Genomic DNA, 135,322 nt, shown 5'->3' on the forward strand with positions numbered 1-135,322 from the left:
CTTGTGTTTTTTCCTTTTAACTAAATGAAAATGTTGTCCTTTTATTCCTAATAACCATGTTGCATCTCACATATTTGATGTAATACATTGTGATGTTCGAGGACCTTTTCAATATCCATCTCTTGTTGGTTATTACTATCTTTTAATTAACTATCGTGGATGATTTTTCTCACTTTACCTCAACGTTTATGATGAAATAAAGAGTGAGGCCATCGTTTCTCGTTTTCTTGTCAACAAACCCTGCTTTTATAGATTTCTTCGTTGCTAAGGAAGTTCTTCATCAGTTCTTTTGTGTTGGTAGGTCTAAGCAAAATTCTAACATTGAGAGAAAGCTCTAATATTTATTAAATGTTGGTTGACCCTCACAATTCTAGTATTGGATTCCTATTGTTTTGGGCCGAATGTGTTCTTGAGACCAATGTTGCCAAACTTTGAGTTTAATTTGATTAAAAAATAATTTCAAATTCTTTGATTGAGAATTGTCATTATGCGAATGAGGTTAAGACTTTTGCCGATGCCTTTTGAGATGTTTATTTTCATGGCTTTATCCATGGTTCCCTTTGAACCAATTGCAAGTGTAATTCTATTGCGCACGAGGTAGCTACCCGTGTCCAAAGACTTCATTTTTCAGCTATTTGATTTGAAAACCACACCCACCATGGGTGAACTTTACTTTTTTTTTTTTTCTTATTCTGTTTGTTCTTTAAATTTTTTCCCTTTGTTAGTTGTTTTGCCGGTTGTACTGAAAAAAAAAGCATAAAGTTCAGCTCCATAGTTTGCTCTATCAATTTTAGATTAGAGGTCCGATCTTCCTAATAATAATAATAATAACAAAAAGACGTAAAACAACAGTTTGATAAGGAAAATTAAGGAAATGAAGCTCAAATTTCAATTTCAACTCTCACAAAAACGCGGTTTATATTTTTCGCTCCAAAAACATTAATCGCAAGAAAAAAAAAAATTTCAATCAAAAATCGGAACAGCCAAAAGTCATTGCTTCCTGCGACCGTTTTTGCTGTTTAATCTCTCTCGTTCTGCTTCCTTCCATTTTCCACCCTCTCTGATTTGATCTTCTAACCTAAACCCCATTAATCCAACCATTCTCCGATCTCAGATCTCAATCCATCCTTTTCCACATTTCATTCCATTCTCCTTTTCCCTCAAAAATCCCTCACATCTTCCCCGTACTTCCATCTTTTAATGGCTACCATGGAGAGCTTGATCGGTCTAGTCAACCGAATCCAGCGAGCCTGCACTGTCTTGGGAGATCATGGCGGCGAGGGAATGTCCCTCTGGGAAGCTCTTCCTTCTGTCGCTGTCGTTGGAGGACAGGTTTGTCATGTCCTTAACTCTTCTTTTTCTATTTCTAATCTTCTAACTATTTCTTTTCGCATCTGATCCATTTCTGTTCCTGTGGAAATTAGAGTTCCGGTAAATCTTCAGTGCTGGAAAGCGTGGTCGGTAGAGATTTTCTTCCTCGTGGATCCGGTAAATCTCCTATATTTGTTTTCTTTATTTTTTTTTTGTGTATAAATGATTTGCTATACCTTTTTATGTTCTCCCCTCTTTTTGCTAATCTGCGTGACTTTAGAGGGATAGGTAGATGTGTGATAATGCTGGACTTTTCATTTTTACTCACTGGTTTACTCTGTACTCAAGGATCTTCATTTTGGCTTAGATAAGAGGAAGCTAAGTTTTTGTATTCTTACATTTCCTAATCGATTCAGTTGAGCTTCTAAGTTCCCATCATTAACTAATTATGCGATCATTTTTTTTTTATTTTGGGCTTCGTTGTATATACCGGATTTTTTTCCCTGTTGTACCTCATTGGATTATTTCATTCATCAATGAAATGTTTCTTATTCAAAAAAAGAAAAGAAAAGAAAGATTACTCTTAGAATACTGAGAAGTATGTTGGCTTTCTTCTTGGTTTATCACTTAAAACTGAACTTGTATTGTAGTATGAATTCCAGTTTCAGAATCATGCTTGGTTAAGGTGATTGACCAAAATGGTTTCTTTCATCTCTAATTTATCTTTCGTACTGGTAGGTATTGTAACACGAAGACCATTGGTGTTGCAACTTCATAAGACAGATGAAGGACGAGCTGAATATGCAGAGTTTCTCCATGCTCCGAAGAAGAAGTTCTCTGATTTTGGTATATTGTATTTCATCTTCTTCCTCTGATAGAGACAGTTTTATTTATTGGTTAATGTATAAGAAACCTTTAACGTTCCACAATTTTCACTAATTATCCCTTCTTCAATACACGAGCATTCCTTATAAGGCTATTTTGTACACAAGGTTTGGTTAATGTATTTGGTTTTATTTGTTGATGATTGTGTAGTTTTTAAATTTATTCATGTCTATTTTGGACCTAAATTTTCATTTGATGTTGTAAAAAATTCTGATGAAAACAAAATCTGTGTCTGGGCTATTTTCGATTAAATTTCAAAGTTTATGTCTAAATTGAATGTACTTGTTCTTATATCAAAATCTCTGAAGTTTCTTGCTTACTACGAGCTTGGAAAATTCATAGGTTTTTTGTTCCTGTACATTATCGACTTTGAGTATATTTTGTAGAAGCTAGTTGCATAACCATGGAAAAAGGGGAAGTCTGACTAAATTCTGTTCCTGCATTAAAATTCCTTGGCTTGTTTGTAGATTTTTTCGTGCCTGCTTGGCTAAAGTTTTATCATATAATTCTAGCAATACTTTGACCCATTTTCTTGCTAATTAATACTGTAGGACTTGCTTTCTTTCCTTCCTCCATAAGACTTACATATTTATTCATGTTACAACCATGAATGTCTTGCCAAATAAAACTGTCCACTTTTCTCATATGCAGCTTCTGTTCGTAAAGAAATATCAGATGAGACTGATCGAATTACTGGGAAGTCGAAGCAAATCTCAAATATACCAATTCATTTGAGCATATATTCTCCAAATGGTAAATAAGATGCAATGTAATAATTGAACCATGGAATCACCGGTTGATTATTATCATTTGCCAGCATTTACACTTTAAGTAGATCCTGATACACTGGAAGCACATCATGAGTGTTATGCAGTATGACTCATACTGTTGTTCAGGGTTTAGGGGAAGAGATGAATTAAATGTTGGTTCTACAATATTAAGAATCGCTCAAACTTCAAACTCACCTGGTAGAATTGAAGCATAAGTTTAATTCGTACAAACTGAACACTGAGATTTTTTGTTCATGCTTACTTTGAACGTTGACCTAAATTAACACATAAGAGAGGATCAATAACTTTTAAACCCCAAGAGTTGCTTGTTTAGTTGATTGGCTCTGTTCAACTGTGCAATGAAGCATGACTTGTTCTTATTTTCTTCAATTCCCTCCAGCCTTCAGTCATATGACAGTAGAGATTGACAAAATTATGTGCTGACTATTGTAGTTAGTCTTTGGGAAATTTGAACATAAACCAATTCTTTTAATGATACATCTAGAATTTTTGAAGAGTTTTTTGGACTTCGTTAAGTTTATAACTTTCAATGGGTGAATCCTTTCCAATGACTTCTGTAATTACTCTCCCAGTCTCCTATTTTATTCAGGCAAAAATCATACAACATCTATTCAGACCTGAAAGCCTTCTCACCTTGTTTCTTCAGAATTTTGATTTATTTTGATGTTTGTTGTCTTCATTTAAATGTTGTGGATGATGTTGCTTCTTACCTTAACCTTTCTTGCAGTTGTAAACTTAACACTCATAGATCTTCCTGGGTTGACAAAGGTTGCTGTAGGTAATTTGTTTGAAATTTTTAGTTTTTTATATTGGACATTTAAAAAAAAAATAAAAGGAATTTTTTAAAACTAATGTCTTTGGTTTCCTGCCTTTTGCAGAAGGACAACCCGAGTCTATTGTTGAGGATATTGAAAACATGGTCCGCACTTATGTTGAGAAAGTAAGGATCTCTAAATCGGCCTTGATGAAAACTTTAAATCAATTTCTCCAATCGTCTTCTTTATTTATTTTGGCTTTGAAATTGGAATATGTTACTACACTAATAGCATGAATCTAAAATGCTGGTAGACAATTGCATATGTTGTTATGGCTGCTTGAGCTATTCTTGATTTTTTATTGTTTATTTCTATTCTTTAGCATTTTGAATGATTTCTGCACTTTTGTTCTCTGGCATTTTGAGGATATAAGGAATAAAGGGAAATCATGGTTTTTTTTTGTATGCCAAATGGAGACATTCTAGTTCTTTCCCTTCTTATGTTCTAGCTATTTGGTGATCAATCTTGGTTCATTGCATGCATTTGTCATAGATTAATGAGAGCATTTGTATTTTGTCTTCTTCGGAATCTTAAATTATGGAGTGTACTTGCATTTTTTGGCTGCTTCTAAACTGTTGCATTAACTATTGTCTTGGATTTTGTAGCCTAACTGCATTATACTTGCAATTTCTCCTGCTAATCAAGATATTGCAACCTCAGACGCTATAAAGCTTGCAAGGGAAGTTGATCCCTCAGGTATGTGTAAAGAGGGTATGGAGTTTTAGGTGATGTGGAACTAGGATAAACTGGCTAAGATTTTTGTCTCGTCTTGTTGTGTCTTTCAGGTGAAAGAACATTTGGAGTGCTTACAAAACTCGACTTGATGGACAAGGGAACTAATGCTCTGGATGTATGATTCACTTACTTTGTAGTATTAACTATGTTATCAGATCTTATTAAATGAAACATATGTGTGTATGATACTCAAATCTGCTTTTGACATTTGTTATGATGCCAATCTTTTTGAATTGCTATTAACAGCTTTAATATTTGACGAATTTGCATTTAATGAACTTGATTGATATAAAATGTTCACCCTCCTAATTGGTTGTGGATTTGTTACAATTCTTTACCCTGGTTGTTAAAAAGTACAAAAACTGACAAGTTTTTTTAAATGAATGTTAAAGGTTCTTGAAGGAAGATCATACAGGTTGCAGCATCCATGGGTAGGGATTGTAAATCGTTCACAGGCTGATATTAATAAGAATGTAGACATGATTATTGCGCGCAAAAAGGAGCGTGAATATTTTGAAACAAGCCCTGAGTATGGACATCTAGCCCATAAGATGGGCTCAGAGTATCTTGCAAAACTTTTGTCCCAGGTCCTTATCCCAATGAATTCTTTTTTTTGTTATTTTAATTTTGTACATCCATCTTCATTTTGTTAGCCCTCTTTATATTTAGTCGTCACTACTAGGACTATTCCAGCAGTTTGGTGCAGCTGATTTGTATTTTCTTATGTTATGTTATTTGTTTTCAGCACTTGGAAAGGGTTATCAGGCAACGGATTCCAAGTATCATTGCCTTGATAAATAAGACGATTGACGAACTGAATGCAGAGTTGGACAGAATTGGCAGACCTATAGCAGTAGACTCGGGGGTAATGGATAGCAAATTTCAAGTTACCAAATAAATCATCACTTCCCTGCATCCCACAACTCTGCATTCATGGTTTTTATGCAGGCTCAACTTTACACTATTTTAGAAATGTGTCGTGCCTTTGACCGTGTATTCAAGGAACATCTGGATGGAGGGTAATGTTCTGAATTTTGTTTAGCATTTCTAATCTGGACTGGAACATCTTATGCAGAAACCTCTAATACTATCTTGTCATTACTTTTAGGATATTATGTTTTAGTTTGAACCAACAATTTTTAATTATTAATTTGTGTAACAAAACCAATTTTTCATTGATAAAAATGAAAGTATAACATTAACAAGTGCATTTAACAAACAAGCCCTTGGTGTAGTCATAATACATTGAACCGAAGTCATAAATGAGTGAAACATTTCTTGACGATAGTTAAAGCACCATGCTGGTGAAGTTTCTTCTCCATGAATTTATGGATAGAGGAAGTAGGATTCTGCAAAATTCCTCTTCAAGAATGAGAAGTTAGATTTGTCACAAGAAAACAAATGAAAATTACTGGAATTGTAGCCCTACTCTATGACCAACACGAGAAGTTTTTGAAGTTATTGAATAATAATTCATGCTGAATTGCATCATGATTTCTTTCACCAGAAGACAAGTTAACTTCCTTTTTCCAATTGATAATGATATTCACATGGTCTTCAATGATGAATATATGCTACAGGCGGCCTGGAGGAGATAGAATATATGGAGTTTTTGACCATCAACTACCTGCTGCCCTTAAGAAATTACCTTTTGATCGTCATCTTTCTTTAAAAAATGTCCAAAAAGTTGTGAGTGAAGCTGATGGTTACCAACCTCATTTAATTGCTCCTGAACAAGGATACAGGAGGCTTATTGATGGCTCAATCAGCTATTTCAAGGGTCCTGCTGAAGCTTCTGTTGATGCTGTAATATTCTTATTCAATCCCTATCCGATAATATTGTCTAAAATCTAAAATCTAAATTATGGAGTTATGCATGCTTAATAAACTGAATCTAAATTTCTAGTATATGTGCCACCTCTTTTTGATATGAAGTGATCTGATAGTACGGTTTGATAAGTAAATATGTATTACAACTGATATGTATTACAACCTAAATTTCTATTTGTTAGCCTGCTCCTATGTTATAAATTTTAGAAGCTGAAGTTTAGATTCAGTTTGGGCTTTGGCTCTGAGGTCACATTGGATTATTTGTTTATTTAATTCATTTTTACAAGAATCTAAGATGTCTTGTGTTGATTTGCCTATCTAATCAACTGTTGTTTGATCAGAGTAATTTTCTGAGGAGCTTAGCAGGTCAACTTGGTCTCAATATAGAATCACATTGGGATTTGTTTTTTCTTCTTTCTTTCATGTATATGAAACCCAGCTTCAAGCTTTTTGTAATTTATTTAAAAGATTAGGATACATATTATGAGCATTTTGATCTCTCACTCAGACAATGGATATTTACTTAAATTTGGAGCAATTCAGTGATGCTTGAAGCTTTAAGTGGATTATTGAATTGCCATCAATAACTCTATTTTGGGTCTAAAATTCATTAGACGTGTTCATTTGAGATTGTATTCTTATGTGTCATTTTAACTTGACAGCTCAATATCTAGAGCTCAATCCAATACAACCAAGTATGTCTGATGGCAAAAAGTGAAATAAATAAAAGTTGTATGTTGCAGAGATATTTTTTGGGACTATCTTGCAATCCAACGGTGGTTGATGTTGGAAATATCTAGGCATTCTTGAAATAAACTATGAAGATGCGTTCTATGTTATATGAACTTGTAGTATTTGCTCCATCTGTAAATATAATGGTTTGGCTGTTGTCCATGGTGGTTTCAAAATCAAAGCATTTAACTGTCTTGTACTTTTGTGCAGGTGCATTTTGTATTGAAAGAACTTGTTCGTAAATCTATAGCCGAAACAGAGGTAAACCTTCTTTTCTTAATCAAACCTGTCTTCTGGAATAGTGTTTAGGGAATACTACTTGAGAGAGCTATTTTTAGCAAATAATTGAATTTCTATCTGCAGCTATTTTGTCTTGACCATATGAAAAGTAATAAAATTTTCCTCAATATATTGGAGTAACGTATTACTTGAGTTGCTCCTTGAGAATAAAGACGATTTCGTTTACATGAGTAGCAAATTGTAATTTTGCCTTTGAGGAGGTGCTCCTGAATCCTCCTTTCCTCTGAGTTTGAGAAACGGTAGAATTTTTTGTTGGGTGCAGAGGTCGGGGGAGGAGGTTTGGAATTTGATTGTTTTTTTTTCTTTAATGGGCGTTTAAATAGAGTGTTATGTAATTATTAGCATAGCGTTACTCTTATGTATTGAGAACCTTTTTTGTAGTTGTGTTCGTCCTTTTGTGCTTTGGGCTTCTTTTTTGTATCTCTGTGCATTTCCTTTCATCCTACTCAATGAAAGCTTGGTTTCTTATTTTCTAATGTGTATATATATACACATATACTTTTGCCAGTCATCCAACACGCAAAATGAACCTTGGAAATTCGGGCAGACTACGAAAGTTTCTTATTGATGGATGAAATTGCAAAAAAAAACTCTAACTGGCATAAATAGTGGATAAGGAGTAATTGCAAAAATATTTAGTGACAAATACTTCAAGCGGATGATACAAAACTATAAACTTCCAAAGAAAAAGGTTGTTTAAATTTATTTTTCCCATCAAGTGTCTTCTAAGTGAGAACATGGAAACCATTGTTCACATCCTAGAAGCTGTATCTAGTTAGACTTTGAAGAAATTCTTTGAACATCTGGAGACTGTAAACTGATAGTTGGAGATAGTTTGAACTTCCTCCACAAAACCAAAAGTAAAATGACAACAAAAGAAATCTGAGTTTTCAACACTTTTGTTGGAGGGATTATTAGAGTAATGCCTTTCTTTCTAATAACGTTTTCTTGAATTAACATAAATTTCAGGAACTAAAAAGATTCCCAACGCTTCAATCTGACATTGCAGCTGCTGCAACAGAGGCATTGGAGAGATTTCGTGATGAAAGTCGAAAAACAGTTCTACGGTTGGTTGATATGGAGTCTAGCTATCTCACTGTAGATTTTTTCCGAAAGCTGCATATGGAACCAGACAAAACTCCGAATCCTAACCAAACAGCACCAAATGCAGACCGCTATACAGATAACCATTTCAGAAGGATTGGTAATTGTTTCTTCATGCTTATATTTGCATATGCATACGTTTCCTTGAAAGCCCATATGTTTGTGCTATACTCGCACTGATGCACCCATGCACATACATGTATATACGTATTTCTTTATTAGTTTAATTTGAGATTCGTTTGGTCTGACACTAGAGGTCATGATTGATAAAGAAAGCTAGCAGCACCAAGCCCTGTGATCACTGAGTTTGCTGATTGTCTTAGGTTCAAATGTGAGTTCTTATATCGGAATGGTTTGTGACACACTGAAAAATTCGATTCCGAAGGCTGTTGTCTACTGTCAAGTTCGAGAGGCCAAGAGATCATTACTAAATCAGTTTTATGTTCAAGTTGGAAAAAGGGAGGTATGTTTTCTTAATGAACCCAACAGTAACTCAATAAGTCTGAACCTAATTCTGTGCACTTAATTTTCCTTTCCTAATTTAGCCTGAAAAGAAGACAATCATCCTTTCTTATTTCTTAGTTCAAAATTCTAAATACATTCAAGGCATGATATCCAAACCTGTTAAAAATGAATTAAAATAAACACGGTTCATTGAAAAGTCTACCACATCTTGGCATTGCATCATTACAGAAGGAACGACTTGGTGCTATGTTGGATGAGGATCCTGCACTGATGGAGAGAAGAACAACCATAGCTAAAAGACTCGAGCTTTATAAGTCAGCTCGGGATGAAATCGACTCAGTTGCCTGGAAATGAGGGTCACATTTTGCCAAGATTCAAGCCAAGCTCGCATTATTTTATCACACGTTAACTCTGTGCCAAGATGGACCTCAATCTCATTATGGACAAACTAATTCCCTATTCTTTTTTGCAATACCTTTGAGCTTGGAAATTAGATAAGAACAGCAAGTGGTGAAAGCATGAGTCAGTTACTAGCCTACTATCGATCGACAATTCACCATTGTCGCTATTTTTCTCCCATTCATTTCTTTGAAAAGTTTCTCTATATATTTTTTTGTCATTGTGTACAATAACTATATAAGTAGGTCTTAAATTTTATTTGATAAATTCTTATAGATATGAGAAGAAGACATCATTGTCACTGATTGTTTTCTTAGTTTCACTTGAAATAGCAAATAGAGTTAGCTTACGTGGAGGGTGTTATGGACATCGATTTCCTCAAAGTTATAAGTGAGTTATATATATGGGTTGTTCAGCTCATAGTTTATACATCATTTTCTAACTTTTCTTTTTGAGACGTGCATTTGCTCATAACTTCCCTTGGTTTTCTTTGAACTTAGACCCGCTCATAGACTTTAGGCCTTGTTTTGAGGACACTCAACTAATGGTTAAAATATCAATGTTTAAAAGTTCAAATCAATCGAAAAGTGTAGTTCTTTTGAGGTTGAATGAATATTGTTACTTTTATTTGTTGAACTACGCAGTTCCTTTTGTAATGAGAACCTTTTTTTCAGTGTAATAGGAATGGAAGATTTAAAGTATAAACCTTTTGATCACCTGCACTCATCCTATAATTGTTTACATTTTGAATAAATGACTTTTTTTTTTTTTTTTTAATCAGTGAAATCAAATTAAGCTTATAAGTCAAATCTCATTAGTTGACCAATTGTTTAGATTTAAAAAAAAAATATCCTAACAACATTACTCGGCTCAAGATCTTTCAAAATTCAATCGAACCATAACAAAGGGGGTTGCTTAGCCAAACAAAAAAACAAGATAAAGAAAAGGATGAGTGTAATGATAATTTTTTTTAGGTTGATTAATGTTATCAACTGTCTTCTCTACATATTCTTTTTGTCATATTAATGGTTTCCTTATAAATATAAATATAAGACAAAAAAGAAGAGTAAATTAATAAAAGTAATTACTTAACAAAACATAAGTATAAAATAATTAAAAACTGATTTGCGTCTTATTTAGTGGACGGAGCTGAAAATGAGAACAAATTAAGTTAAACAATGAAAAAACACTTCTATCAAATTGAGATCCTAAGTCTTCACAGAGAAATCAGTAAACAAAAAGATAAACTGATACCAATCTTTCCCTATGGCAAAAATAGAAAGTGGAAAACAATGGATCATCTCACAGTCTCTATCATAAATAATACATGATAAGTTACGTGTTAATTCATAGATTAGTTTTCAAAATGAATTTTTAAAAAGTTGGGTTTTCGTGAGTTGGGTGTCTTATTCACTCTATTCTATTTAAGTTGTAAACTTTATTCTAAAAATTCTTATGCCATATTGTTTTTGTTTTTATTCCTTGGCAAAGCATTTTAATTTTGTTAAAATTTATTAAGTTTTATTAATTGATTATATTGTACCACACTTATTCTCTCTTTTGTAAATACTTTTAATTTTTTCTTTTTGTTGCTAAATTTGAAAACTTTTCTATTTTTTTTGTCCGTACTCATTTCATAAACATGGCCAAATGTACAGCCGTGGGCGTTTCATTGTGATCAAGGTAAGAGAATTAAGTTGCTTTCAAAGTAAATTGTTGTTATGAAAACTAGATTGAATAGGATAAATTCAATATTCAAATTTAAATATAACTCGAGCATATAGTATTAACAATAAAAGTAGTTAGACTGTTATTTTCTGTTGTATTAGTTGTATTAGTTAATCTGTTATTTTCTGTTGTATTAGTTAATCTGTTAGACAGTTATCAGTTGCTGCCAAGCATCTATAAATACAAGCTTGGTTGATGTAAATATCCTTGACATACAGAAATAAAGAATTTACTGCAGTCAGTAAATCTTTTCTCCCAAATTCTGCTTCTTCTGTTATATAGGAACAAAAGAAAAATAACTAAAAATTTCTCTAAACATGTATAGAAGCATCCTACATCATACAAGCAAAATTATATAGTTCATTTAAAATTAAACATTTCAACTTTAGAAAAGAGGTGTGATAAAAAAAAACAAAAAAATTACAAACAAGTTTGAAATAATCCTAAATCAACCTAATGTTTATACATTTGGAACAATTAAAAAAGAGTGTTGGGTATACATTTAAAATTTAAGAGAGGAGGAAAAAAAATTGTGTAGAAAATAAAATAATAAATTACACAAAAAATCGTTAAAATTATGGCAAGAGAGATTAGAGGTAAAATTGAGTTTTCACCATGTTGTATTAGTCTAATTTGTTTCCACTCATCACAAAAGTTGTTTACCCTAAACCTTAACATAGTTTTCTATTAAAAAAAAGTTTGGAATATGAATCTCTAAGCCTCCAAATTAAAATATTTGACTAGTGTTCCCACTTAATAATACCCATTAAGAAAATCTTTCACTAGAGAACCCACAAAGCTTGAGAAGTAGTACCATGAAATAGAGTTTAAATAGAAATTGCCACTAGAGGATCCACAATATTTCACAGCTAGCTGAATGTGAAGAAAATGAGAAAAAAAAAGAAAAGAAAAGAACCCCAGGTTCTAAATTTGAAGAACATTGAGAGTTTGGGGGTGAGTTCCTAGCCATCATCAACAAATCAGCTGTCTCTTTTTTATTTCAAGTCTTATCGTTAAATGTAATTATGTTTCTTACAATCGTTTTATGGTAATTGGTAATTGGTATAACTAGCTGTGAAATATTGGTATAACAAGCTGGTAGGGTAATGCTTTATCCTTTGCTTAATCCACCACCTCCTCTATCTTTTAATGCTTCAGAAGTACGTATTTCAAGTGTTCATGATTCTCTTTGTGCCTAACTCATCTCCTCGATCATCTTCTTCATCTCTTCCATTTTTCGTGCATGTTTTGCTATTTGTTGGTCCCATTCCTCCTCCCTTAGTCGTTATTCTTCAATCAAACGGTCACGCTCCTCCTCCCTTAGTCTTTGTTCTTCAATCAGGCGGTTAGCATTTTCATGACTGACCTTTAGTTTGCTAACTTCCGTCATGTGTGCTTGGTGGTCATAAGAGGAGGAATAAGTGGAAGCAGAACCTGGACTTGAGCTTAAGGCTCCAACCAAGACCTTTTTAGTAGCATGATCGTCTATCCAAAATGGTCTCCCACATCTCGTCTCCAGAGAGTGGTTGAGAACCTTTTGAGATGGGCTGGTACTGGAGTTCCAATATTTGATTCTGTACAATACAAGTTGTACGTTTGAGAGATAATCAGAATTAAAATAGAAAGTATAATAAAAAGTTTCATAAACTTTCATCGTTGTTACCCATGAAACGAAATCAATGTGAAATGAATAAATCACGAACAAGTACAAGTGAAAATATAAATAAGAAAAAGTAAATAATATGAAGAGACGATGAATATACCGCAAAGAATAAGAAGAAAAAAGTGAAAAATTCTTAACCCAATTCCAAAATTAGATTTTGGTTACATACAAAAATTTGTTATTAGATTAGTTGCGTCACATAAGTTACACCTTCCGAAGGGAATTAGCCTTTGGTTCCTCACGTTGTTCTTTTTCTTTTTTTTTAGATAATGGTTTGTTTTTGTTTTCTTGTTTTTATTTTTATATTGTGTAATAAGAATATTTTCAAATCTAATAATATAACAAAAATATTTATAAAATATAGTAAAATTTATCAAACAAACAAAAATGGTTGGACTCGAAGTGAGAAGAGATAAAATCTGAAATTATATTATCTTTATAAATATTTTTTAAATTTTGTTTTGTTTTTTTTTAATTGAGAAAAATATGATTTTCTTTGAAAAAGGATTTTGATACATTTTTTTTTCAAAATAATGAGTTTTGAGTCAAATGAGTATGAAAAGTCCAAATTACCTTTTAATTAAGGCTAAAAATACAGAGTTACCTCAATATTAATTAACTAAGAATATCTTCATTCTTCGACTTTCAGTTTTTATATGCAACTTTTCTTTGAGAATTTTGAGTATTTCTTCGAGAAGAAAAAGAAAAAGAAAGAGAGAGATGTAGGTTTCACATTGACAATTTTAAAATGAGCAGAAAAGTGAATTGAAGTTATAAAAATCGGATAACTGAAAGATGATATGTTTTTTGAATATTTTAAAACATGATAAGATCCCATGGAAGTAATATTACTAAATAATTTTAGAAAATTTAAATGAAGATTTTTGTTTAGTTTGTTTACTGTTGTCAACCATCTTCTACGTATGTTTTGTTTAATTGATAATTTTTTTTTACGAAAATATTTATATTTCTTAAAAAAAAATTAATAATTTGTATTTTAAAAAATTAATTGTTTAAAATTTTTATAATTTAGAATACAAATTATATATTTTTTATTTCTCCCATAAAAACATAGAAAAATAATTGTTATAAATTTGAAATAAACGAAAGAAAATTGTATTAGATTGAAAAAAACAACTTATAACTTTTTTTTTTTTTTTTTTGCATATTGTCTGTCTCCTTTTAAATTTGTTAATTTGCTACTTTTGTAATTTAAAAAGTATAGTGATATGGATTTATTATCTTGAATTTTTTTACTTTTTTTTTTTTTGCTATGTTGTTAATGATAACTTTAGGTTACGTAGCGTTTAATTAGATAAGATTAGAGTAATTTTGAAAGTCATGACTAGGGACTTTTACGAGCGTGAAAGTCCTTTAGTTCCATATTCAACTCGATAATACTTCTTAAACAACTATGCACAAATTGTCTATCGTGTGTAGATCTTGTTAAAAATGAGCATCAAAGAGAGTCTAGGTAAAGCTTAACGTAGAATCTTCGTATGGTTGATTGTTTAATGTTAGTGTGAAATTAGAACGTCGCCATAAGTTTAAGTCTTATTTAATCTAAATATAAATAATAATAATAATAAAATCTATTCTGATTTGATATCATTTTATTTGCTCATCTCTAATTAAATTTCATTATTAATGAGATGAGCAAATCAGATATTTCAAGAAGTCTGAAAAAAAAAAAACACTGTTATACAGACGAACATGATTAATAATAGGTGTAATAATACATTCTTCTTGTTATAAAGACCAAACTAAATACTAGAAAAAAAAGAAAAGATAATAAATTATATTTAAACATATGTTACATGGAATAACAATTTTAAAAATAATAATTAAGTGTATAGGGGCATCTAAACAAAATTATAAATATAACAAATTTTATATAGATTTGGATCGCTTTTGCTATATTTAAATTTTTTAGAAAATATTGATATATACTTAATCACTTTGAATCTAATTGCTATATTTCGATTATTCTTGAAAAGAATTACGGTTAGATATTAGGTTTTTTTTATAACAGTACCCTTTTATTTTTTTTAAAAATCTTAAATTCAAGAGAACTCCATAAAAATTGATTAATAAAAATTTTAAAATATATCAAAATAGTTATAAAGGGGAGTTTCCTAATAATTTTATAAATAATTAGGAATTGATTATTAATAATTGTTTGTTTTTATTATGTGGCCTGCCTTGGATCTCAATGAGTGGGCGTGCCGGAGTGGTTATCGGGCATGACTAGAAATCATGTGGGCTCTGCCCGCGCAGGTTCGAATCCTGCCGCTCACGCTTTTTTCTTTTCCTTTGGCAAGTTCACTGAGTTAAATCCAAACATTTTCAATATTTTCATTAGTTAATTAAACTCTTGTGTTATTTAACATTTATTGTTTAATAATGGATGAAGTCTATATATTTATAGTTCTAATAGATATAATCAAGTCGATCTTTCACGATATTAAATAAAGTTAATTGTTTGTTTTACCATGTTATTTTTATATCTTGAAGTTCCACTCATTCCTTAATTAATTATTTTTTACATCCACGATTCATATGATTAGTAATTAATTATCAAAATATATTATTACTTAAAATAATAATCCTACTAAATATATTGAAATACAAGCTGCCATTTGATTATTTTACTTGTAGTAAAATACCAACATTTAAACTTAGAAGTTAGAACTACAGGACAATTTAGAATAATAAAAAAGTAGTTTGAGCTTCTACCTATGAAACAAGTTACATGCTTAATCTAAATTTAAGTAAACCATCAAATTATGTTTATTGGTAGTCTGTCAATATATAATTTAAGTTTAAGTGACACGATTAAAACCTTTTACTATTTTCCACTATCTCAAGTGGATGATCTAAACTTCTAATGGTTTCCATAAATTTACATCAACCAAATTTGAACTATAGTTAAATTTAATACATATGGCTCTTTATTAGATTATCATCATTAATTTTTCAAAATTTGTTTGTTAAACATTATCATCTAAAAATTTTAACCTTCAATATTTATTTCTAACTATTTAGCTTTTACGATTTTAAACTTACAAAAATAAAATATTTTATCTTTCAATATGTAACAATATAGTCTCTTTATTTTTAGGTTTGTAACAATTTTTTTACCAAATTTAATTATCACATTTTGTCATGTAAACTTAAAAATGTATATCTATAACATATTTAAAAAGAAGTAGAAGCATATGTGCAAATGAGAAAATTTGGGTGGAATTTTGGAAAAGTTTGACATTTGCCAATGAGAAATCTAAATTCATTAATCCATTTCGTTTCTTTACATCAAAAGGACCGAATGGGCCTTTAAATTTCATTCTCCTAAATCTCTAAAACCCTACGTCTCATTTTCTTAGTAAATTTGCATTTACAATTTTCCATCTTCTTCCTTCCTCGCTTCGCACCTGAACTCACAAACCCTAATCCTTCACCACAATTCCAAAATTAGTCATTCTTACATAAAGGTACTCAGTTGAATTAGCAAGTTGCTAATTTAACCAAAGCCAAGCAAAGACGATGAGCTTCATCTTCATCATCTTTTCTGAAGCTCCAAACTTGAATCTCTTCTCCACTCTTCAATCCCCTTTTTTCAACCATCGAATTCCAATGTGTCATCAAACAGTAAACTTCTCCACTTCCAATTTTCCACTTCTTCAAACAAACCATTCTTTCTTCTAGAACATCGTCCAATACCATTACGTTTATCCCCCTCTTGTTCTTATTTTCTTGTTCGCTCAGTAACTCGCTCTCTTCCTCGGTTGCAAAATCGAACGATAGTAGTTTTGTGTTCATCGACAAACGACCATGGTTTTTGTTTAAATCCGTATCAGTAAGTTGTTTTTGAATCACTAGGTTTATTTCATACCCACACATCTCTAGTGCCATAATTGCATTTATTTGATATCCCACAAATCCGACTCGCAGAGTAATTACTCATAAAATATCTCAACACCTTAGACATTGCTCCCTTCTAATCTAGTGATTAATTATATTATTGAAATTTGTTTAAGGCAAGGCATAGTTTGGAGTTTTGATTATTAAATGAAAGAGTTTTAATGAATTTTCCAATTATTTATTATGTTCCATTGAGGCTATGTTCTCAAAGTTGGTATATATATAGTTCAGTTGTGCTCTCAAATGAGGCCATAAATGTGTATTTCTATATAAAATATCAACTGGGAAGTTAGAACTTACAACATTTCAAACCTCGGGTCTTAAAGTTCATCGAGTGGGCGTGCCGGAGTGGTTATCGGGCATGACTAGAAATCATGTGGGCTTTGCCCGCGCAGGTTCGAATCCTGCCGCTCACGCTTCTTTTCTTTTCTTTTAAGTAAAAAGAATATTTATTACTATGAAATTATGAAATTTAGAAAAGGTGGAATGTTATTAGTCTCTTAAACAAAAAATGTCTACTGCCAACAAAATCCTTCAATTTCAAATATTAATGTATATAATAATAATATTAAATAAATAAAGAAAGAAGCATAATTAATTAAACATATAAAAGTTTATATAAATTTAATTTGTGTATAGTAGAAGACAATGGACTCCAAATTTGTGGGGTTTACGATGAAAGAAATATTGAGATTTAAATTTATTTTTTTAAAAAAATTGAATAAAGTAAATGAAAATCTTTAGATTTGATTTAGATTTGAAGAGTTGAACTTCTTTCTCTTTAAAATACATAATTTAAGATAAATATATTTTCTTCAACTAAATCTAACATTTTCTAATCCACTTACCACTTAAATTCCTACTTAGCTTTAGTTTTAGTTCTAACCCAACGTAATCCTCTCACATTTCTCTTCATTTTCTTCTACTATTTCCATTTCAATGGAATAAAGGAGAGCAGTTTACGTCTTTCAAAAAATAAGATCTTTCAAACCCAACTTCACATCTCTATGTTGAAGGCATCAGACATTTTAATACATATGGCAAACTTTGTAGTTTCTGATGTTGAACTACAACAAATTAACAAAACCGATCACAAAAGAAAGAACCCTCCAATGACCAATACTACCATTAAAAAAAAAAGAAAGAACAAGAAGGTAAAATAGATTGAGTATCCGTCCATTCCTGAGATGCCAATGACAATGAGAGAACGAATCGAGAAAATGGGTGGCTATGAAATTAATCTGGTCATTCAAAAATAACTCACAAACACAGATTTAAACAAAAATGAAGGACGTTTGTATCTACCAAAAAAGAAACTTGCGTTTGAGTTTACAACTGAGGAGGAGTGGAATTTGGTAAGCCAACAAGAAAACAAGAACAAAAAAGGGATAAATGGAATGATAATGAATAATATCATTGAAGAGATTAGAAGCATTTGCTTGAACAAATGGAAGATTGGAAGTGGAAATGGAGAAGTGTACTGTTTGATTGACACAATGGAATGCATTTGTAGAAGAAATGGGATCGAAGAAAAGACAACATATTCAACTTTGGTGCTTTAGAAAAGATTATGAATTTGAGCCTCCTCCTCTTTGCTTTGCTATGGTTAGATTAAACTAAATTAACAACTTCTTATTTTTTTTTTTTTGTAATTATGATTATTACTTTGACTTTGATATTTCTATTGATATGGAGTGCCTCTCTCATTTTCAATGAAAAGTGATTACTATTATGATATTTGTATATGTATACTATTTAAAAATAGCTATAGAAAAAGAAGCTTTGATGATGTTTCATATCAAATCATTAAGTTAAAATTTCTCATTTTTTCCATTATAAGGAAACACAATTTATCGAGAAAATAATATTCATATAAAAATAAATTGAAAAAACTCATTTTTTATAAAAGATAAATAATAGATTTTTTAAAAATAAAAACGTCACAAAATCTTTATAAAAAAAAGATCTCCAATTTCTTCTAGCACTTACATTAAAGTAGTATAATAGAATTTGAATCTTTTTACCTATGAATCTACATTACGAACGGGAGAAACTTTTGAAATTTGCAATTTTTTTTTTCATATTACCTACAATAATTCAGCTTAAAATAAATTCTATACGTGTACATACAAAAATCATTTTAGTTAAAAAGGATTAAGGGTAAAACAAAATAAATTTTCAAAAAAGAAAACTTATAACAAAGTGCATCACAATAAACTATACTATCTAGAAGTGAAAAAAAGAAAACTATTCATTTTTCTTTTTTTCCCTTTTGGTTGATTTGGTTGATGATTACCTAATTTGCATAAGAAATAATTTTTTAATTTAAAATCAACATGAAATCTATGAAACAAATATATAATTTTTTTGTTGAATTTTGTTAGATCTACCAATCAAACTCAAACTACCTTTATTTTTTCAAAACTAAAACAATTTTGTTTTTAAAAGATGTATTCAAATAATAATAATGAAGTATTAGAGTATAATTAATACGACTTTTGTTTTTAAAAGATGTATTCAAATAATAATAATGAAGTATTAGAGAATAATTAATACGACATAGTCATTTTTAACTATGGTTAAAAAATAACCACATATTTTTATTGGACGAAATAAAAAAATACAAAATACTTCAAATCTTACTCGAATTACACACCTTTAAACATGTTTCCGAAAAAGAAAGCATTGAAAACATTCAATTAATTTCAACCATTTTGAAACTGTACAAAACACACTTTGTAAGACATTTTTTAGGAAAATTATTTAAACAAAACATACTTTGTAATACCTTTTATTTTTATAATTCTTTTAGAAATATATACTATCGACGTCGACATTTCATTAATATTTTAGTAAATTGAAACCTCTAGCTTTTTATTATATCTTTATTAAAAAAAAAAAAATCTTCACCGATATGTGCAAACTTTGGTAAAAAATTAACAGGTTGAATTTTTTGTCCTTCATCTCTAAGATTATCAAATCTAGCTGAGTTAGTATGATGTGATAACAATAGGTTTTGAAATATGATCAGTATATGGCTCTTTTAGAAACTAAAAGTTCAAACAATTCTAAAAGAAAAATGTAATGAGATAATTAGTCCATATTAGTTTCTATTTTGTTCTCAATTTTACTGGAGATAAATTTAAGTGATGTGTTAGCTTATTTTTATTTTACGAGTATTTTTAACTTTGGAGATGTAAGGAGATCAAGGTTATGTTAGTTAGGGTAAATAAGTTCTACTATGATAATTTCAATTTTAATATAGAATTTAATTACTTATATTTTGTCATTATATGGTTAATTAAAAGTTTATTCATATGAATTCTAAATGTAATATTATAACTTTAGTTTTAGTTATAGTTTTGGGAGAAAGAAATCCATAAGTACAACGTACAATTTTTGCTGTTAGATTAAAAGCTATAACAAAAGTAATACATAATCATTATATATTATGCCTATCATGCTATTAAATTTCCATTTCATGAATTAATAAATATTTTAATTTGTTTAAAAAATGTATAATATACTTTTATTATTGAGCTAGGAGATGACAACCTATCTATTTTGGAAATATTGTTACTACAAGAAGATGAATCTTTTGACACACAAAATCGTAGGGAGATATACGTCCGATGCATAAATGACCCTTAGGATCTAAGTCGGATGAATTGCTTTTAGTAAAGGATCTCCCGACGCACAACATGAGGTGTCAGGAGATCCTCAATTTTTTTTTAAAAAAATACTTTCGTCTATTGTTAAATGGAAGGTATATTGACAATACAGATCTAACCCATCTTTGTTTTTTTTGTTTTTTTTTTATTGTTAGTTCAAAAACATCATTCATCCTCGTTGTCCAAAAAGAAGAAAAAAAAACATCAACTTTGAGAAGATTAATAATTATAAATAAGAAAGCAACAAAATTAAATATCTTAAGAAACTTAAGCAAAGCTATGCATTCGGGACATTTAAGGGGTATGAAAAAATAGCTTCTTCCAACTGTGCGTAGCACAAAAGTCGAAACCAATGACATAAAAGTTTAAAACACCCTATAAGAATAATAAGACCTACATTCCAATTTCCAACCCAACAATACAAGTAAATAACCCATGTTTTTAAGCAAAAGATGAAATCTTGTATCACATGTAGAAAAAATCAGCTAAATGAAATCAAAATCATCTCAAAAGAAAATAAGTTATCGAGTGCGAGAGTCGATGTCTTAATTCTTAGGGAGCGTTTGACCCTCAGATTATGAAGGAGTTGAGTGAGCTATTTTAGTCCACTCCATATTTCTCTCAAAGATTATCATAATTCTAGGATTATGACTATTATACTTTTTCCCTTATTTCTCCTATTGGTGACTCCCCCTTTCACTATTCCTCACCCCCATTTCTCTTTTATCTCATTATTCCTCACTCCATTTCACTATTCCTCACTTTTCCAAACATAAATTGTAATAACTCAAACTATAAGAGTCTGCACTCCAAACACAAACTATAATAATCACAAATTATAATAACTCACTTCATGTCCCAAATGCCCCCTTACGATGTGAATTTAGAACATTTGAGTGCCCAATGTTTGGATTGCTTGTGAAAAGAAAATTTGATCAGCTCATTAAAGCTTCGAAAATCCTATGAAGAGGCAAATGCTTTCAAACCAACCAAACAGAAAAATTAAAAGGAAGAAGAGAAGAAGATTAGGGTTAATAAAACTCAATATCTTTAAAATCCCTGGTGGCGGAACGACGGTGGTGTGGTGGTGGAGTGGTCATATTCCCTCTTCGCAATGTCTCTCAAATCCTTGGTGGTAGCTGTAACCTTGTTTTCAGATTCCTTTTTCGCATAGATTTATGAAATTTTAAAGGACAACTGCTGATGCAGTATCGTTGGCGTCGACATTTTTCTCAACAACTCCCTACACATTAAGAGTACTCGAGAGTTGTTCCTATCTCCTGACGCCTACACAACCAGGCATCAGGAGATCCAGAATTTTTTGTAGTGTGTGTGATTAAGGTTATATATATATATATATATATGAAGATTGTTGAATTTATTATTATCATCTATTATATGAAGCATACAATTTCATACAGAAAACTCTAAAATTCATCTCATTAAGTAGGGACATATAAATTAGGCATACAATTTCATACGGAAAACTCTAAAATTCATCTCATTAAGTAGGGACATATAAATTAGGGATACAGAGGCATCAAACCTTTTGATCATCTCATCACAATCTCTTTTAAGCATATAACACCTATTAAAAAAGATTTATAGAATTACAATATTAACACATAGTATATCTCACAAGCTAAAATTATAAATATGATCATAATGCAAAACATTGCTTGGCCTCCAAAAGTTAGTACAAACTCACCCGTCAAAATTGTGGAATAATGATGACACTGGGTAAGAATTCTTCAATGTCATCTTATCTCTTTTGATTTGAATAAGTTTGTCAGCAACACACCATGGAAAACTCAAAAAATGATCTCTTTGCATACCTTCATTGTAACAACCCCAATAATCTGGGTGATATGTGACATAGTACCATGCGGATGCTTTTGCGTATTCGTCTTCAATGTCGTCGTATGTAAATTTACTTTCATTCTCATTGAACCAAGACCTGACCTCCTTTCTTAGAGACTTCATAGCAAAGGTAATTTGTTCCAAGTCATTCCTTTTATCAAAAGACTTCGCCATCTTCAAGACATTTCCACTAACTAATTCAGGTTCTGTTTTAATACCATAATAATCCATAAGGTTCCCCAATTTGAAGTCGTACTTAGTTTTGTAATCAAAAGCTTCTCTTAGATACTTTTCAAAACCATCTACTTCCATGTCTGGATCGTAGTACTTGGTAGCAACTTCCCTAGTGAAAATTTCAAAGGTGTTGACATCAGATGAAACATCTTTCACTCCTCTAAAAAGCTTCCCAAGAACACCATTTGATACATAAGTTGGTTTATTGGGCTTGTCCATGAAATCAGGATACTCGTGAACACGAAGGTTGCGTGGCAAGTTTGCTGGCACACCAGTCTTTGGGAAGTCAACAGCAATGGAGAACAATTTTGCAAGTTTAATACATTCAACACTCATTGCCTTCTTAGAGTTCTTATCTGCAAAGACAGTGTGGGCATTTGCAATGGCTCCAATACCATCATTCACCATGTAATTGGCAAAATATTCTTGAATTTCCTATATCAAAATAATCATATTTAATTAAAACTCATTGTAGAATAAAAAAATTCTTGTAAACTTTTAATCCGAAACAAATGCATGCATGTTATTATTTATACAAAAATAACAATCGATGAAGATATTTGAAATAGTCATAGTACAACTTAAAAACACACCTCAATTGTGACATCATGATTCAATTGTATAGTTGGTGCAGGCTCGTAGTTCATAGGTTTGACTTGTTTGATGCAAGTTAGCTCCAAATCCCAACAAGCAAAGTACAAGTCACCATCCAAATCACTCCCAGAACACTCGTTTGGGTGAGGCCTAATATAATATATTGAAATATTAGTTAAGGACAACTATTAAAAAAAATATTGCTACAAAAAATAGACTAGCTAATGGATATATGTACGTAACTTAATACAAATCTTTAAGAAATGAGTTACATGCAAACATGAAATAAATGAACTTGCAACAAATATAGATATGTGATAAACACCCAATAGATAAGTAATTCCTACATAGTAAGCTTTCCTACCTTTTTCCTTTCTGTGGGAAAACAACACAATCCACCATGTGATGTAGAGCTTTCACATCAACAGCATCGAGCACACGCACGTCCCCCGGATGTAAACATGGATTTTTAGCAACAACTATTTTACCCTTAACTACAAAATTACCCTCGCTTGATCTTCGCGGGACAGAGCAATGAACAAACACTTGCCCATATTCTAGTGTTCGAGTTTCATCCAGGCAACCAATCATTGTCCTTCCCTCCGGAACAAATATCCTTGACTTGGTCTTTAAATCTAACAATTTATTTGCTCGAAATGTCCGCAACATCATATTTAGAAAAGGTTCTTCATTTGGCATGTAAAACGAAAGTAGTTCCTTCAAAATACTAGTCATTTCTCCAGGGGACATCAACTCCAACACTTCTAATGCCCTTGATGGATCTTCCAAAATAGAATCTAGTTGATCTATAGCCTCCTTTTGTTTTTTTACAAAAACATCGTCCCCAATTCCAAGAGTTGATAAAAGGTTTATCACCTGGCGATTAAGAAAACATGGTTGATACTTACTCCACGACAAAACATCAAGTTGTGTATCGAGTGACATATACTTCAACATACTATTTCGTAATGACAATTTCTTTTTTGACGTAGGGTCAATAGCTACAACACCTTTGTATCCAGCATATCGAATCTGAAAGGCAGATGGTGTATGATTGATCAAACCACATTTTTCAGCAACTTTCTTAGCTAATGTTTTAGATATTTTTCCAATCCCATCAGAGAAGCAATATATAATGTTCTTCCTTTCAACTTCTACATCAGGAATAACTTCAATTTCATGTTCTTCAACACACAATGTTTTTCTAGATGAGCCAAAAGATTGACCAAGTCGAGCAGCATATTTTGCCACATTTCTTATATGATGAAAGTCACCCATCCATTCTCTGATATCTGCTGCACTTAGCCCCTCCCTCGAAGCAAACATCCAAAAAGAATTTTCCCTTAATTGACTAGCCGAAAAAGCCAGAAACTCAAACTTTTTATTACCAATGACTATACCATTTTTTAACACAGATACTACTCTATCATATACTCTAGTTCTTTGACTATTTTCATGAGATGATGAACGTGGAGCTAGATCAATGGAATGAAGTTTATCCAATTCCTCATCAACAAAAGATACACGAAGAAAATTATCTATATCACCAATAAAACGACGGACTACTCTATTAGAAAGATTGGCCTCCGGACCACAGAAGTACACTTTCAACGGTGTAATTTGAACTCTATGCACATACACTAGGCCATCATCTAGAGAAATATTAGATTTCCATGGAAGCTGATTAGAGGTGTAGTATGAAAGATATTGGTCTTTGAGCCACTTTTGTGGTTTATAACAACATTCCTTCAAATTAAACAGTTTTTCTAAGGCGTGGTCAATGTAGTCAGAATGAAATCTACTTGAATCAACAAGTCGAAAAAATTCATCATCTAGCGTCGGTCCAGAAAGATAACCATGTTGAAGGAGGGCATTGATTTTGAACAAAATTTTATAAGAGATATCAAAAGCTTGGGGTGGAGTAATGATAGGAACCAAATTTGAATTTGAAACGAGAGAAGAACCTTTATGGAGAATGAATGGAGCATAGGTCACTTTGTAGCCAACCAATGTTTGGAAGAAAGGAGGAAGGTGATGTGAAGGAGAAAGTTGGAGGCATATAGTAAAGGATTGTCCAATGCAGGAAGATGGAGTGAAATCCACATCCCTAATCCAACGAAAACTAGTGGATTTGTTGGAATATAATGGTGAGGAGGAAGATGATGGAGTTTTCCTGAAAATTCGTGGAGCACCCTGCAACTGCACACAATTTAAACAAAATTCAATATAATATAACAAACCTAATAACATTCACATTAACATGCATGGAGATCATATATATTTTGTTTTTTAGTTGAATTTAAGTAATGAAAAAAAAAAAGAAAGAAAGAAAGAAAGAAAGAAGAAACCTGAATGAGAAAAAACTTGGAAGGTTCGTTGAGAGGGCAACGAAACTCAACACTCAAAATATTCTCAAAACAAAGCTCCATTTTGTACTCATCAACTTCATAACTCAAATAAAACCATAATTTCCTAAATCCATTTCCAAATTCCACACTCCATTTCTCTCCTTCCCAAATCACTCTCATTTTCCCGTTCGAAATCATGCTTCCCAAGTGCCCCTTCACGTCTTCCATTCTCTCCATTTCGAGAACACCCTTGGTTTCATTCGCCACTACCGCCTTCTCCAATTCTCTGGCTTTCAAATATGAACTTTCGAACCACAGTTTCCTCTCCTCCGTTGTCGACTTCGCCACTATGTACTCAGCTGCTAGTTTGCTCTTGAACAGGACAGTCACAGATGTGAACCGGGCTTTTTCGTCTTTGGGTTTCGAAATCCGCACCGTTGATACAGTTCCATCTCCAGTGTGATTCTCGAGAAATTCTTTCACCTCGTCGGCGGTCACCTGGGGCCGAAATCCGTAAATTTCGATCGTCTTTCCCATGTCGTTGTTTATTGTATTGTAGCAATTTGTTTTTCAGCTGCATGTTTTTGAAAGTAGATAATGGATATATGAATTTGTGTGATGTTAGGACGTCCATCAAAACTATATATGGAGAGCTCATATTTGGCAAGTGTAAAATTTTCATTCCATGTATCCATTTAAAAAAGATTTAATAAAGAAGTCTAGTATGAGAGAAAACTAAAACTAAAATTAGTGTGTGGGGAAATATGTTTTCAAATGTGTGTTGAATTTGATGAGTTGGATGACAATATAATTTTTGTTGGGTACAAAAACACAACAGAATACAACAATTCAAATAGAAAGCTGAGAGAAAGAGAAGGAACCTGAAGAATATTGGAAGCAGTGTGAAGCAAAAAGAAAAGTAATGATCAGTAAAAGGTGTGTGGGAAAATATGAAACCAAAAAATGTGGAATTTATAGAGAATAAATTAAAGAAGCTATGAGGAGGAGACTATACTTTTTACTCAAAGTCCTCACGACTCTCTTAGGTCATCTCAACTTCTAAACCAACTTTATGCCTTTCCTCCTCTTCACTAATCTCTTATTTATGACGTAGAACATTCAGATTTATTTGTTTACTTTTATTACATAATTCAACAACTCACTTTTAATTTTATAATTAAAATTCTTTCCATTTTAACTCCAATTTTTAAATCAAACTTTTATTATTTAATAACTAAGAATTGAACCTCTTTTTCTCCCAATTATTCTTTCTAAATGGGTCCACACGTTTAAGATGGAAAAAAGGTTATAGTTTGTTTATTTTAATACTTTCAACCCATCCCATAGGAATGTGATTGGAAACTAACGTAAAACTTCTCTTACAATCATTATACTACTCCTACACTCTTTTTTTTCTCTTTACTTTCTATTCCAAAGTGATCGTATGGACTCGTTTGGAATGGTTCTTTTTCGATGTCATTTGTTAATTTCTCTTATGATTCTTTTTCGACGTCATCGGTTAATTTCTCTTTCTTCAACTCATATACATATATTTAGGTCTTGTTTGATAACTTTCACAATTTTTTTTTGTTTTTGAAAATTAAGTTTATTTTTTCCTTGTTTCTTATCAAGATTATTTATACATTTTTTTTAAGTATAATGATTGAATTCATAACTAAATACTAAAAACAAAAATACATTTTCAAAACTACTTTTTACTTTTTAAATTTTAGTTTGATTTTTAAACTATTTGTAAGAAGTAGATAACAATTAAGAGAAAGAAATTTGGAAGGGAAAGTAAAGTTTATAATCTTAATTTCCAAAATTAAACAAAAAAGAAAGAAAGAAAGAAAAATAGTTATCCTAAACATATTACGTAGAAATGTGATTGGAAATTAAACAAAAACTCAGTGTACGGGCATGGCCTCCCTTTCAAGACATTGGAGGCTTATTTATTATGTAAGAATATGATTTGAATTGGAAAATACAAAATAAAAATATTTGGGTAATTTACGTCAAAATAGCATACCTATGTGAATATGAAGGTGTGTTTCGGTTTGTCGAATTATCTTAGCTAAGATACTACTCTTTAAAGGATAATACAATAGATGTTTTTTGGATGCATCTGTTCAAGATATCTTTTCGTGTTGACATAATTTTGAATTGGTAAAGTGTATTGATTCTTTCAATGTCATATCAAACATGCAAAAGTAAAGAAAAATACTTGCATTTACCTATTAAAAATATTATTTCATGAAGTCGAAAGTTGAAATAAAAAAATATATTAATTGAATATACGTATGACATTAATCAACTTCTAAACCAAGTTTAATTAAAAAAAAATACTTGCATTTACCTACTAATCTCTTATTTATGACATAAATCAACTTCTAAACCAAGTTTATTTTTATACCATTTTCTCTCCTCACTAATCTCACTCTTATTACAAATAATATATTAATCTTTATTTTTCTTATTACATAATTGAACAACTCACTTTTATAAATATTAAAATTCTAATTTCCATGTTTAACTTAAATCAAACTTTTATTATTCTATAACTATAGTTTTTGTTACAAGATGTGAAAGATCAAATTTTTTACCTTAAAAATTGAAGACCGAAGACTGAGCTAAGCTCACCTTAACCTTAATTACCAACTAATATTTTTACGAAATTATTATAAGTTTCAAATTTAGCTTTTTAATTATTATAAGTTTCAAATTTAGCTTTTTTTTTTTTAACTTTTCCGCAGGAATTCAACCCTTGATTAGTAGTCTTTTCTCTCCAAATGTTTTCTAAATGGGTCCTTAATAGAGAGATAGAGAGAGGGCTCCACACGTTTACATATAGTTTCGTTTAATATTTTTAACACATTACATAGGAATGTGATTGGAAACTTACATAAAACATATCCTACAATCATTATATATATACTGCTCCGATCCTATACTCATTTTCCATTGGAAAAAGTGATGACCCAATTGTTTTTCTATTGTATGGACCCTTTTGGATTTGGATATATAGTTCTTTGGCGATGTTAATATTCGTTCCTTTCTCTCACTTCAAATCATATAATTAATTTTTGTTTCATTTTAACCTAACTTATATATGCTTTATGTTCTGTTTAGCTAATCGTTGCGACAATGAACATGTTGTTCAATTTGATTAAATTGAAATTTTAAGATGAAATTTATATGTTATTAGCACGGAAAACTTGCACGTAGCCTTTGGGGTGCGCGGTTGGACGACTCCTATAGTCTAACTTCCTTGTTCAAGCTTACCCATATTGTTGTGATGTTGAGTCTTTGGTGAACCTATGATTGTACGTGAAGTATTTAGTTCAACTAAGCACAGAGAAAAAATATTGTTGTTGGACTATCTAATGAGCTATTGATAATGTCTCTACTCTGACACACGCTTGAAGTCACGTGTAACTTCTCAACAGTGTCAAGGTGGTTTTCTCAAATTTGTAGAGTGCTAGTATCAAGCTCTCTTGAATGATTTACCTTTATTCATTATCTTAACTTTTGGGTAAATCGATAATTTAAGATGTTATCAAAACAAGTGGTTTAGAAAAATTATGTGTTCAAACCTTGTAATGTCCCACAAGTATGGAGATAACTAAAACAACTTGCTTGATCTTGTAACATTTGAGTATCAAGAAATCTCGTATAATATTAAATTTTATATAAGTTACAATCATTGACTAAACTTATTCCCCGCCTTTTATCAAACTCATATATTTTATTTACCGATAAGCCTTAAACAATCATAGGTAGAACGCTAAAGGTCTGTTTGATCGATTTAACTATACAAGTGTTTTCTTTTTCAATGAGTATTACCAAACATTTATAACTAATTTTATTTTAAACAATATTTTTATTAAAAAAAGTTTAGACAAAAATAAGTTTTTAAAACCTTTTTTTTTTTGTTTGGTCAATCTAAGCATATAGATATGGCTAACTATAAAAAGCAACCCTAAATTTAAAAGTTTCAAATGAATGATAGTGAAAAATGTTGTTAATTGGGTTTTTAATTTGGTAATTTAAGAAAGCAAAAGTGTAGAGGAAGTAAAGAATTAAACTTAGGCCACAAGTTTCCAAATAAGAAGGTAATTGGAAATATGTGGGGGACATAGACTTTTGGTTCTATTAATTAATATAAATTTTGATGGTTTAGGTCTCTTTCCTAATACCAAAAAGTTGGAAATTGAAAAGAAAGAGGGCAAACTTAGAAAAGATTTGTTTAAAAAATAGTTTTATTTTCAAAAGTAATTGAAATTTGCTATCAGAATTTGATTCCAAAACTTTTAAATGTTATATTTTACATCCAACCCATAATTTAGTTTCTATTTTATTCTTATTTTTTAGAATTTAAATGTTACATTTATATTTTTTTTACTTTTAAGCTTAGTATCTATTTGATTGTTAGAGTATTATTAATTTTACACTTGACCAATCTAACACCCACTTTTAGTCATTAGTGTTAATTTTATGAAACGAAAATAACCACACGGTCACAATCTAAGAAGCACGGACACGGACACGGGACACGGATACGATAGGACACGGCGATACGCCAATTTCTAAAATAATAGGACACAGACACGTTGGGGATACGTTATTTTTTTAAAGTATTTTTTATATAATATATATAAATTTGATATAAAATACTAAATGTTTTTCATTTCCTCAAAAAAAAAAAAAAAAAAAAAATAAATGTTCTTCGATCATCACTAAAAAAACATAAAATGTCAAATTAACATTTAACCATTGTAGGTTGTAATAGTACAAAACATATTAGGTATATTCAATTGATTTTCCATACAAAAGAATAAAATATTAAAGACTAAGAAAAAAACTATCATCTCAAATCTCAATAACATCTTCATCCTTATCAACACCATCCTCCTTAGTAATTTTAGCCTCCAACTCTGGATTATCTAAAGATAAATTAGCTACATCAAACATGCCTACATCTTCAAATGAATCAAAAGCATCTCCTGCAATATCCCATGCTTTGGTTTCTCCTTTTGAATATTCTGAAGTTTTTCTAGACAAAAGACGAAGGTTACTGTGGATAAATACCAAATCCTCTGCACGTTGAGACGTCATTTTGTTCCTCTTGATGGAGTTAATAAAGGAATATGTGCTCCAATATCTTTCACAACATGAAGAGGATGATGGTTGTCCTAAAACTTTGAAGACAATCTTCTAAAGCATTGATGCATAAGTCCCATGAGTTGCCCACCAACTTATAGGATCTATTGTGTATCTCTCGCATATGGAATCATAATCATCAAAATCTCCAGTTTTTGTAGAAAATTGAGCAAATTATACATTCACTTTTGCACGATCCTCCGAGCTACTAAAATACCTCTTCATACACTTCATTCTCTCTCTAGTTAGTTCGATATCTTGATGTGGAGCAACTCGATTAGGATCTTCTGTAAGCCCTTTTTCACTATAGTATCTATATAAAAGTTTTAAGAAAAGGTTAAACTCGAAAAAATTAACTAAGAATCAACTTAGAATGTACTATACTAAAATTAATTAAATACCTTTGATTCAAAGAATGTGCTAAACAATGAAGTGGAGTACTATTCTTGTTCCAACAATCAATAAAAATGTTATACACCACGTCATAGAAAGAAGAGAATTCAGTTGGTCACAATCTTTCGTATTTATATATGGACATCTTCACCTTTTCAATCATTGTATCCCACATGTCATACACCAAATGTAAACAAGGTGTATCTTTATCACAATCTCTTAGCATGTCGTATATGGGTGAAGTGTGACAAAATATAATTAATTTTGTCCCACCAAATGTCATCGAGCACCAACTCCTTTACATGTCTTGCCTTACCACATCATCTTCTCTGTAACTTTCCCATTTATCACTGATGACCATAGCTTGTAAGCCGCCTTTAATAAGCTTAAACCTCTTGAGCATAATAATAACCGATGCAAAATGAGTTTCATCTATTGAAAGCAATTTAAGAGGCACAAATTCATTAAACATGGCAAGCCTCATGGAATGATTCATGATTAAAAATTTTCACTACCACAATGTCTCCAGCAATATCAGAAATCCAACTACACTCTCCATAAACAATTTGATTATTTTCAACATTCTTGGCAGCACAAATGTTTTTCAAGGCAAGATTTAGAGTATGAACTACACATGGTGTCCATATAATCGTCGGAAATTGTGCTTCAATAAGTTGTCCTACCCCTTTGCAATTGGGAACATTATCCGTTATCACTTGAACAACATTCTCATGACCGACTTCATTAATCACTTCCTTCATCAAATTTGCAATGAAATACTTATCCTTAATCTCACATGAGCAATCGACCGATTTTATAAACATTGACTTACTATTAGAAATGGCCATGAAGTTTATCAATGGCCTTCTTTGTGAGTCACTCCAACCATCACTCACAATGCTCACTCCCTTTTTCGCCATTCACCTTTAATAGACATCAGTAGTCTTTCAATATTATATCCTGGAGGCTTGTATTCGGACAGCAGATTGTTTGCGGCATAAGTAAAGACACCGATAAAATGGGGGTTCCTTGCCAAATGAAATGGCAAGCCCGCAGAATAAAATATTCGAGCAATAAATGCATTCAATTGGTCCCATGATGTCTTGTTGAATGATTTTTCTAGTGCACTTGTATTGCCCTTCCTTTTCTTATTCTTAATCTCAAATCTATTTGAATTGGTCACATCCACTCCCCCAATTGATATGGATGAAGATGCCATTGGCAACGAAACATTTTTTGGAACTTTTCTTTCCATTTGAGTTTTTACCTCATCCTCTAACCTTTGCATATCCACTATGTCTTTAGGAGTAACCTTTAGACATGGTCCAATTCCTTGATCAACTATATTCAGCAAGTGAGCTCTCACTCTTGTATATGATCTCTTCTTTATAACGTGACAAAAATTGCATTGCCATGAAAAATTTTCACCCTCGTCAATTACTTAATCTTAGTCACATATTGTCATAGAAGTTTAGAATCATCTTCAACAGTGCTACTGTTAGCTTTCATGGAACTCGTTACTCCTAACATTTAAAGAAAAAACAAATGAATTTTGAAGTTTGCTAATGGTGTATATATAAAACTTTGGTTGATATTTTAAAAAGATTAAAACTTTGAAAAGGATTAAAACTTTGAAAATGATTAAAACTTCGAAAAAGATTAAAACTTTCAAAAAAGATTAAAACTTTAGAAAAAAACAAATTAAAACTAATAAAATATAACTAAAAAAATATACTTGATAGTTGGTCGTGGTTTCGTGTATTAGTTTTGAGTTGTCGACAAGCAGTAGCGGTGACCAATTGCAAGAATAGAAAAAATATCCAGCAAACAGTAGTGGTGAGAGGGACTCTTTGGTCGTTGAAGTTGGATAAAAGTTCAAACACAGAAGAAAAAATTGAGATGAAAGCGGGAGATGAAGAGTCAAATATTTAAGAGGGAAAACCAAGAGACATGCCCTCCACGGAAGAGAAAGGAAGAAAACAGAAGAAGATTTGATTTAGTGTATCTAATAAAATCTTTATATTTGATTATTTATTAGAAGGGATAGTTGCAAATTTAGCAATTAGATTCAAAATAATTAAGTATATAACAACATTTTAAAAAATTTGCAAAGATAGCAAAATTTTTCAAATTCTATCAATGATATAAGTCTATCACTGATAGACCATGTTGAAAATATTAGTCTATCACTGATAGATCATACAAATTCTATCAGCGATACGTATATCAGTGATAGTTTTGCTATATTTGCAATTTTTAAAAATTTTTGCTATATCATTTATTATTATTGCTGAAATGGTTATCAATTGCAATTTCTCTTATTAGAATTAGTTTAGTTTAGTGGGCTTTGGGCTGGGCTTAAGTTAATTATTATTTATTAGAATTAGTTTAGTTTAGTGGGCTGGGCTTTGAGCTTATTCCACAAAAAAAAAAAGAAAAATAGAGTATCCGGACGTGACTGAGACGTGTCCGGACAATTTAAAAAAAAAAGAAGACACGGATTTTGGCATGTCGAACACGTGTCCGCAATGTGTCTGGACGAATCCATGTCCTTCAAGTGTCCGACACCGATACCAGCTCTAATATGAAGTGTTCGTGCTTCTTAGGTCACAACTTTTCAATTGTCTGGCGCCATGATCTTCTATTGAACATGTTCAACCTAAAAGCTAGCTCAATGTATTCTTTTTTTCACGAGTCTTTTTATTATGTGGAACTTTTATGCGAGATTCTTTCATCATGGGCTGAACTTACATAATCTTTTACTTCATGACTTATATACCACATCAGTTTGACTAGTCATACACGTGAGCATCCTTTCGCTTATCGATGGCATTGTTTAATTGAGTGTTCTCAACTTGATGCTTGAAAAACTTAGTTTGTTCTCAGCAATGTGTGTTGCCCTAGCATACATTCCACTATCTTTCACCGTAGTTTTCAACCTCTCGGTCATTCCACATCTCATATTGAAAGGACCCTTATCGGGATGAGTCCTAACTTTAAACAAAGTAAGAGCCAGCTTGCAAGGCTTATTGGGTAAAAATACTAGATTCTTTCATTTCCATCATGGGATGAAAGAGGGATCTAATCAAATTGTCAAAGTACATTAGGTTAAAATACTATATTTGAACTAGTACTAGATAATTTGTTCAATTTTAGTCTATGTTCTTTTAAACTTTCAATTTTAGTCGGTATCCTTTCAATATAAATCTTAAATTAAGTTTATCAAAGTTAATCTTTTATCAAAATTGATTAAATAATAATTTCATTAAAAAAATATATTTTCAAAATTTGTGATAAAAAATACTAATAAATATAAAAATTAATGAAATATTTATAAGGGTCTTTAACTCATATAGCCTAAATTGCTATACGATATTACATGAAAGGATCCAAATTACTAATAAATTTCATAAAAGTCGTAAATGGATTAGTATATTACATAAATGTAGGCTCAAATTACTTTAATACCCATTTCTATTATTGAATTGATTTATAACAAATATCTAAATGGAAAAAACCATGGGATATAGTTTTGAAAAGAAGTGGGGCCTAAATTAATTTAATACCAATTTTTATTATTTAATTTAATTGATTTTTAACAAATATCTAAATGAAAAAATGGTGGGATACCGTTTTGGAAATAAGTGAGGCCCAAAATAATTTAATACAAATTTCTATTATTTAATTGATTTATAACAAATAACTCAATGGAAAAAATAATGAGATACAGTTTTGGAAAGAAATGGAAAACTTTTCATGCTTTCCTTCCACAAAAATGGTTGTCTACTCCTTCCAACGTAGATTACGATTTTTACTTCAAAATTTTAGAGAGTTCGAAGGTGAAAAAGAAGACTGTCGACGACCGGCAAATACAAAACTTCTCGAACATAATCTAGTTAAAAACTTCGAGGTTAGTATTGTATATATTCAACACATATGAAACATTAAGTATATTAGATATATTTTAGATATTCAATTAAATAGCCAATCAAATGAAAATGTAGTTTTGAATGTGATACATTTTAGGGTTTATTGAGATTTCGGCGGTGAAGAAGAAAACTTTCGATGGCCGAAAAATACAAAACTTATCCGACAGAATCTAGCTAGAAGTTTTGTGCTTAATATTATATATATTCAAAACAAATGAAACATTCGGTATATTATGTGATAAATAATACGTTATGTTTGAAATAATATTGATTATGTATTAAAGTTGCCCATTAGGCAGTTATTTTAACAAAATATACCTATTATATTAATATAGAAAATGAGAGGAAATCGTGCAACATTAAAATATGAAACTTCTTTATCGTTTTCTCACTTTCCATATTCAACGAAAAGCTTGTCATTTCGACAGTCAAGGACATATACAACCTATTATATAATGCGATAATATTATAAAACTAGTATAATCATAAATAATATGTGGTATATATTCAGGGGGAATATTAAAAAAATGGTAAATTTAGAACAGAATAACGTTAAAATAAGGAGAATATTGTTAATATATAATATATATACGTATATAATATACTCATAATGAACTAATTTTAAATTGGTAAAATAACAAATGACATACTAGGTTAATATATAAAACTAATATAAATGTAAATAAGATGTGGTATATATATAATAAATCACATATACAACCTATTATATCATGCGATAATATTTTAAAACTAGTATAATCATAAATAATATGTGGTATATGTTTAAAGGGAATATTAAAAAACTGGTAAAACCAAAATAGAATAACATTAAAATAAGGGAAATATTGTTAATATATACTATATATACACATATGATATACTCAGAATGAACTAATTTTAAATGGGTAAAATAACAAATGACTGTAAATTTTATCTTATGTTCAGGTGATGAAGAATTGTATATGGCGGCGATTTGTTAAGATTCTGCAGCTTATGGTTATGATAAATTTGAATACAAATTTATAAAACAATGTAATAAGATGTAATAAGAAGTTCAAATGATGGGAAAGAAAAACAAAAAAAAGTTATCAACGATGGAGAAGATAATGTAATGGCTGCTGGAGAGAGAACAATTATGTTAAGTTATATTTTTAGAAAGAATAATTAAATAGTTTATTACAAAATAAAATAAAATTGCAATTATTATAATATATTCTAATTTATAATTAATTTAAAAAATACTTAAAATTTATTAACATATTAATTCTCAAATAAATATAAGGAAACTATGTAATTCATATTAAATACAAATCGTTTTAAATAAAGTAATTTTTTAAATAATCTTAAGAATATAATATATATTTAATAATCGTATTATATAATTAATAATTAATGAAAGGTTATAATTGTCGTAAAGTATTATCTTTTCTATGTAAGAAAACAATTTTCAATGCATAACATTTGTAAAATTTCTTAATATTAAGAAGGCCTTTTGTCTACCAACTTCTTTTTATAATAGATCAGTTGTTGACTAAATTTAAAATTGAAAGTACGAAAATAAAAAAGAACCAATTTTATGTCACAAGATCAAAATGGCATTTCAATTAATAAATTAAAAACAAAATAACCTATACTTTATATATCATAACAAAAAATAAAGTCAGAGTTAATCCAGGATTTCATCTCTTTACATTTTTCACATTATATATACTAAATATTATTTCAATTAAAAAACAAATCACATTTACGTTTTAAAACTCAGACGTGAAACAATAATATAAATATTTAATAAACTAAAAATTAATATAGAGATTGTTCACAGGAAAGTTTGTAAAATTTGAACTATATTGATCTCTAATCTTTATCCCCTTAGTATTTTCTTTCAAATATAAATTAAAATGAAGAAGTCGTAAATGTAACCTAATTTGAGTTTCTTCTTCTAAAATTCAAGAAAGGTCCAACCTTCCAAGTCTGTGATCTTTTCAAAAGACTTGTAATCTAAAAGTTGATAAAAAATTTCACGTTTTAAATCTTAAAACTTTTTGGAAGTTTGAATCTTTAATTTTTCCTTCTCTCCCCTAAATAAATTGGCAAAGTCTCTTATAAAGAATTTTCATGGATAATAAAGAATTTTCATGAATTTTAAATGGACTTGGACTCAAGCTTGAGTCCATTTTGTTATTAGACTTAGCTGCATTATTTTATTTTGCCCAATTTTCTATCCTGGACTAGATTATAATTACTCAAACGAATTCAAATTATCATGGACTAGATTATAATTACTCAAACGAATTCAAATTATCATTTTCACAACTGACTTAACTTACATTATGAGGAAGTGAAAAATTTATTTGGTCAAAATTTCTCATTCTAACGGTTATTAAAAAGAAAACAGCAACAATAATGATTGATCTGGAAGAGAGATATTTGGGAAGAACATAAACATAAAAACAAAAATCTAAGGGCCCAAATTTGTGGGGTTGAGATAGTAATATAGAAAAACATTGAGATTAAAATGTAATTGAATTAAAAATTGAATGCAAAGTAAGAGGAAAATCTTATGTAGAGTATTTTGATCGGAGTTGAACTCTGTTGAAAGTTGAAACATAGCATTTATGAACAACCTTAAGCTAGCTTCTTCTGCACTAAGAAAAACTTAACGAAAAGAATGATTAGTTCATCGCCAAATTACAAGATAAATGAAATTTGGCACTTTCATCAAACATATGTGTACTTAGAAGACCAAGTGTCTTGACCAAACGGTGAGGAAGAGAATTCGCTGGTTGTTTTCAGATGCTATCTACTGAAGAAGATACATTGAAGTGTGTATAAAGATAAAAAGAAAATGTGAAACATCTTAACTTGCCACTAGGCTCTAATGCTATGAAAACTATAAATGTGTGTTATTTCCACTTAATTCCAGAACAATTTACATCTCAATCTATTTTTACCTAAATAACCTCTTATTTACAACTAATAATAAGCCTTTTGTTTTTTAGCCTTATGGTCAAGCTGGATTTTGAACCAGTTTAGGATGTGTTGCTGCATATATAGAAGTAGTAGTGTCAGGCTTCAAGTGGGAAAGGAGGTGTTGCACATCTGGGCGGAGATTTTCTAAAGCTCTTCCGATAATGGCCAGAACTTCTTGTCGAGGCTTGCTGCTAGCTACAACAGGCCCTCCCTGCCCTTCATAATGGACAACGTGGTGGCTGAAAAGCAAAATGACCACATGTATATGAGTATCTTCGAGCATATGAAAAAAAAGAATTGAGTATATTCTTTTCATTCACTTACAGAAAGTCAATGAGGTCTGCTATTTCTGCGGCTTCAACTGGTATTGATGTTTGTGAGTTCTTCCCAAATACATCCACCATTACACTCAGAAGTGAGGAGAGAGTCTGGAGAACAATAGACCATAATTAGCTACACAAGACCTACTACTCAATGTATCATTAACCAAGAAATTTGTGTTACCGTAAATGATGCATTATAGCCAGAAGTAACTTCTACCCCGACAGCCAACGGAGAAGATAAAAAAGTTTAACCTTGAAAACTGTGACAAGTTTTAAGATCCTTGAAAAGATTGGAGATAAGGCCCTATTGAATGGATCTCCCAACATCCCTTCTGATTAGTGCTACCTTCAGTGTGGCTGATATATTTGAATACTCGAGGTAGAGTTATTTTTGGAGTGGGAGAAATCTAATATAGAGGCTTATTGCATAGGTTGTTAGAATAGAAAGAAACAACTTTTAATCCGAGTCAATTGAACAGGTCCTTAGTTAGTTAATAATCTATTTAGTTGGTTAGGTTGGTTATGTTATGATATTAGTATACCAGAATAAGACAACTCCTTACTCATTCTGAACCTTAGAGTTTAATATATACGCTAACAAGGAATCCCTAAACTAAGAATAGTAAAATTATAATGGAGGACAAAACACTAGCAAGCTCCTATACCTTTAGTAAGAACAGTAAAATTGTAATGAAGGACAAAAGACTGGTAAGCTCCTATATTTACCTTTATACTATAAAAAGTTACGGTAATTGCAGTTATGGCAGCCAATAAATTGTTTGTATTTGAGAATTGTGTATCATAACTTTCATCTAATAAAGACTTGAAGCTTTGAAAACTTGCATCGTATAGCATTTGTTCTTTTTGGCGTGTGCAAAGAAAGTTTAGTAAAATAACTCAAAATAACTTTATGCTAAAGAAAGTTTAGTAAAATAACTTTATGCTAAAGAAAGTTTAGTAAAATAACTCAAAATAACTTTATGCTAAACAGAACGTAAATTTCCTTTTTCTTAAAAGGAATGATCATTAACCTACCTTACAAAATAAGCTATGAGCATTGGCAAGTTTGGGGAGCAGTGGACCAATAATACGGAAAACTATTCTCAGCATTGCTACCGATGTGACAGGTCTGAGATGTTTGATAATCACATGGGCCCCTTCTAGCCATTCCTGTGGGAGGTTACTGAATAAAGAGTGCAGAAGTGCAACCGTGTTACCTAAAAAATGCATCAACTTGTGAGCAGAAATGAAGATTTATGTTGTCAAAGGGAATAACGTTAGTTAATATATAGCATATAGCACACCAATAGCCGTTGAGGTATTGTCTTGTGCTGCCCATGTTGGATCCATCAACGAATAACCAACAGCAGAATTTAGTTCTCCTAAGGATCTTGTTGCATCAGACAACCACCAAGTTTCTTTTATAATGCGTGATGCCTCTAGATACAGTTGTCCATGAAATTCTTGAGGAAGCTGTGCTAATAGTAGGCCACATGCTTGGATCATTAGGCTAGAAAGTTGTTGGCATGTGTACCCACTTCGTGAAACAAAGTTGGGAGTATTTATTCCAGATACCGAGGTATTTGATCTTCCGGCATTCAAGGAGTCTGTGCTTCCTCCAGAGGGAGATGTAGGTATCGCTGATCCCTGACCCATACTGCTCGGAGCTACATGCAAATTGTTGCTTGATTGAATTAGAGTAGGCTGTATGTTGACAACGATCTGAACCAGCGATGACACAATCTGACCAGCTGAGACAGGGAGAGAGAGTAATTCTATAACTGCTGTTTCAAGAACAAGTTGAGTATATGTGCCAGGGTCCTGAATTTGATAAAATGCTTTTTGGCTCTCGGGAGCACTTGTTGCCACTGGTGGATTTGTCGCAGGGGATTTGTTATGCGATGGACGCATTGAACTACTTGAATTATCACCTACGGTTCCAGATTTTGATGTCTGTAAGGAAGGTATAACATTATTGACTAGCCCCAACAAGAGGGTAGCAAAGTAATCCATTGGTGGGCACATGACAGGACCAGGGGAACTAATGTGCGTTGGGAATGACTCAGAAAATGGAATCTGTAACGAATTAGTAGTCCGTAAGCAACAGGAATAACATATAAGAAAATAAACGAACACACATCATAGGTGTATAAGTGAAAAAGAAACCGATAGAAAGTTACCTTGCTGATATCAAGTACATACAAAATTCGAACAATGAGCTTGTTAGGAAGATGACTGTAGAAGTATGCAAGTATATCACGAACAAATGTAAATCTAAGAGGGTGGTAGGCCAAAAATGGAGAATACAAGGCCAGCAATCTATCAGCTTGATCTACAGCATCATTTTCAATGAGCCTATAAACTATCAATGGAATGATCGGAAGTAATCGAGCTGCAATATCGTCAAAAAATACAGGATACCTGTGACATCAACATAACTCTTCTGATTAAAATCCTGATAGTTCACGAAGAAGAATAGGTGGAGAATTTTCTGATAGATTAAAAACAATGTATGCAAAATCAAATTATTAAATTCCTCATATGCAACCTCATCTAATGCTACCAAAAGCAACTCAAACAGAGAAGTTAGATATACTGATCAACCTAACTAGAAAACAAGTGATTCAATGAAAATAGAGTTGCATTTTCTGTTTTCAGGTATTTGTTAGAGACAGATTAAGAAATTGGATTCTACTTTAAAAAAAAGTTCAAATGTGTTTGATACTATATATTTATAAATCATATAATTAGTCTACTTATCCACATAATTAGTCTACTTATCCACTAAGATTCGGTTGACAATAAGCTATTATTAATTTCTTTAGAAATATAGTTTACGTTCAAAAAATTGGTTAAATTGCAAATTTAGTCTATAGTTTGATAAAACCTCATATATAGTCATTGGTTTGAAAAACCTTGATAAATAATCCAACGAACAAGACTCTTTTCTTTGACTTTATCAAATCAAATGGATTAAATTCTAATTATAGATCATAAGACTATATTCAAGCTAGAACCCAAACAAAAACACAAAAAATGGAAACAAAAGAAACTCATGAAGATAAGCAATGACAACCAACCACGACAGTGATTGCAACTGACAAATGAAAGAAGGTTAACAATGGCAGCCTCAACATCAGACAACAATGATAACATTAAAGGATGTTAGATCTAGGGGATTTCCATCGAGAGAGAAAGATCCTTGGACTTCAAAAAGTGTTAGTCGAGACATCATCCTATAAAGCGCAGATACTCCTAAAATGACCAAGGGCAGTGTCGGAAACATGTTGTTAGATACCTAGATTAGTATAGGGTAGGGGTAAAAGGGTAATTAGATTTGTTGGTAGTTAGTTGGTTATAAATAGGAAGTTGAGGAGAGAAGAAGGGTATGAAGAATTTAGTGAAGAATTAAGGCTGCAACATTCCTTGAAAGAGAGGAAGGACAGAGGGTTAGGGTTCTCTTACTTTTCTTTTACTGCTTTTATATTGTAATTTCTGTGAAGATATCAATAAAATAGAAACACTGTATCAGTGTTCTATCACATGTCGAACACTGACCCGCTCCAACAATCCTGCTTTGAAATGTTCAATCTATTCATCAGCAGGAAAAGGTTGTTCGTCTTAACTAATTTAGTGCAAAGAGACTACCATCTTACTAGTTTACTCGTGATGTTTTTTTAAAGGGAAACAAGTTTCTTATATAATAATGAAACAAAAGCTCAAAGTACAATGACCAAAAGAGCCTAGGGACTTCTCATATTATTAAACTGGATGTTATGGATCAGATGTTGATTAAAATTTCAATAGATATATACTTTTCTTCATTAAAATTTCTGTAGAAAAAGATATTTTAAAAAAGGTTAACTGTTAAAGTCCCAGCCAGCTTAGTCACCTGTCCTTCCATGAAAGATGATTCCCAAGAGCCTTTTGTAATTCATTTCTTTTGAACACTACGGAGTGAAGCCAGTGCTCAGGCGAACCCCGGCTGATACAATATAGTTTGACTCGTTGTTGAAGCTCTTGCCTATCAAGTAGACTAATCTGCAGTATAACATGCAGGAAGACTATTAGCTAATGATATTGCAATTCTGTTAGCCATGCATGAAGGTATGAATCTGACATCTGATAAAACCTCAAAGAAATTGTTTCTGTAAATAGTGATATACAATAATCAATTTTGTGAATGCGTCATTGTGAACAAATGCACGAGGGAAGACAAGCAATCAGAAATGTGAGCCATACAGTGAAGTCAACAATTTACAACAAATAAAAACAAAGTAATAAACAGTGAAGTCCATTTTGGTTCCAGTTGGTAGTGATATATAATTAAATTTACATTCACTCACAAGCTTAACCTTTTAGGTCGATTGGTGATTTAAGATAGTACCAAAGCTGGTGGTCCAAGGAAGTACTATATTCAAGCCCCTACATTGTTATTTCCTCTCTATTTTTTTTTGAAAAGGAGACGGTCTCTTTATTAATATAATAATAATGAGACAAAAACTCATAGTACAAGAGAATTATACAATTAACATATGTAACATGGATCAGGAGGTGCACCTAAGCATCTCAACTAGGTTGACACCCCATAGCACCCTTATCATATCCAAACAAGCTAAAAACCAAAACAAAGGAGTAATGTCCAAAGGCAAAACAAAACCAAAAGAAGTACAAAAAAATACAAATACAAATAAAAGACTATAACAGACATACATCAACTCGCGTTGATTAAAATTGAAAATCACTTATTGGGCCTTTCACAATTTGTGATCAAAATCCATTTCCTCTATAATTAAAATTGATTTTCACTTGTTGGGTCTTTCACATCACATATTTCAAGCTCACAAGTGAAGGAAAGTGTTAGTGATATATAATTAAATTTATCGTCACCCACAAGCTTAAGCTTTTGGGTTGATTGGTGATTTATGACCGGTTAAAATTAACCTTAATAAATGGAGGTATTTTTCTATAAAATCATTAACTCAATATTTGGTGTTTTCACCGCGTTTGGAGAAAAAAGTTCTTCAGATAAAAAGGAAGTATAGAAATCCCAAGATAATATATATTTTTTTGTAGATCATCAATAGCATGAGAAATTTTGCAAAAGAAAGTTCCTCGTAAGTGTATCATGCCATCAGTTTGTTAAATATGTCTATCGGCCAAACATTCTCACAAACATGTCTTTTTTTAATGCTGTCAATCAGTCTGTTTTAGGCAAAATTGTTTGAGGTTTAACATGAGATATAAATACAAAGTATTCAATTTTCTTTTCTTTTTGAAAGGAAACTCTTAAATCACCAATTCAACCTAAAAACTTATACTGATGGGTGAAGACAAATTTAATATAATATTTAACACCCTTCACTTGCAGACTTGAAATATGAAGAAAACCCAAATGGAAAATCAATATTAAATGGAGAGGAAATAACATTGTAGGGGTTTGAACACAAAATCTCCTTAGACCACTTGCTTTGAAACCATCTTAAATATCAACCTATCTAAAAGCTTAAGCTAGTGGGTAAAAACAAATTTAATATAATGTCAAATACTCCCCCTTACTTGTGGGCTTGAATTACGAAGAAAGGCTCAAACAAATGGAGATCAATATTAAATAGGGAGGAAATAACATTTCAGAGGTTTGAACACAGAAACTTTCTGGATTACCTGCTCTGATACCATCTGAAATCACCAATACCGTTTGGTGAATTGGAAAAAGGTGACACTTATGATAGAACACCAAATTGAATCACGTAACGAATCTCTTTTATTGCTTCAGATTTAGGAATTAATACAGGGAAATCGAATTGAGGAGATCTCAATTTGAAAGTCTCTCTCTATTCTGTTTTCCTATCTCTTAAGGAATTGCAAGAATATCTCTAACCACTTCCTGACTACCCTCCTACCTCCTAGTCTTTTCTTATTTATACTAATATATTTACCAACTAATGGGTCATTAATTACCCATTTTAGAATCCTAACAGCATAACTAGTAACAAATCCTAACAGCATAACAACTAGTAACAAAATAACAACCCATAGCAGAATAACAATTACTTAACTACTTGTGTGACTATTCCAGTGTTTTCTTCACTAGTGATCTCCCGTCCACTCTTATTTTTTCTCCTACAGTATTGATGTAGGATTGGTGGTCTATCAACTTCTCAGTTTGATGGGGGTTTTGTTTTAGGAGGCATCAATGTCCAAAACATGGCTCTCCTTGCTAAACGGAATTGGAGATTCAGGAAGGAAGATACCTCTTTGTGGAGGCAAGTTATAAGAATTATTCATGGTAAAGTGGCCTTTAATGGGCACACAACGGGCAAATATGGAAATAGTTTGACGAGTCCTTGGGTCAGCATTTCAAGAGTTGGGAGGAAGGTGGAAGCTTTCGCTTTATTTAAGCTTGGTAATGGAAGAAGAATTGCTTTCTGGACAGATTCATGGGTCGATGACATCCCCCTCAACCTTCAACTCCCTAAGCTCTTCAGAATCGCTTTGCTGCCTATTGGCTCATTGCTGCCCATTGGGACAAGTCCAGGTTGTCTTGGTCAATAGTGTTTCAAAGACTGTCAAAAGAAGACAAAATTCCAGATTTCCAATCTATGCTACACCTTCTCTCTTCTAAGAGGCTGATAGAATCAGACGATAGTAAATACTCTGGACAAAGGTACTTTCAAAGCTCTCTAGAAATCTCGTTCGGTCTTAGTCAATTGATTCGTCAGGCAGATTTTTAGTCAAGTCTCTTTCGGTTCATCTTTCTTCGTTATCCCCGCTTGACAAAGGTACTTTCAAAGCTCTCTGGAAATCTAGCAGTCAAAGGAGAGTAAATATATTGATCTGGATTACGGCTTTCAGTCTTCTAAATTGTTCCTTGATTATGCAAGGAAAGAACCCCAACAATTTCCTTTCGCCCTCGGTGTGCCCACTCTGTGTGAAGGACAGTGAGGACCTACTGCATCTCTTTATTATCTTCCTGATGTAATTCAAAGTTAGGATTAAATTCCTCAAATGAATTCTTTGCCTTTTTTTAGGCTAGGAGATTGTTATATATTGATATTTCAAGGTTAGTTACAAGTTAGTTACAAGTGGGTGTCTAACTATTTTGGTTAGTTATTGATTACAGCTGTTCTTTAACTAATTAAGGGCTTTAACTAACTAACTAACTATGGAACTAACTAACTAACTATGGTTTACATCATTCCACCCCCCAAGGATGGACTCGTCCCAGAGTTCATCAGCCAGCAAGCCTGAAGTGGTCTGGTGCATGGTATGGCTTTAGACCAGCAACATTGAAGACTGGGTGGTAGATCGATTTTGAAAGCATTATCTCCGTATTTCTCTAGTATAGGGAATGGTCCAATTTGTCTATCTTTCAGTTTGTTGTAGGTGCCAGTAGGAAATCTGCTCTTTTTTAGGTGTACCATCACTAGGTCTCCTTTGTTGAAGTGAGCTTGTCTTCTTTTTTTATCTGCTGCTTTTTTGTAGGAATCTGTTGTCTGTATAAGGTGATCATAGACTTCCCTGTGTAATTTTTTGATGTTTTCTGCCATGCATTCTGCTTCGTTATTGAGGTCCACGGCTGCAGGGAGTGTAGTGAGATCAAAGGTTAATCGTGGTAATTTGGTGTAAACTACTTCGAAGGGGGATTTTCCTGTTGATCTGTTCTTCATATTATTGAAGGCGAATTCAGCTTGAGCCAATGCTAGATCCCATTGTTTTGGTTTTGACTCACCAAGGCAGCGTAGCAGATTACCTAGGGTCCTGTTTGTTACTTCAGTTTGTCCATCTGTTTGTGGATGGGCTGTGGTGCTGAATTTCAGTGGTGTCAAACTTCTTCCACAATGTTCGCCAAAAATGGCTTAAGAACTTGACGTCTCTGTCTGATACAATGCTTTTAGGTACCCCATGTAGTCGTACTACCTCTCTAAAGAAGAGGTTGGCTATGTAGATTGCATCATTTGTCTTTTTACATGCTACGAAATGGGTCATTTTGCTGAACCTGTCCACTATGACCATTATTGAGTCAAATTGTCTTTGTGTTTTTGGTAATCCAACCACAAAGTCAATTGATAAATCTTCCCATATTGAGGTCGGGATGGGTAGTGGGGAGTATAGTCCTGCATTCGTGCTGGAGCCTTTGGTTCTTTGGCAGATGGGGCATCTCTTTATGAAATTATTGGAATCTCTTCTTATTTGCGGCCAGTAGTATCGTTTGGAGGTGATCTCTAATGTCTTATTCTGTCCGAAGTGTCCAGCTAGCCCTCAAGAATGTGCTTCTTTCAATAAGGCTTCTCGTAGTGAAGTATGCGGGATGCATAACTGTTCTCCTTTAAACAAATATCCTTCAACAATGTGGTAGTCATCAGCGTCTATGAAGTTTGAGCATTTGTACCAGATATCCTTAAAGTCAATATCTTCTTCGTATAGGTCGGGTAAATGCTTGAATGCTATGATTTCCGAAGACAGTAATGTGAGTAGGGAGCCTTTTCTGCTTAGAGCATCGGCCACATTGTTCTCTTTGCCTGATTGGTGTTTGATCACAAAGTCAAGCCTTTGGAGGAAAGATATCCAGCGTGAGTGCATCCTGCTGATGTTTTTTTGAGCTTGAAGGTACTTTAGTGAGAAGTGATCAGTTAGGAGTACGAATTCTTTGGAGAGTAGGTAATGCTCCCATTGTTTTAGTGCTCGCACAAGGGCATACAGCTCTTGTTCATATGTGCTCCATGACTATCTTGAGGGGCTGAACTTTTCACTGAAGTATTCGATAGGGTGTCCTCGCTGAGCTAGGACAGCTCCAATCCCTGTGCAGCAGGCGTCAACTGCTACTTCAAAAGGTGAAGAGAAGTCTGGTAATTTAAGGATAGGGCTGGATGTCAATTTCTTTTTGATATCTTCAAAGTTTCCTTTCTTTAGACAGTCAGTTAGGGGTGCGGCTAAAGAGCTGAAGTTCCTGATGAATTTTCTGTAAAACGAAGCCAGGCCAAGGAAGGCTTGTATTTCTTTAATGGAGGTAGGAGTCGGCCATGTGTGGATGGCTTCGATCTTCTTTGGTTCCATGCTTATGCTTCCTTGTTTGATTATAAAGCCGAGGAATGCAATTTCTCTTTTCATAAACATGCTTTTCTTAGTGTTGATGTAGAGTTCTGCCTCTGTCAAGACTTGGAACAGTTTTCTTAGGTGTAGTAAATGCTCATCATTGTTTGTGCTGTAAACAAGTATGCCATCGAAGTAGACGACTATGAATTTGTTGAGAAATGGGTGAAGTACCTGGTTCATCAATCTCATGAAGGTGTTGGGTGCATTAGAAAGGCCGAATGGCATGACCATCCATTCAAATAAGCCTTCGTTTGTCTTGAAAGCTGTCTTCCATTCGTCACCAGGTCTTATACGTATTTGGTGATAGCCACTTTTTAAATCAATTTTCGAAAAAATACTGGCTTTGTCGAGTTGATCAAGCAGGTCACTAATCCTTGGGATGGGAAATCTATACTTTACCGTGATACGGTTGATGGCTCTGCTGTCAACGCACATTCTCCAACTTCCATCTTTCTTTGGCGTGAGAAGTGTTGGTACTGCACAAGGGCTGAGGCTCGGTTTGATGTGCCCTTTCTTTAATAATTCCTCCATATGATCATGAAGTATTTTGTACTCCTGGGGACTCATCCTATAGTGAGCCAAGTTTGGTAGTGATGCTCCCGGGATCAAGTCTATGTGGTGCTGTATGTCTCGAAGAGGTGGGAGTCCCTCTGGTTCTTCCTTTATGTGTGGGAACTCATAAAGGAGTTGCTGTAATTTGGGTTCTATGTCTTCGACCTATCCTTCCTTAGTTTTTTCAATAACAACCAGTCCTAGGAGGTCCTGTTCCCTTTCTTTAAGCATCTTCTTCCCACTAACAGTGATGAATAGTTGTTTCTCACCTCTTAATCCTTCTTTATTCTTTCTTGTTATTGGGAGTAAAACTACCTTTCTTCCCATCCATTGGAATTCATACGTATTTTCTCTCCCTTTGTGTAAGGATTGAGTATCATACTGCCAAGGTCTTCCTAATAGGAGATGGCATACATCCATCTCAATGACATCACAAACAATTTGGTCTTTGTAGGCGTTTCTATTGGAGAGAGGGACTGTGCAGATTTCGCTAACCGTGGCTTCTCCTCTTTTCTTACCCAACCTATCTTGTAAGGGGTTGGATGTGCTTCAGCCTTTAGGTTCAAGACTATTACTAGTTTCTTTGCTACGAAGTTTTCGCTGCTGCCGTTGTCTATGATTACATCACATACCCTTCCATTTATGGTGCATCTTGTCTTGAAATTTGTTACGGAGATCTCCCAAGGATTCCTCAACAGCCAGCAAGCGAACTGTTGTTGTCCTTGGAGAGAGGGCGGTGATTTCCTCCGCTACTTCTTGCGCACGGTTTTCCCCCGCGGCAGGGTTGTTACCTCTCCGGCCAGCCATCTGTCCAAGAATCGGGGCTGCTCTGATACCACTTTGATGTAATTCAAAGTTAGGATTAAATTCCTCGAATGAATTCTCTGCCTTTTTTCAGGCTAGGAGATTGTTATATATTGATATTTCAAGGTTAGTTACAAGTGGGTGTCTAACTGTTTTGGTTAGTTATTGATTACAGCTGTTCTTTAACTAATTAAGGGCTTTAACTAACTAACTAACTATGGAACTAACTAACTAACTATGGTTTACATCACTTCCCTTATTCAATCAATTGCCGGGGGTAGTATTTTCATCTCTTTTTTATGTAACTTGGGCTTTCAATGGATCTTTTAAGCTCAAATGTCTTTCAGTTGCTGAGGGGTCCGATGTTGTCAAAGAGACTGAGATTAATATGGGAGAACATGTCGAAAACATTGCTTGCAGAAACCTGGTTTGAACACAGTCAACATATATTTCACAACAAGGCAAGGGGCTGGGCTGATACTGTAGACACTGCAAAAAGAAATGTTGTAGCTTGGTGTTCTTTAAACAAGGAATTTAAGGCATATTCCATCCAATATTTATGTTTAAACTGGTCGGCTTTCATCTATCATTCAAGTTAATGGGTGCTGTTCTCTCTGCATTTTCAGAAGCTCAAGATATGCAAGTTCACTGTTTCTTTTTAGTGGAAGACCTATTTCGTTTGTTAGCTATAGGAGCTTTTACCTGTGGGCCTCTTTCGAACTGTTTATCTCCTCCTGTGCTTTTTAGTGGAAGACCAATATTTATGTTTAAACTGGTCGGCTTTCATCTATCATCGAAGTTAATGGGTGCTGTTCTCTCTGCATTTTCAGAAGCTCAAGACATGCAAGTTCGCTGTTTCTTTTTAGTGGAAGACCTATTTCGTTTGTTAGCTATAGGAGCTTTTACCTGTGGGCCTCTTTCGAACTGTTTATCTCCTGTGCTTTTCTCTACTTTCTGTTTTTGTATTTGCCTCTTTTGGCTATTTTGTCTCTGGTTAATTTGGAATTTATAGTTTTTTTGGATCTTTTGTGGGATATGATGATTGCGCTAAGGGGTGTCAACCTAATTGAGATATCCAAGTGCACCTCCTGACCCCCCACCTCCCTTATTAGGCTTCTCTATTACTCTGATTGTATAATTCTCTTGTACTCTGAGTTTTATATTAATAAAGAAGTTTGTCTTTGTTTCAAAAGAAGATAACCAATTTAAGTTACTTAACCCAAAAGCTTAAGCTGATGGGTGAAGTCAAATTTAATATAATATCTAACATAAACAAACTTTTTATTGATAAAATGAAAGAGTCTAATGTTCAACATCATTAAACATAAAGGAACAACAATAACTTGAACGAAAATAATACAAGCAATGACGATTTGAGTAAATAGAAAAAATTGAACGATTTAGAAAACATAAGAGCACTCCAAACCAAACAATATCTTGCATAGGAAAACTAGAAAACTTGGAAGGACACCATGTGAATGCAATAAGTCTTGCAACATTATAAAGAACGAGAAACGTGAGAGTTTTCTTGTGAAGGACCCTTTCAAAGCAAAATTCACCAAGCAAATCTTTTAGCATGATACCCAAAAATGTAGAATGAGGTTCTGTTAGAAATGGAGCCAAAACTCCATTACTTAACCCATAAGAAAAAGTTCAAATAATCCAATATGCAACCAATTTCCAAAAGCCCATCCATCTTATTGGTTTTTTTAAAAAAGAAAAATGGATTGGCGTGGAACTCACTTGTGTCTGGACTTTTTGTTAAATACTAATGGGCTTGGCCCATTAATAACTACGGCAGCAAATGTGTATATATATGCACATTTATGCATGAAGAAATGTGTGCACATATCTTTTTTTAAGAAGGAAACAAGCCTCTTTATAAAGAAAATGAATAGATAAAGTAATGTTTGAGTATAATGAAGGGATGAGATCAAAGCCTATAAGATCAATAAATGCACCTAGACATCTCAACTAGATTGACATCCCACAGCACTCTCATCACATCCCAACTTTGATCGAAAGGGAAAACCAAACCCATATAGATACAATTCGAACCATACATCTAAGAGCAAAATACACATAAAAAATAACAAACTACCAAACGACAACACAACAATCTTAAAGAATCTGATAATACAACAAAATCCTCCAAAACAAACGACTACAAACTAAAAGACGGCTACTCATGTAAGAACGCTTGCCAATTAAGGCTAATGTCTTGAATTGAGTATACTTCAAACGTTTTAGCTAAGGAGCACCATGAGGAAGCATTGATCCTAGCAATCTCCAGACGATTCAACCAATTGGCCTCTTTGTCGTGAAATACTTTGATTTCACTTGAACCAACATTCTAAAAGTAGTGCCTTTATAGCATTTATCCATAGCAATCTTGATTTCTCTTTTAGATTGGTGCCTATTAGGAGCTGCAAAATGTTCTTCTTAAAGTCGGAATAAAATACCGAATTGATCTTGAAGGATCCGAATAGGTCAAACCAACATTTTTCTGCAAAGGGACACCTAAAAAACAGGTGCTGTAAATCTTCAGAATCCTGCAAACATAACGAGCAAACACTTGGAGATAAAACGTGAGATGGAAGTTTTGACTGCATGACCGAAGCACAATTCAATAGCCCATTCAGCATTACCAAATTGTGATGTCAACTCTTCTTGGACTTTTGGTCTTCCAAATAGAAGAATATAGATGCTTTCGGATGGGGGAAGCAAAAGATAGATGGTTAACAACGATTTAACCGAGAATTTTAAATTAGACTCTAACTTCCAAACTCTTTTACCTGGACTTGCCGTGATTCAATTTTTTGAGATAATTCCGATAAGAGCATGGAGATCATCAATTTCTTCCTCCTTTAATTGCCTTCTGAGACTGAAGGACCAAGATGCTGTTAAAGAATCCCAAATATCATGAACTGCCCCATTCAGATTCATGAGAGTCTAAACAGCCTTGGAAAAGAGTCTTTGATTGTAATCAAGTCAGCCCAAGGATCGTACCAAAAGGCAATTCTCATGCCACTGCAGAGTTTAAACATGGCCAGCGAATCTACTTTATTCCAGCTCCTTGAAATGCTAATCCCCAGACTGTTAAGGCTACAGACATTGCTTCCTTTGGTGTGCCAACTGAATTGACTTTCTCCATGTATGCTCTTTATGACTTGCACCCAAAGGGAGTTTTCTTCATTTAAAATCTCCATGCCCATTTGGCTAGAAGAGCAAGTTCTTTGTCTTCTAAGCCTCCTAAACCAAGCCCCCCATCCTCTTGCATTTGAGACACCATGTTCCATTTAACTAGATGATTCAGTTTTCCTCCCAAGTGCCTTTCCCCAAAGAAGTTCCTTAATAAACGCTCCATTATCGGAGACACCTTTGCCGGCATTAAAAAGACTGAAGTACTTACTTCAGATCATTTCCCCATTTTACTAGAAGCCGGTGCTTTTGAATGGGGCCCCTCTCCTTTTCGCTTTTGCAACAGCTGGCTGCTCGATAAGCAGTGCTGCCAAATTATAAAAAGTTCTTTATCCTTAGGAAATCATCAAGGATGGACTGGTTTTGTCATTTATTCAAAACTTCGAAATTTAAAAAGCTCTTCAAAATCTTGGTTTGTGGAAAGTGAAAGAGCCAGAAAAAACCAAGAAGAGTCTTTGCTCCAAGCTCTTGCAAATGAAGAAATTAAGGAAGAATCCTTGAACATGTCATCCTTAGATAACATTATGAAATTGTCTTAAATTGGCCAGCCTTTATAGTCTCCCCACCTTGAAGTTCTAGCTTATCTTGCCTCCCAGATCAAGCCTTTGCTCCAATCAGTTTTTGCTCAATCAAGGATTATTATTTTTGCTCTGTATTCGGCTTGTTGCCTTGCTTTATCATCTTTTTAGCCTTGTATTGTGGCCTTTAATCTGTTATTGTTTTGCTGTATTGCTTTTATTTAACCTGCTATGTGGGTTTTTATTTTCGCTTATGGATGTGATGAGGGTGCTAATGGGGTGTCAACCTAGTTGAGATGCCTGGGTGCGCCTGCTGATCCTCCCCCTCCCCCTCCCCCTTTGCTCTTTGTATGTCCCTCATGTACATTGAGCTTTGTCTCTCTATTTTCAATACTAATAATAGTGAGACTCGTATCCTTTTCAAAAAAAAAAAGACTACATATAATATGTGGGAGTTTGAGGTATAATTTAACTTATTCCGCATTTATTTATGTCTCGCATAAATTCCCAAAACCAAGACCTCCCAATATTTGAAATTTCGAATGACATTCTCTCTTTTTTTAAAAATGAAACAAGTCTCTTTATTCATATAGATAAAAATAAAAGAGACTATTGTTCTAAGTACACGAGAGTTATACAAAGAGCATAAAGGATAAAGCAAATGAGACTAATGCTCTAACGATATTCTCTTATTGAGTATGTTGTTAGCAAATAATGCCTTGAACATGCCATAGAGAAACACCACTCTTCTACATGATTGAAATACCTCTAGATTTTCCAAGAGGCTTTTGAAAACTGCAAATGGTCCTTGAAAATAGTGGCAGGATCATCAAAATGGCAAGGAGATGGAAACACTTGGAGTTAAGGCATTATATATGAGCAAGTATTCGATGATATATATATATATATACTGAACAAAAATGCTTTGATGTGTTTCTATTGCTTTTTAAAATGATGTCTTGTTTGTGTCCATTTGGCCTAAGAGATCGTTAATGGGAATAGAATTTAATAGAGTTTAAGCAGGATGAGAGACATACATATTAGAAACAATTCTCCAAATCAGGATACAACTGGCTAAAAATCAGTGATATACCATACATACATAGAACGATATTTCCCAAGTATAGTAGCACTAGCTTATCATTCTCTATGGTCAAAAAGTAGAAGGAAGAAGAAAAGAAGAAGAAGAGAAGGGAAGAAAAAAAAAAGTTTGGAGAGCATACCACTATGCGTAGAGCATTGGGATCATCATCACGGTCAATGAAAGCTAGGAGCAGAATATCAAGAGGAAGTAATTCTTGAGTCCATACAAAGAATGAAAGATTGGCACAAACTTTAAGTAAAATATCCTGAAAACAAAAATGAGAAGGCCTTTGTAAGGCAGAATAGCTTCTTTTCATTGTTTGCAAACATAATAGCTTCTTATCACTCTTTTTCCTTCGTAAATTTTTCATTACATTCTCCTTTTCTTTTCTACATTTTTTGGCAAAAGAAAGTAGAACTCCACTTCCTCCCAGTTTCTGTCAACTATTAAATAGAAATGGATATTCTTTTAAGGTCATTGGTGTATGTTCCAGTGACAATCTAGTAACGAGATTGGGTCCCAGAAGTTCCAAACCATATATATTGAAGAGTTGGGAGGTAGTCCTCCATCCAATTTGAAAAAAGTTCATATGAGCTAGGCTAGTGTGTATAAACCTGTGTGGAATGTCCATGCTGAGGTTCAATCTGAATGTGATGAAGCAGCACATCTACCATTGTGTAAATATTAGCTGTTACTTCTTCAGGTGAAAATTCTCTCAATACCCGTGCCTTAATTGGAAAATAGAAAAAAAACATAACATCAATGCATTGTCAAAAAATCAAATTCATCGAAATAGACAAAGGTACTGATGTAGTGATGGGTATATAAAGAACGAGAAGAAAATTCATACCAAGGTCGTGCAGTTAATACTTTCAGGATGCCCTTGCATAAGTATCCATGCACCAGCACATAAATATTGTTTATGCTGCGGAAAACTATGACTGATGTAGGTCATCACATATGTTGGATCAGCTGATGGGGAAAGTAGTTGGTTGCATTGGTTGATCACAGTGGTTTCTGCCTGCAAATGATGCCTATAAATATCAACTCACAAGTTTTCTTTTTGTCTTAGGAGAGGGATACATAAAGTCCCAGAATATTCGAAGTAACACATCCCAAACATTTAGGGGGTGTTTTGCGCATCAACTTGAACTGAGTAGAGTTGTTCTTTGTTTGCCGCACATATTTCAAAACAAAATGTTAAATAACTCTACTTTACCAACCTCAACATGGTTTACTACAAAACTGCAAATATACCAAAGAACTTGAGATTCCCCTCTCCCTCTAAAATGCTTTCAATATCTCCGAATCACAAAAAATAATATTATTACCATTAATAAAATATACATTCATTTATTTGTTTATTTTATAAGAAACAATGAAATTTATGAATGATAATCTAAAGATAAAAAAGAGGGCCCTTTCAAAGGGATACAAAAGGAGAATTCAAAGTGAAGCGTAGAGATAAATGGAGGACTTTGATGAAGGCAATCTAAAGGATAAGGGATAAATTGATATCTTCTCAATCCAAACAATCCCTTTCTTCCCTTAAAAAAAAATAAAAAAATCTAAACAAACTTACTAATTTGAAATCCTTGTCAAATTAGGATTTTTTATTGTAGTATAATCTAGAAATTAGTAGAACTTAAATCAAAAAAGAGATAACTGTCAAATTTGATTCAAATTGAATAAATTGAATTTGGGCATATAATCAAATTTTCATCCCGATTCAAATTCTACAAACTCTATCTTAGAATTCCATTTCAGATCTAAGCCAAATTTTGGATAGACCCTAAATTAGTTTGTAATAAATTTGGATTTTTTTTCTTAAACAATAGCATTATACTAAGAGCAAAAGAACTAAGGAGAATACAGTTTAAAATTAAAACGTAGGCAACAAAAAGAAGGAAACCTAAAAAACAAAATCAAACAGAAAAGTAACGAGCAAAACAAAGCCTTTCCAAGACGAAACATCCGAAGAAAGCTGCAAAACTTAAGAGAGGAGAAAGAGAAGCGCCAAGGAGAAGCAACCAGCTGCCTCAAAATTGTCTTGTGAATGCCATCCAAAACCCAGAGGATCGCAAATAAATCTTCCAAAACTAACAGAATATAATTCCAAAAGAACTCTCTAGAAAATACTCCCCTTTGACAAGCCAGAAAAACGGAGTCCAAAACACAAAAACAATATCAAGCAAACTACCACAAATAGCAAGGCTTTAGTCATTCACCCACGCAAGAGAAATCAGGGAAAGACAAAATTGATCCAACTGGAGATAACAATGAACGTCTAAAGAATCATACTAGAATAGCCTGCAATCAGCATCCACTGACTTAGATGATCTAATATTTTGCAAGGCTAGGGAAAATGGCGAGTAGTGTCATGAGTATGTTTGTCCAAGGCATTGTTTGCCTATGGCAACATGCCCAAACATCCTCAAACCACCTTATGTTTATGTTTTTGTACTTAGTTTAGCTCGTTTCTTTTACTTTCTATGTCGCTTGCTTATAAGTGACATTTTGCACTTTTCATATACAAGCCTGTCATATCCAAAAATGTACTATAAGTGAAACCCACTAGTCAATTCTCCAACTAAGCCTTGTTGTACTCTTTGCAAACCAAGCTTTCTAGCAATTGTCAGTCTTTAATGCTTTCTTTAATGATGTTTGCAACGCTTTTCTTTCTCTCTAACGCTCTATAAAACCATTTTTTCCCAAAAAGTGAAGGGAGGCTACATCATACTGCAAGACTGTCCGCGACTTTCAAATTTCAAGTGGCTGACTTGTTCACCAAGTTAGAACAAGTGACGCACAATCGCTCATCCTATATTTGAAAGGTTGTGATTATGACAAGTAGCAGAGGGCAGTTTTTCAAAATGTCTCTACCCCTTAAGCTCGGCTGACTTATCAATTTGCTCCATTTTCTCACTACTAACGCTAAAAGGAGAGTCGAAAAAGGACTCGCCCTTCTTTCTAGAGGAATGGAGAGGGGTTTTTCTCAGGGAGCCCCTATAAAATTTCACCTTCGAGTTAGGCAAGGAAAACTCATATTACTTAAATTGCGTAGGATGAGAGGAGTTAGAAACTTGCTTAGTAGAACGGGTTGGAGCTTGCAACTGGGTGCAACTAACTTCCAATAAACTTAGATTAGTCTCTAAAAACTCCTTGGAACAGCTAGAATGAACTGAGGGATGAGCAAAGACATGATCTTCCTCTAACAGGTCTGGACCTGATCTCCAAGAATCTAGGCTCTTAAGGATCACTTAACCGAGATCTTCTTTAATTTTTTTCCTTCAGGAAGGGCTTGAGACAATGTGGGAAGACCTTTGGAGATTTCTTTCTATTCGATTTTAATCTTGACCTGATGTAATAAGATAGCTAAATAGACAGTTAGTAGTTAAAACTAATCAGCTATTCTGATTAGTTATCATAAATCCATAACTACCTAACTACTTTGTAACAAACCTCCCCCACAACTACCTTGTAACTAACCTAAAGATCCTTAATAAATACCTCATCTCTTAGCCTTTGAAGGCAGAGAATTCATTTTGGAAAATACATCCAGCTTTGAATTACATCAAGACCCGAATGGTTGAGCATCCATCTGAAGCAAGCCAGAAGTCGCAACATAAAACCCATCCATTTTCTGATCTGAACTTTGAGAGCTTCCTTCTTCCACGATCTAGCTCCCCAAATTTCAGAAAGAAGTGATCTTCAGGGCACCTAACTAATTCTACAATCACTGTGAGGAACCAATTCAGATGGGCTTTTGAGATAACTAAAGAACGTTGAGCTTCCACATCTTCCACATGAAAGCGGTCATTATTCAACCAAACACAAAAATGCGAATGAAGAAATTTAGAGCGTGCTTCTTCCATTGAAATGAAGATAGTCCAGAGAGGACTCTGGAGAAAAACGGGAGGTAAAGCTGGAGAATAGAAGAGGAAAGGAAAAACACCAAAGAAATTCTCGAAAAGGTGCGGAAGTTCAATGGAGAAGACGGCGAATAATGAAAGAGAAGTGAGGAGAGAGGAGAGAGCATGTTTACCTTTTTTTCTCACTCGTGGGCATATTCCAAACATTATTTTAAATATGTTTCTAAGTTTTAAAATCCAAATACAAAATCATTGAAATCTCAGATTAAGAAGATCTGTTACATTCATGTTCAACCTATATCAATTTTGAGTGAAATTGAACATTAAAAGTTACGGCAAATAATGAAGAAAATTTATAAAAAAGTTGTTATTGAAATTTTTTATTAAGACATAGCTCTAATTGTATAGAACGGAAAAGAAAAAGTAGCACAAAAAAAAAGTTAGCACAAAAACTTCAGATAACAAACCTGTTGCCATGCTTGAATAGCTACACCTCTTTTATCAATTCTTCCAATCAACACTTCACGAAGAACTGGTGGGAAGTATCGGAGAGTTTTTTCTGACCAAGTATGCTGACTTGTGGCCATTGTCTGCTCTAGCATTGTTTGAAGATAAAGCAAGTGATCAGCATCAGCTATTCCCCGTGTTTTAATGAGGATAGCAAGAGTGACCACGGCTAATCGATTTAGTGTCTCCGTAAATTCAGTTGGACCCTTTCAGAACAGAGAAAGTTCAGTTTCAGTGAAATATGCAAATGAAAAACATAATATAAGTTATAATTCTGCATTGATATCATTCAACTCACCCACCTTCCCTTCCCTTTTCACAAAGAAAAAATCTCTTAATGAAAAAATAAGATTCATGCACAAGTTTTCAGCCAATCTAAATACTCGATGGTCTCCACGCTTTCCTTTGAGTGCAGAGATTATTTTTGTCACATCATACATCAAAGCCTTACTCTTGCCTTGGTACCTAGAAAGCAATAGAACAAAACATCTAAGAGTACCCCAAATAACAAGGAAGAAACACCGAATTAAGTTCTACCAGCAACAAAACAGAACAATACATCAAAACAAAACATTGAAAAACACTACAATAACCGATGCTACAAGAAAATTCTAACATGCAAGAAAAAATAATGTTCCGGTCAGAAAGTGAATTGGAACAAATCGTTCTTGTGTGGGGTTATAAAGTGGATGATAGTGAGTTGCTGTCCACAGCTGCCAACTTGGGTTGCAAGTCAGAAGACCTCCTATTTAGTTTTGTTAGCTATAGGAGTTTAGTAGTTGTGGGTCTTTTTTGAAACTGTTTTATTTTCCCGTGTTCTTTCTTTACTTTCTGTTTTGTATTTGCTTTCCTTTGGCTGTTTCTTTTCTGGTATAATTGGTAGTTATATGTTCTTTTAGATGTTTTTATGGGATATGGTGATAGCGCTAAGGGGGTGTCAACCTAGTTGAGATATCCGGCCGCGCCTCTTGATTTTTTAGGCTTCTCTAATTTTCTCATTGTATAATTATCTTGTACTTCGAGTTTTATATTAAAAAAGAGCTTGTCTCTGTTTCAAAAAACATATATAAAACAGAGATGACCCATAGGTTGTTAAAATCTTCCTTGAGCACTTTAGAATTTTTTCGAACCCAAAAGGATACCATGCTCTGTTTTTCCATTACCAAAACAGAGGACTATGGCTACCTAATATCCTTCACAGCTTCCACATAACTTATGCTCTTATCTCTTGACTTAGAAGGCCCTGAAATGTTCTTAATTGCCTGCAAAGGAATCAATGAGGAATGTAGATGGATCTGCTGAAATAATATCTCTCTTTTCTTCAAGAATCCAGATACCACTCCCAAAAAAGAATGCCAGCCTTGAATTGAAACTCCCATTGGAACATGAATGTATCATCGACCTCCTGAAATAGGCCAGACAATAGATTTCAGAATTCAACCAGAATCATGGCAAAATTTTGATATCCTCATAGCACCTGAGCCGTTGCGACTGTTTCTTAAGAGAAGACGATTGAATGGACCATGAAGAAGCTCTGAGATAGAATCCATGAACCAATGCAACTGCAAACTAGATAAAGTAACAACTTTACAAAACTCTATACCTTCCCATGAAGAACAACCTGGAATCGTACCAGATCCAAAAGAAGGAATCATTAATTTTACAGCTTTCAACTTCCATTTTAACACAAGGGCGACGGAGATGGGTAAGTCAGAGAAGGGTTATAGAGGTGAACGGAGCTAAAGAAGATGGCGGCCAAAAAGAGAAGCTACGGGCAGGAGATAGGGTGTGTGCGTATTTGTGTTGAGAGGGGGGTGTATGGGGGCAACTGCAAGGGTTGAGAAATTATACCTGTATAGAGGAAGCAACCGATAGTTCAAAATTTCAAGCACTAGAAGCGTAACTCCTGGTCTGCTCAATAGGGATGGGTTTCTTTGTGCTAAATGCTGCAGTAAAGAGTGAGTTAACTGTAAGTAAAAATACAAAAAATAAGACTTGAACTTTATGTGCATAAAAGCAAGAAAAGATAACTAAAACATAAAGGGTGGTAAAAAATTACATTGTGAGCAAGAGATGTCAACACATAATAGAAATATCAGACATAAGAAAGCAATAAAAATCAGACATTTCATATATTGGTGAGTTCATTCATTTGAATGATTTGTAAGGATTTGGATGCAAATCTAAATGAGAATATTATTTAGATCTCATAATTCACAAATAGTTTTCAACAATAAATCTGTCAAACAGATATTCACATAATCCATATGACTCTGTAACGATCACCTTTTCTATCATGGTTCACTTTCAAGGAAAATGTGATGGGACTTTTCTCTTCTATTTTCCCTTTATCATGTTCATTATAGATTATTCCAACTCACTGATAAAGGTACCAAGCACCATTTGTACTATTGATACTGCAAAGATTACGGATCCAAATCTCAAGATTTTTCTCTTCGGTTGCGTGATAATGTTCCTCTGGCAGCTCCAAGTTTGAGGTCTTTTAAGTCATAGTGTTCTGGCAGCTCCAAGTCAGAAGTAGTGCTTCTGTAGTTTGGATGGGCTTTAATATGTATTTCTGCCTTTGTATTTTGAATTTTCAGCCTTGCTTTTGTCTACCGTAGGTAGCTTTTGTTGTTATTTTTTGTCGTTACTTTGGTCTTTTCATGACCTTAGTATTGTTCTTGTTCTTTGTAGTTTGGATATGATAGTGCTATGAGGGTGTCAACCTAGTTGAGATGTCCGGGTGCACCTACTGATCCGCTCTCTCTCCCTCATTTCTTGGTTTCCCTATTATTCTCATTGTATAGCTCTCTTGTAGTTTGAGTTTATTAATAATAAATAAGCTTCTCCTTTTTAAAAAGAAAAAATGTCAGTGTTCTATTTGCCGAAGATTTTTCGAACTCTTTTGACCAAACACATTTGTTTTTAATTTTATGTGTTCTTTTTAGTACAAATTATTTTTCGAACTCTATTGATTTGGCACTTCCTCTATGACCTTGTTGCAATCTTTTATCAACAACCAACTATTGCAAAATCTGAATGGGGATGGCCCCCAGATTATTGCACCTGCCTCTAATAATAAAGGAAAGTGATCGGAGAAGAATCTTGCTTTACAGGTCACTCTTGAGTTTTCAAATTCATCATCCCATTTACTGTTAATAAAAAATCTGTCCAACGGAGATCTTGCAGCAGTGCCACTCTTGACCAAATAAATTTGTCATTTTGAAGGGGAATTTCCATTAGATTGGCAGAATCTATAAAGGCATTAAACTGTCTCAATCCTCTTGTGCTTCTGCCAACTGGAAACCTCCCATAGACCCATCTAGTGATGTTAAAATCTCCTCCCAAACACCAAACACAAGCTTCATCTCCGCATTCTGTAATTGTTAATAATTCTGGCCAAACAAGTTTCCTCTCTCTATAACCACACGGACCATAAACGTTGGTAACCCAACAACACTTCTTGCACAAAGTTACACATTTTATTGAGAAGGAATAACGTCCTCTTATGGTTTCCACCACTGTGATTTTACTTTTATCCCACAAGGTAAGAATGCCTCCGAAAGCGCCAAAAGATTCCACTTACTCCCATCCTATATCCATAGAACTCCAAATTGTTTTAATGGAATTTACTTCCAAACTTTCCATTTTAGATTCGTGTGGTCTTCAATTGAGTAAAGTGGATTAAGGTCTTTCAGAATGCTCCTTTGCTCACTGTTTCAGTTGTAGTCCTTTAGGTTGAAGCTACATTTCAAGGAATGTCGCTTCAGAGGATAGTTGAAGTTGTTGTATTCTTTGAGTTCTTTCTCCACCTTCCTACACTCTTCGTTTGGTTGATTGCATAGTCTTGCAACATCTCTGTTTTGTGTATGTACTGACACTTGGTGTTTAAGTTATTCTGTTAAAGATTTGGTTTGAAACAGTTCAGCAGTTTTACTGGTTAAGTCTCTTCCTTGTATTGCAGGTATTGCTTCTCTCAAGCCTCTTCAGGCTTAATCTAGATTGATTTTATTTCTCCTTCAGAGTCCTTTTTCCTTTCTTTGTATTTGTTTTAGTATGGCCTCTTTTCATTATCAATGAAAAGCTGTCTCCTTTAAGGAGAAAAAAAAAAGGTCACGCATACCTATTGGGTTTTGAACCTATGGGTTAACGAGAGTTGACCCATACCTCAAACTATCCATAAGAGTTTCCTCTCCTGTATATTTAAATTTTTTATATATCAACAACAAATTAATTGATGATCAAAGTGAAAAAAAATTAAAGTAATAAGTTTTAATAGATCGAGAAAATTACATTAAAATGCGAGCGAAACAATGAGTGTGGTGCAAGGAGAAGCAACCTAGTATATGTTTCAGCCAATGCAATACTGGGAACAGCCTACACAGAACAATAATAGAGTAAACATTAGAGATAAGTTTGAATATTCATCTAGATAATGAACCCTAATTGCATTACTTCACCCGTTAAAGACAAGGGTGCATAAAAACTCAAGTAGACGTGCATAATATGTACAGCATCCTGAGTTTCTTAAGATAAACTGAATGCACTCAGTAGAGAGAACACTACATGATGAAAACAAAATAAATTACTTGAATATTTAACACAAAAGTAAGAATTTTATTTTTAAGGAAACAGGTCTCTTTATTCATATAGATGTAAAATGAAAGAGACTAATACTCTAGGTACATTAGGGTTACACAAAATAGTAAACACTGTTCAACCTCATAGGTTACCTTCCATTCTTCAATAATTTGTATATCATTTAAAATTGAAGTTATTTGAAATTTTAAATACTCTCTTTAGATTATTCTCTCTCTGTTAGAGATTATTGAAAATTGAATTAACAATCTAATCTTTTGCTTGAACAAGAGAAAGGACAGCCACTGAAGAAGCCTCTTAAGCTAGAGCTTATCCTTCAACTCCGTCCTCACGTGTGTGAACCCTCTGTCTTATTCCGCTCGTAATTGAAAGAGTGATGTTGAGGAAGCAGCTGTCGCTGTTGCAGTATCGGATATTCTGAGAAATATTGTATATGAACAAAGATTTCCCAAATCTAGTTCAAATACCGGGAAATAAGAATGAATGTTCCACCTGTAAGTTTAACCGGCTAACGCATGACCGATGTGGGGGTTTCAACCTTCCTTTCTCTTCCTTTTCTTCTTCAGCGAATCCAAACCCTACCACTCTAGATTAGTTTGTACATACACACACACATAACTACATACACACACATGCACAAACAAACGCGCGCACATACACATACACATTTATACATACATACCAATGTACTCCAGTTTAGTTTTTGTACTTTCAAGAGTCAAAATTTAGTCCCAGAACTTGCAATAAATCTTAAAATTAGTACTTATGGCTAGTTTGGAGTTGGATTTTTTTCACCCAAAATTGATCAAGTAATAATAATTTTCAATATTTGGATGTAGAAACATTCTTGACTTGGCTAAAAACTGTGGAAAGTTCTTTTGGAGTACGATGCATACCCAAAGATAAAAAAGTTAAGCATGTAGTCTTCCAACATAAAATGGGGTATTGGCTTTGTGGGATCAACTTCAAACTTCAATAAATGATGCTACGAGAAACAACCTATCAAGAAGTGGCCCAAGATGTTAACTCAGACGCTTGTCTCGTCTTTGCCCTGGAGCATGGTCTTTAGGAGGAAATTTCAATGTTAATCACTGATCCTTGCTCTGAATCCAAATCATGATCTTTTCTGATCTGTATTATGAATCATCCCTTGCAATGGCTGAATCAACAGTGCCACAGTATAAATTTTGATTTAAAACAGATGATTTTTCTTTTTAATGTTTTAATTTGAATTATTCAAATCCTCCTAACATAAATGAGATCTCCTCTTCTCTCTCCAGAGAACACATGTACAGCACTGACACCAAGCACACTTCCAGGACATCTCCATTATGCTATTTTGTGTGATGCCAAGTTAGGAAGAGTTTATTGCATAAATGGTTACTGCCTTACCGGTCACACCTATAAAGTTGTGCTCATAGATAGCTTTCAGTGAGGTAAACCATTGACTAATAAAGTATTTATACCTGTCCAGAAAATAAGGATTCCTCCATTTGATATGCCAGCTTCGAGCACAAGTTCATTGAAAAACCTGATAACAAAGACATCGGCAGTGGGCTCACTTCTCGCATAACCATTATCCTCTCATTGGTCTGTAAATTTTGTGCTGATGATAATTCTGGAGCTCCTGCAGAAGTTAACCAATTCATCACAGTTTCACATGCTGGTTGTGCCATCGTGTATGAGACAACCCAAAACATCCCAATTGATCTGTCATCCATGTTCATATAATCCACGATCCGATCACCTGGAGATAAATACGTAAGATGTGTCAGAAAATGCAAGGAGTTTGTTACATAAACAAGATTTCACAGAAAGAATATAGTATGTATCTTCTCCTTTAGAGAAACAGCTTTCCAAAGTCTTATGGAAGTCGATAAGCCCCTGGCGGGTTAATATCCTAGTTTGGATTATGATTTTTGGGAATCTCAACTGCTCATCGGTCATGCAGAAGAAGCTTCCGTCTCATTACTTGTCTCCATCTATTTGCCCTCTTTGTGAAAAGAAAGGGGAAGATCTACAGCATATCTTCTTTTAATGTTTCTATGCAGATCATAGCTGGTGGAATTTATTTTCAACCTTTGAAGTTGCTTGGGTTTTCAGAAGAGACTTTAGTGATAATATACAGCAGCTTTTAATTGGCCCTATCTTACAAAAGGGTCCTTGGTTGCTTTTGTGTAATGCTATTAAAGTCTTGCTAGCTGAGTTATAGTTTGAAAAGCACTAAAGAGTTTTCCATGATAAGAAGCTTGTGTAGAAGGATCAAAGTGGAGTGGCTCGTTTAAACGCCTCCTCTTGGTGCACCTTCTTCAATAATTTTGAAGGCTGTCCATACAAGATTTAAATTGGCATATTGTTATATTCACACAGTTTAATCATTTAATCATTTAATCATTGTATTGTTTTAGTTTCTTAAAGTTTGAGTTGTATTGTTCTGGTTGTGATAGACCCCCAATACTATATCAATATAGTAGGAGAGGAAAGAAGGGTAGTGGCACAGCACATGTGTAGAGTAACACGTGTGAGTTAGGTTAGTATAAATAAAGAATAAGTGTGGGCGGGAAAGGTAGTTAGAAATTGTGAAGGAAAAGGGTCTCTGTTCTTCCTTGAGAGATAGGATAACAGAAGATAGTTTCATTTGTAGTATTTGATCATATTAGCGTGTGTAATCTAGATCAGATTGAATCTAATAACAATAATAATAGAAGTTCTATTCTATTGGTTACTGGATTCCATCAAATTGGTATCAGAGCCATGATTCTGACCAAGGAGAAAGATGGTGCAGACGAGGCTTGAAGAAAAGATCGAAACGATAGATCAAGAGCTTCACGGCATTAAGAAGGAGATCGGAAAACTGCCGGCAATGGAGAAAACGTTAATGGAAATCTCGAAGAATATAGAAAGGCAGAATCAAGTAATGTTGAGAATTATGGAGTCAGCCGCACAAGAAAGATCAACGATGAATGAGAGGATATCCGAACTGTCTATGCGGACTTTTTTGGCGAAGACGAACGATGAGGGCGAAGGATCATCGAGGCGAGAAGACGAAACGAAAAACGAAGAGAAGAAATAGAATGACGAAGGGAACCAGGACCGAAACAAATTCAAGAAGGTGGAGATGCCGATATTCAACGGAGAGGATCCAGATTCGTGGTTGTTTCGCGCTGAGAGGTATTTTCGCATCCATAAACTCACTGAATCTGAGAAGATGACAGTTTCTACGATAAGTTTCGAAGGACCGGCACTGAATTGGTTTCGTTCTCAAGAGGAACGGGAGAAGTTTATCGATTGGGCGAATATGAAGGAAAGGTTGTTGGAGAGGTTCCGTTCATCGAGGGAAGGATCTCTGTACGGACGATTTCTGCGTATTCAACAAACGACAACTGTGGATGAATATCGAAATTTATTCGATAAGTGGGTGGCGCCACTAACTGATTTACCCGAAAAAGTAGTGGAAGAGACATTTGTTTCGGGATTGAAGCCGTGGATCCAAGCTGAGATGGATTTTTGCGAACCGAAAGGCCTGGCTCATATGATGAAGATAGCGCAAAAGATTGAAAACAGAGAAGATATTCGTCGTGAGGCAAATCTTCCTGGATATTCTGGAGGAAAAACGACCAATCCACAAAACATTATTAAGGCCCACGCGAATTCGAGAGCTGGAGAAACTAAGGGAGGTACAAGTTGGCCAATGAGAACCATTACTCTTCGCGGAACATCAAAGGAGGAAGCGCCAAAAGAAGGACCATCAAAACGTTTATCTGATGCGGACCATCAAAAGGAGAAAGGGTTGTGTTTTCGGTGCAATGAGAAATATTCTCATGATCATAAATGCAAAACTAAGGAGTTGAGAGAACTGTGGATGTTGGTAATTAGTGGGGATGATGAAGAGTATGAAATTATTGAGGAAGGAGAGGAAACAATGAAAGAGCTGAAGTCTATCGAAATAATGGAAGAAAACCAGGCGATAGTAGAGTTATCTATCAACTCTGTGGTTGGATTATCTAACCCAGGGACGATGAAGGTTAAGGGAAAGATACAAGAGAAGGGAGTGGTGGTGTTGATTGATTGTGGACCAACACACAACTTTATTTCTGAAATTCTTGTGAAGGAATCACAACTTTATTTCTGAAATTCTTGTGAAGGAATTACAACTAGAAACAAAAGAAACCTTAAACTATGGGGTAATTTTGGGCTCCAGTACTGCTGTAAAAGGGAAGGGGATATGTGAAGCTGTGGAATTAATGATAGGAGAATGGAAAGTGATCGATGAATTCTTACCATTGGAGTTAGGGGGAATAGATGCCATTCTAGGAATGAAGTGGCTTAATTCCTTGGGAATAACGGAGGTAGATTGGAAGAACTTGATATTGTCCTTTATGTATCAAGGAAAGAAGGTTATAATACGAGGGGATCCCAGTTTAACGAAAGCAAGAGTAAGCCTAAAGAATTTAGTTAAAACATGGGGAGAAGAGGATCAAGGCTATTTGGTAGAATACAGAACCTTGGAGAAATACGAAATATCAGAGGAAGAGGGTTCCATTGAGGAAGTGTTGACTGAGGAAGAGTCGGTTGTTGTGGTGTTAAAGAAATTTGACGATGTGTTTGATTGGCCAGAAACCTTACCCCCTGGGTGGGTAATTGAGCATCACATTCATTTGAAGGAGGGTGTAAATCCAGTAAACGTGCGGCCATATCGATATGCTTACCAACAGAAAACTGAGATGGAGAAGCTAGTTGAAGAAATGTTATCGTCAGGAATAATATGGGCTAGCACGAGTCCTTACTTGTATTATTGGTGAGAAAAAAAGATGGTAGTTGGCGGTTTTGCGTGGATTACAGGGCATTGAACAAGGTGACTGTACCTGATAAATTTCCAATACCGGTAATTGAGGAGTTATTTGATGAATTGAATGGAGCTGTGATATTCACTAAGCTGGATTTGAAGGCAGGATATCATCAGATTAGAATGAATGCTGAGGATATTGAAAATACCGCATTCAGGACGCATGAAGGTCATTATGAGTTCATGGATGCCCTTCGGACTAACGAATGCACCCTCAACCTTCCAGTTCTTAATGAATGCTATATTCAAGCCACTCCTCAGAAAGTTTGTGTTGGTTTTCTTTGACGATATATTGATATATAGCAGAGATTTGAAAGCTCATTTGGATCATCTCAAAGCAGTGTTAGAAATACTACGAAAGAATGAATTATATGTTAACAAGAAAAAATGCAGTTCTGCCAGGGCAAGGGTAGAATATCAGGGGCATATTATATCTGGAAAGGGAGTTGAGGTGGATCCGGAGAAAACCAGAGCTATCAAAGAATGGCCTATTCCAGCTAACATGAGAGCAGTCCGAGGATTTTTGGGATTAACGGGATACTATCGTAAGTTTGTAAAACATTACGGTACGATGGCAGCACCACTGACGCAATTGTTGAAGAAAGAGGGGTTTAGAAGGAATGAAGAGGCTCAGGAAGCTTTTATCAGATTACAGAGAATCATGATGACACTACCAGTATTGGCAATGCCAGATTTCAGCATTCCTTTTGAAATTGAAACGGATGCTTCGGGTTATGGTTTAGGTGCTGTGTTGATACAAAACCAAAGACCTATTGCTTATTATAGGCACACTCTAGCAATTAGAGATAGAACTAAGCCTATGTATGAAAGGGAATTGATGGCTGTAGTAATGGCAGTACAGAGGTGGCGGCCCTATTTGCTGGGAAAGAGGTTCAAAGTAAAAACTGATCAACGATCTCTGAAATTCTTGCTGGAACAACGGGTGATACAACCCCAGTACCAAAAATGGATATCTAAGCTTTTAGGATATTCGTTTGAGGTAATATATAAGCCGGGATTAGAAAATAAGGCTGCTGATGCATTGTCTAGAGTACCACCTACTGTCCATCTGAATCAGTTGACAGCCCCAAATATAATTGATGTGGCAGTGATTAAAGAAGAGGTTAATCAAGATGAAAAGTTTAAGAAGATCAGAGAAGAATTGGCAGAAAAAGGTGAGGAGCCATCCAGCAAATATTCTATGAAGCAGGGGATACTGATGTATAAGAATCGAATGGTAATTTCTAAAACTTCCAAACTGATTCCTACGATCTTGAATACATTTCATGATTCGGTATTTGGAGGACATTCAGGCTTCTTACGAACATACAAAAGATTGACTGGAGAGTTATACTGGGAAGGAATGAAACAAGATGTCAAAAAATACTGTGAAGAATGCATGATTTGTCAAAGAAATAAAACTCTAGCATTATCTCCAGCAGGGTTGTTAATACCCTTAGAATTCCCTAATAGAGTATGGGAAGATATTTCCATGGACTTTGTAGAAGGCTTACCAAAAGCGAATGGTTTCGAGGTAATTCTGGTGGTGGTAGATCGCTTCAGTAAATATGGTCACTTTTTACCATTGAAGCATCCATATAATGCGAAGTCTGTATCAGAATTGTTTGTCAAAGAAGTGGTGCGACTACATGGTTTTCCAAAGTCCAATGTGTCATATAGAGATAAAGTATTTCTGAGCTCATTCTGGAAAGAGCTGTTCAGACTAGCGGGCACAAGATTAAACCATAATACAGCATATCATCCCCAATCGGATGGACAAACAGAAGTAGTGAATCGTGGAGTGGAGATTTACTTAAGGTGTTTTTGTGGAGAAAAACCGAAGGAGTGGGTAAAATGGATACCATGGGCTGAATATTGGTATAATACTACTTTTCAACGTTCAATAGGTATCACACCATTTCAGGCAGTCTACGGACGAGTACCTCCTCCTCTGTTATATTATGGAGATAGAGATACTTCCAATTCAACATTGGATGAACAGCTGAAGGAGAGAGATGTAGCCTTGGGGGCTCTGAAGGAACATTTGCAAGTAGCTCAGGATAAAATGAAAAAATATGCTGATGTGAAGAGGAGGGATGTGCAGCATCAAGTGGGGGATTTGGTCTTATATTAAAAATCAGACCTTATCGACAAGTTTCACTGAGAAGGAGGAATGAGAAACTATCAGCTAAATACTTCGGTCCTTACAGAGTGATTGAAAGAGTGGGACCCGTGGCTTATAAGCTCGAGTTACCTGAACGGGCGGCCATACACCTAGTTTTACATGTTTCTCAGTTGAAGAAAGTGTTCGGAACACATGTGGAGAATCGTGATGATATTCCATATCTAGCAGAGAATTATGAATGGAGAGCCGTGCCCGAGGAAGTGTATGGATATTCGAAAAATAAGGCAGGAGGTTGGGAGGTGTTAGTAAGTTGGAAGGGATTGCCGAGTCATGAAGCAACTTGGGAGCTATATGAAGATTTACAGCAACGGTTTCCAGATTTTCACCTTGAGGACAAGGTTAATTTGGAAAGGGAAAGAATTTTGAAGGCTGTCCATACAAGATTTAAATTGGCATATTGTTATATTCACACAGTTTAATCATTTAATCATTTAATCATTTAATCATTGTATTGTTTTAGTTTTTTAAAGTTTGAGTTGTATTGTTCTGGTTGTGATAGACCCCCAATACTATATCAATATAGTAGGAGAGGAAAGAAGGGTAGTGGCACAGCACGTGTGTAGAGTAACACGTGTGAGTTAGGTTAGTATAAATAAAGAATAAGTGTGGGCAGGAAAGGTAGTTAGAAATTGTGAAGGAAAAGGGTCTCTGTTCTTCCTTGAGAGATAGGATAACAGAAGATAGTTTCATTTGTAGTATTTGATCATATCAGTGTGTGTAATCTAGATCAGATTGAATCTAATAACAATAATAATAGAAGTTCTATTCTATTAGTTACTGGATTCCATCAGGTTGTTTCTTTTACCTCCCTTCTCACCTTTCCTTCTTTGGTTCCACATAATTTTGGATATTTGGATTTTGTATGGATATGACGAGGGTGCTAAGGGGATGTCAACCTAGTTGAGATATCTGGATGCACCTCTTGTTCTGGGTGTATTGTTTTGTTGTATTTGTTCTGTTGTATTGTTCTTTCACAGGTGGTTGAGAAAGTCCAGCATACTCACTCACATAGGCCCACCCTGAATTTTGTTTGTCCTTGGGAGGACGTTTCTTACCTCTTGAAGGACGACCATGTAATTATTAACATCGTTCCTTGCAATGCTCACAAATAGGGACCATTTTTCCTTTCCCATTGGCCTTCTCACTGTCATGAGTAGAGGACCTCGCATTGAAGGTTGTGGAATCAATTGCAAGGGTGGTCAAAATATTCCTAGCACTTGGGCAATCCTCCTCAAAGGGAACTTCAGTGCAAACTTCCATCAGAGAAGGAACAAGTCTCTGGCCCAGTATATGCCCACAGGCTCCATCAAACTTGGAGTTGAGACTAGCAAGAATCATCTGGTGGAGGGCAAAGTTTCTCCCATGTTAGAAAGTCAAACTTGTGCTGCTCTTCTAGGATCTGATAGTGACCACAAGAAGTAATTCTAGGCATTCAGCTTTTCCCCTGTAAAGACTCTTGTAGTCTATGCCACAGAACTAGACACGCAAGTAGAAGATAAATTAGGGAACGAAGTTATCGGATTCTCGGAATACATCGGCAGTTGGTTGGAATATCAGAACTAGATGTATGTGTAGAGGCTCCAAACGTTACCTTAAGAGTTGTAAGTTGCTGCCGAACCATTATGAACTATTGGTGTGTGGTGTCCTACACTTTTGGTTTGGATTGGGCCAAGAATTCATCAACTTCAAATCCCGAATTGGTATAAAGATCACCAAAACCTCAATAGTTATCCGGTATTGAGTGGTGAGGAAGATGGTTTGGCTACAAATATCAATAGGTTCGAGGCGGCTATTGATGCAGCAGCACGTGGACATCAGGGTATTGCAGCTAAAGGTAAACTCCACTTGTAAGTGTGTACAGCTGCAGGGGAAGGCTCTCTAACGTGTTCTGAGTACTATTCGACAGCACGTGAGGGGTCTCTGGTTGCAAGTCTGGCAGTGCATGGACGTCAGAAGGTTGCAGCTGGAGGGTTTCTTGCGGCTGCTCGTGTGACTGAAGGTGACTTGAATATCGATTGTGGTTCTGTCGACAGTGGCTTCCTCTACGCAGCTTCCATCAAGAGTTGTGTCATCTAGGGTTTCGTCATTATTCCACTCTAATACCATATTGAAAATAATGACAAAAAAACTAACACAGATGTACGTGGAAACCCAATGCAAGGAGAAAAACCACGATATTGTTTTCTTATTATTTTCTAATAATCACAAACAGATACAAAGGGAGAAGATAAAGAGAGAAGATAAAAAGGAAAGAAAAATTTGGGTTAAAAATAACACATGGGCTTTCAACATCAACACAGCCCAAGCCCACAAATTCTAACACTAACAATATCATCTAGGGTATTTAATATTGAAGAAAAAATAGACTTAAACAGAAGGTCAGTAGACTTCTATTCTTCAACCACCAGATAAAACTTTAATTAAAAAGTCATTCTACCAAGACATTATTTAAGTTTGTGCAAGAAGTGATTCTGCAGCAATTTTCATTGCCCACATTCCAGTCCTTCATGATTGGACGAAACATATTGAAGCTGATAAACACTTCATAAAGGAGAAGATTGTTCAAGAAATAATATGCATCACTAATCTTCCAACAACAGAAATTGGGCTGACACCATAGAGATTTCTAAAAGAAACGCAGCAGCTTGGTGTTCTTCAAATGCAAAATTCAAAGATTACTCCATTCAAGACATCTGCCTCAATTGGACCGCCTTCATCGAATGAGTTCCAATGTAGTTTCCCTCGATTGCCAGTTCAAAATTAGTGCTTTTGTAGTTTGGACGGGTTTTATATGTATTTTTGCCGTTATGTTTTACTTTCAGCCTTGCTTTTGTCTACCGTAGGTAGCTTTTGTAGTTATTTTGTTTATTACTTTGGTCTTTCCATGACCTTAGTATTGTTCTTGTACTTTGGTCTTTTCTTTGTATTTTGGATATGATGACAGTGCTTGGAGGTGTCAACCTAGTTGAGGTGTTCGGGTGCACCTACTGATCCTTTCTCTCTATCTCTCCCTCATTTCTTGGCTTCCCTATTATTCTCATTGTATAGCTCTTTTGTACATTGAGATTATTAATAATAAAGAAGCTTGTCTCCTTTTCAAAAAAATAAACTAATCTTCCAACAACAGAACAAATCGCACGTGTTAACTAAAGGTCTTCAAAAGTGGCAATTCAATAACTTAACTGACAAGTTGGCTATGGATGATATCTTCAAACCAACTTGAGGAGAAGTGTTGATTGTTTCCTTTATTGTTAATATTTCCATTGTATTTAAGATATATTTGTGTTTTATTTTTTCCTTATTTGTATCTTCCTAGTATTTTTTCTATTTAAGATGATAACCTTTTTCTTTCTAAGAGAAATAAAAGAGAAAATACATTTTACACAAGTTATTCTAATTTTTATTCTTAAAGGGTAAATTAGTGCTATGATGTGCAACCTCAACGAAATAAAACAAAACAGACCTACGATGTGTAGCATGACTCAACAACTTTACGTGCCTTACGCAACATGTACCTTTACTTGCTTGTCTCCACCATTCATCAATTTGTTTTCCTTTCTGTAGCTGCTCACTATTCAAACATTCTCTTGTTATTGTATTTAGTGACCAAATACGCAAGTTCTGACAACTGCTAATAAAATCAAGCAGGATGCTTTGAGGATTATTCGGATCAGCATTTTTATCTTCTCTATGAAATGATACTATTTTTCTTGTAGTCTCCACCTGGAAAGATATTTGAAACATTAGCACATCAAAGAAAAAAAAACCTAATCAAACTTCCTTACATAATTTACATTTCCATGTGGCACATGTAACATTTTTTAAAGTGTTTGTACCAACTTTTGCACACTCAACTAATCTCACAAGACAACCCGCTTGATCCTACAAAATTTATGTGTAAAGGAAACTCATAAGAAATTAATTCCTAGTTAAGTGTCCACAAGAGATTGAATTCATTGAGACTATGACTTCTTTTTTACCACTGGGCTAACTCACGATGGTTTGCAACACAAGTACATGAAAATTAACTTTCCCAATTTTGAGGAAATCAGACTTCGATTCCACAACATTGCTAATGCATAATAACATTTGCTTGTGGAATGACAAATATACAAAGATAATTTTATAAAGCCAAATTTTTCAGCTGCAACATCTAGTTATACTCCAGAGTACTTCTCAAAATATTTAGGTGTCGGTTACATTCACTCTTCAGTTAGTAGATCTTAGATAAAAGCAATTAGGAGAAAATGCATGACCACATGGGTAGGGTAATGAATTCATCATTCAAAAGAAAAGGTAAGTTCTCTCCCCTCTCCCCTCTCTCCTCTCTGCTCTCCCCTCCTATGCTCCAGGCCGTCGGCAAATCCATTTCTCCCTGCCAACTGTATTATTCAGATTAAATATGGAAGTGGTCAGTTGCAGAGTTCTACAGTTGCATTATTGCACCTGGAAAGAGAGTGATCGAGTTCATGTTGAAGATGTGGAAGCTCGCAGATTCTTGTCGGTTTCCAGAAACTAACTAGTATGGTTTCGGATGCCGTCTCAGAATTATTAAGAGGTCCGGAGGATAGATTCTATCAAAAGATTGGAGATTTGGATAGAGGATGATAGAAGGTGTCGAAGTTCAAAGAAAAGTTTGTTGGGTGTTAAGCTGCGATTTTGGGCCTAAATCAGGAGGTTATTCAACCTTTAAGGGTCTGTTCAGGAGAAAACAAACTGGGGTGGAGGTCTTTTCACATGTTGGAAAAAATCTTATCTAAGGAGGAATATGTTAAATAGTTTTCACGTCGTCACTCCAAGGCTATCATTTCAGCACAGACCAACAATCCTAGTTATGCAGACAAGGTCAAAACAAAAGACACCAAGGATTTTGTTACAAAGAAAAAAAACAGAGTCAATGGATGATTAAGAACACTGAAGTTATTCAAGCTAAATTCGAACATCTTTAGATTGTTACATGACTCTTTGCATTCAATGATTGCAGAGAGATCCGGAACATGCTGGAAATTAATTTTCAAGCAAAGATCATTATCAATTTTTTGTCACGAGAATGCTCTCATAAGTCTAAACAAGGCTCGATCAAGGACTTCATCATTGAAGAAGTGAAATGATAGGAGATGGAGTCTTTTCATCTCAAATTTGAAAAATTGGATAAATTCGGACATACTTGGCTGCTTGTTACAAAAGGATTTGGCGGATGGATAAAAATCAAAAACCTTCCTTTAGATTATTGGTGTAGGAAAACGTTTGAGGTTATTGGCGATCATTTTGGCCTTTTGGGGGACTGGAGAACATTGCTACAGAACGCTACATCTCAGATACTGCAGTGACACATCCATTCAAGTTAAACAAAACTTATGCGGTTTTATACCTTCAACCATCGAAATTACAGACGTTATTAGAGGTAACATCTTTTTGAATTTTGGTGATGTTGAGTGTTTGAATCCCCTCTTTTCTACTAAAGGTATTCTTATGGTAAAATATTTTTAAAATCCCATTGATCAATTGAGAGTTAGGGAGGCCTTGCAAGACGAAGAGGTTGACGTCTCCTCTTTCCCCCTAATTTAGATATTCTCAAATCCACCTTTGCAACTCTCCCCTGGCAAGAAACCCATTCGAAGCTCTGAATCATTTCTACGATCCCTCACCGACGTCGGTTAAGATGACTGAGACAAATAGGTTGGATGAAACAGCATTTAATGCTCCAGCACATGAAGACTCACATTTAAAGGGCTTTGTTGAACCCATTGAAACCAGTGATACGAATAAATTAGTGGGGCCCATGATATCTGTCCCGTTTTTAAAAAACTGGTATATGAAGAGTCGGAAAGAAGGAAAGAGAATCAAATGGTCATTGTGCATGATGAGGTTGAACTCTCTGCTGGAATCCAAAAAGGTGCAATTAAAGAAGAGAGGAAATCTTCTCTTGTACTATGAGCTTTTGTCTCATTATTATAATATTTATATTAATAAAGAGGTTGTCTCCTTTTCAAAAAAGAAGAGAGGAAATCCGAAAAGGTTATATTATCAAAAAAGGATGGGGTCTCGGGTTAGATGGCATTAATTTAGGGTTTAGGGTTTTGTTAGGATACTAACACTAATTTAGGCCGAAAATACTGTAAAAAATGGCTTAAACAGAGGCGGTACCCTGATTTACTTTATTTATATATAGCCAGATGATTACAGAGTCACAAGATGAAAAGAAATAACAAGGAACAACAAGGAAAATCAAGGAAAGAACATACCGGCCTCCTTGATTTAAGAGACCCTTGTGGCTGCTGCAGCCCTACCTTCTAAAAGATAAAATATACCCTAGCTACTCCATACTTAATCCTATTTATAGACACACCTATTTCTCAGCCCAGTGGGCCCTACCACTCACGATCTTCCTTCCAATCATTCCTCCATAATACTTTCCTGTGCAGTTACTTTTCTACCCTTCCTCCTATAAGTATGGATAATTGGGGGTCTTACAATACCCCTCGGTTCCAAGTTCACCTTGTCCTCAAGGTGGAAGGTGGGAAATTGTTGATTCATTTGGTACACTACTTCCCAGGTAGCCTCATTCTCCAGTAGTTCTTTCCATTTCACCAACCACTCGTTGGCCCCCAAGTCCTTATTCCACGGTTTCTGGTTGTAGCTGTAGTTCAAACTCTTCCGTTAGTACTGGTTGTTGGATTTGCACTACATGCGTTTTCCCCAATTTCAGTTTCAGTTGGGAAATATGGAAGACGTCATGAATAGAAGCTTCAGGCGGTAACTGCAGCCTATACGCCACTTCTCCAATTTCTTCAATTATGCGGTAAGGTCCATAGAATTTAGGGGCCAACTTCTCCGATCTCTTTCGTGCTAGAGAATGTTGCCTATAGGGTCGAAGCTTGAGATATACCTCATCTCCCACCTTGAACTTAAGTTCCCTCCTCTTGGAGTCGGCCATTTTCTTCATTCGGTTATGCGCCACGTTCAGGTTCTCCTTTAGAGCATTCAGTGCTAAATCCCTCTCTTTCAGTATTTGTTCCACCTCATTGTGAGGAGTCTTGTGGTTGCCGTATGATAGCAGCGGAGGGGGTGATCGTCCATATACAATCTGGAAGGGATTTGATCTTGAGGAGGCATGGAAGGTTGTATTATACCATAGTTCTGCCCAGGGAATGAACTTATTCCACTTTGTCGGCTGCTCATTACAAAAACACCTCAAATAAGTTTCAACACAACGGTTTACTCTTTCAGTTTGTCCGTCCGTTTGTGGGTGGAACGTCGTACTTCCTTTTAGAAGGGTTCCCATGCTAGCAAATATTTCTTTCCAGAAGTTGCTTATGAAAATTTTATCTCTATCGGAAATGATTGACTTAGGTATTCCATGTCTACTCACTACCCGGTCAATAAACACTTCAGCCACTTGCCTTGCATTAAAAGGATGCCTCATGGTGATAAAGTAGGAGTATTTGCTAGCCTGTCCACAATTACCATTATTACATTCATACCTCCTGCTTTAGGTAGCCCTTCAATGAAGTCCATGGACCAGTCTTCCAAGATTCTTTTTGGAATTGGAATTGGCTGTAGAACTCCAGCTGGTTTAGTTGCTTCCAACTTATTTCTCTGGCAAACCTCGCATTCCTGCACATATTTTTTAACATCAGCCTTCATACCTTTCCAATACAATTCCCCACACATCCTTTTATACGTCCTTAAGAATCCGGAATGGCCTCCTAAAATGGAGTCATGAAACGTATGTAGTAAGGTGGGGATCAGAGTGGATTCTTTTGACAAAACAATTCGCTTCTTATACAGTAGGTTTCCATTCACCCATCGGAATTTACTAGGCTCGTCAGGATTTTGTTTTAATTCTTCAATGATTGCCTTAAGCTCTTCATCTAACTCAACTGGCTGTTCTATTCGGGAGAGGGCATCGGCTGCTTTGTTTTGTAATCCGAGTTGGTAAAGTATTTCGAAGTCATACCCGAGGAGTTTAGTCAGCCACTTCTGGAATTGGGGTTGCACTTCCCTATGCTCTAAAAGGAATTTGAGGCCCTCTAATCTGAGATGATTGTAAACTTTCTTCCCAAAAGGTAATGTCTCCACTTCTGTACCGACAAAACCACAGCCATCAATTCCCTCTCATATATGGACTTGGTTTTAGCTCGGTTCGATAATTTTTTACTGAAAAAAGCTATGGGATGGCCATTTTGAGATAGAACTGCCCCTAAAGCAATCCCAGACGCATCTGTTTCAATGATGAAAGGTAGGTTCCAATCCGGTAGAGCTAGTACGGGTAGGGTTGTCATGGCTAATTTCAGCTTATCAAACGCCTCTATTGCTTCTTCCCCCCATAGGAATGAGTTCTTTTGCAATAATTTGGTCAACGGTCCTACCATCTCTCCATACCCTTTGACGAATCTTCTGTAGTAACCAGTCAGACCTAAGAACCCCCTCAATCCGATTACATCTTTGGGTTGGGGCCAATTTACCATGTCCTTGATCTTTTCTCCATCAGCTTCAACCCCTCTACTGGATATTAAATGCCCCAAATACTGAATCTGCGAATGAGCTATTACGCATTTTTTTTTTTTGGCAACTAATTGGTTATCCCGCATTACTGCAAAAACCATGCCCAAATGCTTTTCGTGCTCTGTGAGATCTGTGTTGTACACTAATATATCATCAAAAAATACCAGTACACATCTCCTGAGGAAGGGTTGATGATAACTTTTGAATCGAAAAAGAGTTACAATGCTTCATTAATTTTTACCTAACTATCAAATTCGAAAAGTTTTGAAACAACCCAAAGATTATCAAAATCTGCTTTGAAGACTTCTGAATTCTTAATCACCCAATATTTGCTTGAACTCTGTGATGCAGTATTGGAGAAGGAGATCTTGGATGTCTCATTTGATTTTGCTTTCTCCGTATAGCTTCCTTTATACTTTTAATTGGCTGCTAATAATGGTGTTGAACTTGGTTCGGGAGGAGAACCAGATTTTGTATTCATGGATATCCTTGAAGTCTTCCAACATTTTTCCAAAGCTTTTCCACCCCTGGTTATCTTCACCAATGGGGATATGAATAAAAGATCTCCCACCTGTACTAGGCCATGCAATGCATCTCAAAATCCACCCAGTTCTGGTTCTGAATTTGGAAGTTTCAACCCTTCCACACTCAACTTTTTCTTTCTTACAGAAATACTCTTCTTTAGATTTCTTATTCAAATCTTTCACCATTTCAATGAACCATCTAAGTTGAAAGATAGATAAAGTCATAGTAATTTTAGCTTCAACATCTTCAATGTGAAAAGCTTCATCTTTATGCCAGATGCAGAATAAAAATTGTCGATTTTGCAGCTTTTTACTTCCATCTTTGTGAGTTAAGAATGGTTGCTAGGGAGATGCCAAAGTACTCAGCGACGTCTAGCAGTGTCTACCGGAGAGGCTAATCGGCAATGAAGATGAAGGGAAGGAGGAAGAGTGATGCAGTAGTTGCAAAGCTAGAAATCTTTATGTATGATGCCTCTCTTTTTTTATGTCTATTAATGAAAATGAGAAGCCTTTTTATAGGCTGGAGATTACAAGAGTTGTTAAACTAACTTGGGGTTGAGTTAGTTTAACTTGGAGTTGAGTTCGTTATAACTAACTCAAGATACTAAATTGGTAATTCAAATAACTAATCCTAAACTATAAAAATGGTAATTCAAACCCCTCCTCTAGGATAAAACTCAAGAAACATCAAGGGAGATGTTCTACATCAAACCCCTCCTCTAGGATAAAACTCGACCTCGAGTGAAGATTAGGGAGCTAAAGAGAAGGAATCTGGTGCATAGTAAGGTGATAAGTCGGCAACATTGAAAGATGGGCTGATTCTCATGTTTGCTGGGAGGTCTACTCGGTAAGCATTGGGGCCGAGTCTTTCCAATATTTGAAATGGACCCATGCGCTTGTTGGTCATTTTGGAGTGATGACCAGCAGGTAGTCTTGACTTTCAAAGGTACACCATAACTAGGTCACCAACTTGATGTTCCTTAAAGCATTTGTGATAGTTGGCGGCTGTTTTGTAGGAGTCATTAGCAAGCTCTAGATGACTCTTGACTTCTTGGTGTAGCTTGGAGATACGTTCAGCCATTGCTTCAGCCTCCATACTGACATCAACAACAGAAGGTAGATTAGCTAAATCAAAAGTTACCCGAGGGAGACTAGTGTATACAACCTCAAATGGAGACATCCCTGTTGAGCGATTTGCCATGTGGTTGAAGGCGAATTCTGCTTGAGGTAAAGCTAGGTCCCACTGTTTAGGCTTGTCCCCGCTAAGGCACCGAATGAGGTTGCCAAGAGTTCAGTTGGTCACCTCTGTTTGGCCGTCAGTTTGTGGGTGGTTGGCGGTACTAAACAGGAGGTTGGTGTCGAATTTCTTGATCTTCTTGAAAGTATGGTCGAAGTCCAAGCCTTTGTTGAGGTTCTTGATGAATGTTCAGCAAGTTGTCTTCATCGGAAGAGTCAGAATCGTCTAAGAAATGTCCAGGTACATTGTTTCCATACAATCGATTATTGTGGATGTGAATAGGTTGATTTCTTAGTAGTTCTTGGTTTACAGCAGGGTTTCTTGGTCTTTCTTGTCTTTCTTGGTTTGCTGCAATTGGGTTCCTTGGGGGCTGAATTGCTTCTTCTAAAGGTTGGACATGAAATCGGGTAAAAAGGTTTGTTAATTCTACTAACGATTGCTGTATATCCGACTGCCCTTTTCGAAGTTCTTCAACAGCTTGTTCTACCAACTGCAAGCGTTGGTTGAAGGAGGCTTCCGCGTCCATGGATAAGACTGGTAGGATCCAAGTTTTTTTAGGGAAGAGTGAGCTAGGATCACGCTCTGATACCAATTGATGCAGTAGTTGCAAAGCTAGAAATCTTTACGTATAATGCCTCTTTTTTTTTATGTCTATTAATGAAAATGAGAAGCCTTTTTATAGGCTGGAGATTACAAGAGTTGTTAAACTAACTTGGGGTTGAGTTAGTTTAACTTGGAGTTGAGTTAGTTATAACTAACTCAAGATACTAAATTGGTAATTCAAATAACTAATCCTAAACTATAAAAATGTAATTCAAACCCCTCCTCTAGAATAAAACTCAAGAAACATCAAGAAGGGAGATGTTCTACATCAAGGAGAGAAAGGGAGAGAGAGAACTTACCTTATTTTACTAAAGCATTATAAAAAAAACAATGCAAAAAATCTGGTGGTTTACAATGGAAAAGTCTGATAATAGCCTAAGGAGCCCATGGGTAAGCATTTCAAGAATGTGGGGTCGGTGGAATCACTAGCTTTATTTAAGCTTGGCAATGGTTGTAGAATCGGGTTCCGGACAGACTCTTTGGTTCATGTCATCCCTCTCAAGGATCAATTTTCCAAGCTTAATAAAATCGCTATGCTACCCAACAGCTTGGTTGCAGCACATTGGGACAATGAAACTTTGTCTTGGTTTTTATCTTTGTAGAAGATGTTTAAAAGAAGAAGAAATTGCAAAATTTCAATCCCTACTATACCTCCTCTAGTCTAGAAAGGTGATAGGTTCAGAAGATTATAGATATTAGAGGCCGTTAAACAGTTAAGTCCCTCTCGGTTCACTTACATACAGCCTCCCCGAAGGATAAAGGCATCTTTAAAGCCCTTTGGAAATCAAGCAGTCCCCCGAAAAATCAATATTCTGATTTGAATAATGATTGTTAGGCTCCTTAACTGTTTCGAAATCTTGCAAAGGAAATCCACTAAAAAGTGTTTCGACTGCAAAATTCAGATTACAAGTTCTTTCATCAGGCTTTTCTCTGAGCTCAGAAGTTTTGGTGGATTGTTTTCTTTTATTTTATCTTATTTTAGACGGGATTTTTATGTTTTGGTCTTCACATTGTTAGCTTTAATTTCTGGTCTGTAGTGTTTGCATGTTTGACGGTTTCTTTTTGTCTCAGCCCTCTTGTAATAAGCTGGACATTGAATAACAATTTATGATTTTGTTTGTATAGAAAATGATGCTGGCGTTATAGGGGTGTCCACCTAGTTTAGATGTCCGAGTGCACCTCCTGATCCCCTAGGTTCTTTCTTATGTTTTTTTATTACTCTAATTGTATAATTCTCTCGTACTTAATTATTAATAAAGAAGCTTATCTCCATTTCAAAAAAATGAGAAAGTTATCAACAATCCTTTCATTTTAGGAGGGAACACTAAAGTGGAAACAAAAGGGTGTTTTTAAAGAGGACAGAGAGTTCTTAGGCAGCTCCCTCCTTATTTCCCACCGAAACCCAAGTCAGCCAAACCCCTCTATTTTAGTCCAATCTGCTAATTGTTAGAATCCTGCCGCTCCAAATTTTTCCATTAGGTCTATCTCTCCTGCTTCTTCAGCATCAGTAGTCTCTTCTGCAAAGGCTAAGTTACTACCCATCGCAGCTCCTTCTAGAAAAGTCTCGAGCCTCTCCTCTTCATCTGCATTTTTACCTTCTTCATCTCAAGTGTCTTCGGCCAATTCCGGTACAAAAGGTACTTCCAAAAAGCATAAAAATCAAAGAAGCCCCCCGCTTCCCTTTAAGACGTTTCCCAAGCATTTTGTTAGAAGGAGGTCGAAGGAGCTCTAAAAAAAGACTTCTAAAGACAAAGATCTTGTCAACCCAAATTCATCAAAATTCTGAATTTTAAAGGTAAAAAACACTCTCCATCTTCAATCAGGGAAGACATCCTGAATTCAAAAAAAAGCTACTTAAGGGTAGATTGATTTTAGATCAAAACCCTGATTATTTGGAGGTTAATTGTACACAAATCCAAGCTCCTTCTCTTTCAACTGGATCAACCTCTCCGAGATGCGAGATCCAACCTTCTACATTTTAAATATTCGGATTTTTCCCTACCTTCCTCAAAAGTAAATTTTTTAGAGGCTCCCATTTCCAAACTCTGGACCTTCCTAAAGAGAAATGTGATTTAGATTTTGACTCTCCTTTTAATTTGAGCATTGTTGAAAATGATCATTTAGGGAAGCTAAATGAGTTGAAGGACTATTCTTTGAAGGACCCTTTAGAAACTAATCTCAATGATTTGTTTCAAAATGATGAAGAATTGAATGTTGGAAATCAAACATCTGGAAACCCCTCTCAGTCAAAACATTGTGAAATTCCAGCCCATTCGAAGTCGATAGTAGAAAAATGCAAACTAGTTTTCGACTGAGATTTGATTCAGCCTCTTTTTGGTCTGTTAACCATGTACTTTGTGAGGTTTGAAGGTTGCAGATGAAAAGATTAGGATTCAAGTCTCTTGAACACCCTTTTCAGTAGTACTCTCCTTAGATTCAAGAAAAAGCAAAATCTTCTGATTGATGTTGTTAGCCTAAAAGTTAACCTTTTAAATGTTTTGTCTTCGTCATCATGATTCTCATTCGAAGGCAAAGATCTTTGGGCGGCTGGATAGTTTTGAAGCAATCGTTTGCCTCTTCTTGGTGTTCCCTTCTCCTTTCAAACTGAAGCATGTGAATACAAAATTTCAGTTTGAAGTGGGCATTTTTCGGTAATGTGTTTATATTTTCTCTGTATTAACCCGTTGCTAATGTGTCAATTTTCTTTTGCTTTGGTTCTTTTGTTGTTTCTCCTTTGTGATCGTTTGTAGGTCGTTTTCCCTTTTGTATTGCCCGAGTTCATCTTTGTTTAGTTTGTTTGGATGATATTGTCTTTTTCTTATTTTGCTCTTAGAATAATACTCTTGTATTTTGAGCATTGGCCTCATTTATTATTGATAAAGAGGCTTGTCTCCGTTTCAAAAAAATGAATTCGTCATTCAAAATTAACCTTCCTTGCATCTGAATTCAAAGCACTCATCACAAGTTCAACCCGGATGATTTGTACAAACAGCCAAGTGACATGATTTGTCCTTAAAACATGTTGACCTCCCTCTGTCACGCGAGAGAACAGCTTAGCCACAAAGTCCACAAAATCGATACATCCACTTTTCATCAGAAAAAAGAATATATCCGAGAAAACAAGCCACTCTTGCCAGCAATGTATCTCTGCAAACAAAAGTTACAAGAAGTTCGTTATCAACATGGTAATAAAAGTTTAAAAATTCCTAGTTACAGTAATCACAATATATATATGCTTACAGTATGTAGACAGCACAGAACGACAATATAACCTATTTCTTTGGGAAAGGAAAAAAAAAAAGTTTGTCTCCTTTCTTTTATGTTAAACTCTTGATTGACCCAAAAACTTAAGCTTACAAGTGAAGACAAATTTAATATTATATCATCGAACACTATGGTAGGTTTCTCCATACCTACAGAAGTCACAATACGGTTCCAGCCAAATAAGAGGGCTGTTCCTCTCCCCATGAAACTCAGTTCATCCAAAATACACACAATATCCAGAATGTCCAACCCTAGCACAAAATACCTGCCTATATAGCTCCCTTCTACTGCTGCCACGTGGTGCAAGGACCACTGACATCTCTAACTACCATATTGTCTAACCTGAAATTCCTTTCTTGCCCCTCCGTCTATACATATAGGTTATTGGTGGCCTTGCAATACCCCCTCAGAGAAGAGACACCTTATCCTCAAGGTGGTATTCGAGGTATTGGTTTTTTAGTACTGCATAAGATTCTGATGGAACTCGTAGCCAAAAGAACTGAGAATTCAATCTTATTGATTTTAAATAGCAGAAAGTTAACAATTCTCTGTTTCCCTCTCTTCCAAGGAATAACAGAAAGATTCAAATACTAGAAAAAATAATCCATACCCCCTCCCGCTCTTAACAAACTTATTTATATGACTAACCAACCTATCCCTAACCAACCTATCACTCACACGTGTCTCCCTCCCTAACAAACTTATTTATATAACTAACCAACCTATCACTCACACGTGTCTCCCCCCTTAACAAACTTATTCCCCTCCTCCTGTACTGATATAATATTGGAGGTCTAACATTACTCTCCTTCTCCAAATTCACCTTGTCCTCAAGGTGAAAATCTGGAAAACACTGCTTCAATTCCTCATATAACTCCAAATTCACCTTGTCCTCATGTTGTGGAAGACCCTTCCATTGCACTAACACATCCCAGTCTCCCGCTTTGTTTTTCGAATAACTATAAACCTCCTCGGGAATATCCCTCCATTCATGATTTTCTATTAAACAGGGAACATCATGCTTATCTTCCTTGTGCTCTCCCAACACTTTTTTAAGCTGTGATACATGAAATACCGGGTGTATGGTAGAATTCTCTGGTAATTCCAGCTTGTAAGCCACTGGACCAATTTTAGCTATCACCTTGTACGGTCCAAAGAACTTAGGAGAAAGTTTTTCATTTCTTTTTCTTCTGACAGTCACTTGTCGTATGGCCTTATCTTCAATAATACCAAATCCCCAACCTGGTAATGAACCTCTCTTCTCTTGGTATCGGCATATTTCTTCATTTTGTGTTGTGCAACTCTCAAGTGTTCACGTATGGCTCCTAACACCACATCTCTTTCTTTCAGCTGTTCATCTAACATAGAGTTAGTAGTGTCCCTCTCTCCATAGTATATCAAGGGAGGTGGCAAACGCCCGTACATAACCTGAAATGGTGTGACTCCGAGTGCACGTTGATATGTAGTGTTATACCAATATTCTGCCCACGGTACCCATTTAACCCATTCCTTAGGCTTCTCTCCACAAAAGCAACGCAAGAATGTCTCCACTCCACGGTTAACAACTTCTGTTTGACCATCCGTTTGTGGATGATATGTTGTACTGTGGTTCAATTTTGTTCCTGCCACGTGAAATAATTCCCTCCAAAAGTGACTTAAGAACACCTTGTCTCTATCTGAAACAATGGATTTGGGATATCCATGTAACCGCACGACTTCCTTCACAAATATTTCAGCTACCGTCTTTGCTGAATATGGATGTTTCATAGGGATGAAATGCCCATATTTACTGAACCGATCAACCACTACAAATAATACTTCATCTCCTGCTGCTTTAGGTAATCCCTCCACAAAATCCATTGAAATATCCTCCCACACTCGATTGGGTACCTCTAACGGAGTTAACAGTCCAATTGGTGATAGCGCCAAAGTCTTATTTCTTTGACAAACCATGCACTCTTCGCAATACTTCTTCACTTCCTGCTTCATTCCTTCCCAATGTAACTCTGCAACCATCCTTTTATATGTCCTTAAGAACCCCGAGTGACCCCCAAATAATACTGGACTGGAATAAGGGCTTGTGCTCGGCTGTATTACTCCCGATGCTAGCATTTCTTCCACCAGTCTCTCCATTTCTGTCTTCTCTTGATATGCATACCTATAGGGTCGTACATTCACTGGATCAGTTCCCTTCTTTAGATGAATCTGGTGTTCTATTACTCTTCGTGGTGGCAAAGTTTCGGGCCACTCAAAGACATCTTCGAAGCTTTTCAACACTACTGCTACTGACTCCTCTACAGTCAAGACTTCATCAAACGAATCATCCCCTTCTAAGGATTCCCTTCTTTCTAAAGCTCTGCATTCGACCAAAAACCCTTGATCCTTGTCTCCCCAAGATTTCATAAGGGTCTTTAAGCTGACTCTTGCCTTTGTTAGACTAGGGTCTCCCCTTATAACAATCTTCTCTCCGTGGTGAGTAAAAGTCAGAATTAAGTTTTTCCAGTCTACTTCAGTTATACCAAGAGAGTATAACCATTGCATCCCCAAAATTGCATCCACGCTTCCTAGCTCCAGCGGCAAGAAATCATCAATAACTCTCCATTCTCCAATTATCATTTCAATGGCTTCACAAACTCCCTTCCCTTTTATAGCCGTTCCCGAGCCTAATATGACTCCAAAATTTGTAGTACTTTTCGTGCTTATCTGCAGTTCCTCAACCAAACTTTCAGAAATGAAGTTATGTGTAGCTCCGCAATCTACTAATACAATGATCTCCTTTCCTAGTAATTTTCCCTTCACCTTCATAGTTCCTGGATTAGATAATCTCACGACTGAGTTTATCGACAACTCCACCACAGTCTGCTCTTCTTGGATAACTTCAGCCACATTTAACTCTTTCTGTTCTGCCTTCTCTTCTTCAATGATTTCATATTCCTTATTATCCCCCATCACTACCAGCATACGTAACTCCCTCTGCTCCTTCATCTTACACTTGTGGTCATGAGAATATTTCTCATTGCAACGAAAACTGAGTCCTTTCTCTTTTCGTGATTGAAATTCGACATCAGATAGTCTTTTCGTTGGGCCTGTTTTCCGTACCTCTTCGCCAGTCGTTCCTCTCAATGTGACGGTTCCCATCGGCCAGTTCCAATTTCCCTTACTTTCTCCAGAATTCCCAACTGTGCTGGTTTTGCTTCCACTTCCAGAATTACTCAGTTTCGTTCCCGAATAACCAGGGAGGTTTGCTTCTCGTCTAATATCCTCTCTATTTTCTACTTTCTGCGCGATTCTCATCATTTGTGATAATCCTTGAGGCTCACAGAAATCCATCTCGGCCTGTATCCAAGGCTTCAATCCTGACATGAACGTCTCCTCCACCACTTTATCGGCCAGATCCGACAGAGGTGCTACTAATTTATCAAACAGATTTCGGTATTCTTCCACTGTAGTCGTCTGTTGAATGCGCAAGAATCGACCGTATAAAGATCCTTCCCTTGTTGATCGAAATCGGATCAACACTCTTTCTTTTAAATTTGCCCAATCAGCGAATTTATCCCGCTCTTCTTGAGACCGATACCAGTTCAGCGCGGGTCCTTCGAAGCTAATTGTTGCCACGGTCATCTTTTCGAAATCAGTTAGCTTATGAATTTGAAAATACCTTTCGGCGCGAAACAACCATGAATCTGGATCGTCTCCATTGAAGATTGGCATCTCCACCTTCTTGAATTTGTTGCGGTCGCCGTTAGCGTCTTCACTCGTTTTTATTTCTTCCTTCTTCGGTTCGTTTTCGCGAATGGAAGTTCCTTCGCCGTCATCGTTGTTCTTCATCGGAGTACCCCGTATTGATAACTCGGTAATCCTTTCGTTCATCGTGGATCTCTCTAGGGCGGCCGACTCCATGAATCGTAACATCATTTGGTTCTGTTTTTCCATGTTTTTCGATATTTCGGTCAACGTTTTTTCGATAATTGGTATTTTACTCATCTCCTTCTTGAGGCTTTGAATTTCCTGGTCATACGACTCCATCTTCTCTTCCAACCGAGTTTGCACCATCTTCGGTTACTCCTTCCAAGATCACGCTCTGATACCAATTTGATGGAACTCATAGCCAAAAGAACTAAGAATTCAATCTTATTGATTTTAAATAGCAGAAAGTTAACAATTCTCTGTTTCCCTCTCTTCCGAGGAATAACAGAAAGATTCAAATACTAGAAAAAATAATCCATACCCCCTCCCGCTCTTAACAAACTTATTTATATGACTAACCAATCTATCACTCTCACGTGTCTCCCTCCCTAACAAACTTATTTATATGACTAACCAACCTATCACTCACATGTGTCTCCCCCCTTAACAAACTTATTTCCCCTCCTCCTGTACTGATATAATATTGGAGGTCTAACAGATTCCCAAGTGGCTTCGTGTGCTGGTTGATCTTTCCACTGAACTAAATACTCCCAATCACGTTCGGTATCATTCCAGCGCAGTTCAGTCACATTTTCAGGCTCGAGCACTAATTCCATTTGGTCGTTGAGTAGGGAAATGTTTGGCTGCACATGATGCTTGTCTCCCACTGCCTTCTTCAGTTGTGACATGTGGAAAACAAGGTGGATTCGAGCATTATCTGGTAGATCTAGCAAATAGGCTACTTCCTCTATCCTCCCCAATACCATGTATGGTCCAAAAAAATTTGGTGACAGCTTTTCGTAACGTTTTTTAGCCAATGACTACTGTTTATACGGTTGTATTTTTAAATATACCCAATCGCCAATGTCAAACACCACATCTCGACGGTGTATGTCCACAAGATTCTTCACTTGTGCTTGGGCGTGTTGCAAGTGATGCTTTAGAGTAATCAGCAGCTCATCTCTAGACTGCAACTGTGATTCTACTGAATCATTTGGAGTGGAACTCGGATGTCCATATGAAATAATTGGAGGGGGGTCGTCCATAAACGACTGCATAAGGAGTATTCTGTATGGATGCGTGGTAGGTGGTGTTGTGTCAATACTCTACCCATGCTAATTTTTCACTCCATGTCGTTGGTTTTTCATGACAAAAACATCGCAAGTACAACTCCACACTCTTGTTCACAACTTCTGATTGCCCATCCGTTTGCGAGTGATAGGCCGTACTTCTCTTCAATTGAGTTCCTTGCAAACGGAACATCTCTTTCCAAAAGTGACTCAAAAACATACGGTCCCTATCGGATACAATAGAACGAGGGTACCCATGGAGACGAACCACTTCCTTTATGAACAGTGTGGCTACTGTTTTGGCTGAAAATGGGTGTCCCAAGGTTAAAAAGTGAGCATATTTGCTAAGACGATCTACTACCACAAGGATCATGTCAAACCCCTTAGATCGTGGCAAGCCTTCTATGAAATCCATTGATATATCTTCCCAAATTCTGTTGGGAATGGGAAGGGGCAGCAACAAACCAGCTGGAGACAAGGCTTGTATTTTGTTTTGTTGGCAAACTGGGCATTGGTCAACATAAATTTTGATATCACTCTTCATTCCTTCCCAAAACAATTATGCCGCAATTCTTTTATATGTCCGTAACTGCCCCCAAGGGCCCCCAACCACGGAATCATGGAAGGTGTGTAGGATGGTCGGAATCAAGCTGGATGTCCTTGGGAGGACCAATCTGCCTTTAAAGAATAATTTGCCATGGTGTATCGAATAACAAGGCATACATTCCGGGTCCTAAACCACTCGGTCAAATATATTTTTCAGCTTCTCATCCTCTTGGACTTCTTTCTCAACTGCCTCAAGATCCAACAAGGAGGGCACGCTAATCACATTCAACTGTGCCTCCACCGGAATCCGCGAAAGTGCATCGGCTACCTTGTTCTCTGATCCCGCCCGATAAAAGATTTCAAAATCGAAGCCGATCAATTTCATCATCCATTTCTGAATGCCTGGTAAAATCTCCCTTTGCTCCAAGATGTGTCACAAGGCTTTTTGGTCAATATATACAAAAAAACGATGTCCCAACAAGTAGTGTCGCCATTTCTCAACAGCTAATACGATTGCCATTAGCTCTCTCTCATAAATAGATCTTTCTTTGGCTGTCTCTGATAGTCTCTGGCTAAAGTATGCAATGGGTCTCTTATTCTGTGATAAAACTGCGCCAAGACCGAACCCTGAAGCATCCGTTCTATTTCGAATGGCAATTGGAAATCAGGTAATGTGACCATAGCTTTCTTCAGTAACTCAAATGCTTTGGTCGCTTCTTCTGTCCAACGGAAACTTTTTTTCTTTGTCAACCGAGTTAGGGGAGTGGCGATAGCACCATAATTTGCCACAAAACGTCAGTAGTAACCAGTTAAACCCAAGAACCCTCGTAATTCTCACATTTTTCGGAATTGGCCATTCCAGCATAGCTCTAATCTTCTCCTGATCAGCTTCAACTCCTTTTGCTGAAACCCAGTGATCCAAGTACTCAATCCGGTCTTTTGCAAACTGGCACTTCTTTCGATTATCGAATAGGCTATGTTGCCGAAGTAATTGAAACACCAAGGTGAGGTACTCTAAATGGGCTAATGCATCTTTGTTGTAAACCAAAATATCATCAAAAAATACCAGCAAGAATTTATGCAAGTAGGGTCTAAAAACCTGATTCATTAGAGCTTGGAATGTCGCCGGAGCGTTCGTAAGGCCGAACAACATAACAAGAAACTCGTAATGACCCTCATGTGTTCTGAGGCCGTCTTCCTTACATCTTCATCTCGTACCCGGATTTGATGGTAACCCGACTTCAAGTCTATCTTGGAGAAAACACTTGAGCAATTCAACTCATCCAATAGCTCATCAATCATCGGAATTGGGAACTTGTCAGATACTGTAGCCCAATTCAAAGCCCTACAGTCGACGCAAAATCTCCAACCGCCATCCTTCTTTTTTACTAGAATAACCGGGCTAGAAAAGGGGCTGATGCTCGGTCTTATAATACCCGAAGCCAACATCTCGTTCACCAGTGTTTTCGATCTCATTTTTCTGGGCGTGTGGGTAACGATATGGCCTTACATTAATGGGATTGGTACCTTCCTTCAATTGGATTTTGTGGTCAATCTGTCGCATTGGGGGCAGCCTGTTTGGCATAACAAATACATCTTCGAATTCATTTTGGAGTTGTTCAATTTCGGGTTGTATTTCCTCCATTGATTCTGTTGCCACCAACATCCAATCAGCCTTCGGAATTCCCATAGCTCTGAAATCAACTAAAAAACCTTGATCATCCAGTTGCCACGTTTTAACCAGCACCTTCAAGGATATTTCCATTTTGGTCAGTGAGGGATCTCCTTTCAAGATTACATTAGTGTCCCCGACAATGAATGTCATGGTTAAAGCCTTCTAATCGACAGTCATAGCACATTGCTTTCGGAGCCATTGCATCCCTAATACCATATCTAAGCTGCCTAATTCCAACGGTAAGAAATCCTCAATTATGGTCAGTACTGGCAGCCCCACAGTGATGCCTTTGCACATTCCTCGACCTTGCACTGCCTTCCTGGATCCCATAATGACGTCGTAGTTGGTCGTTTCGGCCATAGGTAATTTCAATTTCTCTACCCGCATGAGTGAGATAAAATTGTGGGTTGCTCCACAATCCACCATGATTATTATCTCTCTATCTTCCACTGTTCCTTTAACCTTGAACGTACTTGGAGCTGTCAGTCCCACCACCGAATTCAAGGATAATTCCACAACTGGACTAACTTCAACCATTGCGTTCTCGTTCTCGACGTCTTCCATCTTTGTATCCTCTAAATCATTTGCTACTAGGTAAAGGCGGAGCTCTTTGTTTTTGCAGCGTTGTCCCTTACTAAACGGTTCGTCACACCGATAGCAAAGCCCCTTGTCACACCTTGCTTGTAACTCAAAATCAGTCCATCTTCGAAAATTATTTTCGTGTCGAACCCCACTGCCAGATGCGACAACTTGCGAGGTGATCGGAGTAGATGAATGTGCGTGTACCCTATCGGCTAATGTCACGATTTTTGTTGTAGAGTTTTCTAAAAGTTTTTCCTCTTGTTTTTGGGCTGGCTTTCCATCTTTTGCATATGGGCCTTGAGAAGCCCAAGCCATTTCTAATTTTTCCTCAGCTAACCGGGTTGCATACATCATATCTTCCAGGCCCACGGCCCGGATTGCGAAAACCTCCATTCTAATTATGGGATCCAAACCGTTTGTAAATGTCCCTACCAAAACGCCCTCGGCCATCTTTGGTAACGGCGCCGATAATTCCTTGAAGCGTTACAGGTAATCGCTCACCGAATTCTCTTGTTTTATTGCCAAAAATCGCGCACAACTAGTCTCATGCTCTCGACAACGGAACCAGTTGTACATCCGTTCCTTCAATTCTTTCCACGATCTAAAACACTTTCGATTTTCCACCCAACGAAACCAGCACAATCCTTTCCCTTCCATACTGACTATCGCAATTTTCAGTTTCTCTTGTTCATTCAATAAATGCATCTGAAAATAATGTTTTGCCTGATAAATCCAACCATCTGGGTCTTCTCCGTTGAAAACCGGCATCTCCAGTTTTTAAAATTTGATTTGATCCTGTCCTACCCCTGTTTCCAAGCTTAGAGACGTTTCTCCTTCCTCATCTCCTTCGATGATGTCTTCCATTCGAAGTTTCCTCTTGCCGGTGCTTACACCGGTCAGTTTCGACCCTTCCTGATGTCGTTGACGGTCTGCATACATCTCGATTATAACATTGCGTGCATTTTTTTATCGTTTTCTCCAGAACCGGTAACCTCTTAACTTCTTTTTTAATCGCTTCGATCTCTGCTTCCAAAGCGTCCAGATGTTCTTCGATTCTTTTTTGTGTCATTTTCTTCCACCTCCCCAGGATGTCGATTGTCTCTGATATCAATGGTAGGTTTCCCCGTACCTACAATGAATCAACCCAAAAATATACACCAAAACAGAGATATTTCTATACAGCAACTCAAAACACAAATACCAAGAGGAATAGTTGTTATACGATTTATAACTCTTAACAAAAAACAACAGGAAGTCACAATAAAGTTCCAGCCAAATAAGAGGGTTGTTCCTCTCCCAATGAAACTCAGTTCATCCAAAATACACACAATATCCAGAATATCCAACCCTAGCACAAAATACCTGCCTATATAGCTCCCTTCTACTGCTGCCACGTGGTGCAAGGACCACTGACATCTCTAACTACCATATTGTCTAACCTGAAATTCCTTTCTTGCCCCTCCGTCTATACATATGGGTTATTGGTGACCTTGCACACTACCCCTCAGTTGTAGGATTGAAATATATACAAAACTCAACAAGTGGAAATCAATATTAATTGGGGAGGAAATAATATTGCAAGGTTTCAAACATAAAACATCTTAGATAGATCACTTGTTCTGATACCATGTTAGATTATTGATTAACCAAGTTTAAGTTTAGAGGTGAACGTCGATTTACTATTATCTCATCTAACATTTTTCTTTACAAGAAACCAACTTTCATAAAGAATATCATGACTAAGTCGCTGGATAAAAGGAAGAATAACAAAGAAATTGTAGTTGCCTGAATTCGTCAACTTCAAAAGCTCAAATATTCTATCAATTGTCGCCTCACATATCATCTCGGATGTAAAAACTGCACCAGGACTGAGTCCTTGTGCAGAAGACCTATAGCCAGGAGCCACAAGAAGCACACGCTTCCACCAGTCCGGTGATGGAGTTGTGCGAAGAGCGTGCCTTATACAACGCATAGCTCTTTCCCAATCTCGAGTTCCTCTCTGAATAGCAGATGCAATATCCTAAACCAGATAAATAAAACCAATTTAACTTCATAGAATGTCAATCAAATGAATAAATGAGAAACGGGAATTGTATCAGTCAGTGTATGAAAGCTACAAGTATTTAGAAGCCATACAGTATATTTGAGAAGAGAAAAACAAGGTGTATATTTCAAGTTGGATTTCTATAATTGAAATCACATAACATGCAAAATAAAAATTTTAAAAAAAAACTCAATAAAATTGAGAGAATTAGGAAGGCGATATGGCAATATATAAAGGTACACAATGATACAGGGACAAGAAGTATTAGAGATGATAAAGCAGATAATAAAAGATCTGAAATCACAGTTGATGAATGTTTTACTACGCAAATATTTGGCAATTCATAAAGAAGACTTCATAACAGGCTCCCATTGGTTCCATTTTTCCATAATGAAGCTAAAGAGTAGCAGACTCTATTACATATAGATAATTGCAATATCTTTTCAACTTATAACATACACCTAAAATGTTTCAAAAATTTAACCTCACCTACAGGGGGAAGAAATTGTCAATTAGCCTGGAGAGATATGATTGTATTGCATGTTTTCCTTTCATTTTCTTTTATTTCTACGCCACTCATATAGCTAGACAAGATACATTTTTGGTTTTCCTCTTTTTTACTCACTCTGACATTAAATAGAAACCCTCTTTGAGCTCAAGATTAAGTTAATTCACCTCGCCATGAAGAGGTTCACCAAGAACACTTGGGTATGTGATTGGTGAATAGCGCAAGCTTGCTACTGCTTCACCAGATATGTTCTGCATTGTTTGAGAAAAAATCCGTTGAGTGCCAAATGTAGGGCTGTGAAGGTGTTGATCCAACATCTGCATGTGCATTGCCATCATATCTCGCCTCCTATGGATCTCCAACATGAGTGTAAATAAGGCTTCATCATCAGGAATGTTATCAATGAATTGCAAACCACTGCGTAGTAATTCATAGAAGGGCACCCGACATTTATTCTCCTCAACCAAAAGCCAGACTACATCCAAACAGCTATGTAGCCATTCAATGAGAGCCTTGTCAGGCCTCCAGGATTTCATATTCTCAGATTCCTCCATCCCCTGTTGCCGTTGGTCCCAATTAACCATCCAATTGAGCATGTGGGAAAAGATATCAGCATGAGTCACTGGTTTTAAATCAAATTTAAGACCACTTAAGATAATCTTGCAACAAAGCTGACGAAGACTGCTTATTGCATTATTTCTCAAAAATGAATTGACCCTAACTGCAGATGGCAATCCAGTCCCAGAAAGATCAGAGGATTTGATTGGTGACAATGCTGTGCAAGAAGATGGATCAATACTAGACTGAGCGGGTGAACTGATTCCATGAACCAATGGTAATGGAGAGGCAGGATTGGAAGACTGAAAGGTAGAACTATTAGGCACTGGATTTGAGGATGGAAGCACCCCAGACTGTGATAAATTTGTTGTTGAGACAGTAGGCGCAGCTTGACTTCCCTGACCCATGGAAACTTCTGCAGATGAGATTGAAGAAAGAAGGGATGGCAGAAAAGTGTCCCAATTGATGTAACCTATACTGCATAAACTCCGTAAAGCAAAGAGAAGAAATTCTGCCCTTGGTACATGACCACTGCACTGCACAACTAGGGAGATGAGAACAGACTCAGTCACAGCACGCAACTGATCATGGTCCTGAAAGCCGATAGGTTGCCCCGTTTGTTAGACACAGTGTTCAATATTGTTTGGTGAAATGGAAGAAAATGAAAATGTTCAAATGCTTCATGATATGAAATTTTGAATTAAGTTCTGTAACTCACTGAAAATTGATTCTGAATTTGCTCAAAATCTAAAAGGAATTGCTCATTTCGAGGAGGAAGCTCTCTGTTAATAGCTAGTACACGCTTTTGAGCCTTGTTCCTGAAGAAGTGTAACAAAAATTAAGATTAGAGAAGTTCCACATAAAGAATTTATCCATGCAATATTTGAATTTTTTTTCTTCTAGTTGATTTAGCATTCTATTTTGAGAAATTATTGTAATATTTGATTTTTTTTCTCTCTTTCTTTTGCTCATTGTATAACCCTCTTGTACAATGAGCTTTTGTCTCTATATTTAATTATTAATAATAGAGATTTGTTTCCTTTTCAAATAAAAATTTTGGAAAATTATTGTAAATGGTAAAATTTGTGAAAATATTTATAAAATATAGCAAAATTTTAAGATTCTATAGGTATCTATCATTGATAGAATCTAAAATCTTGCTATATTTGGTAAATATTTTGGTTCATTTTGCTATATTTGAAACTGCCCCTTTTATTTTTATGTATTTACTTCAATTATTGTTTACCAGGGCACGAAAACGATATTTCATCATCAGAAAAATTACAGAACTTATGAATGCAACAGCCAAATGTCCAGAGCCAAGCAATAACTTCGTACTTTAAACCTAATTTCCAACTCAGCAGCACCCAGTATTGTATCTTCATTCAGTTGTTCACTTTAGGAAATTTTAAAAACCCATGAAGCATAACAGTTGTTACCATCATACCCTCAAATTTTCAATTTGAGCAATCACGCAACAAACTGGAACACTTTGTGCCAATTTAATGATCCTCTCATAAAAGCATATGGCTCTCATTGTCAATAGAAAATTTAATAGAACAATAATGGAAAGAAAAATATTGAGAAATTAACTTTCACGCCACCAATTGATAAAATGAAAACAAAATCACCTATCACAACTCAATTCAGCAAACTCGCTACAGGGAAGCACAATATCAATTAAGGATAAAATAAAATAAATCGAAAATGAGAAACGTGCAACTCAGCGTGCACATCAGATCACTTAAATACCAATAACACATGTGTTTTTCTTGTAAAAAGCGAAGAATATTTTCTATTGCACAAAAAAACAGAAAGGTAAAGCCTTTTTTAACAAGAAAAATATATTCCAAGAAAATAAAAGAGCAATGACAACCAAAAGTATAGCCATCGTTGAGTTTTCAGTCGATGGATTGGGGATTAGAGCATGCAAATCATTTTCCATTATCAAATAACACACTGAACCATATGTTTTTGCACAGGTTTACCCACAGAAGAACAGCAACAGACATTGTTGCTTTCAGGCTTTGTACCTCAATTTACTTTAAAAGACATACGTAAAAGAATAATTAAAAAAATAATCTCCAAATAATCTTAGAACTCAAGTACACACTTGTTCGTTGGCTCAAAAAAATGTCATGGTTGTGCAACCTACAGCACAAATCCGGTTCAAGTAATGTTGTAAAAGAATCTCCAAGTCTTATGGAATGAAATTGACACAAAAAAGAGGGAAAAAAAAAAACAGAAATTGGTTGTTCATGTAACAACTAGATGTAGGTAGCTCATTTCATAGTTCCTGTTTAGGCTGGTTAGTCTTAAAAACAGGCTATATAGTGTATCTGCTTCTAATCTCTTAAAAAGGGCGGGCTATGTTATGATAAAAAGAAAAAAAATGGATATTCGTGCGAGGCCCATTGCATGCTCCTGACTATTCTCAGGGGACAACCATCTCACTCTATATTTAATTTTCAAGAAATCTAATATGATATTAAAACCTAAGTAGATGACCACTGAGATATGTTATGGCATAAATTCTGGTTCATAATTGCAGAAACACCAAAAAATACACTAAAAATATTTCCAGAGAGAATTGGATCATGGACCATGTCAAAAGAGGAATATGGCATCAATTGGAATTTAGTGAGACAAATGTTTAGCCGCTCAAACAGAACAATGTGATTCACCTAGTTTTTAAACTATCCAGATTCAGTTTAAAGGAACTAATGTCAGAATCATATAATAAGAAAGATTGCAAAATAAAACCAGCAAAAACACAAACACGTTTTTTGAAAAAACATAAACCAATAAAGCAACAAAGACATAAACAATATAATAGAGAAAAACACTCACGGAGGTTCTCTAGCTGAATCTTCATGCTTTAGACGATTACTCCTCTGCCCAAAAAAAAAAAAAAAAAAAATAAGCACAGAAGATGCTGTTTGTAAAATAAAGATGGAAACTTAAAATGAGAGAGAAAAAAGGTGAGGACAAGGGAAATTAAGTTATTACTCCTAAGTAGAGGTCGAAGAGATTGACAATGGCAGCTCGAGCTGGGTGGAACTGGTAAGCACGGGAAGTGGAGACTGTCGTTAGTGATGAGGATCGTTGTGATTGATCCATCTTCTCATTCCCAGTTCCAACAGCTCGAGCTCTTGGAATTTCAGGAAGAATCACAGGACTTGAAACCGGAATCAACGAACTGAAGAACTCGGAATTTGGCAGTGTTCGTCTTTTTGAGTCGTAGTTTTTTTATTTGGTTCCCAACTTTCTGAAATTGTTGCGGGTAATCGGGTTTGGATTCCACGAGAGAGTAATGGGCCGAGTAGTTTCTATTGGTCATATTGAGCCGGCCCAGCAGACTTGTTCGATTGCGCAAAATGTGTATAGTTCCTTCATGTTTTTTTCATCTCATTTAGTTAGTTACATATTAGTTTTTCTTAGGTTTAATTTAGATATATAACAATTCTAATAATATTTACCATCCCTATAAAAATTATATATATATATATATATATATATATATATATATATATATATATATATATCATTAAGCTTACCGTTCTATTTTCATAAATTACGATTTATCCTTCTTCATCCTCATGGACCATATTCCTCACGTACAACAGGTTGCATTAGAAGATTTACATATGATGTCGACAACTTGAAGTTTGACACCACCCGTTCCGAGCTTCAAAAAGGAAGTTCAAGATCTTGTCAAGAGTCGGTAGCTTTTGTCGAACCGTTGCAACTTTGATGGCCATGGTCATGGCATTTGTAATATAAGAAGGATTGTGGGTCTAGCAAAATTGAGTGCAATAGTGCCGAAGTTGCACCGCTGGCAGTTCTGGTTTATTTTTATGGTTTATGGGCATCTATCTCTTATAGACACAAATAGCATCTTATATATGTCTATCCTAAATAGACACAAAATAGTTCTTCTATTTCAACCTCTTTATCTTCTTAAGCTTCAACTTCTTTTGTCTCAAGTAATAATTTTTAAAAACTTGTATAGTATAGTTTGGGATAGATAGTGGTTTATCTCTATATATCCTAGATAGGTGAGATAGACCATAGATAATGATAGATATATAGTTTGAAAAAGATTCAAACCTTAGTCAGCAATTGTATTTTTGGATGTTTCTAAATTTGTGGTTCCAATTTGTTCCAACTCATTCTTATCATCCTCAATTTCATCTATATGCAAGCATATATTAGAAAGTAATAACTTTAAAAAACTTCATATACAATTGTGGTAGTTTAGGACAAAAAAGCGATAGACCACTATCATTGTCTATCTTAGATACATAAAGATGTTATTTATCATTGTCCATTCTATACATAAAGATACATACACATAGATATATTTTAATTTGGATATTGAGGCCGTTTTTTATTATTGTAATTATACATAATTGGAGATGTTTTATTTCATGTAAATATTTTCTAAAATCTTTTCTTATTTTATAAAGAATAAATTATTTAGTCATTGCTCAAAAAATGGTTTTTAGTCACTTCCGTAGTTCCCCTGGTTCCAAACCAAAGTAATTAAATAAGTTATTCTCTAAAATGGACTAACCATTTTTAGCTTGATTGGAGTTGGAGATGTTCACACTCATCCTCACCATGTTTTCTCAAACGAAAATAATCCTCACCATGTTTTTTCAAATAAAAATAATTTTGAAACTTTGAAAATCACTTTTATGGTATTCAAAATTATCTTAAAATACATTTTTAATTGCTAAAAAATTAATGTCATGTTTAACTTTACACTTTTAAACTCTGTTTTTATATCACCATATTTTCATATCACCAAAATTCAATTTGTAAACTTTGTTTTCATATTACCAAACCTGAATTTGAATTATTAAAAGAGTGAAAATAGTTGCAAAGGGTGGTAAAAACAATTAATAGTAATAGAATCAACCTCACATTTTTCTTATTTTTATTGATTGATTACTTTTTACATATGTGTAAATGTGGCCTAAAAGCTAGAGATGTCCACTAATTAACATGTGAGGTCTAGAACCTGGTCCAAATGAGTGAGAGAATCCCCAACTAAATGGAGAATGAGGGAGGCAGTGTGAAGACTTTTTTTCTTGATGGCTAAGTGGGGAAGGGGACTATATTCCTTGTTCCCACCTCGACCCTTGCAAACATCTCTACTAAGAGCCACATGCTTAATCAAATTGAAGAGTAAATCAATATACCATGTTCAATCACCAAATGATCAACAAAGCTAAAACTAATAAATTACTGTAAGTTATAAATTATGTCAACACTTAAACAACTACTATGGTCTGCTACAAACATTAACACTTCTAAACACATGTTACACAAATTTAGGCTTGTTCAAATATTGGATCTAAGATGTTCACTAAGCACACAAATTGCATAAACTAGTGTTACATAAATACAATCTTCTAAAACTCAACTCTCAATCAAACACTTTTACTATTCTTATATAACCATTTTGCATAAAACAAACACTTGGCATGACACAGAGCCTCTTACACAAACTTTTAGAAGGAAATCTAAACTATTATATCATAGTCATGGTTAATGTGAGATAATGATTTTGTTTAAGATCCAAAAAAACGTGATAAGTTTGTAAAGAAGTTTGCATACAACTTGGAACAATTACTATTGAAATTTGTATATTTATCAAGAAAGTGCTTTCTTGTTCTTCTTCTTCTTCTTCTTGTTCTTCTTTTTTTTTTTTTTTTTGCCTATTTTATAGGTTTATCAAAAACTCAATCTTACAACTCTACACCCAAAATACAAACTTTATAACATGCACAGATTAACTTCAAATTTACCAACTCAACCTACTTCCCATTATACTTACAGTTCGTTCAAACAAAGCATAATTTGTTGCAGCCATGCCTTGCAACGTTCATTTGCAAGATACAAAAAAAGCAAACAATGGCTTCTAATTTTAATCCAAATTCATGTGGCAACTCAACCATATTATGTTTCAAGACAAATTTCACAAACAAACCCAGCAGTAGAGCTACTTACATTATCACGGTGTCGCTTGCAATATGGCCTATTACAATGGTTGCATTTGGGAAGTTGAAACCAGCAACTTGAACACAAGATATCTGAACATATAGCCTCTTCTATTTCATCATCATCCACGCATCCGCCGCATTCTTCACACCTTGGAATGCAACAAATGCAACCCCGGCAATCTGCCAGCAAATTCTCTCCTTGCTTTATCTTGCATCTCTCCCTTGAGCAATCATAGACATTCCTTATGTCATAGCATTTTGGGCAGATTTGTACATCAATCACTGGCAGGAAATCGCTACTCAACAACCTCGGCCGGTCCACGTGCTCATGATACAGATGGTGTACCTGTCGCCACTCCTGCTGCTTGTTCAGTGATCGGTTTTCAAGAAGATGGGATCTGAGGACTTCAAGGTGTTGGTTCTCTATGTTGTAAATGCCACCAATCATTAAATTCTTCAAATTGTGAGAATCTTGGGACAAAGTCTTCACTGCTCTAACCACTCCCTCAGGAGTCAAACTAGTGCATCCGGGTACATAAAGCTGAATCAAGAAGGAAAATGCTCAACATGTTTTGTTTCCGAGAGTAAAATGGTTGTTCTTTGAATTTGATGGGATAATTTTTCAAATAACTAACTTTCTTGTGAGTGTATACGCATTTCGACTGAACTTATAGGACATACCGTCTTACATTACGACCCATGACTCCCATTAACTATTAGACTAACATGATCGAATACATTCTTTAAGTCCTTTATTAAATTCCGATCATTGCAGTATAAATCTCATAAAAGTAGAAACAACCCAAATTGACATTCTCAACAGATAATTAAAACAGTTCGAATAAATATTAAAAGTACAAATGAAGAAATTATTGATAAGATTAACCAACCAACAACTCAGCAGAAGCTGTGAATACCTTGGTGAGAAGAGGATTGTTCTCAACAACTTCGTGAAGTCCAGAATCTGAAATCTTGAAACAGTTGATCAAAGCCAAAGTTCTAAGGCGGCCACTCGCCTTCCGGGCAATTCTCCCCAGAGTGTAATCGGACAACCGGGAGCTCAATCGCCCATCGACGACGATGTGAAGCCACGGCAACACATCATGTTCCACTGCGTCTCTCAGCGATACACAGACTGCGCTCAGGGAAAGAAGCTCAAAGAGAGGAAGATAAGTCATAACATGAAACAACGCCTCATGCGGTGGCCCTGCTTCAGCCACAGACGCCGGATTTGGCGGTTCCTGATTCTCAGACATGGAAGTAAGTTCTTCATCTTTCTTCTCTGCCGCCGATGTGCGGGAAAAACCCAATTCCTTAGCTACGGATGATTCTGGTCCGGCCATGGCGGTAAATGAAATTGAGAACTGAGAATTTTGAGAGAATCAAATATCAATGGTGGATCTTTTATCTAAGAAAATTATCAATAATGGATTTTTGTGAGAATTATTTAGCTTAGTTTGCACGTATTTCTTCTTAAGATTTGAAAATAAAAATTTGATTTAAATACTTACTACCACCCCTCACTTTTTCTTACTCTCTTCCTAAAATCTCATTTTGTTTTTCTGTATTGTATTGAAAATTAATTTTATTGATTGAGGCTGGATAGTTTAGCTAGCTCTTGTCAAATATTAATCTAATGTACCTTAAAAAATTAGATAACATGAATATAATCCAACTAGTTATATATTTATTGATTTTAATTGGTTAATAAGTCAAACTTTGGAGTATTCAAGTTAAAAAATAAAATTAATAAATATTTGTATGTATATCATTAATTTAATCTAATAAGAAGTTTTATAACCTTACTATGTTTTCAAACATTACAAACCTTTGGGACTGTTTGGGCCCCGGTTTATTACTGTGGGTTTGGATTATAATAACCCAAACCCACATTTGGGGCCCGTATAATGGAAACCCTAGGTTTAGGAATCTTACTGTTTGGTATGTTTCTAATCTCCTTCCATATTGTCCATCCATATTATTTAAACTATACGTCTATGAACCCTAATTTCTATTATATTGTTTAAATTTTCCCCATCCCTGTTTCAACATACATCCGTGTTTGCCATGTTTCTAATCTCCTTCCATATTGCCCATCCATATTGTTTAAATTATGCTTCTGTGAACCCTAATTTCGGTTATATTGTTTAAATTTTCCCATCCCTGTTTCAATATACGTCCTTGTTTGTCATGTTTCTAATCTCCTTCCATTTTGCCCATTCATATTGTTTAAATTATACTTCTGTGAACCCTAATTTCCTGTTATATTGTTTAAATTTTCCTCATCCCTGTTAACTCATATGTCCCTGTTTGTCATGTTTCTAATTTGTTTTGTTGGTTTCACTTTGTTGTTGCTACTGTGTCTAATCTGAACACATTTTGTACCATTTTTTTAATATTATCCCTCATAAATATGTTGACATATTTATTTATTTGACACTTTGACTATGTTCACACTTCCCACTTACTTGCAATCAATATGACTTTTGAATTTGCTTTGCTGAGAAGTCTTTTCTCTTTACTTGCAAGCAATTGTTCTGTTTCTTTCTCTTTATTTCTAAGCAAATCTCATCCATCCATCCATTAATATGCACTGTCTGTGTTCATTTTATTTTTTGGTTATCTATTTGTCTACTCATAGCTTATTTTTATCTTAGTTGTAGGTTTTGACCATTTTCTTCCCTTTTCTGTACACTTCTGTAATTTGCAGAGATTTTTTTTTTTTTTTTTGTATGAGTGAATAAAGGCATACTTTATTCACCCTCTAACCCTCTATATATACCACTTCTTTTGTTGTATTTTATTGTGTTGTTTTCCTTGCTTTCTCCTATGTGCTTTCTTTATTTGGTATGTAACTTAACTTTGTTTTCTTCATTTGAACTTCTATTTCGCCTTCTTTTTTCTTTTGTCATATCTATGTTAAGTAGATTATGTTATGTTTAAAGCATATTTGTGGGCTATTACTTTCTTCTTTTTGTGAAGAGTATACCTTCTTATACACAAACTTAGGCACGGCCATAACATACTTTTCATGATTTTCTTGATCTCTTCTCATGTCCACTGTCCATATTCAGTTCAAGTAATGTTGATGTTTTGTGACTCTTTCATATATGTTTTATGTGTCGATGTTTTATGCTTATTTGGTTGCATTTGTATAGCTATATATGTTTTGCTGCGCATCCTATTGTTGCTTCTTTTTGTATTCTTGTTTGTAATAATTGATCAAGTTCGTTACACCGAACGAATTCAATTTCTCTGAAGCACAACGTTTCTTTAAATAACACGGCCTAAATTGCTCATTCATTTTAATCAATCTTCTTTTTTCAATTTCACCTTGGCATTCCTCCAAACAATACGGTACGTAGTCGATACACCTCATCCTTATACTATTTGTACTTGTACTTTTCTTATGTCGGTACACTAATTTCATTTCTTTATTTGCAGGATATCCAACTTCCTACTTCGTTCGTCAGAGGTACGAGGCATTGGCGCTGTATATTGTACTACTTTATTTTCAAATATTGTCAGTTAATACTTTTGCATTCTTCCATATTGTACTTCAGAATTTAGTGACCATATTCGGTAATAAAGAATTCTCTTTTTTTTTTCATGATTCCAAATGTAACTGTATTTTTTTACTTAACAGTTTCTTTCGGTTTAAAAAAAATGTCTTCATTTTTAAAAAATTTCGTACACAAAGTGTATACCCACACAACCATATCAGTAGTATGAAACTGGAAATCACAATGAATTTATTCAAAGTAAAAAAGTTTTTTTTGCAATAACTATTTAAAATTTTTTGCATAAAATAAAGCTATTTTTGGTTGAAAAAGCCTATTTTGAACATCAAATGACATTTTCTAGCATTTTATTACTTTTATTTTTTCGTACCAAGGTAAAACATGTAATTTTACCATCAATTTCATTTTCAGTAAACGTGTATAGTTTATTATAAAATAAATAAAATGACATCAACATTTGTAAAAAAATACATTTCCAACTGAAAAGAAAAGTTTCACAGGCATTTGTAAGCAATTGTAAACAATACATTTGCAACCGAAAATTTTCACGGGCATTTGTAAGCAATTAAAAGGCTTTTTTGAAAATGTGGAAGAAACAAATTTTTTTAAAAAAAGATAAACAGAAAATATGGCTGAAACAAATTTTAAAATAAAAGGAAAAATAATAACACTTTCGATATTAGCCAACTGTTATGATAGACCACATCGTACTTCTTTTTCAAAAAATAGCCAACTGTTTTCTTTCGATATTAGCCACGCTTTTTAAACTGAACAACATGAATTTCGAGCAGTTTGTTTTGGTTTACGGTTCGAACATACTCATACTAGTAACATATTGTTGATGCATAAGTTCATTTTACATAATTATATGTTAGAAGTACATAAATATTTATATTAATGTATGCATTTAAGGTATACTAGCATTACAGTGCTAAAAATAGATCGTGACGTTCGTAGGCGCTACCCTGAAATGGATAACCAAAACATTCGCACTATACTAGCTGTCTTCACATCCACCCATAATCAGTTAGTACTGTTATTGGATGCACTAATGAATGACAATAAGCGGGTGACCCATACACCGTACGAATTTAGGCATCAAATTAGACAACTGTCATACTTCCGTATGATACACTCCTCCGACCTCGTTTATCATGAAAGTACCAGAATGGACAGACAAACTTTTTCCATTCTATGTCACTTATTGAGGACGATTGCTGGTCTGACGTCGACCGAAATCGTCGATGGTCGCCATGTTTCTGCATATATTGGCACACGATGTCAAGAATAGAGTCATCCAGCGGGATTTCGTGCAATCAGGAGAGACTGTTTCCCGTCACTTTAACCTTGTATTGTTGGCGGTGTTGCGATTGCACGATGAGTTGTTGAAGAAACCCCAGCCAGTGACTAACACATGCACTGATTCACGATGGAGTTGCTTCGAGGTCCGCATATTACTATATCCTGTTACTTATCAATCACCACGTCAGTGACTAACTGGGTGGTATTTCATTCTGCAGAACTGCCTTGGGGCATTGGATGACACGTATATCAAGGTGAACATGTCGCAAACCGATAGGCATAGGTATAGAACACGTAAGGGAGAAGTTGCCACAAACGTCCTCGGTGTGTGTGATACGAAAGGCGACTTCGTCTTCGTATTGGCTGGTTGGGAAGGATCCGCAGCAGATTCGCGTATTCTTCGAGATGCTATTGCACGACCAAATGGACTGCATGTTCCTCACGGTAATCAAATGTTTTATGCCTCGAACATATACTTCCTACAACGTCAAGCAAATTAATTCTATCTGACGCATTCGTAACAGGTTATTACTATTTATGTGACGTCGGATATCCCAATGCAAAGGGATTTCTAGCTCCCTATAGAGGACAAAGATACCACTTGCAAGAGTGGCGAGGAGCGGGAAATGCCCCTGCCACCGCGAAAGAGTACTTGTCAACATGAAACATTCTGCTGCTAGGAATGTTATTGAACGAGCGTTCGGGTTGTTGAAGGGTCGATGGGCAATTCTTCGCGGCAAGTCGTACTATCCCGTGCAAATTCAATGTCGAACAATTCTAGTGTGTTGCCTACTACATAATCTCATCAACTGCGAGATGACGAATGTTGATTTTGTTGACGAATGAGACTCCACCTACACCACGATTGGAGGTGATGACATTCAGTTCGTTGAGAACTCAAACGAATGGACGCAGTGAAGGGATGATTTGGCCGCAGGGATGTTCAATGAATGGCAGTTGCGTAACGAATAGGCTAATTAATTCGATTTCGTATTCCTGTACTTGTATTTAGTTAGTATTGGGTGTGTCTTCCTGTACGCTTCAATGTATGCATGCAGTATGAAAAACGAATTTGAGAATTTTGCCTTCTTGTATATTTTAATAATTATTCCTTCGTGTTTATTGAAGATACTTAAACAAATGCATGGTTGTATGACAAGTTCATCACGTGCTCCTAAGCATGTATGGACGGAGGAGGAGGAGGCAACCCTCGTCGAGTGTATGGTCGAGTTGGTGTCTATTGGTGGATGGAAGTCAGACAATGGCACATTCAGACCTGGGTATCTGCCACAACTTCTGCGAATGATGGCCGCAAAGTTGCCGGGATGCAATGTACATGCGACCATAGTGATCGACTGCCGCATAAAGACGTTGAAGCGCTCATACCAAGCAATTGCATAAATGTGTGGCCCGTTATGCAGTGGGTTTGGTTGGAATGGATTTTAAATATGAATTTGCTAAAAAAAATTAATTAAATAATAAATATATCACATCACTACCAATACAATACTTCCCCCAAACACATTTTATCATAACCGTATCATAACCCTACCCACATAACACTAACCCAAACACATCTTATCATAAAACTATCATAACACTACCTAAATAACTCTTCCCCCAAACACATCTTATCATAAAACTATCCTAACACTACCTAAATAACTCTTCCCCCAAACACATCTTATGATAACACTATCTAACACTACTCACATAACTCTTCCCCCAAACAACTTTTATAACACTAGTTTTATCATAACCCTATCCATTCCATAACTCAACCCTTCCCCCAAACGGCTCCTTTAAGTTGGCGAAAAGAAGTTTGAAGAATCATAAACCAAAGCCTTTGAAAAGACCATCAACCACAAATTGAAGAAAATAAGACCGTAAGAAATTAAAACCCAATTGCCGAACTTATTACAGAAGTCTAAATGGATATAATAAAAATTACAATACTTTAAATTGTTATAAATATCTGTTGTAGGCTGAGGCACTTCACTTGGTGAGCACATTTGACAAATTTTGTGAATAAGTATCTATTCACCATAATTCAAACTACGCATACATTTTTTCACGTCATATTTACTTCAACATGCAACAGCTTTCTTTGCTTGTTATAACATAATAAAGATGTTTAAGCAAAAATGTTTATTTTCTTCTTATTGTATAAACACAATTATGTTTCAAATTGTAGGAAATGCCTTTTAGAATTGCAAAAAATTGAAATAAGACCAATAACCAATTCTTCTAATAGTTAGATGTAAGTTTGAAAACTCAATTCTTGTATGGTTTGGTGAACGTGGATTGAAGGTGTTAGAATCTTAATGCATGTTTGGGAGTAATTTTAAAACGGTTTAAAACATTCTTTTAGTTTAAAATCACTTTAAAACACATCATTAACCCTTCAAAGATTAATGAATTCAGTCTTTATACACTTATAAATGCAATTTACATAAGTTGAAACAATTTTAAAGTGATTTTAAAAATGACAAACATCATTTTAACCATTTTGAAATTTCTCTCAAATGTGCTAGTAGACTTTAATATAAATACAAATTAGTTTAGGTAAATTCTGAGTTATTTATTTTGAATTAAATTATTTGATAGATTGTTTTAAAATTTGCTAAAGTAACATAATATTCCTCACTAGAAGTTAGGGGGTTTGATCCCCTATCCTACAAAAAAAATAAATCGATATATTGTCATACAACTTTTTATTTACTCCCTTGAACCAAAATAAAGCATGAATATAAGATAACATCACAAATCCTTGGTGTTGGACAGCACACAACAAAAATTTCACAATTCACTAGTAAAATCAATGCACAAGCACAACTCACATCACTTTAACACGGTAAAGTCAATGATACAACAAAAAAGAATAGTATGGCTGAACCTGGTTGTTCTTGCTCATGACTTAAAATTTGATACCCGTTCGACGAATATAATAGAGAAACTCAATCTTTCAAGGATGCTCCACGAGATAAAGGCTCCACTGCCGTTTTGAAGAGAAGGATATAAACTTTATCTATCGAAAAATACAAGAACCCACCAAGGGAATGTGTTACATAGGATCCAAAGCTAGTTCCCACAATGCAATGCCAAGCCGGACCATAGGAGGAATCAAATTCCTGAAAAACCATTACAAAATCATTACCATCAAACTCTTCCATTCAATTAACTTCATTTAATTAGAGAATGTTTACAATTGAGATACCTGCCAATACTATGACAATAATGTTGTTAAGGGTATATTAGCAATGAGTTGGAGTAACTGTTAGGATAAATAAATTAATAGGGTGAGGATGGGTGAAGTTAGCATTGATTCAGTTGGTTTAGGGCTTGGCTCATTTTACGAAAAGAGGTCAAAGTTTTTCAAATTACTTGGTTTAACTCGTAAGTACTTCACCTTTTACATTACAATACATTGTGATTCTGTTTTGGCTCCTATTATACTACGAGCAACCACTTGATTCTACAATATATAAAGTTGTTCTTAGAGCTCCTTTTTTTAACTATGATAAGGTTGAGTTGTTACACTTCTCATGCAAGACAACAATAAACCTTTCATATATGCTTTAAAAAGAGTGGATTTTGTAACAGAGCAAAAAAGGTCTCAACTTTAATGAGTGGATTTTGTCCCAAGCACAAGAATATGCAGCTTGATGGTTTCAGACTTAATTATTTTGTTGTCAAGAACACTATAATGATTATGTTTTAAAATGGTATGTTTTCCACAAGAATGGTGTGAGAGCATTGAATATTTCACACCCAAAAAAATCAATTATAACCTTTGAAAAGAAACTTTTTTAGGTATGCTATCACAACCTATTTATCACCAAAAAAAAAAAAAAATCATCGCTCGTTTCAATCTTCTGAAATTTTAAATAATAGTTACTATATACACAACAATATTGACTTTTACAATCAATCCACCACAATTTTCAAACCAAAAAACTATTTTGAACAGCTCTTTTTTCTTAACTAGAAAGAGAGGCTAGAGAAGGAGGACCAGCCAATATAGATAAAGCTTATACTTTGAAGGACTACAAAGAAACACATGGGACATAGACATAACTACATATGAAGTATAAAACGGCAAATTCAGGGAAAATTTCAGCTAAGAATAAAGTAGCCTCCTCTAAAATCTAGAGTTTTATAACATCAAGGATTTGACAATGACACAGATATCCTTATTCCGACAAGTTTTCTAGAAAACCAGAGGAATAACAAGGAGACTGGCAAGTGTCAGTAGCGATGGCCATAAGCTATGATCATTAATGGTGGGCAGCAAATTCCCACTGGAATTGTCGTGTCCACAACTTTTTTAATGCCATCCCCCTCTACCGAACTACAAGTTTAGGGAGGACCCTAGAGCAATAAAGAACATTTAATTTGCTACCTACGATTATAATTGAAAAGCTAATCCTAAAGTTTGGAAGTGCTCAAATCAGGAAAAACATGAACAGTTTACAGAGCTAGTTAATTAATTCAGAGACCCTTTCAACTGCAGAGTACTTTCATGATACAGAAACCGACTTTTGTAAGAACCCAAAACAGAAACAATTGCAACGAGTTCTCTACATAAATTTATAGATATCCCAGAAATTCCAAACTAGAAATCCCCCCCAAAAAAAGTTCGGTTCAGACCAAAGGAGGCATTTCATCAAACACATTCCAGACAATACTCAAAGCAGTCAAATAACTATACCAAGAAAAACCACTTTCAATAACTCGAAATCCAAAACGAAAACTGGGTAAGGAAGCTGTAGTTCATAGAAAATCGCGACCACAAAGATGCATTTCAGAACCAAAAGTTAGTTAGTTCAAGGTTAGATGTTTTTATTCCATTTTCTAACCTTTTTAAGGGCAAGAGCAAGACGTTTGCTATCGAGCTTCCCAGGCATCGAATCGAGCAGTTCACGAGCGCAACTAAAAGCGCGATTCTGCAGAGGAAAGGCCATATCGGAGGCTCTAACGCGAACATTGAGACGATCGCGCTGCTCTTGCTGTTCCCCTGCCTTCTTCTTCAAAATAAGCCCATTCAGAAACTTACTCCGTCGCTCAAGCTCCATTTCCGCTCCATCCATGACCCAGAAACACTACAATCTCATGAAATTGGGGGAAAAGATCTACAAAAAAAACAACCCCACCTTCTTCTTCTTCTTCAGAAGTTCAGAGGTTCAGAATCAGAGGAAATAAAACACGATGCCCGTAACGTATATGACAAAATGTGTGGCAGAAGAAAGAAGAAGACAAGGGGGAAGGGGAGGAAAAAGAGAAACAATGGCGCAAGGAGAGGAAGGCAATGCCAAGAAAGAGTTGGAATTGCGAGACGAAAATAAAAAATTTTGAATTTTATTGGGTTGGTGTTTGTGGGATTCTGTCTTTGAACCACAACGTCGGTCAAAGACGAAATCCAATGAAATAATTCCCATTTCTTCATTGGTAATCTGTGCTTAGATAGAGATGCCCACCAAACCCCAACTTTTTTTCTTTTCACTTTCCTTCTTTTTTCCTTTTTAGTTTTTATTATCATTTTCTAAACTTTTCAATTTATACCCTTTGGTTATACCAATATATAATGATATTAATTTAAATCCCCTCTCTAAAATTTATCCATTTACATTTTTCTTTAAACTAATTGGTAACAGAAGCTATCCACCTTAATTTTTTTTATTTCATTTAACTAAATAAAATTAGAGTAATTAATACTATAAACTTATATTTATTTACTCATTATCTTTTAAAATATACTTTTCTTCGTTTCTTGAAAGAACTTTCAAAACTTGTTAACAACTGTATATAAATTGGATGAACTAAAATATATAAAGAATTTGATATAATGACAATGAAACAATCAGTTCAATCAAACTTTATATTAATTAATAAGTTTTTTTATATATGTATCAATTATATTTAAATGAAATAAAATTTTGGACATGGACATCAACATTGAGTTATTATTATTTTGACATTTGTGTTAATTTAAATATTTTATGTATATCTAACCTATCTAAGAAGTATAATTGTTTAACAAAATTTTAAAAAATTATAATTAGTTGTTTTTTAAATGAATAATTAAATTTAAATATATGGTTGAAATATACACATAGATAATACAATTTTTTTATTTCTATCCGTCAATTATAAGATCCATGATATACTATTGTAGTAAGCACATTTTACATCTTTACCTCAAAAGTATACTTAATTACAAAGCAAAAATTTAAAACTGAAAAATAGATTAGAATTTGAAATGTTGAAATAATTATAAAATAGATAGTAGGAGAGAATGTGAATGGTTTTAGAGAAATTTGAATGATATAATTAATTGGAGAGAAAAAGTTAAAATTATAAATGAGCTGGTATTTATTGATAATTCATTTTAAATTAAAAAACAAATTACAATAAAATCCAAGTAAGAAATAAACAAGTCTACTAAGAAGAAGGACAAAAATAAAAATAAAAAGTTTATCCTAATCCATACTTTTATATATATTATAGATTTGGTTTATAAAATAACTTAGGACATAACTTTTTAAGACTATATTTGAAAACTGTCATTTTGTCAAATTTATATGGGTAGATTTTTTCAAACTGCGATTTAAGGAAATGAAAATTATAAATTAAATTGACAATTTAAAAATAAATCTTAGTTCAAAATCTTAATTGTTTTGTCTATTTAAGTTTGGAGATTTAATCGATAAAATTATAAGCCTCACATGATGTTTTACCAAAATAAACATAACGAAATATTTGAATTGATACACTTGTAAAAATATGTGGTTTAAATTGATACAGTTAGTAATTTATGGTTTAAGTCGATACAACCATTCAAAGTTGAGTAAAAATTATTTACCTATCATTTTTTTTTTCTCCATTCATTTTTTCAATGGAATAAATTTCATCGACAGTTGTGTTTTATTATAATTGTAAAACACGAAGATCAAACCTCTCACTTTTAAGATTGAATGTCCATAGTTAACTATTAACATTATAAAAAGAAAACTTAAAACTTAAAAACATGTGTGAGACGTTTTGAAATGAGTTGTTAAGGTAAAGTGCCTTTTAGGTCCAAATAATTTTTTATGAACTCTGCATTTATTGACATTAATTCCATAACTTATTAATTATTTACACAACTAAACAACTTTTATAACTAATAACTATAGAAACTGCCTCAATTAGATAACAGAAATGTATGTTATTGAAATAGTATTAAAACTAAACAATTACTTAAAATATTTAAATAGAATAGAAAGAAAATAAAATATGATTGAATTTGTAGTAAATTTTCACTTTCACAAAAGTTTTTCTCTTTTTCTTTTTTTCTTCATTGTTTTGGATTCAAAGCAAAAGGAGAGAGCTGTGTTGGTCAAAGTGAAGACAGAGGTCTCGAAGGCTTTCGGTCAACCAACCCACAATTACGGCAATTCTCTTACTTTTTTTTTTTTTAATGATTACTTGAGAATATTTTGATAATTATTTTTGTTTTTGGTAACACTTCCTTTTAGAATTATCCTAAATTTACATACTTTTTCCATAATCTATTTACTACTATTTATTAATAGAAGAATGATACTCTGTGAATAATAAAAAAAAAATGAAACTATTTAAAAAAAATGAATTTCGATATATTTTGTAAATAATTTTAATAATTTTCTATTTTTAAAGTAGCAAATTTAAAAACAGATATCTTTCTGATAGTCATATGATGTATATAATTACTTGTTATATTTGCAATACACAAAAATAAGGTGTTATATAATGTTTTTGCTAAATTCTTTTATGTTCTGACACAATTTCTCTTATAAACAAATAAGTATTTAAAATTTAAAAAGTGCATCAAAAACTACAACTGACATTTTGCAACTAAATATGAACACCAATCAAAGACACGTGACGGTGGTGTTAGATAATACAACTTTACATCAAAGCACAAACATACAAACTCCGCATAAATAACACTCGAAACATCATAAATCAACTTTAAGTTTCAAACAACTATTTCGAAGGCTATAAGTTTGCATTTACAATATTGGTTCGAAGCAAGGTTGAAGTGACATACATACACATACATATATAGTTGATATTAGAATTAGGCTTTTCTAAAATGATTTTGTTCATTGTGTGTGTTTATTAGGTAACGTTTTTGTTAGAGTTACGATTCTGTGACGAGCTGGAGTTGGTTTGTTTGATTTTTTTTTCTTTTTATTTGTATTGATAAAGATAACTAAAACAACCACTTATAATCCACCTTTTATAATTATATAAAAATACTTTTAAATGATAATAGAAAAATAGGATAAAATATAAAAAAAATAGCAAAATTCACAAAATGTTTATATGAAAAAACTTACTAAACTGTGAGTTTTTGTTGATCTTTTGCTACTAAATGTGAATATATTGTTTTTTTATTATTATGGAAAAAAAGCCCATGTCCTTAATATATTTATAAATTGAGTCAAAGTTTATTAAATTTGTAAGCTTCATTAACTAATTTGATTTTGATTCAACTGTTGAGGTATAGTATTGATAAATTAATATTGTTTTATAAAAAATATCTTAAATTATTATACATTGTTTCGGCGAAAAAAATAACACATAAAAACAATATAAACTGTACTAATTTAAAAAGAATTTAAAATTGATAAAAACTTATGTAAGTTTAAACTATATAAAATTAACAAATAATCACGTACCCATTTTGAAACATTATATAAATTTAAGACATTTTCAAATAGAAATCATTCCAAACAAACATGATAATAAAACAATCCATTGATATTTAAAATAATATTGATAGCAAACAAATATGACAATCTAAAAATATATCTACAATTATAATTTTATAAGATTTTGCAAATTCAAATTTAAATAGAAAGCCAATAATTGTGAATCCATTTAGATTTACTTCCAAAAAAAATGTCTTTCAGAAATTAATTTCGTAAAAATTATTTAAAATACACTAAAAACTAATTGTGAATGGATTTTAAAACACTATTTAAAAAAAAAAAACTTATTTTTAAAATTAAAAATCACAAATCATTAAAATAATTAAAGAGAGCACAAATGATAATGCGAAGAAAATAAAAGAAGTTTATATATAATATAATATAACCAAAGAAATATTACAATAATAATAAAAGCGTTTTTCTTTTAATCGCTTAATCAAGAAACATATTAGAAATCTTTGAAAATAACGGTAGGGTGACCTTCGCGCACCACTACACTACACTACAATCTCCCGTACAACTAACTTTTCCTTTTCCTTTTTCTTTTTCTTTTCTTTTTTGCCTTCCCCAAACTCAACGATGGGCCGAAAAGTAAGCAAGCAGGCCCACTAAAGGCGCATTGATATACGTAGTGGGCTCCGACTCTTGAAAAAACGGCCTCGAATCCGGAAACGCATCCGTCACATTAGGCCCACCCACAACAGCACCAACCAGCACATTAGGGTTAGGGTTCGGACTCAGGAAGTACCGCGAACCAGCTTTGCAGCCAATCCGAGCGGGGTGGGCTCGAAGCGATGGTAACGAACTGGCTCGGTGATGGATCCTTAACGGGTAGCGCGCACCGTATCCAACCATGTATGACATCCGCAGTGGGTTATCGCCTAGAATATAGTCCACCTGGTAGGACCCAACAGAAAGGAGACCCAAAAAATGGATTGAAAACATAAGAAATCGGGAAAAGGTAACTTTTGTGTTCCCGATTGGTCAAAAGTAGTTTGGGATAAAGTGGAGATGTAATTTTGTAGGGCCCACGAAATCATAGCCGTTAATTTTGTATTCATCTAACGTATAAAAATACTGTTTTGGGTTATTGCTGTTCCACACACAAAACAAGACAAACACAACAGCTAAACCTAAGACGAGAAGGAGACAAAATTATAGCCGTTCATTTCTTTCTTTTTATATATTTAATTCATCCGACCTAGATTTTGGTCCCTACACAGTTACTATTGCTTACAAAAATTCTATTTTTTTTTATATATAATGATAATTAATTCTGAAGTGTAATTTTACTTATTAAAGAAATTGAGGGATTACATAAATTAATAATTATATCCGACCCCATAAGGAGTTGTTTGCATGAGTGATAGTGGGTGTGTCCCTATAGTTGCTATTAAAAGAAAGGGAGGATCATTATGATTAAAATAATATCAAATCAAATGATGATATGAAAAGGACTTTGGCTGTGGCTAAAGTGTATATTTTAACATGCACTTCTTTTTTATTTTTTTTCTTTTTTTAAAAAGAATATAGTAATTTAGTAAGTAATAATAAAAACATAAACTATGTTTAGGGAATTGGTAAAGCATGCTTTTTCTCGTGATCAAAGATTTGGTTAACAACCTATAAAGGGTTATATATTTGATTTTAAACAGGAAAAACTAGCACTTTTTTATCTATATTATTTTAAAGAAACAAAACTATATTTGAAAACTATGGCTATTTATAAGAGACACTAAAAATTAGAAATGAATTTTTGTAAAAAATATCCTTAGGTGCAAAGTCCCACTTAAATGTCATATTACAAGACTTAACATTTTAAAATGTGTTTTTTTTTTTTTTCTGTAATTGAGTGGTGTATGCATAATGATAAGTGCACCCTAAATCATATCAACTGTTATTTCCTTTGTGTTGACATATAATTGAAATTTTCATATACCTGACGTTTCGCGAGTTGTCGGAGCATGGAAGGAGATGCAGAAAAGCTTCCACATGGCACATTTCTATTGGCATGACTAAGGTAATTGGAATAAGTCAGCAATAGGAAAGACAGTGAGGTAACATGCTGCATGTTACTTCCTCCAGCTTTGAAAATCAACCCACCTTTTCAATCCAATACAAAACCAATATTAAATTACGTAATAAACATTTAGTAACTAAATAAAAATCAATAATAATAATAATAAGTACCAGGAGAATATTGAACTTGAGGATGAGAAATTCCAGGCAAAATTGAACAAATAAACTCATCAGCATTTTGCCTAAAAGATGAGAAATATTCAGCTCTACCCATCAACACTTCCTGCAATAATTTCAAATTGTTCAAGAAGGTCACAATCAAACTGAAGAAAAGTAAATTTATCTAAGAAAAAATAATGGAAGAAGAGGGAAACCACATGTGAAGGAACTATAACTTCACAGACTTTAGGCACATGAATCCACGAGTCATCCACTGACCTAAAGACCCCACCATTAGAAAATGAAAAGACAATCTTACCCCATACCTTACAAACTATAAATTTCAGAGAGTCAAGACCGGAAGACAGTGGCATTAATGACTTTTCAGACCCAACTTTCTGACTTCTTAAAGGCGTTTATCCCTAATGGGGATGGGGCAGAGGATAAAATGGTTCCTCCCCACATTTCAAAGTCCTTGAATTCTATACCCATATCATTATCATCATCAGACGCAATTATTAATAAAAGAGGAATATTTATATAGAAATACAATAATAAAAAAACTTTATCCAATAATAAAACACTACAACAATTATTTAGTTTTCCTTTGTTGTTATGTGTACTTGGAATAATTCCTTCTTTGATTGCTCTATAGTTTCTTGCTATTCAGCCAACTAACATTCCTTTTCTTCTAAACAGACAATTGTTTCCCTTGCCCTTCATGTTCTCACATGCGACCTACTCTCCTCATCACCATATTCTAACAATAATTATAATCTATCAATCTATAATCTATGTACATAAATGATTAGAAAAAGTTGATACGTACCAACTCATCTACTCTAATCTTAAAAATGAAGTAAAGTATAGGGATGAATTAAATAAAAAGTTATCAAAGGTTGATGGACGTCATATCGAAACATCACAACTCATATATGTATGGGTATAATAAAAACCCAATAACAACTGGTTTTGCAACTATTTGTTTTTGTGTTTTTAAAAGTTAGGTTTATTTTTTATCACTCTCTCTTACGTAACTAAATAAAATAAAAAAACAAAAACAAAAACAATTTTGAAAATGCTTTTTCATTTTAGTTTTGGAAACTTGAGTTCATTTTGAAAATTTGGTAAAATATAGATGACAAAACAAGAAAATTGGAGGTAAAAAGACTACTTCAGATGTAATATTTCAAAAATTAAAAAACAAATGAATACCGAGCAAGTCAACCATGTAAAGTAAATAAATTTTCAACCTTATATTTTACCCCTAGCTAATACTCATTTGAAGCATTCTTAAACTCGCAGAGGACAAAAATTATTTGAATGTGGTGAATCAAAGTTTATTTTTAGTAACTTGATTTTAGAATTCTAGTGTATTGGAAACATGCACCATCTTTCAACCACATAAAAAATAAATTTAAAAATATTTACGATGAAAAAAGTTGCCACGTAATGAATGTTATCGTGGCTAAATATATCGTCATTACTGATTTTGCAGTATTGGGATATGGGAATTGCTTTCTCCCCTAAAAAAGTTAGTAGGAAAATGGGAATGATCAAACCCCTGAAAGCCACGTGGCGGTCGAGTTAACTACGTAAGCACAAAGAATCAAACGAACCGGAATAGGTTGAAACGACAGAGCGAATGAGGAATACGACACAGGAAAAGAAGAAAACGACAACAAAGAATATCGAATTACGTAACGCGCAAGAATAATAGTGTTGGAGAAAAAAAAAAGGAAAAGGGAAGAATTACACTTTCCTTAAGAAAAAAAAAGAATAGTAATAAACGGCGGGAATTACGTGAGGAATGATGATGATAAAGGGTAAAAGAGTAAAAACAAACCTTGGAAATGAGGACGTTAATTCCCGCGTGCTTGTTATCCCAACCAAACTCGTTGATAGTATCCCCAGCTCTAAGCACCACCTCGTTCCTAAATATGTATTCTCTGTACTCGCGCCTTCTTGATGCTTTGTGCAACCACGCCGCTCCCCAAAGCAACTCATCCTGATCCAACGTCCCACATTCAATCATCTAATTTCACTCGGTCTCTCATTGGAGACAGTAAAAAAAAAATAGTTACATTACCTGATAACCGTTGACATCGCAGTAAAACGGACACACCGCTTTTCTCAAACTACCGCTGTACGCTCCTCTGTGTCTGTCAGCGAACTCAAATACCTAAACCCAAAAAACACGGTTAATTCACTTTTTTTACTGCTGAAGGTAACTTTATTTTTATCTTAATTGTTAGGAAAAGGTAAAGTAAGGGGTTGAGATTGGGTGTGAAAGCGACGTACCGAAACGGCTCGATTGAGGAGCAATCTGGAATAAGAAGGGTCACGTGATCTGAAGACAATGGAAGCAGCGGCTAAGGCAGCGGCGGTTTCTCCAGCCACGTCAGACCCAGGGTGGGACCTATCGATTTTGTAAACAGTACGAAGTGTATCCATGTCCTCGGGTCTTTCCCAGCAGTTGTGATCGGAGAAAGGATCGCCCACTTGGACGAATACCACCCCGGGAACTGCCGTTGCCTTTAGTAAATAGTCCGTCCCCCATTTCACCGCCTTTAGTGCATTCCCAAGTTCCGGTCCCATATTCCGGCCGAAGTCGATAATGCTCCACGAAAGCAGGGTCGTTGTGAATGCCATCGGAAACCCGAACTTTATGTTGTCTCCGGCATCGTAGTACCCGCCGCTCAAATCTCTCTGTAGTAAAACCAGAAAGAAATCAGAACACGAGAATGTAGGACACTAGAGAGAAGAGAAAGAAGGAAAATAAGCTTACGCCGACAGTGGCGCCGTCATGAATGGCGGAGTCGCGGCGCCATTTGAGACGTTGATCAGGGGGGAGTCTACCGGAGCGCTGGCCTTCGAAGAAGAGAATGCATTTGCGAAGGGCGTCGTGGTAGTCGTGTTGAGCGGTGGCCGGAGGAGAGAGTAGGAGGAGGAAGAGAATGGCAGGCGGAAGCAATGAAGAGAATGGGGAGGCCATATTTGAGTGTTGAGAGGGAGTAGAGAAGCTCAGCACATGCAAAGCACATTGGTTCATGCTTCTCTTTTATATGGAAAAACAGGGAAGAGGTCATTGGATTCCAGAGGTTTGGCCAAAGGGAGAATGCCACGTGGGTTGGTATGATAGGATGTTGTACGGGTCCCAATGCAAGACATTCTTGACCGGGTTTGACCTTCATTCGGGTCGGGTGACGGGTACTCACTTTGTTTCTTTCCACAAATAATTTCTCTGCTGGGTTGGATAATCATTTTTTAAGAAAAATGTATTGAAAATGCAAAAAAAGCCATTATCGAAGTTGTAACCAATCAGACTACTACTCTCTTCAGCCTATCATTTCATACTGCACCAATTATCTTTCACATCTACAAAAATACACAAAATAAAATAATATTAGTTAGATTATATATTTCTTTTCTATATAGTTTAATTCTTTTCTTGCCTATATATACCCAAAAAAAATTATAAGTATGGGTTTAATGGGTTGCAGGTTTTACACCATTTTTAAAGAGTTTCGAATGTTAGAACAAACCAATGAGCTTGTACTCTGTTGTAATCGGCGACTTAAACATTTACTAAATTAGTCATAGTCAATTTAGTAGCTATTTGATAGAAAAACTAACTTTGACGGGCTAACGTCCACTCCTACTTATATATAAACACATAATCAAATTGATTAATCTAAAAATTTAATTGTATTATTAGGAATAAAAACAACATTTTAAAGAACAAAAAGAATATATTTTAATACCATATTAAATTATTAATAATCAAACAAAGAGAATGAAATATTATATTAAACAAATTAACAGAATATTTCTATTGTTTCTCAACCAATACTATTGTAGCATGAAGGTTATGAGCGTGTGTTACATTTGGTAGTAAATGTTGTTGAAATAAAAACATTATGGGATAATATAGTTATTAAAAGAAGAAGAAGTTGAGAAAAAAAAAAGTTGTCGTTTGATTATAGCAAATTTATGTTTTCAAGAAAAAAAAAAGAAAAAAAAAGAAAAGAGGATAAGCGTGAGAAGGCGGTGAGGTGGGAGAATGTGAATAGGGGTCTCATAGGGCATTGTGGTGTTTGTATTGTAGTTGTAGGCACGGGGGGAAGGGAAAAGGTAAATGTGCCAGAGCTTGGAGGTGCTGCACCGACGTATTGATGGAGGACACGTGGATGTTATTGGCATTTCGCATAAAGTACTATATCTCACATAAACCTACCCTTTTGCTTTCCTTTCCTTTCATTTGCTTCTATACACTCCATGTTGGCTACTCAAAAGGTTGGAGATGGATTTTAGGTCTATAGAAAGCTGTACAAACGGAGAGTTTTGTCATTTGGTTCACATAAAAAAACTAAATACCTGAAAATAAAATGCATAAAAACTAAAGCATCCAAAACACAATTAACAACGAGTCTTTGGTAAGAGGAATGGAGTACTTCAATGAAATTTGGATAATCTAATTATCAACGTATGACCTAACCAATTGTCCCAAACTTAACTTTCACTGTTCAGTTAATGCATCTTACATAAGATTGATTAAAGTAATACTTCATGATGTTGATTTCATACCAAAAATTAATAGTTAAGTTAATCATTTTTCTTTATAATGGTTTATTGCCTTGATCAAAGTTAAACCTAAGTACTAAATTAACAAAGTCAAATAAAGGTTATCAATATGAAATTACAATTCACTGACAATCAATTTAAAGTCATAATCCATACACAAGATATATACACATAACAATATCAAAAATTTTCAAAAATTATAAGGGATTCGAAAATCTTACTTTTTCCACCTATGTAAAAGAGAAAAGATCAAATAAGATCTAAAAATAGACTTAATTAATTACAAAACAAAACGAGGACATAGATAAGAAAGTGAAAGAGAAAAGAGAAGGAAGGGGGAAGTCCAAGTGGGTGATTCTCCCCTGCCTTAAAAACGATGAGAAGCATGAATCCCCAACACAATGGTGCTCATCACGGCATACTTAATATATATGGTCACGCATGCGACATCTTCTTCTTGTCAAAGTACGTAGCATTGTGATGTTGCTTGCATGTTGTGCCTTTGAAAACTGTGACACATGATGCTGAGCATGGCTTTGATACACTAACCTTTTGGGGGCATTTCGGTCATTTTCGCTCATAAGAAGTTTGGTTGGTCTTTTTAGCTTTTAATTACACCAAATTAACTCTAAACGGTATGGAACGGTTAATTCTACCTCCTGGATGATTCAAACCTGCAAAATTATAAAAAATATTAAATTAACGACATTGAATTAAAGTGGATCAAGATAACTTTTTTTTAGATGATCATAATTAATTTTTGTCTTTTAGTTATTTTTTCTTCAAGAATAAATAGTTCTTTTATTATTTTTTTAAAAAAATCTCAAATAATGTTCTATAAAAAAATAAGAGACAAATATTAAACGAACTTTTCTCCTACACAATAAAATAACAAAAAAGATAATGACAAAATTTTAACATTTCGTTCCATTTAAAAATATTTTCAATGGCTTTTTATTCATATAAAATATACTATCCAAATCATTGTTATTGAAACCAATTTTATAAATATTTATTAGTACACAATGCAATTTTATTTTAATTAGTTATCAATAAAAGAAAATTTGAGATCCTTCCAAATATACCAGATCGAGTCAAAATATATATAAATACTATAAAATTTCTCAAATATATAAAGTAATAATTTGTTATATTTATAAATATTTTTTACAATTTCACTATTTAAATTCATTTGTGTAAAATTGTTTGTCTCAATAACAACAACAATTTTATTAATGTTGTAAAAACATGAGATAATATGAAAATCGAAAAAATATAATATTAAGATAATAAAATAAGAACAACTAGTTTATCCACTTTCTTCAACTAATTTGGAAAATCTTCCAATTCAAACGTGTCTTACAACCCACTAAATGTGATTATTTATAGACAATTTGGCTCGATTACATGATCATTCATATCAAACATATTATAGACACATGTCAGGAGTGTATGCGGCTATGGACATTAAGCACGCTAATAGATAATGGAATGCAGTTCATATATTATCTTTAATATTTATAATAGTGATTAATTAAAATTATGTTAACTAAAATTATATTAGTATATTATTTAATCATATATTTTATTGTTAAAAAAAGAGAAACATACCATAGTAATTGTATATAACTTTTTATTTATTATGGATTATGGATTATTTGAAACAACAATGTGGATGTACGTAAGAGCTAGAGGCACATGTCATCTCATCTTATAATACATATCTTAAACATGAAGGCGGTGCATCGGTATGGGTTGGGTTGATTGTGGGTTGATTGTGGGTTCAACTTCATCCCTATAACTATAGTAGTTGCTTATGGGTGTCTAAAATAGGAATTTAGTTTAAAATAAAAATAAAAACAAAAAAAGAAAGAAAGAAAACCCTTTTAACTTAGATTTTTAAAAAGATAAAAAACTGAAAAACAATTTCTTCTGGTCATTGTTCACACGGGATTTCGAAGAAATGTAATTTGTAGAATTGAACTTTGTATATATTGATGAATATAACTGATACAGTCTCTAGTATTTACTCATTTGATGTTTTTTCTCGAATACACGTTAAAAACTTAGAATTTCTTGATCTTTGGATTTTATGATGTTGAAGTTGCAAGTTTATTTGAGCTTCAGAAGATGATGATATCGAAGCTGATAAGAACTTGTACGTCTTGAAAGCTTTATAGAAGTTTAAATCTTCAATTATTTAGAACTTCAATTTTCCTTCAACCAAAGACCCCTCATAGATAAATTTAATGGATTTAGGTGGACTTGGACCCATTTGCTTGATGGGCTTGGACTTGGATCCATTTTACCTATTCGCTTCGGGCTTGGGCTTGGGTCTATTTAATTGTTGGACTTGGACTTGGACCCATTATCCTTGTTTGGTATGATTTTTCATCAGGGGCTTGAATTGGGTTGGATGTGAGAAAACTTGGCTACCAAATACCAATCAAACTATAATCACTTGTGATAACACAACGAAATTTATTGCTCAACAATCATAAATACTTCTACAAAACCTTAATATCCACTCTCAAGTCTCAACAATATTTTATCGAAAAACCATATAATTTTTTTTACTTACGGTTTTCATATCTCCATTACAAAGTATTTATCTATTTTGATTAATTTTAGAATTAAAGATAAAAGATACGTGAGATTACGCATACTATAACATTCAAAATTAAGTTTCAAGTTCTTCTCAATCTTATTTCTTTTCATACTCGTTTTGAATCTATATGATAAATCACAATATTTTTACTTTGTTAATAGTTTTGTAGAAAAATCTATATCAACATGTAAGGATATATTTTTTGAATGAAAAACAACAAAAAGACTTAGTCTGTCATCTTTAAAAAAGAAACGTACCTCTAATTCTAATAGATTTTATACACAAATTATTTAGGAGAAATGCTCGCAAATTCTTGTTTAAGAACTAAAATTTATGAATATAATTATGATAATACTCATTTATATGTGCGTCTATGAGTTAGCGGAAAAAAAGAATCTTAGACAAGGATAGTTTTGTCACGCGAAATCTAACAAGCCCCCTTAAAACATTTTTACAATCAAAATTAGAATAATTATAATGGATAACAACTATAATAATAACTATCAAGTATATAACAATATTTTAAAAAATTATAAATATAGTAAAGTCTATTCGTGATAGACTCTTGTAGTTTATTAGTGATATACCAATATTTGCTACATGATCTATCATGTATAGATTTTTCTATATTTACAAGTTTAAAGAAATATTACTATATAAGTAATTATTTTGAATATAATTGCTATATCTACCATTATACTTGTTTTAAATATTCCATGAAATACAACTATGGGTAGATGTAATGCATGACCATTTGAGGAATAATAATTAAAGATATAGCAATATTTTTAAAAATTGCAAATATCGTAAAACTATTATCAGTGATAGACCAATATTTATAACATGGTCTATCGGTTATAAACTTCTATCACCGATAGAATGACAAATTTTGTTATATTTGTAAATTTTTTAAAATGTTACTGTATACTAAGTTATTTTGAATTAATGGCGAAATTTGGAACGATGGTGCAACTCATTTCAGTGCTTTCAAGCTCGCCCAATTCTAAGCCCAGGCCCAAGTATAAAGTGAGGAGTAATAGTCCGGAAAATTCCGTGCTGGAAGGCCTTAAGATATATGGGCCAGGCCCAATAGAACACGTCAACAAATGGGACTTTGTACAATCTCCAAATGACAAACAATTCAATTTTTCTTTAAAGCAAAGAATGAGAGAAAAAAGAATTTACGCCTCATTTGATAACTTTTGGTTGGTTGTTTTTGGTTTTTGAAAATTAAAACTATTTTTTTTTAATGATTTTAAAAGTGACAAAAGTATTTTAACGATCTTAAAATCACTACATGTCATCACATTACAATTCATCTTACCGTGAAAGGGCCCATAGCATAGCACATGCATTAAGTGTAAAAGTAAAGTTAATAAATCTTTTTGTTTTAATCTATCCTACTTTCAACAAGTCTTAAAACAAATTATTGGTGTTAGTTTATTTCTTTTAGACTATATATACATACATGTATATAACATTTTCATTCTCTTTATAAGTTTATAGGAAAATTATTATTATTTTAAAACTATTTTTAAGGTATCGTAACTTTTTAGTGATTCCTAGAGTATATCTATTTATGTATAGTAATTAAAAATAGAGAAAATTGAGTATTGTTTGAGTTATACGTACTAATTCGTGTATTCTTTGCCACATAACTTTTTATTTGATTGATATTTTTTTTTTCTCTACAATGCAATAAAAAGATGCATAAGATGATTAGGGGGCACGTAATCAATATTATTCTCTCTTTCTAGTATATTCTACCGTGTACATTGAAACAAATAAATTTAAAGTTGAAATTATATTACTTTCAACTCCACCCACTATTTAACTTTAAAAACGGAATCAAACCATATTATCCGCCGATCTAAGAGGAAGACCATAAAAAGAAAGAAAGAAAGAAAGAAAGAAGAGAAATGGTGAATTTCAACCTGTTTAATGAAGATATAACAACCCAACACATCTCTTTTTTGACCTAACTTTGAGGGTATTGATTGGGAAGAACATGGACAGCATTCACAATGAAAGTTGGAATCTAATCCTATATGTTTTGTTGTTTGGAATCAATTTTCTAAAAAGCAAAAGATAAATATAGATAAAAGAAAGAAAAGTCAAATTATGGATTATTGCATATTCTTTTCCCTCATTCACGGAGTTCACTTAGGGCCTTTTTACATCTTTTTTTCCCCACAATCATGTGTTTACATTACAACCTTTTATCATTTTAATGCTTTTCATTTTTATTAAACCTAATCAATATAATCTCTTTTCCAATGTTAATAGAATTGTCCAATAACAATTATAATTCCATGTGTTCTTTTGTTTTTGGCTTTTTTTTAAGATCACAATTTATTTTTGCAATCTTCTATCTCAAGAAAATGGAAAAACCATTTGATTAAGTAGTGAAATTATAACTTCCAAATAATAATAAATGATGATGATAATGAGATTTTTGGTTATTGATAAAACATCTTTCTAATTGAACCATATTATTTTTGTGATTATAATTTTGACTTTTTATTTCTATGTTTGAGTTTTTTTTTCATATTTCTTTGACTTTTTTACTTCATTTTATTGTTTGGTTTAGAAAGTTTGTATAAAAATATTATTAGTTACTGCAATAATTTTTAATATAATAAAATAAATTAAAATACTTACCATATATAACAAAATTTTAGATTCTATTCATATCTAAAGCATATAATCCAAAATTTTTGTTATATATTGTAAATATTTTGTCAACTTTTGTGATTTTCGATAATTTCCCTAATTGTTACTGTTATTATATAATTATCCTCAAATTTTAATTTAAAACTAGAGTTATTTTCAAATATATCAAAATGAATTAAAATATTTACAAAATATTATTATATGTCTATCTGTATTATAATATAATTTATCTTATTTTATCGTGATCTATTACAAATAAACTATGATATTATATAAATACTTTTTAAAAAAGTTTTGTTATTTAATTTAAAATAATTTTTCTTTGAAACTATTTGTAACTTATAATTATTTGAAATAGTCTAATTACATTTTTTTTCAACATATTGAATCATAAGCTACATTCGTTCCATTCCATTTGAACTATATCTCAATTTATGGTTTCAATATGAAACCAAAAGTTTGAAAGCATAAATACTCTATTTTTACACATTGGCTCATTTGTTTTCACATTTATTTTTGAAAAGTTAAAAAAGATTGTTTGCATTTATAGAATTCTGACTAAAAATTCCAACATTTTTACTTAACAAAACTGAAAAATTGTAGTAACACACACAAACTTTGGACAATAACAAAATATATATGTAACTTTTTAAATTAAACCTAGATAACCAAATGGAGACAAAATTGTAATTATTTCATGAGTGTAGAAATGGAAGCAAGATTTATTAATCTTCCCCACCAAATCTAATGTTTATCATTCATTGACCAACTCAAAATAAATAAAAGGGTGTGTGTACATATATAACTATGAACCCTAAATATGATGTTGTTTGTTTGAACTTCAAACAAGATTAACTTTGGAGATAAAGAGAGACAATAGTTTCCCTTTCCCATGAAACAAACTCATTAAAACCTTCTTTAATTACAAAGTAACAATGTGATGTAACATTACTTAATCTCTGCTTATCTTTAATTTAATTTTTGACCTAATCTTTAATGTTAATTTGAGTCAATTACGCCGCCATGTTTGTCCATTAACTATGGGATAATATGCATTCTTCATTGCTTTTATCGATATTTGTTTTTTTCCTTTTATTATTATATACATAAAAGAAAAGTTTTCAAATAATTAAAAAACATGTTTTTGCCATTAGGGTTTGATGTATTAGTTTCACCTCCAAATCCAATCATATGTTTCTATCCTACAAAAAAGTTTAGTTTGTCTCGATCCTCATTTCATACAAAAGTAGCATTCGAAGTGTAATTTTCCAATTTTCAAAATCTTTGTTAGTTAATTAAGATTATTAATTCATTTGAGTTTGTACATTATTATGAAATTGTGTCTAAATCAATCTATTTGTATATAAAGTTTCAATATGCTTTTGTTTAATCTCCATTATTGATACAATTATTAAATAAACGTGACAACACAATCAAAGTTTATTGAAGTTAAAAGGATCAAACATCTCCAAATTGGCATACACAAATAATAGAAATCACGAGGTTTGTGGTTCGAAAAATCCTTATTTTTAATTGTACTAAAAAACTAAAGCTTATCGACTAGACATGTTACATTGCTATTGTTTTATTTTCTTTTGTATATATTTTGAGTTCAATAACACATGAGAATGTGATGACTTTACATCTTGACATTTGAATTTATTAGTGTAAACTCGTTCAATTATAGTGATTAACTTCAACATGACATAATAGAAAACATCACCACCGTATAGAAGTTAAAAATAATTTTTTCTAAAGATAAAATTACAAAACTAAATAAATATAACTTTTATTGCAAGGATTAGGAACAACAACAAAAATAATTGGAACCTTAGAGAATAAAATAAAATCAATATTGAAATTCTTCAACATTACATATTATCCAATAATATAACTTTGAGTAATCTTTGAAACTTCCAAGCAAGCCTTCTAGCTACCATGCATGAACAATGAACAATATAGCTTTGTTTCTAAGAGTTAAAGAAGTTCCATTATTTTCTAAACTTAGTCTACATTCATAGAAAGTCAATTAAAAAAAAATGAAGTAAATGAAAAGTATAATATACTTGAAGTGGGATAATATGATATTTATAATGTATTAACATATGTATTATATTATAATTGATTAGAGAATCAGGATAACCTTAAAAGAGGGGCTAACTTAGGCTTTAATTTTGGGTTAGTTCATTGTTCTCATTATTCTATATTCAAACCAAAAAGATTGATGTACTATTTATTTAATTTCTTTAATTAAAAGAAATTGAGTTACATTATTGGATTAACTTTGTCCTTCTACGTAAAGTATATTTATTTATTAAAATATTCATTATTTTCCACATATGTGTCATTTTTTAAGCCAACTTTTTCTATAATTGTATTTTTGGATGCTTTCAACTAAAATTAAATTAATACATTCTTTGTACGTCTGAATTAACTTAATTAATTAATTGTATTAGATAATCAACTTAATTGTTCTTGTTATGGATAATGAACTTAGTTGGCTTAATTTCCCTACAAATTTGAATGAACGACCATATTATCATTTGTTTAGTAACACAAAATATAATCATTCATTCAATTGAAGGAGTTTTTTTTCTTTTTTTATCGAGTATTTGGATAACCATAAAGGATTGAGTGTTCTGAGCCTAATTGACGGGTAATATTAAACTTATTCCGTTTGGATAGATTTTGATTCAACTCTATTTTACATCGTTTTTACTTTTTATTTTATTTTATTATTATTGTTTCGTCTATACATAAAACACTATTTTGATTTTCAAAATAATATTCATTACATTTAACCTCCCTAAACATCCCATGCAATTTTAGTGTTTGGTACAAAGAAGTCTAACTAAAGAAATATAGGTAAAAGGAAAACATGGATATTTTATAAATGATACCTTTGTTATTTCTACTTCGTAAAATTCACGCATCAATCATACCTTTGAATATTTAGTAGTGTTGTGAAAAATCCCAACAATTATTATTATTATTGTTTATGAAAATGAATGGATCGCCCCCATAAATAAATAAAAAGAGAAAAAAGAGAAAATATTTTTATAGGTCAAATCAAACATTAGAATGATAAATTCACGAGTTAAATCAATGAATTAACAATCGCATTTTAATGTTAATTAGTTCAACATTGACATTTACTCACTTTTTAAAAATATTATTTTTATTATTTTCTTTAAAAGACTTGACCGTTCAAATCTCTCACTTGCATCTTTCTTTTACTACCAGTGAATAAACTTAATAATTATTTTAGGTTAAATTACAATAAATGAATCAATAGTTTAAAACCTTCAACCGATTCTCATGATTTTGTTGAATCTCACCGATCAATCCTCAAACAAATCAAAATCTGAATCATTTTCTCAACATTTGTACTAAACTATAATAAGCCTTCAATACAGATAGTTCATTAACAAATAATTTTTTTGTGACAGATATTAATATAGTAAGGACTAATAATAACACCAATAATTAGGATATTTGATTAGACCTAAGACCAAACTTAAAAACTATAGTTTAAAATTGAAACTAAAACCTAAACCCACGAGACTTAATTTAATAATAATTATTATAATTATTTTAAAATTGAGATGAAATAATTAAAAAAGAAAGAAAAGGAAAATGTGAATGCATTTAATTGGCGGGACCCAACACGTGCGAAAAGGTATGATGCAAAAAGTAGCACGCTTCAAAGCAGTGGACAATAGATGGAAATTGATCATGCTTTAAAGAGAGTCAATGAATCCCCCCCATCTTCCACCCTCCGATTTGCTTACTTTTATCAAAGATCCAACTTAAGTGCCAAGTGGAGCGTCCACGAGCATAGTTGATGGTGTAGCTTAAGTTTCAGCCGTCCATTGTCTTCCCGCCACTTGCCACGCTGGAGCCGCAATTTAAAAAAGCAGTGAGAATCTGCGATAATGGGTTGCCTCCCTAAACCCTTTTTAGTCCCCAACCTAACATTTATTTAATTCTACAATCCCCCCACCCTCCCCCAAAATTATTTTGCCCATCTATTTCTTCCATATCACCATGCTACCACCCGCATAATCACCTAAATTATACAAAATAATTCAATTAATAACTTATAACTTTGTTAGAACATTTATGTTTATCAACCTTCCCTTTAACTTTATTTTCTCTCTTTTTGTTATAACCGATAGAAGGAGACACCTTTTTTAATTAATGAGATAAACAAAAGTCCAACATATAACATTAACGAGAAGAAAAGTATAAATGATTTTAAAATTATATATAAAGATGTACAAGGGATCATAAGATGAGATTTAGAGCACATCTACTTATTTCTCTTTTGGTTTTACTCTATTTCATGTCAACATCATAAGTTGATGCAATGAAAGTAGTGGAAGTAGAAGTTGGTGATTGTTCAATAAAAAGTAAAATCATTTTTTTATCTTATTCAAAAGTACTAATCCACGTTCTAAAAGATATTAATGATTTTTCTATTCATATATTAGCCGTAAGAGCTTTAAACTTTTTAATATTTTTAAAATGATAGGCATGTTAATTAAACAAGTTTTTCTTATATATATATATATATATAAATAATACAACTTTTTTCTTTAAAAAAGATAAATTGTCTCTTCTTCATATGTTGTTGGGATGATATCATTGTTTTTATACATATTGGAGCAGACATATGGCAACGAAGAAGGGGACTTCTTCTTCTGTCCTACCTTAATTTCCATACACACACACATATATACATATTTATTTATTTTACATATTATTATTATATATTTTCTTTTCTTTTTCAAAAAGAAAAACAAATCTTATCACTTTCTTTTTGTAAAAGTTGTGTTGTATTCTTTTCATCCATATGTATATTATTAAATTTTTAGGCTTCTCATCCAATATAATTTAGTGATAAAAAAACCATCAAGACATATTTATTTTTTAAGGTCACCGAATCCTTGTTCATATATACGATGTGCCATGTTATTCCAAAAACATCATTTTAATTTATCAATGGATCCCTAAATTAAAACGTTTGTAATTTGAAAAACGAATAATTTTAGAAAAAAAAGTTGAAAATGATTAATAAATGATGAAAGGAAATTTAAAAACACTTTTAACGTTTATTTTAAACCTAGAAAAATGATTCTTTTAAAAATATGTATATTTCTTTTATTGAACTATCCTTTTTAATGATGGATAGTTAGAAAATTGTATTTGAAATTGAAAACTCTTAGATAATTATATTAACTAATAAAAATAAATGATAGTAGATTAAGGACGTCAATTATTAACAATGATATTTTGTTATATATAAATACTTTTTCCTATTTGAAAATTCTTTTTTGACGATATAAATATAGGAAAAGAAAACTGAAGGAATATAATTGGATGAAAAGGGTTTGTTTCTAGCTATTTGTATTTTGTCTACACAAACGGTCTATATTAGTCGTAAAAAGATTGTTTTCATTTTTTATTTTGTCACTTTCTATTATTTTGTTTGCTATTTAATAGGGTTTTCTCTTTTTAACGAAATTTAATAGGTTTTTTTTTTCTTAAAGTTAGAAGTTCAATTTTTGTATTAAATATTAAAATTTCCATTTGTTATTTTTTAAAATATGAAATTACATATTTCATGCATAACTGTTTTTTTCCTCTCCTTTTGCTAACCTATTTGACAATCAAACCTTATCCCTTATTTTGTTCCTATTTTCCGAATAATAATAAATAAATAAACAAAATCTGGAAATTTGTTTTCTTGTTTTCTTCCCAATCGTCTTCTGTTAAAAATTATAGAAAATTTGATGTCATTCACATTTAGGACACTCTTTTTTAAATATATATTGCTTAGAAAATGATTTGTGAAAATAAACTCAATTATTTTTAATTATATATTGCTTCTCATACAATTGATTAATTAATTCTTCAATTATATATATAAAAAAAAAAAACCAAAAGACATGAACGAAGGTTTTTGGGAACAAAAAACAAGCTTACAAAATAGGACAATTATTCTTATTATTACTTTTTTTTTCTGCCATTCAATCCTCCCTTAAATAATGAATTATAACCCACTCGTATATATATATATTCTTGATTCCCTTCATAAAAATTATAAATTAGAATATATATTAACTTATTTTAGTAATTTAATTTTATGTTTCTTTCATTTTTAATTTTCTTCAAATATTCATTTTCTATTTTTTTTTCATAACAGATAATTTTAATGTTTGTTCTTTTTTTTTTAATTATTTTTTCTAACATAAGCATAAGTAAGCAATCATTGAAAAATTAAATTGGATAAGAACTAAATAGTTTATTATATTCTAAAGTTTTAAAATCTAACATAAAGGTATTTAGGTCATGATGTTTAGTAATTAACTGATTTTCAAAATAATTTTTAAAAATTAAATCAATTTTCTTTGAAATTCTTTTAGAATTTTCATCTATGAGTTATAGAAGTTGAGTTTTATGTCAAATTAAAAAAAATAAGTCTTTTATTTTACAAAATTTTGCTTCATTTTGCAGATATTATTAAAAAGTAAATAATAAATCAAAAAAAAAATATTTATGAAATTGAAAAAATAAAACTAAGTTTTATATGATTTTTTAAAATTTCTTTTTGGATAAAATAGACTAATGATGATCACTCACGAGTCACATCAAATCTTTTTCTTTTTCTCTTGCCTTTAGTTTGGTTTTCTTTAATTCGTTTGAAGAAACTTTAAAGTTTTAGAGAATCAAATTATGAAAGTGTTTTATGTTAATAAATTTAAATATATGAAAATTTGTACTCTAAAGTCTAATCTACCAAACTCTTTTTCCAAATTTTTTAGTTCTTTTTATTTTGATTGTTCTTCAAACTTTCTACTCTAAATTAAATTTACTAATATATTAAAAAGTAAATTAAAAAATGTTCGTTTTGATCTTACCGGATGTGAAGTTAACTTTTGAATACGATAGTAACCATTGCTACAATTTTGATATGACTTCATTAAAAAACAGTGGGTTTAAAAAAATGAAGCAAGTATCATGCAAAAATAAAAAGTAATTTAAGAAAGTGAATAAAAATGAAGAGACTAAAATCATCCCTTAAACCATATATGTTGCAAACTTTTCATTACCTATATTTGTTTGTTATCTAAATGATGGTGGCCTAGTTTTAGAAAAATGAATTGTCTTAGGTTGATATTAAGCAAAAGTAAAAAAAATTAAAGAACAAAGCACAACAATAACTTAAATGGAGAGAGGGAGAGTTTGACATGCATTTAATTTTTTAATTTACACTAATTTTACTCATAAATTTATTGTTTTTTAATAAATTTTCTACCAAAAAGTTTTCAAAACCCAAATAAAAAATTTAAAATTCAAATAGAAAAATTATAAAAAAAAATAAATTTGACAAAATATTTACAACATATAGAAAAGTCTCAGATTTTATCGATAGTAGATATTAATAGTTACTGATATGATTCTATAAATGATATTGATATATAGCTTGTAGATATTTAATTTATTTTGCTATTTTTAAAAGTACTTTATATTATAATACATTTAAAATAAAAGTATAAAAGAAAATTTAAACTCAGTTGATATCAACATTTACATCAATATTTTTAACATTTATATGAGTTTTGTCTATACAAGTAAATTAACATTGAAAAAAATATAATTGAAACACTCAGAAATATAAAATAATTAAAAAGAGAAAAAGAAAAACTAGATTTCATGATTTTTTTTCTAATTTTAATTTTTTTTAGAGCAAGTAGTCCAACTAATCCAAAATTATGTCTTTTATAAATACAAATAAAATTATCATTATGAAAACCAAAAGAAAAGGGAAAAAAAAAGAGGAAAAGGCAGAAGCAACGCATATAAAAGAAGAGATGAAAAGAAAAAAAATATAGAAAATGGCTAATGACAAGCTGTACGGTTTATTCTTATTATTTCAAACATTATTTAATTACGTAATTACCTTATATTAAAATAAAATCAACTGTTTTGTTTTACCTAACGTCCTTATTTATTTATCTTTTTAGAAATATATATTTTTATTCAATTTTAAATTATTGGGTTAACTTCTCATTTTTAAACTCATGGTTGATTAGAAATTCATAGCCATTTACCAATCAAACCTAAAATAGTTCAAAAATAAAATTATAGATTACGATAGAATGTAAAGCAGTAGACTATAATACTTATAGGAACGAAAGAGACTATTGCTAATATAGTTTTTTACATTTAATTATTTATTTTAAAAGACTCTTTTCTTTTTGTCAACATAGATAAGTAAAATAGTTGACAATCGAAATTATAAATGTATGATATGTTTGCATTTTTCTAGAAATACTTTTGCAGATATCTTTAAGTATTTTGATTAGACTGCATACTAAAAATATATCTTAAATTTATATAATATTTCAAAACGTCATTATGATTATTTATTAATTTATAAATAATTTGATATAGTTTGAATATATATATTACTAATTTGAATTTTATTTTAAATCAATACAATTTATATTATTTTAAATGTTATTTTTTTAAATAAAATAATATATCATAATTTAAGATTTCTGTAAGACTTAAAAATAATAAAAGGAATTCTTCATGGCAAAAAAATAACCGATAAAAACCCACAAATGGGTAAATATTTTCTTTCACTTTACTAATTTTGACCATGTTTATTTATTTAATGATATAATAATAAAAAATGGTTATAAATTAAATTGAAAGTTTGCAGAAAGAGTGTAACACACGTGGAGATTGGGGTACAATTACAAATGACTAAAAAATAAAAATTAAAGTTTAAACTACATTGATGGAACAATCATTTTTCTGTTTATAATAAATACAAACTCAAATGAAAGGAGAAACTGGTCTCTACCATTAAAACAAGAATTAATAGCTTCGTAATTAATTTTTGTGTAGCTCAATAATTTCGTACTTCATAAAAACAGATAGGCTAACTTTTTAATTATCACCAATCACATGCAGTACACACAATAACTGTTTAAGTATAATCATATAATGCCCCCTATGAATAATAGATTCATTTTTTACAACTTAGACTCATGTTTATGTTTAATTAAGATGTCAGATATATAGCTCAACTGCATTAAAAAACAAAACTTAGATTCACACACACACACATATATCTTTTCATATTTTATAACTTTTTTATTGTTTTTAAAAAATTAACACTATTTACCCTTATAAATTTATCTGTTTTGGTTATTTACTTACTTTATTGATGTTTTTTT

The 135,322-nt window shown here is 33.7% G+C and overlaps 8 protein-coding genes, 3 long non-coding RNA genes and 2 other non-coding genes across 13 annotated transcripts; 5 read left to right on the forward strand and 8 right to left on the reverse strand.

Moving 5' to 3' along the window:
• The first annotated feature begins 830 nt into the window (after nt 1-830).
• LOC101212826 (dynamin-related protein 1C) lies at nt 831-9,801 on the forward strand. Its single transcript, XM_011657150.2, has 16 exons — nt 831-1,332; nt 1,425-1,488; nt 2,050-2,157; nt 2,848-2,949; nt 3,715-3,765; nt 3,866-3,927; nt 4,408-4,498; nt 4,588-4,652; nt 4,930-5,124; nt 5,283-5,402; nt 5,486-5,556; nt 6,118-6,343; nt 7,310-7,360; nt 8,369-8,603; nt 8,827-8,966; nt 9,197-9,801. Exons 1-16 carry the CDS (start codon nt 1,201-1,203, stop codon nt 9,320-9,322), a joined length of 1,839 nt encoding a protein of 612 aa, XP_011655452.1. The 5' UTR covers nt 831-1,200; the 3' UTR covers nt 9,323-9,801.
• A 5,173-nt stretch (nt 9,802-14,974) lies between these two features.
• Nucleotides 14,975-15,056, forward strand: TRNAS-AGA. The gene has a single exon. It is a non-coding gene; the product is annotated as a tRNA-Ser (tRNA).
• A 1,206-nt stretch (nt 15,057-16,262) lies between these two features.
• LOC101221931 (B3 domain-containing protein At2g31420) lies at nt 16,263-16,670 on the reverse strand. Its single transcript, XM_004142815.3, has one exon. It carries the CDS (start codon nt 16,668-16,670, stop codon nt 16,263-16,265), a length of 408 nt encoding a protein of 135 aa, XP_004142863.3.
• A 343-nt stretch (nt 16,671-17,013) lies between these two features.
• On the forward strand, nt 17,014-17,095 carry TRNAS-AGA. The gene has a single exon. It is a non-coding gene; the product is annotated as a tRNA-Ser (tRNA).
• A 4,664-nt stretch (nt 17,096-21,759) lies between these two features.
• Nucleotides 21,760-26,341, reverse strand: LOC101213473 (probable RNA-dependent RNA polymerase 1). Its single transcript, XM_031885161.1, has 6 exons — nt 26,268-26,341; nt 25,387-25,960; nt 23,403-25,237; nt 23,038-23,188; nt 22,059-22,879; nt 21,760-21,938 (listed from the first exon to the last, which is right to left on the reverse strand). Exons 2-6 carry the CDS (start codon nt 25,921-25,923, stop codon nt 21,812-21,814), a joined length of 3,471 nt encoding a protein of 1,156 aa, XP_031741021.1. The 5' UTR covers nt 25,924-25,960; nt 26,268-26,341; the 3' UTR covers nt 21,760-21,811.
• An 11,037-nt stretch (nt 26,342-37,378) lies between these two features.
• Nucleotides 37,379-97,703, reverse strand: LOC101220785 (mediator of RNA polymerase II transcription subunit 23). Its single transcript, XM_011657152.2, has 21 exons — nt 97,463-97,703; nt 97,304-97,347; nt 95,172-95,271; nt 94,063-95,046; nt 93,129-93,363; nt 83,230-83,447; nt 72,944-73,151; nt 63,864-64,144; nt 62,092-62,175; nt 59,647-59,741; nt 58,098-58,260; nt 57,756-58,001; nt 54,267-54,437; nt 54,031-54,144; nt 53,556-53,681; nt 42,054-42,202; nt 40,342-40,582; nt 39,466-40,237; nt 39,197-39,378; nt 38,163-38,266; nt 37,379-38,077 (listed from the first exon to the last, which is right to left on the reverse strand). The coding sequence occupies exons 1-21, from the start codon at nt 97,571-97,573 to the stop codon at nt 37,876-37,878; spliced, it is 4,830 nt and encodes a 1,609-aa protein (XP_011655454.1). The 5' UTR covers nt 97,574-97,703; the 3' UTR covers nt 37,379-37,875.
• Nucleotides 58,261-59,640, reverse strand: LOC116403848. Its single transcript, XR_004216748.1, has 2 exons — nt 59,273-59,640; nt 58,261-59,200 (listed from the first exon to the last, which is right to left on the reverse strand). It is a non-coding gene; the product is annotated as an uncharacterized LOC116403848 (long non-coding RNA).
• Nucleotides 62,653-63,286, reverse strand: LOC116403847. Its single transcript, XR_004216747.1, has 2 exons — nt 62,890-63,286; nt 62,653-62,814 (listed from the first exon to the last, which is right to left on the reverse strand). It is a non-coding gene; the product is annotated as an uncharacterized LOC116403847 (long non-coding RNA).
• A 2,515-nt stretch (nt 97,704-100,218) lies between the features above and the next one.
• On the reverse strand, nt 100,219-101,921 carry LOC101220544 (F-box protein SKIP28). Its single transcript, XM_004150076.3, has 2 exons — nt 101,382-101,921; nt 100,219-101,005 (listed from the first exon to the last, which is right to left on the reverse strand). Exons 1-2 carry the CDS (start codon nt 101,805-101,807, stop codon nt 100,421-100,423), a joined length of 1,011 nt encoding a protein of 336 aa, XP_004150124.1. The 5' UTR covers nt 101,808-101,921; the 3' UTR covers nt 100,219-100,420.
• A 388-nt stretch (nt 101,922-102,309) lies between these two features.
• On the forward strand, nt 102,310-104,074 carry LOC116404031. The gene is made up of 2 exons (XR_004216965.1): nt 102,310-103,821; nt 103,909-104,074. It is a non-coding gene; the product is annotated as an uncharacterized LOC116404031 (long non-coding RNA).
• Nucleotides 104,075-105,509: 1,435 nt separating this feature from the next.
• On the forward strand, nt 105,510-106,308 carry LOC116404142. Its single transcript, XM_031886406.1, has 2 exons — nt 105,510-105,731; nt 105,812-106,308. Exons 1-2 carry the CDS (start codon nt 105,548-105,550, stop codon nt 105,949-105,951), a joined length of 324 nt encoding a protein of 107 aa, XP_031742266.1. The 5' UTR covers nt 105,510-105,547; the 3' UTR covers nt 105,952-106,308.
• A 1,666-nt stretch (nt 106,309-107,974) lies between these two features.
• On the reverse strand, nt 107,975-110,714 carry LOC101219841 (dynein light chain 1, cytoplasmic). The gene is made up of 2 exons (XM_004150073.3): nt 110,147-110,714; nt 107,975-108,418 (listed from the first exon to the last, which is right to left on the reverse strand). Exons 1-2 carry the CDS (start codon nt 110,375-110,377, stop codon nt 108,245-108,247), a joined length of 405 nt encoding a protein of 134 aa, XP_004150121.1. The 5' UTR covers nt 110,378-110,714; the 3' UTR covers nt 107,975-108,244.
• A 3,666-nt stretch (nt 110,715-114,380) lies between these two features.
• LOC101219599 (endoglucanase 8) lies at nt 114,381-119,256 on the reverse strand. The gene is made up of 7 exons (XM_004150072.3): nt 118,992-119,256; nt 118,505-118,912; nt 118,293-118,385; nt 118,050-118,211; nt 116,216-116,327; nt 115,965-116,128; nt 114,381-114,922 (listed from the first exon to the last, which is right to left on the reverse strand). Exons 1-7 carry the CDS (start codon nt 119,253-119,255, stop codon nt 114,599-114,601), a joined length of 1,527 nt encoding a protein of 508 aa, XP_004150120.2. The 5' UTR covers nt 119,256; the 3' UTR covers nt 114,381-114,598.
• Between the last annotated feature and the right edge of the window lie 16,066 nt (nt 119,257-135,322).

This window comes from Cucumis sativus, chromosome 5, assembly GCF_000004075.3.
Source record: "Cucumis sativus cultivar 9930 chromosome 5, Cucumber_9930_V3, whole genome shotgun sequence".
Taxonomy (NCBI): domain Eukaryota; kingdom Viridiplantae; phylum Streptophyta; class Magnoliopsida; order Cucurbitales; family Cucurbitaceae; genus Cucumis; species Cucumis sativus.

Bases quoted from the DNA above. Each gene is read 5' to 3' on its own strand.
- LOC101219841 (XM_004150073.3), bottom strand. From the start codon at position 110,377: ATGGATGGAGCGGAAATGGAGCTTGAGCGACGGAGTAAGTTTCTGAAT. The intron at 108,419-110,146 runs GTTAGAAAATGG...ATGGTTTTTCAG, and splicing joins TTGCTCTTGCCCTTAAAAAG to GAATTTGATTCCTCCTATGG.
- LOC116404142 (XM_031886406.1), top strand. From the start codon at position 105,548: ATGTCGCAAACCGATAGGCATAGGTATAGAACACGTAAGGGAGAAGTT. The intron at 105,732-105,811 runs GTAATCAAATGT...CATTCGTAACAG, and splicing joins TGGACTGCATGTTCCTCACG to GTTATTACTATTTATGTGAC.
- LOC101219599 (XM_004150072.3), bottom strand. From the start codon at position 119,255: ATGAACCAATGTGCTTTGCATGTGCTGAGCTTCTCTACTCCCTCTCAA. The intron at 118,386-118,504 runs GTACGTCGCTTT...TTTTGGGTTTAG, and splicing joins TCCTCAATCGAGCCGTTTCG to GTATTTGAGTTCGCTGACAG. The intron at 114,923-115,964 runs GTATATGAAAAT...GGGTCCTACCAG, and splicing joins GACAACTCGCGAAACGTCAG to GTGGACTATATTCTAGGCGA.
- LOC101220544 (XM_004150076.3), bottom strand. From the start codon at position 101,807: ATGGCCGGACCAGAATCATCCGTAGCTAAGGAATTGGGTTTTTCCCGC. The intron at 101,006-101,381 runs GTATTCACAGCT...TTCTTGATTCAG, and splicing joins ACAATCCTCTTCTCACCAAG to CTTTATGTACCCGGATGCAC.
- LOC101212826 (XM_011657150.2), top strand. From the start codon at position 1,201: ATGGCTACCATGGAGAGCTTGATCGGTCTAGTCAACCGAATCCAGCGA. The intron at 2,158-2,847 runs GTATATTGTATT...TCTCATATGCAG, and splicing joins GAAGAAGTTCTCTGATTTTG to CTTCTGTTCGTAAAGAAATA. The intron at 8,604-8,826 runs GTAATTGTTTCT...TGATTGTCTTAG, and splicing joins TAACCATTTCAGAAGGATTG to GTTCAAATGTGAGTTCTTAT.
- LOC101220785 (XM_011657152.2), bottom strand. From the start codon at position 97,573: ATGGATCAATCACAACGATCCTCATCACTAACGACAGTCTCCACTTCC. The intron at 95,272-97,303 runs GTGAGTGTTTTT...ACACTTCTTCAG, and splicing joins GATTCAGCTAGAGAACCTCC to GAACAAGGCTCAAAAGCGTG. The intron at 93,364-94,062 runs GTGAATTAACTT...TATCTGGTTTAG, and splicing joins GTGAACCTCTTCATGGCGAG to GATATTGCATCTGCTATTCA.
- LOC101213473 (XM_031885161.1), bottom strand. From the start codon at position 25,923: ATGGGAAAGACGATCGAAATTTACGGATTTCGGCCCCAGGTGACCGCC. The intron at 25,238-25,386 runs GTTTCTTCTTTC...AATTGTGTGCAG, and splicing joins CCAAGTTTTTTCTCATTCAG to TTGCAGGGTGCTCCACGAAT. The intron at 22,880-23,037 runs GTGTGTTTTTAA...ATTTTGATATAG, and splicing joins ATCATGATGTCACAATTGAG to GAAATTCAAGAATATTTTGC.
- LOC101221931 (XM_004142815.3), bottom strand. From the start codon at position 16,670: ATGGCACTAGAGATGTGTGGGTATGAAATAAACCTAGTGATTCAAAAA.